Genomic DNA, 144179 nt, shown 5'->3' on the forward strand with positions numbered 1-144179 from the left:
AGGATGGAAAATCATCAAGAAAAATACATGTTTGAAAAAATAAAAATGGAAGAGATATCTTTGGTTCATGTTTTGTCATTAATGCACTAGCTTCTAGTGCCTTTTGCAAAAGATTTCGTATCGTCAAGCACCATAACATCCAATGCTCAATCCATTTTCAATTCTTAAAAATATAAAATAACTCTCATATTATGTGACCAAGTTTGCACTAGGGGAGAAAGAGGAACCATTTACTTTACAAGATGGTTATCTTCTCTATGGCAATAGACTATGCGTGACTAGCTCACTGCGTGAGAAAGTAATGTATGAATCTCATGCTCCTCCTTATGCAAGGCATAGAGGGATTCAGTCTACCCTAAAAGGGATTGAAACATATTTCTATTGGCCTACCATGAAAGCAAATATACAAGAGTATGTTTCTAAATGTGTGGTATGCCAAAAGACGAAGTTTGATAGAGGGAAGCAACCTGGATTGCTTCAACCTTTGCCAATCCCTAATTCACCATGGGAGAGCATATCCATGGATTTTATCTTTGGATTGCCTAAGTCTATCCATGGGAATACAGGAATATGGACGACAGTAGACAGGTTTAGCAAACAAGCTCATTTTATACCTATCAAAAAGACTATCAAAGCCCATCAAATGGCAACCCTCTTCATTTCACAAATCTTCAAGTACCATGGCTTGCCAATGTCCATAGTGTCGGATAGAGATCCTAGAATGACTAGTACTTTCTGGAAGGGTCTCTTTGAGAATTTAGGAACAAGACTAAACTTCTCTTTGGCCTATCATCCGCAAACGGATGGCCAAAGTGAAAAAGCTAACCTAACAATTCTTGATCTACTAAAAGCCTATTTAATGGAAGTAGATCAAAGATCCCAATGGGAGAAGTACTTACCCTTAGTAGAGTATGCCTACAATAACACTGTAATACTTCCACAGGAAAAGCACCTTTTGAGGTTATTGAGGGAAGATCAAAAAGTCCCCTGCTACTTAAGGTACACGGGAAGATCTTTGCTGCAGATAAGTATAGCCGAAACCTACAAGAATCTTTCCAAAAGATTAAGGATGCTATCTCTATCTCACAGCAAAGGCAAAAGGATGCTGCTGATAAGCACAAAAGAGCCCAAGCCTTTAAAGAAAATGATTGGGCCTTACTTAAATTTCTTAAGTATTGATTAAGGCACACGACGGGCAAGAATCCTACGGGACACCAAAAGTACTATTGCCAAGTTGTGCATGTTAGCGATAGGAAGGTGGCTAGAGTTCAAAGAAAGAGAGCAAGCCTTATCTTTAGAGCCCATATACAAAGATGCAAGGACCCTATCATAACAACTAATATCTAATTCTCCTAAATGATTTTCTCATGTTAAACTGATCATTTAATATGGGGAAGTACCAGGGGAGAAAAAGCTAGAATATTGGTTAAGCTGGCAGACCGGCCACATTAGAGATCCAAAGGAGGGAAAATAAGGATCCAAAAGGGGGGCCATCTGCAAAAGAGCGATGTGCAACAATGGGCTTTAAAGACCCTAAGGTTCAGCCCATTAAGACTTCCAAAATGCTAAGGTTCCAAAATTCAAAGGTTGTGTCCAATGGTCAAGCTTAGTTAAATGGGATGCTTAGTGAGTGTGCCAAAAAGTCTTCATGACTCCTAAAGAGGAGGGGTCGAGCCCTAAAGGTAGGAGAAGAGAGAGAATCTTGTGAGAGAACACACCCACACACTCAAAGGCTTCCCTTTACACAAAGGGCATAATGGACACATGTCAGCTCCTTAGACCAATTGCCCACAAGGTGCACTCAAATCCTATTGAATGGCCATAGAGGTGGACCAATGATAATTAGGCTAGAGTAAATCTAGTTTAATTAATTTAAAAACACTTAATAAAATAACCAATAAGAATTAAGCTCTCTAGAAGACTATTGGATAGTCTCCCAAGGGGTCCAATGAGCATTCAGCAGCCCAATGGCTTGCCTGATTCCTATTGGCCAATGAGAGTTTAGTTGCGTTATTTGATGACCTAAAGCTCTCACAAAAGGGGAAAGGAGGACACATGTCATAAGGCTATCACTTATGCTTCTCAATTTTCATTGGCTAAGCTTGGAGAGGTCCAATGGGAAGCCGGCAAGAGGATTTAGCAAGAGGGGTCGAGAGAGGGGGCTGATTTTTCAAAGGCATTATTCCACACACACTCACACTAGCTCATGTGCGAAGCAAGAAGACTCTCTCTCTCTCCTTCTCAAGCTTTAATGGAAAGCTCATCACCTACTCCAAGTTTGTGAGAAGGGAGGCCTACACCAACAACTCTTAGCTTTGTGATGCAAATCCAACCAAGAGCCAAGCTTTAATGCAAGCCCTTATCCCTACGCAGACGACAGCTTGCCGCCATAGTCACTGTGTGGTTATTTTTTTTAATTTTAAAAAAACCTATTTTAGGACACCCTACCCCATAGGATCGTTCCCATAGCCAAAACAGATTACGATTGTTCGACAAGATGGTGCCCACCTCTGGTAAACAAGCTTTGTGATAGGCTTGAAGCATGCATACAGCATTGATGGGGCACACGCTACAGGAAATTGCAAAGTTGAAGGACATAGACCTCTCTTAAGGACAGTGACCCCGCGACCGACTACTTCACAAGGGCCATGGGCCTCGTTTTGATAAATTATGCAAACTCAGGCCAGCAAGTAGGGGTATTTAGCAGCTGCCTATGCATCGATCGACATGCCAAACCTACCACACAGAAACTTCGGCAATCTAGGCGCATATACTTATGTTACTCTCGGCCATGGTGTCCGAGACAGTACCTATGGGACGCGGATTGCCTCTGTTGTGCATCTGGACCTCTCTATGGTCATATTTTTTATTTTCCGAGGCATTGATAATTATGCAGAACTGGAGTCTAAGAAAGTGCAAAGATAAGGACATGCATAATATTCTTCTAAGGCCTTCCAAGACAAGGTATGAATATTTGTTTCATTTTTTTATTTATTTTTAACTCAGTTCTCCTTACGCAGTTGTCAATGATTCTGTTGGAGCACGGCTCACTTGGTCTCCACGGTGACTTTTTGGGTCGTTGAGCAAGGCTCATTCAATGCATACAACACTGTTGTGTTATGTACAACACTCCAGAGTTTGCCTTTCAGATGTCTTTCCATGCATAGCATGTGCACAACTACAAGAGAATTGTTCGAAGCATGGCTTCCTTTTCTTGTACTCAGGGATAATACCTCTCCACAGCTAGGCATATGCTATGAGAATCTTTAGTTGGGGACTATTTACCACAGTTGGGGATAATCATTCCATGATATTGCTATTATGTCTTGGACGGCTACCAACTCTAGTACGACACGTTCAGGCAAGGCCTATGGATTCTCACCCATATTTCTTCTCGCCTACCTTTGCTCGGCATGGGCGACAGTTTGAGGAACCAACAAACATATCTCTAATTAGAGCTTCAATCGATTAAGTTGGTCTTCTATAGTCAAGGACAACCGTAATCAAGCTAAGAAGGTACACATTCATACCTTGCAAGTCTTTTTCTCCTTTGCAATATGATGTACAAGTAGACAAGGCCCATTATTTATGAATGATCGACAAGGTCGACTCTTTTTGCTATGACATCTGTCGACAATAGCATTTATTGACAATGATGCCAGACGTATTTATGGGAAGCACGGCTTCAGTTTCGGCATATTGCATGGAAACTTCCCACGTTTGGAGTATGCTACGAGCACACGACCTTGGGGAATTTCTCCATATGTTTGCAAGGTTTTTCAGGGGGTGTATATGATACACGCGACAACTCTCTCACCAATACAAGAATTGGCTAGGAGCCAGATTCCAACGAGTTAATCTTCAAAGTTTCTCGGCAATGGGCTACATTCAGTTCCAGTTTTTCTTGTTTTTTTTTTCATGTTTCCACTTTTACTTGGAAATTATTGTTGCTATGCTAAGCAAATTGCTTTGGCAGTTTTACATGAAGCAAGGCTTCTCCCTTGTGCCAAGGTACTGCCCAATGACTTGAATCACAGGTAGTGGCATACAAGTTTGGGAAATTGGCAAAATAGGGAATATCACTCCCTACCAGTACATCTGTGCAGGGCACTTATGGTTTTGGGCTCTCACGTTTGAGGCCATCACTTTTGCAAAGGGCTTAAATTTTTGCATGCACGGCACGCTAGCTAGGTAGATTCGATTCTATCGCCTTACAATACGCTTCCGCTATAACACCGGACACTCTGTCAAGGACACAATAAGTTCGGGATTGTTTAACATGATTTTTTGGTTGTTGTCAACCACACCAAAATTAAAAGGAACCTAAATCTAGGGCTTCTTTTACATGCAAAGTGCCATTTTAAAGTCATTTTGGTAAAGTCACGACCCCATACATGGCAAGTAGGTCAAGCTGTGGCTTGTGTTTTATGTTACCTCTCTCGATGAGAGAATTATACAGGCAGATTGTTGCATGCTTATAGGATAAGCTGCAAGTCAGGCATAAGATGTGTAAGCGCACACTGATTGGGCACCCACTCTAGAAATTTACGGAAAGTTCCTCGGCCCAGCATGCTCTTCTTCTCTCTCCTTCTTTCTCTCTCTTTCGAAGAATAAGGAAAACTTTCTAAGAAGCTCTTCGATACATGTTTTGCTTGTGAGTCAGTTTGAGCCAAGGTGCTCTAATGCTCAGCTAGAACTTGGCCAAGATGCCATTCACATTAGTATTCATCGGTTCATCGATTGAACACTAATTGCTATAAGGGCTATGAGCCACACACAGGCTGGCTAAGAAGCCATTGTCAGATCTTGGGTAAGACCCAACTGTTGGCATTCCTTGGGTGATTATTCTTAAGATTGAATAGATCTACCCACTGGACTGCACAACGACGTTAATGGATAAGCAAGCGTCTCGTCATTATGGATGTTTATGGTGTCATTTTTGCACGACATAGTTTCAGTACGACATTCGAGTCGAGTTTTTCATAACCATAAACTCAACTCAGTTGATTTCTACCACGGATTTTAGATGCAACATACCGTTGCGACATCATGGTTGTCCATAAAAGCTAGACTTTCCCCTTGTGTGGATCTCCTGCTCTTTCTATAGCACTACGAGTGTCTATGGACGCATTGTTTTGGGATAAGACCCCGCGGGTGCCTCTTAAATCACCCCATAGTCATGGAGGATCACAGTTTGATCTATTCTTGTTATACTTTCAAGGAAAGCAGTCCGCAAAATACCACGCGGTAGCAGATGAATTCAACTTCTAAAGTTGATTCCAATCATTCTGTACACGGTTTCCTATGTTGATTACCGTTATCTACTAGTCGAGCAGTTTCTACAAAGGGTCTTACCAAGGGGTTTGACTACGTCAATTCTAATCGAAGGGTTTGGATTGCAAAGGCAACACCCAGGGTTTCCAGTGCAATGTTGCTTGTTTTTTTGTAGGTGGACAACGTGCTCCTCTGTATTTGAATACGGGTAAGTGAACATTCAGTTCAATCTCCATGTACACATCTATTGATTTGGTGTTATTCCAGTTTTTAGTATGCATTGCTTGGGTTTTTCAAGTCATTTAAATACGCTTGAATATTTCAGGGCCATGCCATGGGCATGTCGCAACAAGTATTTTGGGCCGTAGTGTCCAATGTACATTATGTTGTTATGAATCCACTTGTAGGATTCAATTTGGCACATGTTGTCACATGGGATACAACATGGTCTAGGGACTTAAGGAGTTCAGTTTAGCCAGTGTGGAGCAATGAATGAGGGTCCCTCTCACTCTTGTCGCGGAGTGTTTAGAGTTACCTCCACACACAAGTACATCTTGTACTTGACGGATGTTCTTTATTACACATCCTCACATGAGACATATTCCACATGTGGAGAATATGAGTCTCTGGACTGACACTGGTGCCATTATTTCACTTATGTGTCACGAAAAAGTCCCTAGGTGCTGGTCACATCTGTTTTCTATACCATTTTTAGCTCGACGTATCAGGAGCAATTTCAGTGGCAAAAAATTGTCGGATACTTAGCATGACTTGTTCATGTACAAGTACTACTAAACAACATTACAGATGGTTGTTTATACATATAGCAAGGCTCTAAGTTGTTAATGAAAAAGTTTCATTGTTTGTAACTAGAAGTGATCAATGTTTCACCTTCTATTATGGTTCAGACATTTCAGCAAGGCTTGCACAAGATTGCAACTGAAAGTATTTATTTTCTTTTGAGAACTATTTACATTCCTTTTTAATGTGTGCTAGGCGCATCACATTTTCCATAAGTAATGGCAAGGATCACCATGGATATACATGTTCGAATCTATTTTTTACTAAATGCATGCACACTAGGTGTTATGGGTCCTAGTGTTTAGCAAAGGTTGATTTGGAACGGCATGCATATTCCTCAAGTTGTTGCTTATGAAGCATTTTGCACTCTAGGTGCACTATCTCTATGAGATTACTTTTGGGTCTACTAATCACCAATAGAGGTCATGGCTCGGTTTGGGTGTTTGTGGATTTTTCAAGTTAACCACGATGGTTATTCCGGACATTGTTGATTCCTCAACAATGTTATACGCTATTGTGATTCCCCATATACCAGTCGTCTGGGAACACTGTCTGTAAACCGTGGGGGAAACACCAGATGACAAACTATAATCTTGTGCTAAAATGATATGCAGGTGCGTACGTTAGCACCACGCAATCCAATTAGTAAGCATTTATTGCTCTACTTGGAGTTTGCTTATAAAGATAAAGCATGTTTGTGACTAGGTGTAGTCTCTTCATGTATAAATCAAGTTCTCAACCTTGAACACTAGTGATGGTGGGGTTGTTTACTGCTGAACTTGGAAAACAAGTCAAGGACTTAAACCTGGCTGATGAGTCATGTTAACAAGTTACTTTCATGGAAAGTGAAAAGAGGTACTCTTTAGGGTACATCTTTGTGTGATAACTCGTTTTGCATACTCATGTGTGTTCTAAATGGAGTCTACACACTATGATTGGATAGGAATCAGCTACACAAGATGGTTGCAAATGGACAACAATGTGAAAAATCAAGATGTTACTCTTGGTTTCATTGAGCCTCCTAATGAACCGTGTTCCGGTCAACCAAACAGTTGGATCCATGACGTGATTCCACTTGGGAAAACATTAGTGTTCTTAAGAATAAGTTCCCCACTTTTGTTTTCGAGGACGAAAACTCTTCTTTAAGAGGGGAGTAATGCCAGAACAACGGCAAGGCCGGACTAGACTAGGGCAAGGCCAGGCTAGGCAGTGTGGAAAGGGAGTCCAACTAGGGCAAAGGGCCAGGGACCATGCTATATAGTGGGTGGTTGGGAGGTGGACTCCTAGGTTCTAGTTCCTCTAGCCTAACAATTTGTTTGATACAAAATTGGAGTACTGAAGTATGTAAGAATATTGACAATCATCAAAAATCACCTGAGCTCATGTGAGTTGTTGTATAGTTTCATGACAAATCATTTTAGTAGAAGTTCTATTCAATGTAAGTACAAGCCATGATGATAGAGATACTTGATTTTACACTTATAACACAATGTAGGCAAAAAAAAAAGAGCTCTTCCCTTTAAAATTGGTCGAACAAATTGTTCCTTGCCACAAATGACATGAGCTTGTTCTTGTAACTATATATGCCAGTTGGGCATATAGAAAACTAACTCAGCAAAGAAAGTGTTAATTCTCTTGTTAGATGTATATAAAAATACATTAATAGATTACGTACTTAGGTATTGGAATGTAGCTATTGTGTTATCGTTTCATTTTTGAAGTGAAATTATAAATAATCAAAATGAGGAAACGACTTACTTGTCTGCTTCTTGTGAGTGCACGTGTACGCGGATGCGTGTGTGTGGGGAAAGGGAGAAGCACGAGAATGTGGGTGGAGCAACCTCAAGAAGTAGTGAGTGAGGAGCTCCTTATTCTTCATATACAAATAATAAGCATATGTACACACGGTGGGTGCGCGGTCGGACACCGAACGTCCGGCTCCGAGCAAAGGCGTAGTGCCTTTACCCCAACAAACTCCCACTTAAAGGCGATGTGCTAATAAGTGAGACATACTAGCTAAACTACTAGTATGTACAAGAAACTAGGTGAGAGACTCTCTCAACCTATGTCCACTGGCTCAGTCAGTCGATCTACACGCAGTCATATCGGCTTTGGTGGTAGGTGAACGTGTGTACCCACGCTAGAGCCTTCATGTAAATTCCGTAAACAACTCTGTATGGTCTGCAATGCTCCACAAAGCGTCATGCTAGCCTCAGACACCGTACAACTGACTATCCCTACTACAAATGCTCCCACTACAGCTGCTACGTCGGGCCTCGACACAATTAGGTCGTACATGAGACGCCCAAACACTGACAAAATCTATGCAAACCTGGCTGTACTTGCCTCTCTTATGCTATCCGCATGTACTACATCATCAAGGCTACTCATAGCATATGGATGTGTCAGCGTAGACAGTGGGATGGCTACATCCCTCTCACCCATAGTTAAACTGTGTATCCTGGCACCAACTCATCAGCCTCTAACACGGGCATATTGAAAAACTCCATGTTTGTCATCTCTGTCTGTGTCTCTAAAGAGCAGACCTGCTCTACCACTGCCTGCACAAACTCTGACAACACCTAGTGTGTTTCACTAGAGAACTGCCGCTCTACCTCTATCTCTACAGAGCCTATTGGTACGTTGTGCACAACTAAATGCTCTGTCTTGTGATCATGGTGGAGCTCATCTATGAAGGAGACACGTCTTGTCTCTTGCTCAAAGCATGCTAGCAACAAAATCGAGAGTAGGCCGTCTCGAACCTTAGACACATGCATAGGATATACCAGGCCGCTGTGCGGGCTCCTCTGGCAATCAGTAATGAACCGCAATGTGTTTGAAAAGAGTGCTCTCTAAGTAGTATCTGATAACCAAAGTCTGCTAAGTGTCTCACTAAGATCAAAATCTATCTCAGCTGAGGAACATAGCGCACATGCCGTAGTGAGAATGATGCACCACTGGGCAAAGACAAACAAACATCTCATGCACCCTCTATGTCAAACGCCCAACCATCCTCCAAGTGCACACAACCAAAACTCCCACTAGAAAATGTGTTGAACTATTGGAATTAGGGTTGCAAGAAAACACACACAGCTTGGAGAAGACGAAGGAAGCTCAAGGCACACAATAGAGAGTGTATTACTTAGTTTTCAATGGAAAGATAGATAGCCCTAGAGTTATGGGCATATATACAATGCACAAGGGAAAAAACCTCCTAAAGAGGGAAAAAAATGCCCCAGCGGTCCTAGTGTGTTCACACACATCACTACCACATATATATGGTAACAAATCCCCCCTGGAGTGATGTGGTGAACGAGAGTTGGCACATGAATAAAGGGAAGTGCCATGCCCTAATGACATGATCAGTCCACAAAGGGGAGTAAGCCCAAAGCTTTACGGAAAGCTTCGAGCTTCTCATGAGACAATGCCTTTGTGAAAAGATCTGCAAGGTTGTCATGTATTGGCACATAAGCCAACCTGATCTCTCATGCTGAGAGCCTCTCCCTGACATAGTGGTAATGCACCTCAATGTGCTTTATGGGAGCATGAAAAACTGGGTTTCTCACAACTGCCAATGCACTCTGATTGTGAGTGTCGATAGTGTTGGGAGTGTCCTGTCCAACACCCAAATCATCCATAAGGCATATAATCCATACACACTCAACCGTAGCTGTGAAGACTACCCTGTACTCATCCTCACAACTAGAAGTGGCCACGTTGCTTCTTGCTCAACCATGATATACATGAACTGCCAAGCATGAAACAAAAACTACTAGTGGACACTCGCGTGTCAAAACAACCAGCCCAATCCGAGTCCAAAAAAGCATATAAGTCTGGCAGCAATGATCCCCCCTTGGGATAAAACAAGCCAAGATGTAAATTGTCACTAAGGTAGCAGAAAATCCTCTTGACAGCCTGCCAATGCTTTAGACCCTGGGCTATACATAAATCTACTGACCTCTGAGACTGCAAACTGAATATCCGGCCTCGTGTTGCATACATAAATGAGGCATCCAACAACAGTTTGGTAAAGAGTGACATCTGCAGGATCACCAGCATCATGAAGACTCAATTTTAAACCTGTTTCCATGGGAGTGGCAAAAGGTTTTACAATCCTCAAGTCCAAACTTACATAGCAATGTCTTTATGTAACTTTTCTAACATAAGGCAATACCACCATCACACTGCTTAAACTGTATGCCCAAGTAATGATGCAACAACCCCAAATCTTTCATCTTGAAAGTAGTATTCAAATCAGCCTTAAATTCAGCAATATGTCTCCCATTTGGTCCAGTGATCAGCAAATCATCTACATAAAGAACCACAATGAGATGTACATCACCCTCACGCTTTACATACAATGCGCTTTCTATTAAACTGTCACGAAAGCCTCGTTTGACCAAATGAGTGTCAGCTTTCTCATACCAAGCACGAGGAGATTGCTTCAACCCATACAAAGCCTTCTTACATCTGCACACTTTGTCCTCTTGTCCTTTCTTGACGAAATCGTGAGGCTGCATTACATAAACTTCCTCAAATAGGTCACCATTCAAGAAAGCAGTAACAATGTCTGATTGATGTACATCCCAACCAAAATGAGCTGCCAATGCACATAGAAAACACACGGTAGTCATACGACAAGTGGGACCAAAAGTCTCTTCATAATCTATACCTTTTTGTTGTGCATAATCCTTCATATACTCCCCCCCTCAATCGGAGCGGAGGGTTCCCATAGTACATTTCGATACATTTTGAGCCATAGCCAAGAAATTGTTTGAAGCACATAAAACTTCGGACTTTGCTTTAAGAGGAAATACCCATGCATGCCTAGAGTAATCAACAATGAAAGTCACGAAGTAAAGGTAATTACCCAACGATGGAGTTTGCATGGGCCCACAAACATCAGTATGCACAAGCTGCAACCTGCATGTGGCCCTAACTGAACCATCCTTTGGAAACTTTGAACACTGCATCTTACTCAAAATACAGCCTTCACAATCATGTTTGACAGGTACTTCAAGAGGTGGCAAAGAAGCAACCATATCAGATTTTTGCAAAACGCAAGAAACTGGTAAAATTCAGATGCCCAGAACGTGCATGCCACAATTTTGCATCTAAAACAATCCTTGAGTCTGCAACTGCATTTGCAAAATTTTGTCCACACTTGTCATACAATGTGAGCTTATACATCCCATGGCACAAAAGACCAGATGCAAAAATTTCATCACCAAAACTGAGTCATGAACTGTATATTTGTCATCCACAAATTTGACTACAAGTCCAAGTCTAGCAAGTGCAGATACAGACAAAAGATTCTTCTTGATCCTAGGTACATAAAGTGCATCAACAAGTGTGAAAGAACTACCATTTGTAGTAGTAAGCACAATATTTTCAACCCCCTGAACCGGATAAGAGGCATTGTTGGCACAAGTGGCTGAATTCCCATGAGGGATAGACTCGAGAGAGGTGAACAATTCATGATGTGAGGTAATGTACGTGCTTTGTAGCACCACTGTTGAAATACCACACATGTGAATCTGCAACAACTAACATGCATTCATCATGGACAACAAGATTGTAAGTACACTCTGCACTAAAAGCCCATTCTGCATCAGAATCAACATCACAGTTTCCTTTCACAAAAGACTCAGCAATGGCTACATTTGTAGTGGAACCAGCATTTGCAGTGGAACCACCCTCTTTCTTCTTAGCCTCTTTGTCCTTCAACTTAGGACACTGCTTGATCAAGTGATCATTAGCTTTATAATAATGGCAACGCATCTTCTTTTGCCCTTTTCACTAGAATTTCCAAACGAATTGCTGCCAGTAGTAGCATTAGGAACATGTGATTTTCCACTCGCAGAAGAACCATAAGAAGTGGTTGCATTAATGTTACCACCCTTTCTTTAAGAAGCAATAAAAGCCTATTCAACTGCACGCTGTCTAGTCCTGTTTTTTTTGGAAAGTGACTCTTGCAAACAACAATGTGCACAATGCATCAAACTTGACAACTTCAGGGTTTCCTTGGGTCATAAGTCTCCAAGTACTAGCAAAAGTCTAGTAAGAATCTGATAAGCATCCAAAACAGTCTGCACAAGGGAACTATCTGAAACAACTTCACCTGTAGAAATAAGTTGCTCATTGATATCCTTGACACCAGCAAAGAAAGTGTCCATGTCATCTTCCTCATGCATAATCTTCGACTCCAGCTCTTTCCGCACCAATGCAATTTTAGCCTCATTGCGACTTGCATAAAGACCAACCAGAATATCCCAAGCCTGTTTTGCAGATTTCACTGAATGAATGTGAGGAGTAATGGTGCGCTTCACAGACAACACAATCAATGCATGAGCCTGCACATCCTTTACATCCCAATGAGCTTGTTCTGTCGTAGGCAAAACAACTCTTACAACAGCAATCCGTGCAGCAAGACCTGCAACATCCTCAACATCGCCTACATCCTTAGGACCAAGGCGTACATCAATGCCCTGCACAATATTCCAAACTCTCTTTAACACAAGAACATGTTGCATCATGTAAGCCCACATAGGGTAATTGTCCCCATCCAATCTGTCCTCAGTAGTAGCAGCAAACATCTTGAACACATTTGTGTTGTTGTCAGCCATGGTAAATGATGTACCTGATGTGTAAATTGCCCAAAAAGAGGAGAAATAAAGTGAGAACAACACATGCTATATAGCACAAACCGTAGAAGACTGTAAGGCACCTGTTATGCAAAAAACAACACTAACAAAAACTTTGCACAAAATGACGAAATAGCCTGTGTAGTACTGCCTGTAGTGGAAATGGAGGCCGAAACTAGCCCAAATAAAAAATCTGAGCATACTAAGCTCTATAAGCAGTTCCAATATTATGTCGACCTGCAAACGCTCGCCAAATCTCACTGAAATTGGAGAAAGTGGGTAAGTGTGTGGTGGAGTTTCTAGTGACTAAGCCCGGGAGGATGCAACCTGCTCAGATACCAATTGTTGGAATTAGGGTTGCAGAGGAAAACACACACAGCTTGCAGAAGACAAAGGAAGCTCAAGGCACACAATAGAGAGTGTATTAGTTAGTGTGCAATGGAAAGATAGATAACCCTAGAGTGATGGGCGTATATAATGCACAGGGAAAAAAACCTCCTAAAGAGGGAAAAAATGCCCCGGCGGTCCTAGTGTGTTCACGGACATCACTACCACATGTATATGGTAGCATGAACCACTCATGACATGGTGTGACATGGAAATCAGCATCGGTCTATATAGTAACCATTCTAGAGAAAGTGTGCTATCAATAGACATATCTTCAAGAGGTACTCTTGAGGCAAACATGACATCACCATCACTGGCATAGACTACCATTGTAACTGCCTCTCTAACATGTGTCAAAGCCAAATCTGCATCACGCATACATCTCCCCTGCTGTCTCATACATCTGAAACAACGACGCCTAATGTGCCTTGTGTGACCAAAATGCCAACAACGCAAGTATCAGCAAGAACGAGACCGCTGTCTCTAAAGAGTCATCACTGTAGACTCTAAATTGTCACACATATCTACAACCATAAGTCAATGTCAAGAAAATATGGCAAGAAAACCTAGGAGAAATCCAATAGAGTCTTCCCTATAAAGTGAGTAAAACCTCAAGTACAATCTCTACTATATACCATGCCAAAAATGTCAACAAAGTGGGAGATCACTTGACCACTACACAATTATGAAAACCAGGACCAATCGCATCAAAATTGATGCTTACATATGCATAAAATAGCGCCACAATATGCTATCTGCAAGCATATACTAGGACAAACTGCTCAACCGAGCTTAAAGCGCATAACCATATACGCAAGTAGAGAGCAAACTAGCTCAAAACGCATCCCACAAAAGAAATTGCCTGCAAAAAAGTGCAAAAACTTGTGAAATGTGTGACTGTCTGTCTGTAGCCACACAAGCATACGCTAATACTCACTCCTATGAGAGTGGGTACAAGAAAACCAAATTATGTCCACGCTGACAAAACCTGTCAAAATGAGAGCGAACACTTGATCACTGCCAAAGTGGAAATATATTGACCACTGTACAAGATGGCATAACACTGCAAATTTTAATGGTGAGAAGACGAGGAAAAACGGTCAAAGTTTCTTCTGCAAAATGAGCCAAAACTCAACGCAAACCACAAGACAAAAAATTATAGATAATTTCCAGAGTGGGAGTAAACTCAACCATTAAACCATCAGAGAGTGAACTGCGAATACATGCAAAACATGGCGAGATTTTGGGGACAAACGGACAAAATTTTTCCCTGTATTTTGAGCAAAATCTCACCAAAAAAATGCACTAAAACAGACACTTGGTGTCTCAGTAAACATATTCACAAATGGTCTACATGTATTGCCAAAAGCCTGACAAACTGACTCACTCTTGAACGAGTGGCTCTATGGATGTCTACCTGTCCAAAAATGCTGCAAAATGTAAACCTGCTACCTGCGAGCTACACCTAGCTCAAGCGGTATCCACAAAATGCATACATAGCATGAATCTGAACAAGACCGTGCCAAAAGCTCTCTGAAATGCTCCACACAATCGTACATGAGCACTACATGTGCCACATAAGCTGTACTGCAAAGACTGTGCAACCTATAAGAAACTGTCTGGGAAACTGGCACACACTACCTCATCGATCAATAGAATCGTCGATCAAAAACCCCTGCCAAGAGTCGAGCTCGTTCGAGAGAAAATCCCACTCCTGAATGGGCCGTCGGAGCCGTATGTGTTGATATGTGCCGTCAGAGCCAAAAACTGGAGAATGGTCGAAGCGAAAACACCGTGGAGACTGTGTGGGAGCTGCACCTCTCTGGAATGGGGGATAGAGGAGAGTGGATGCCGCTCTTTCTCTATCTTCTCCTACTGTGTCGAGGTCGAGAAGCCGAGAAAAGTGTCGTCAATGTCGTCTTTCATCGTCGGGTAGAAGTACACTAGCCAAATAGCTGCCTAATTGGTGTCAGAATGGCTAATCACTGATATCGTCTAAGTCGGTGTCAAAACCAATGCCAATAGTCGATCCTAAAAATTGAGGCCGAGCCGATGCAAAATGTCGAGAAGAACGCTAAAGCCAAAGAACCGCCAAATCGGTGTCGAAACCGCGCTGATGTCGAAGTCAAAGAATCGCCGAGATTTAGTGTCAAAATCGGTGTTGGAATGGAAAAACATTGATGCTAAGGTGTTAAGGTCGAAGCATAAATCCCTGCTCTCTCTCTTTCTCTCACATGCTCGCAATCTCTCTCAAAGCTCTCTCTCTCTCTCACACTCTCTTGATTCTTTCATGGCTTTGCTCTCTCTCTCTCTCTCTCTCTCTCTCTCTCTCTCTCTCTCTCTCTCTCTCTCTCTCTCTCTCTCTCTCTCTCTCTCTCTCTCTCTCTCTCTCTCATTCCTGCCTAGGTGTATATGAGAGCGGGGTCGAGGAGTCGGGGGAGGGGGGTGTGAGGGATTGGCGGATTGGGCTCTTGCACACACTATAGTGTGTAAAGTCTTTTTTCCAAAAAAAAAAAAATCAACTTTGTTGCTCTCTATCGAGAAAACCTACAGAACTGCCGAAATGGAAGAATTAGTAGTCTGACGAGTAGAGAGAGAGAGAGAGAGAGTGTGTGTGTGTGTGTGTGTGGCTCTACACAACCACCACAGTCGTGCTCCCCTGCTCAGTTCTATGCTGGCCCAATTTGCTCTTGCTACTGCTCACGCTGCTCGAGTTGTCCTCAATGCCTTGCTTGGTGCTCATTGCAAGCCTTAATGGCTCACAGATTTACTTGCAATGCTCAATGGTGTCTGTACACAGAAGGCCCACACAAACTCCCAAAATTCATCTCCTACGGCTATTGCTCGATTGTCTGTTGACCCTGTGTTGCCTGCCCAAATCTGCTGCCCCAATTCTCTCCTGTATTTTGATGCTTTGCTCACCCGATCATGTCCTGATTCTACTGATCTCAAGAGAGCAAGGAGCTTACAAGCAAGTTCAGTAGAATGAGAGTAGAATCTACTGTCGTTGAGCTAAAGCCACCATAGTCAAAAGCTCCGTTGCTCTTGTGTCTGTCACCGAGAAGTTTTTGCATGCGCGGTTCACCACTGTAGATCTGATACCACTTGTGAGTGTGCGTGTGAGTGTGCGTGGTGCGGTGCAATGCTGTTAGGTTTAATGGCCATGTGGCCAACCGTCCATCACTAACTGCTATTAACCCTAAGTGTACATCTACACACTTGTGTGAGCCACTAACACAAAGTAGAGTGTGTATTGTGCCTAAGTGCAGAAGACATAGAAGAAAGAAAGGGGGCACACAGTGTGTCTCGGCTCTCCCCCTCCAACATGTGTGTGTGGCTATGGTGGTGTGTGTGAGAGTGAGTGTGCATATTCATCTTCCTCTTTCGTTATGCTCTTGGATCCTCTCCTTCGTCTGGTATCAGAGTTGTTTCATTTCCGAAATTGGTTCCGCACGTGTGCACTTTCAAGAGTGAAAACAAGGTTCGGACTTCGGCATCGGCAAATTCAGCATTCCAAGAGCTTTTCTATCAAACCTCATTCGAGCTACGGTTTAGGAGCTGCATTTTTCAGCTCTCTTTTGGTAGTTTTTGTTGCAGAGCTTCCATAGCCATTACAAGTACCAATGTTGTAGTCTCTTTCATCTACGAGAGCCATGGCTCATTTGGGAGTGTGTAGCCTCTTTTGGAGTGGCCTCATACACACACATAGAGTGGGAGTTTGACGACATTGTCTTCAGTTTATGCGCCTCAATTGGTCTCTATACAATGTGCTGTTGAGAGGACTTGCCCTCTTTTATGCTTTGTGAGTGACATACTTGGTCATTTTGTCTCGTATTTTGGTTGACATAGTCCCAAATACAAAGGATACTCTGCCGAAATTCATAAAGAAGTTCGATGGCACTAATTTTCAGCTTTGGAAGAACCAAATGCATGATGTGCTTGTCCAAAAGAAGCAAAAGTTTCCTATTGCCTATGCGGCTAGAACTGAAGATATGCACATGACTCAGTTTCAGTGGGAGAAGCTTGATGAGCTATGCAGGTCTATGATTAGACTGCACCTTGGTGAGTTGGTGTACTTTTCAGTGTTAGAATGCGAGACTGCTCATGCTTTATGGAAAAAATTATGCGACACTTACGAAAAGGATACGGCTAGCAATAAGGTTTTCATTATGCGAAAACTTTTCAACCTTCGTATGAAGGAGTCAGCCATCATTGCCAGCCATATCAATGATTTTGATTCTCTCTTTGTCGAGATTCGTGCACAGCACATGACCATTGATGATGAGATGAAAGCAATCTTTTTGCTTTGTTCATTGTCAACCTCTTGGGATATCTTTTGCACAGCTACTAGTAACTCTGCTCCTAATGGTACACTAAAATACGATGATGTTACTAGTGCACTTTTGTCAGAGGAGATGCGTCGGAAGACCATGACTAGCTCGCATTATGGAGAAGCTCATTATGTGCAAAGGGATGATATGCAATGTAAGGGCCGTTCTTCGCAATGTGAGTCCAAGAAAGAGGGCAATAGAGATGCATCAAAGGGTAGATCAAAGTCTTGTGGTCACCGCAATTTTCAATGCCATTATTGTGATAAGTTTGGTCACATAAAGAAGGATTGTTATGCTTGGAAGCATGACAAAGATAAGGGCAAAGGTAAAGGAAAATATCATGATGATAAAGAGGAGAAACCAAAGAGTTTGGTTAAGATTGAAGAATTGAACATAGTTCAGGATGACAGTGATGCAAAAGACATCAATATGTTGACTAAAAATAAAGATCTCTTTTATGATGCACAAGAAACTCTATCTTTGCAAAGTTCTATGCCAGTTGAACTCATTGTTAGTGGTGAAGTATCCCATACATGGATTCTTGATTTGGGTGCTTCGTTGCATGTCACACCTCATAGGCATTGGTTTACTACATACAAAGAAACCATTAGCTCTGTTACACTTGGTAATGGATGTCATTACAGCTTTCTTACATGGTGACCTCGAGGAAGAGGTTTGTATGCAGCAACTTGAAGGGTTTTTGCTAAAGGGCAAGGAACATTTGGTCTGTAAGCTTCTAAAAAGTCTCTATGGCTTGAAACAATCATCCAGACAATGGTATTAAAAGTTTGATGCATTTATGTGTTCCCTAGGCTATAAGTGCAGTAATGAGGATCCATGTCTTTACGTGAAAAGACAACCCAATGGACAACTTATTATGCTTATCCTTTATGTAGATGGCATGCTTATTGCTGGTCATTTCAAGAAGGACATTGTTAACTTGAAAACCAAGTTGAAAAGTCAATTTGACATGAAAGATTTGGGTGAAGCCAATCACATTTTAGGTATACGCATTACTCATGATCGTAAGAAGAGGTTGTTGTACCTTTCTCAAAAAGAGTATATGCACAAGTTTCTTGATCATTTCAAAATGCAAAAGGGGAAGGCTTTGAGTACTCCATCGCTTGCATATTTGAAACTTAGCAAGAACGACTCTCCCAAATCTGCTGAGTAAAAAGTTGTGATGGCTAAGGTTCCTTATGCTTCAGCTTGTGGTAGTCTCATGTATGCCATGGTGGCTACAAGACCTGACATTGCACATGTAGTGGGAGTTGTCTGTAGATTTATGTCTAACCCTGGTAAAAAGCATTGGGACATTGTCAAGTAAATTCTTGGATACTTGAGTTGCACTGCACATAGACAGTTATGCTATGGTCGTGCAGAGTCATCCATATTTGTAGACAGTGATTATGCAAGCTGTGTTGACATTCGTAAATCAACAGGTTGGATTTACACATTTGTTGGTTCTACTATTTCTTGGAGATCTATTCTTCAAGAATGTACATCCATTTCTACCACAGAGGCAGAGTATGTTGCATTGAGTGGGGCATGCAAAGAAGCTATTTGGCTTGCTTGCCTAGCGAAAGATCTTGGATTGGAGCACTGTACACCAGTTCTTGATTATGGAAATTAGAGTGCTATTGCCTTGGCTAACAATCCAGTGTTTCATTCCAAAACAAAACACATTGATGTGCATTATCACTTTAGTCGTGAATGCCTGGCAAACAAGAGCCTTGATTTAGTGAAGATTCCTACGTCAGAGAACACAACGGATTCACTCACTAAAAGTCTCTCTAGCCATTAGTTTCAGCACTATCATGAGTTGATGGGCATTGGGTGAAGCGTGGTTCTCTTCCATTCTTATGGTCTACCACATTTGCCATCAAGTGGGAGAATGTTAGATTTAATGGCCATGTGGCCAACCGCCCATCACTAACTGCTACTAACCCTAAGTGTACAACTATACACTTGTGTGAGCCAGTAACACAAAATAGAGTGTGAATTGTGCCTAAGTGCGTAAGATAGAGAAGAAAGAAAGGGGGCACACAGTTTGTGTCGGCTCTCCCCCTCCAACATGTGTGTGTGTCTATGGTGGTGTGTGTGTGAGTGTGTGTGCATATTCATCTTCCTCTTCCGCTGTGCTCCCAGCTCCTGTCCTTCAAGTGCATGCAGGGAAGGGGAGAAGCACGAGAAATTGGGTGGGCAACCTCAGGAAGTAGTGAGTGAGGAGATCCCTCCCTATTCTTCATATAAAAGTAATAAGGGTATGTACACACAATGGGCAGGTGGGCGACCGGACACCGGACGTCCGGTCCCAAGCAAAGGCGCAGCGCCTTCACCCCAACATTTCTCTCCAAATGTGGTCGTTCTTGATGGTATGCATGCATTAAGCTCAGAATGGTAGATAGATCACCTTATGTTCTACATTGCTCTTGTGAATCGTTAGATGCTAAAGAAGTTCTTAGAGCTGAAGGTCAACAACAATAGCATCATTTGGTTAATGTAAATGGACAAGGATTATCTTAATTTATTTATTATTTTTATTTTAATTAGACAAGAATATAGATGTTAAACCACTTTTAATGTATTTAACAAATAGAAAAATATAAGGATGAGCCTTTAAAATACAATAAAATCATGAAAATCTTTTGTAGATATGTAAGTATCACAATTTTTTAAGCCCTACAGATGTATTTATGGCATTAAATAGTCCTACAAAAGTCATATGTGTTATGTGTTCACCAATGGTTGAGTGTGAGTATTTGTGTATGAGAAAAGGAATAAAATCTTGTCATAATTGCTATGGAGGGTATTAGAGTTAGTGGTTAAGCTATTTGGTTCCTCTCGCTCAAGGCTTCTACACGTCTAATTGGTTGTAATATTGTAGCAGATTTTAAAGCCAAAAGGATAACACCTAGGTGTCAATTGTTAGAGACTGTCATCCATACATTTTGTTCATAAACTAGAAAGGGTAGAGATAGAGAGAAATCACAAGAATTGGCACATATCTAGCAAAGCCCTGCAAGCATGACATCCACAGTTGTCTCGCCCATTATGTGTGTGTGTGTGGTTACACAAGTAGTGAATACGTGCTTAAAAAGTTGTCAAAGCAAAATCTCTAAAATACAATATCAAGAAAAAGATAACAATGACTTAATGCAACATAAAAAATAAGTACAAAGATATCAAAATACAAATTTATTTCCATTACATGAGAGCGATGGACATTAACGTCAAGGTCTAGTACTTGTGCTCATGAGTTTCTAAATGCCAATGACCTCAAGCATGAGGAGCAGTCTTCACAAACAATTGCCCAAAGTTCTAGCCACTATGGGAACCTCACCACTGAGAATCGGGATGACAAAGTACTCATGGGTAGGCGAGAAAAGCATAGGAAAAGGTAGGCACTATCAACATCATTAAGAGTAGGTGCATACAAAATTGGCACCTATGCGATGTTGAAAGACTAGAAGAGGGAAGTGGGTGAGGTCTAGTGTGATTGGTCTCTTGTTGACATGTGCTATCGTGTGTGGTGTGAATTGGCTCAAGACAGAGAGAAACAGAATTGTAACAGCATATCTTACACTCCTTCTTGCTTGACTCTCCTTGCACGGTTGCTATCGACAAATATTTTCTTTACGCAAGTGCTATTGTTATTACAAGCATGGCTCAAAAGCAACGTTGAAAGGCAACATCTTAAAATAGCTTCAAAAAGCCTAAAAATTTGTGTTCATAGGCTCCATGCCTATATTGCTTCCTTTTGATAACAAACGAACATGGCTGATACAGTTGTTGGTGTGGCTATGAGAGAATGTGTGAAAAACAAAATCCATTGAGGTACAAAGTTTGGATTTTCAACCTTGATAAGCACACCTCAAGGTCTCTCCTGCAGATTTTTTTGGTGCAAGGTGTTATTTTATGGCACCAAAATTATTGCCTAATTGCAGCTTGCCTTTTGACATGAAATCTTGGCCATCTGAGTTGTCTATTGTTTAAATAGCCTCTGTGTCATCTTTCCATCCCCCTTTTTCTATGATTGATGTAAAAAACTATGTACTTGGACTTGAGTTCTTCAAGCAAGCCCCCATAGTGCATTCAATAGAGCCTCATGAGCTGGTTAGCTTTGATGAAGCATCTTTGAGAAACTTCTTGTTGCGTAAGAGCATCTGCATTCTTGAGGGCTTCATCTTCAAGGGGACTATCGCAAGAGAGAGAGAGAGAGAGAGAGAGAGAGAGAGAGAGAGAGAGAGAGAGAGAGAGAGAGAGAGAGAGAGAGAGAGAGAGAGAGAGAGAGAGAGAGAGAGAGAGAGAGAGAGAGAGAGAGAGCAACTGTTCATGCAATGAAGAGGGAGATAAAGAAGGAGAGAGACGGTTGGTGGGCACCAAAAGGATGAAAGAATGAGAGAAAATAAAATGACACCATGCCTGCATGTGAGTGATTGCTTAGTGATTTGTGAGGAAGCATTTGTTATGGTGTTATATCAAAAGAGGTGGCTCCTCTCTCAAAATCTTGAACAATGCGAGAGGCGACTACACCCATAGTGTACCCATTAATTTTTAAGTAGTCCAACGATCTAAAGCAAGCAGGGTCTGTAACATTTAATGGTCTAGTAACTTGTGTGTAGCGGAAAATAGCATGAACATAGTGAGCATTTTATTAGAATAGATTCCTAATGAGCATAACAAGAGTGCTTGGGTGGAGAGAGCAACAAAAAGCATAACACCTAGTTAGATAGGCATGAACAATACTTCAAAAGAGAGAGAAATTAAGCTATTGACAACAGTTGAGGACCGGATTTACATGGATCCGGTCCCCCCTCCAAAAGGCTTTGTATTATAGCTTTCCCCCATCAAGGGAGACATTTAACAATACAATTGTTTGTGTTCCTTCAATAACTAGCTAGTGCAATGAAGATGGAAGCTTCAAGCACTAGGAAAACAATTATTAAACACAACATCAATTCCCTCACGGTCTCAGACCCAAGACCTCACACACCTTCGAAGATGGTGAGAGCTAGCGGGGTATGAGAGTAGATTGAGAGGAAGAATGAGTAGTCTTACAAGAAAGAAGTATATCTCCTCACATAATCACTCATAAAAGCTTAGCATAGCAGCATGATAGAGGAGATGAAAAATCCATGGAAGAACACACCGCGGACCTCGTTTTGCTACGACCCTGTGACGAACTTGCCTCTACAGGCCCTGGCGAAACCAACAAGACCTAAATCACCCCATTTCGTCGTGGTGTTGTGCTTACCTCTTCTCCTCTAAGCGGCCATGCCCGTGGCTAGCTTCTCCCTTCGGCTTTGCAGGGGCGGTGTCCCATGCTGTGTGTCGGGGTGCTTGAGCCCGCCATGAAACTCCCCATATAAGGGTGACCTCTGCGGTTCCGCCCTTGGCTGGCCCTTCCATGCACGCCCTCAAGGAAACGAGAGAGAGAGAGAGAGTGGGGGACAGAGAGAGAGTGGGGGGGAGAGAGAGAGAGAGAGAGAGAGAGAGAGAGAGAGAGAGAGAGAGAGAGAGAGAGAGAGAGAGAGAGAGAGAGAGAGAGAGAGATCATGCAAAAGCCATGCCAAAGCATGCAAGGTTCCCCCTTCCTCCATAGCCCTCCCTCCTCCGAGCTCTAATACCAATGTTAGGCCAGGGGAACTAGAACCTAGGATTCCACCTCCCAACCACCCACTATATAGCATGGCCCCTGGCCCTTTGCCCTAGTTGGACTCCCTTTCCACACTGCCTAGCCTGGCCTTGCCTAGTCTAGTCCGACCTTGCCGTTGTCCTAACACAAATAGTAAATGTTTTTTCTTTTATGCTTTGTTTAGTCCATTGGTCACAGATTCACCGATTTAAGTAGCAAGAGTGCAGATTCTCCAACTTAGGCATCACACCAACAAACTACAGACTCACTATTTTAAAAACACTATTAAGTACAAAATCACCAATTTAAACAATTTAGGTAGCACGTCTCATTGGTGTCAATTCACCGATTGAGGCAACACCGATCACAAAATTATGTTGCAGTGATTGACCACCATTATCCTTAGTATGACTTTGTTACCTGAGTATGTAATGGAAGTGATTTTGAATTTGAATTTGAATTGGATTTGGACTTAATTTATGATTGTTGACACTGTGTATAGAATGGGACTTGCAATTTATAAGAATTGATTTATTGAACAATGAATGTGACCAATGATATCTTGATACATCAAGATATGACATATACTACCTATTCTCGTGGTATGGGACACTAGAATATGCATTATGTGGATGATGACATGCATAAGCAAATGTTGTTTAAGTTTATGATTTGTTATTTTGTTGCATGATATTTTTTGATACATAATTTTAACCATTGTTTTTAACGAGTATGATTTGCAGATTCTTATCTTCCCTAAGGACAATTTCTTTGTAATGGAGAGGTATGTAAAGGAAATAAAAATTTAGATATTTATTGCAAATGACAGGTGGTAAAAGCATGAGTGAGTTATGGGCTATGCGAAAAGATATCACATTTATGGGCATTTCATTATTTAAGTGCTTTTTATCAGCTATGATCATTTTATGTCCGGGCAGACAATTTGTATTCATTTTGAGCAGTCAAGAAATCTATAAATAAATACGTGCAAGAGAAAAATGCTCACTCTTGCACACGAGAAGATTGCACCTAGTGTCTGTGTTATACTTCCCTCCTCTCCTCTCTTCTCTCTCACTGTATACGGACGTAGCACTCCGCTCTAGGAGGTACACCTGCATGTGCTCTTATGATCTATCTCGTTCTCTACCTCTCTCAAATCATGTGTGATGCGTGATTATGTACATGTGCGACTTGCCAGGTATGTCCGTTGATTCATTGGTTATAAATGATGTAGTTTTGAGTATTTTGCAAGCTCTGTATATGAGACCAAGAGGGCTGGCACATGCAAATCACCACCCAACCATGCCCTATATAGGCCCTTGGCCATGCTATTTATAGAACCCTCATTATCGCTTTTCCATCCTCGCCCTTGACTTGCCCGATCTTACCCTAGGCCTAACACTCCACACACCTGTTTATAGCAAATAGTATCATACACCAAGAATCATTACGTATAGTACTGTAATCCAATAAAAAGGCTTAAATTCTTGAAAAAGACTAAAGAATTTGAGAAAAATATATCATGGAAATTCTCATGGTAAGGTTTTGAGTTTTCAATACTTTACCTAATGATTAAGCATCTTATTACATAAGGATAAAGGATATGGCCCCCAAAAAAACACGTGCAAATCACCAAATGGAAGAGGAAGCCGCCGCCAAGAGACCCAAGGAAACTCACGACCATGAGGGTCATGCTGCCAAGGGCATAAACCCCGGTGGTCAAGGACCAAGCCCATCCGGCTGCTAGTGTGGATACGGAATGAGGCCCAAGGGGCTATATAAAGGGAGGTTGGGAGGATCATTCCGAGGCAGTCCCTTCAGGGGTTTTACATTGGTATCAGAGCTCTATTTTTACCATAGGGCGTGGAGAGCCACCCACTCTTTTGCATGATTGCATGAACTTGGGGAGGAAGGAGAAGGGCGTGTCCAGTGCTCCTTGCAAGGCGGTCGAGTAAGAAGATGGGGAGATGCGTGTGTAGAGCTCCTTGCTGCGAGGGGGAGATTCGTCGACCTCGGTGAAACGCTGTGAGGGAGGGCTCAATTGGAGCATCATGGGGAGAAGTTTTTTTCATAGGGGCTTGGCCTGGGAGGCGGCAGAACGCCACCTCTCTCTCTCTCTCTCTCTCTCTCTCTCTCTCTCTTTTGCGCCCTCAACAGCCTGCTCAAGATTGCCATGGTTGAAGCTCGTTTTTTCACACTATGCGCCCAAAGGCCATTAGCGCCTAGGGCAATCACAAATTCATATAACGGCAGGTGCCCACGGGAAAACACTCCTCTCACACCCTTTGTCTACCGAGATGATTGCAGTGGGAAAATTATCCGATTTGATGGGGATTTCCATTGCCAGTCTGTTGCAAAACACATAACATTCGTAATCTCTGAATTTACACAACATCGACTTGCATGGGATTACGACCCCCAATCTCCATAGTAGTCTTTCTACAAAAGACATGGGACCCGCAAGGATACCTCTCTCATGGGAACTGTCTGCCAAGAAGAATTGGATTAAGGAGGCAAACCGCAAGAGGAAAAGCATGCACGGCATGCATAGTGCAGCAAGGATAAAAGCGACTGGCTTGCCATAGGTTTGGCAGCTTTGTCATAGATTCGGAAATTTGACATGTAAGGGAGGTCCGAGGACAAGTGGTCCTTCTGTCTCAACCATGGAACTTTGCCAGGGGCGACGACCAGTACAAGCTCAGCAACATTGGGGCCATGCGACATTGTGATTCCCGTTATCAGTCATTTGGAAGACTCTTTGTAAACCGTGGGGAATCCCACACACCTCACTATTGTCAATATCAAGGGGATAGGCAGATTACAAAGTGTAATCTTGTGCTAAAGGATGTGAAGTGCGTACATTAGCACCAAGCAATTCAATTAGAAAACATATATTGTACCATAAGTTAAAGCATTTTTACGACTAGGTTTAGTCTCTTCATGTATAATTCAGGTTCTCAACCTTCAATTACAAAGTGTAATTTTGTGCTAAAGGATAAGAAGTGAGTACGTTAGCATCAAGCAATTCAATTAGAAAGCATATATTGTACCATAAGTTAAAGCATGTTTGTGACTAGGTTTAGTCTCTTCATGTATAATTCAGGTTCTGAACCTTGAACACTAGTTATGGTGGGGTTGTTTACTGATACGAGAAGATAACAACTCAAGGACTTCAACTTGGCTGATGAGGTACGTCAACAAGTTTCTTTCATAGAAAGTGAAACGAGGTACTTTTTTGGGTACATCTTAGTTGTGATAACTCGTTTATCATACTCAAGTGAGTTCAAATGGAGTTTACATGCTATGTTGTATATGAGACGGTTACACCAAGATGGTTGCAAAGGGACACCAGTGTGGAAAATCAGGATGTTATTCATGATTTCGTTGAACCTCCAGTAGAACCATGGCCCAGTCAAATGAACAGTTGGATCAATAAAGGATGGCACTATGGAACACATTAGTGTATCACCACTCTTGTTTTCGAGGACGAAAACGCTTCTCCAAGGGGGGAGTAATGTCATGCCAAGGGCATAAACCCCAATGATCAAGGACCAGGACCAGAGGGCCGGCTGCTAGTGTGGATAGGGAATGAGGCCTAGGAGGGGGCTATATAAAGGGAGGTTGGGAGGATCATTCCAGGGCAGTCCCTCGAGGCATTTTATAATGAGGCCCATTCGAGCAGCATCCCTATTGATGAGAGTGTTATGTTCGTGATTTCGAACCGTAACAGATCCGAGATTCAGATTAGTCCCAAGTGGGTCCTTGGTTATTAAAAAATCTATAATCTAGTATAATCTCTTTGATTCATAATACTGCATCTGCTAGGGAATATATAGGTACTTAAGAAATGTTAAAATTGACGGAGAACGGAAGGACATCTTCTAAGAAACACCGCACACCTATTTGTAAATTTGGAAAAGAAATGCTTTGGTCAGTCTAGATGAGCTAGGAAAGAACTGATTGATCATACTTAAAAAAACTTGTCTCAAGACCACCTCTGATTCTTTGATATATTTTCACTTTAGGTGATCAGCAATGATGGCTATTTAGCCAATGTTAAGTCGACCACCCCCATGGATGAAGAGTCTCTACTCCATTCATGTATATTTCTTTACACTTGTTAGGATACTGATTTCTTTTCAAAGGGGACCCACTCGGTTGTATGAACGATTAATTAGCGTGTATGGGTGCCTGAACTTTTGGGTGATGTCTTCTTCCACCCTGGATTTTTAATAAAGGAATGGGTATTGTTTTTTACCTCTGTGTAGGTGTTCTTGAGACAAAATGAGTATTGGTAATGGTTGTTTAACTAACATTATCTTGTCTTAAGTTTAAATATGTTTGTTTGATGAAGAATGTTTGCAATGCTGCTTTCAAGGATTTTTAAAAAGAAACATTGTTACTTAAATTTAAAAGAAACCATTTTTTAAGTGTTAAAGGAATGTGATAGTAATTAAAAAATTAAGAATCATGTTTGAGTGGGGAGTGACAAGTGGGGATGTACTAAGGTTGTTGATCATGGCAAGTGGGGATTGACTAAGGTTGTTGATCATAGGACGGGTGGACTCGATTAGTAGGGTAACTATCTATCACTGTCGCATTAACGTCTAGTAAACTTCTTCATTAGAAGGGGAGTCCACCAACGGTTGTGCTTTCACATACGTATAGAGAAAAAAGCATTGATAGAGGATTCCTTAGCCCCTTTGTGGAGGTTATAGGCCAAAAACGTTTTAGGTATTTTAGGTTTTTGTCCCGTTTTTGCTTGGTGAGACATGACTAGGTCTTTTCTAAGGTTATAGACTCAAGCCATTGAGAGCTTGTTCTCTGTATTTCAATTACTTAGGGACTATAATTTTCATTAGATCTAGAGACCTATCAAGGACCCCATCATGACTTTTGAGTGTGTGGCTTGGGTACCTCTCAGCAAGGGGCTTTGAATGGAGGGTACAACTTGCCTCTTTGAAGGTCGCTTGGGTGGAGCTTTGGCGTGTGTTCCCCCCCATAGGCTCGATAGTGATGGTTTTGGAGGTTCTTCTAAAACGAATTTACTACCCTTTGTTCTATCTTGTAGGTGTTGCGTCATTATTTTTGAAGGCCTCTAAGCTAGCGGCCAACTTGATGACCATCCACGATGAAGAAGTGCTTCTAGATTAGGGCTAGCCAGTGTACTTTGGGCATTACCATTTCTAAGGATTTGGATTGCTACATTTATAGTGCAAGAGGTCTTTACATGCATGTTAAGAAGCCTATGATCCTGCATGACCACATGATTTGACGTTCCCATTCTCGAAGCCCCTTCGCTAATGAATGGGCTATGGGGTGAGCTTGAAGCATCCTCCATAGGGCAGGTGTTCCGAGAAGGCAATAAGTTTGGAGGTCATTTTAGCAGTTGTACAACTTATTGGGCTGATGGGAGGGCCGATTAAAATAGCCCTTCTTGCAGGTGTGTGTATGGGAAGGCGCTCTTAGCGTACCATGTCTATGAAGAGGACACGTGGGTGGACTTCATAAGACAATGGAGGGCCATTGTGATGAGGAGCCACGTGCATGGACAATTGAAAATGCAAAGCAAAGACGCAATCTCGTTCTCACAACACTCTCTCTCTCTCTCTCTCTCTCTCAAAAACTGAACAATGAGTGGCACTCTTAGTGGTGCTCACTCGCTCTTTAAACACACAATCAGCAGTCATGCAGTCGAGAGTGGTAATACAGGGAATATTCGTTCGAGATGCTTTCTCGTTTCTGACATTAGAGTGAACCTTTCCCTGAAGATAGCATCTATTGAAATCTGCACTCTCACTGGCTTTTCTTACCGCAGAGATTGTATTCATCATATAAGTGCAGATCCTTGCAGCAGGCGTAGAGAATATGTCACTTCTTCCCCATCTTCTCACCATACATTTTGTACTGCTGAACCCCAGAACCGCTCAAATCATGGAGACTCCGATTCGGGTTCCGACGGTGATTGCGAACCCGATCCTAATCCCGATTCCAAGCGGCCGCAGCAGGATTCCACAAGCATGCGGCATCAAATGGAAACCCTCAAGGAAGCTGTCTCCCCTGTTCTGTCAAAGTAAGGTTTAATTTCTCATTTTTATGGGTTGATTTGAAGAAACACTTGATGATCAGCCACTCATTTATGACCTGTTTGCAATGCGATTACCGTTTGCTGTTGCGTATATATATTGTAGTATTCATTCTGATCGTTTGGCAATGTGGGTATTCTATTGTTGCCTATGGTTTTATGCAAGTTTTTTCTAGTCTGGTAGACCAGAGGAAAACATTGCAATTGGCTGGTCTGATTATGTTTTTTACCTTGCAAACCTTAGCTATGTATCATGGTCCGGCAAGGCGACATACCATCCGAAAATGGGCTATGTCGAGACATTCACCATGGCCATCACAACAGAATATGTTTTGCTATTGCTTTCTTACTTTGTCTTTGTAATGAAGAAAAATATTTTGAGTCAAAAGCACCATACCTTTCAATCAACATGAAGTGAGTGCCCTTGTTGGTTGCTCAATACTCTCAAGTGAGCACTAATTTGCACTACTTGATGACCCAGTTCCTCAGAGCGCTTAGAGCCCGAAAGCTGGACGCTGATAGATGGAGAAGACGCACCCACCGTGGTTTCCACTCTACCAATGACTAAGAGATACGCGCCTCGTCGGCTCCTCGAATTCATCGCAAAGAAGGTAGACTCCAAAATGTTTTCACCAGCACAACTGAAGAAGGCACTTATGTTCTGGCAAAAGAAGGAGAAGTTGGAAGAAGACACTCCATTTGCATCCTCCGCCTTTGGCGAGAAGGGGGTATCTCAGATCTATCAATGGACGGCTACGGACCTCACCTTGCAGCATGTGCGACTGACAAGAATTGCACGGGATGTTCTCTACCTAGTACTTGCTTGCTCTTTGCTTGGCATTGTAAGGGTGTTAGAAGCCGTTTCTGCCACTTTCTCCACTAGCCCACCTCACTTCTCGAAACTCCTCGATGCTGCCAACTCCCTCGACTTCTTCACCATGGCTTTCCTTGCCTACGGTGTCCGGAAGCCAGTAATCGGCATCCTCCGCGTCGACCCAACCAACCTTGATGAAGTTGTCCACCTGAAGGCCAAAATTTGGGATGAGATGCACAAGTTCTATGAGAGGCAATGGAAAGCGGTATGTTTTCTCACCTTGCATACATGGAATCATTTAAATTGAAATGGTAGGCTTTGTTTGTTAGTTAATCAGTTCCTTCTGTTGTGCTCGTATTCTGTATATTTTTTCTTACTTGCTAAGATGTATGGGCATGGCGTCCATTTTTTGCGACCATAGATGTGTTTGTGCATGTTTGTCCATCTATCTAAAAGAAACAATTTGCTTCTTGTGAGGGCTGAAGTCAATTGCAATGGGCAATCACTACAAGTCATGATAGGTGTCATCGAAGCAAAGAGCAAATGTGTCATCGCAGTCTTTGTGGTGGTCATTATGTTTTCCTCCTTGATTTCCATCCTCCTCCATTTGACTCACAAAATAATCATAACTTTTCAAATCTCCTATGCTTGGACGATGTGTGCATCTACTTACCGTAAGGGATATGCTCATATAGCAACTAGACTAACAACCTCTACATCTCCAATAGGAGGCAAGTTAGTTAGCCAAACAGATAAGACACATATGCATTTTAATGTGTGTTTTTGCCAGATGATAAGACATATATGTAGGGACACATGCTTGCGTGCATGAATGCACACGCAATATAGTTAAACATATGCATACAACATATGTGCACTTAAACTTGCAATGTACATGTATGGTAATCATGGATGTAATGTGAGTTGTTTTTTGCATTTAGGACTTAGATGAGAGGGTGTAGTCATGCTTCTTGCCTTGTCATGGAGCCTACAAGTGCTTTTTAAGTTACCATGCCTTCGTAGCCCGTCGAGCACAGCCTCATTCTACTTCATATTTATGTTCCTTTGGGTTATCCCACAATGTCTTTGGGTTATTTCAGAAGGGAGTAAAGGCTTTTATCTGTGTGAGTATGTGTGGCAACCTATTTAAGGTCGTGTAAAGAGAAATGATAAGAGGTAAAAGTGCCTGGGGCGGTCACCCATAATTTTAATCTGTTCAATGAGTACATATGACATATATTAAAAGTTGCAAATATTTACAGTGCACCATCAAACTAGAATTCATAGAATTTAAGCGGGTTTATCTTTAGAGCGTTGAATGCGATTGATATTGTATACTCGAGACTCTTGACACCCCCCTTTTCCCCGGGCGGAAAAATGATGTTTGTTTTTTTGGTAAGTTGAGGCATGATTTATACTGTGTGCGGGCTCTTTGCATGCATGGGGATATGTTATCTTTTATATCCTTTTTACATTCATACATTAGGTCATCACATATTTAGTAAAATAAAAAACCCTTCAAAGTATTCAAATTATGAATATGAAGGGTGATAGCATAGAAAATGAAAAGTCATGGCATTGGATGGTCAAAAGTCGTCGTACTCTTTATATCAAGAGGTTGTCTGGGATGTGTGCAATCTGTGGATGCCTTTTTACATTCTATTTCTTATTTCTTTGGCTTTCCACGACTAGGTTCGTCTCCTTGGTTTTTCCTTTCAATATGGATGCATTGTTTTTTTTTACTTTTTATTTTGAAGTCATTAGATATTAGCCTTTGAGAAATCTTCCTTTATCCGATTATTAGTTATGTCTCTTAACATGTCTACATCTATGTGTTTATATACATTTATATAGATATATATGAGACTTAAATTTGTGTTTCACGTAACTCCCAAGGTTCTTTAGTAGTACCCCTATTATCATCTATATAAACTTGATATTGAACTTGCATTGCTATGCAGATAGCTACTTTGGCAGTCGGGAGACTTTTGGCATTGATAGCTCAAAAGCTTCCATCTACGAATCTAATGACAAGGAGCATTAAGATGTGTTGGGACTTCTTGTTAGCCCTTCCAATTTTTTGATGTTGATCCCTACAAAAGCAATACAAGTTAAGATGTCATTTTCTCTTGTAGATTGCACCTCACTTTAAGTAGTTCTATTGTATATTCCTTCAATATAACCAATCATCATTATTTCATCAAAGTTGTAAATGGTGTTAAACTAGAGAATGTCTTTGTGAGTGCTATTTTTCCTTGTGGTATTCAAGCACAACTTCATCCTTGTAGCCTCTATTCTATAGGGAAAACTAACCAAACTACTCAAATTTGCACAAAAACTTAGGTTTAACTATCGTGGCAGAGTATGGTGCCTCAATTTTGACCTATTTCTCTCTCTCTCTCTCTCTCTCTCTCTCTCTCTCTCTCTCTCTCTCTCTCTCACACACACACACACACACACACACACACACACCACATTCATATGGTTGTTTTGGGTGATGTTTGTTTGGAAGGATGAAGAGACCCACATAAGAAATTAAACTAGACATTGTGATGTTTCTCTTCGCCTCTCTCACGCAATTAAAGGAGGTTTTGTAATGTTTTCCAAGATAACATTAGCGACAAGTATGGTGACATGATTATTATAGTGCAAAGTCGGTCAATTTTACATGTGGCTTTGAGAGTACTTAATATCATGCATCGATGGTCTATTGACTTAGCATTTGCATGCTCATTGCAACTTAGATCATTAGAGACCCACATTAACAAGAAAATAATTGGCAAGAAAATGTTTAATAGTGGCAGCACTGCACATTGATGGGCAAAAAGGAGAACATTCGTACAAATAGGCGATCACTTTGATTGGGCTAAAGTGAAGCCAAAGAAAACTTCCATGCTAGAATTTTTGTCACATTAGATTAGTCAATTAAGCACACTCCCATTATGCTTGTTATTTCCCAAGATAGAACATTTGCCACTACTTTCAGTCTATTAAAGCTTTTATGATATTTCCATGTGATAATTCCAGGTCTTGTATGCTAGCACTATTGATGATGGCTCATGAAGTCTTTTGCTCAATGAAATGGTACTAACAAACTGCATTGATTGACAAGATGGAAATTTTAGTTCTTATTTTAAAGCTAAAAGCAGGCAACCACATTGGGTAATGTATACAGCGAAGTCGAAGAACATTCGCACTGTAGGATCTTTGTCATGGAATAGATTAGTCTACAAGCTCCATCCCATTGTGCTTGTTGGTATGCAATGTGGGGTGTCTATGGTGAGCCAGAGTGAGGAATTTAGCTAGTTTTTTGAGAGCCTAGGGAATCGCCTTCAAGATTGTCCGCCCTGGGGTTCTCACTACATGACATGCAAAAGCATGAAAAATCATGCAAAAACCAAGAGAACACACCCTCTTTCCTATGAAGATCTGAGCTTTGATACCAATGTGAGAACCCAAGAAATTTCCTTTAAGATTCTCCACCCTCCCACCCCTTATATAGGCCCTTGGCCATCCAAACTTAGAATCCCATGTCCACACCTAGTAGTCAACCCTTGGCCTGGGTCCAAGACTCCCGTGGGTTTTCCCTTGGCATTACAAGTTTGGCCCCTATCTTTCAAATGTGACATTAAAGTTCCACCTTGTAATACATTAGGAGATTAGTGTGAAAGTGAAGATGGCAATGCCACCCTTCATACCTTTAATTTAGTACAGATCATAGTTGGAGTTTTCACCACAATCAAGAAAATATACGGATCATGGGGAAAGGTGATAATTAAGTTGAAAATAGTGAAGGGCTACATTGAATTACCAATGTATGTGCTAGAGAAGTTCATAACATGCTCTTGTGGAATTGAGTACGATCATACATTTGGTGTGTCAGACTTTAGCAAATTTTTTAAAAATTGACATTAAGATTTCAAGAATATAGACAAGAAACAAGAGTGTGGTTGGAGTAACAACACATCTCACTAGGTACAACTACTTTTGTTAATGTGATGAACCTATGTATGCTGTCATAAAATCTAATATCTAACCAATCCAAATGATTTTCTCATATTAAACTGATCATTTAATGTGGGAGAATAAACGGGAACAAGGGTTAGAATATAGACATGTGCTTATGGATATGTCTCAACATAGGGCCAAGGTTAAAGGGGTCCAAATGATAGATGGTCTGTTAAAGAACAATCCTACCTAATGGAATTTAAAGACCTTAGGGTTAGCTTCATTAAAGACCTCCAAAAGTTAGTGTTAAAAAGTCCTTTGACCTTAGGAAAGTTAAGGCTGACCTTGAGGTGGGAATTCTGCCCAAGCTTAAGGTGTTTGTGGGAGCCTTGCCCAAGCTTGAGGTTCTTTTCATGCTTTATAGACTAAGGTACTTGAAGTGTTCAATTCAAACATGATCTCTAAAGAGGCATAAACCATTTTCATGCTTAAATGACTAAGGTGCTTGAAGTGTTCAATTCAAAATGATATCTTAAGAAGCATAAAAGACACATTTCAAGATACTCCCCATATGGCCCTCATGATGTGCTTGAATCCTATTGGATAGGATTTAAAGGAGTCCAATGAGAATTTAGATGCATAAAAATAAATAATTAAGTTCTTTCTCTCAAAGAGGAAAAAGAGAACACATGTCCAAATGATATAATTAAATAATACGAGAGAGAGAGAGAGAGAGAGAGAGAGAGAGAGAGAGAGAGAGGGATGGACCAAGCATGAGAGGAGGTATACTCTCTCATACACACACACATACACACTCTCATTGTGTGAAGTGAAAAGTGCAAGAGCTCCATCTCCTTCTCCAAGCTTGTTGAGAAGTTGAGAGTCTACACCAACACTCTTGGCTATGGAATGCAAATCCAACCAAGAGCCATGCTTCAATGCTTAAGCTTTCCATCTTCTTCATCTTCATTACGGTGCTGTTATGCTATGCTAAGCAAGAAGAGTAATGATAAGTGAGGAACTATTTCTTTCTCCTATAAATGATTCTTCTTCCTCTTCCCTACCCTCATTCCCTGCTAGCTCTCTCCACCTTCGAAGGTGTTTGAGGCATTGGGATAGTTAATGCTTTTTGCAAAGTTTATGTTATGCCCGTGCTGCATGAAGCTTTCCATCTTCATTGCATCACCTAGGTCACAAGGAACACAAAGATTGTATTGTACCAAGTCTCTCTTGATGGGAGAATCTATAATACAAACATAGTTTGGAGGGGGGACCGGCTCCAAGTAAATCTGGTCATGAACTATTGTCATGTTCTCTAATACTCTCTCTTGCAAAAGTATTGTTCATGCCAAGTTAATTAAGTACTATATTTATGTTTCTACCATCAATTAAGTTCACCCTCTATGTTCTCAAAGTAATCTCACAAAAATGCTCACTCTAATTCTCTTAAATCCGATATTCTCAAAGTTTATTGGCCATTTCCATTACATTGGTATCAAAGAATTTGGTTTCTCTTTTCTTTCTTAAGAAGAGAGGTACTTAAGTAGCCTATTAATGGTTGATTTTTTAAATTATATTAGGGTAAGTGAGATTGGGATCTATTATTGGTTTTATTGAGCCCACTATGTGGGATTTGGTGCACACCTCGAGAGATTTGGTCTTAATAATGGGGTCTTTTTAGACTTGCCTATGGCTTACCATTATTGAGCCATAAGAAGTCCACAAGGAGCTAGCCCTCGGCAATTCTGCAATATTAGACCCACTCCACTACTTTCTATGATTAACCAATTCGAGCCGTGGGTGTAGATACTTAAGTGCTAGTTTTCAAAGGCTATGAGGAGTAGCAACTAAGGTTTTGAATTGCCAAAGAATACACTAACTAAACACATAAGTATAATTAATATGGATGACAATAACCAAGAGAGTAGAATGAACATTGATAACTTTGATTTTTCACATGAAGGTACTAATGATGATGCCCCCATGTTTGTCGATTATCTTGTTACTAGGTTGCAGCAAGCTATGGGCAACTCTGCTTTGCAAGCCGATCGCCAACTTCTTCCAAGTGGAAACGGTCAACACATAGTCTTTCTCCTCGTCACTCCGAAAGGGAAGAGAGGAAATAAAGGAAGAAAAGTTCAAGAAAGAGGTCACCCTCTTCTCCTTCTTCTTCACCTTCCTCCTCTTCCGACGAAAGCTATGGCTATTCTCCTAGAGAATACAAGAGGGGAGGACATCAAAAATCATACCCTGCATGGCGAAGGTCACAAAATCTTGAGAAGTTCAAAGAGGGAGGAAAGAGTCTCTTTTCTCACCTATGATGGAACCTTTGGTGCCATTGATAAAGTATCGGCCTTCATCCAGCAATTTGATGCGGCCTTTGGAGACGAGGGCTTCACGGAGTCCTCCAAGCTATGTGGCTATGCACTTCCATGAATCGGCTCGTCAATGGTGGTCTAGCCTTCGTGACAACAACGAAGCCCCAAAGACATGGAAAAATCTACAAGTTTCCATCATGAAGCAATTCATTGTCAGCGATGCAAAGGATAAAGTACTTACCGAACGGTGCAGTTTCAAGCTTCTCTTCCATGATTCTATTCACAAATATGTGGACAAGTTTTGGGATTTACACCTCAAGGCTACTGTCTTCCAAAAGGTAGACTTTGCCGAGAAAAATCAGCAATTTTGTGCGGGATTACTTGAAGAAATGGCCGAGCATGTCAACTCCCAACGGCCAAGTTCTATTACCAAAGTAATCCACCACACCATGGTTTCTTCCCGCATCAATTTTCAACAAGGGGCTAGACAGAATGTCAAGCCCATGGAAAACAAAGACAAAAGTGATGCAAAGGAGAAAACCAATGCCCAAAATTCTTCTCAAGGCAATTCCAATAACAACAACAACAAAAATCGGTCCAAGGAGAAGGGAGTTTAAAAAGGTTAAAAAAAAACTCTCTCCTAAAGAGCTTGAAGCTTTTCACAAGCACCATAAGTGTTCTAAGTGTGGGGAGAAAGGACATGGCTATCGTTTTTTCCTCAAGAAAAATGCTTGTAGTGAGACTCCTAGAGCTTCCACCATTGAAGCTCCAAAAGAGGATGCTCATTGCAAAGGATCACCTCTCTCCTATACTTGGGGAAAGGTAAGGGGACATGATGCTTTCATCTTCTTATTTGACCTTGGGTCTACTCACAACTTTATATCAATGGAGTTGGCCACTAAGTTGGACATTCAAGCTTTCGAGATGGGAGATACTATAACTGCCGATGGAGCTTTCAAGGGACAGCAAGCCTCCGTCACTCCCTTGATTAGGAAGTTGAGGCTTCATGTCCAAAGCTATGTGAACAAAGAAGACTTTTTTATCTCTCCTCCCCAACATGAGGATGTTATCCTAGGGGCACCATGGTTCAACCGCATGGTTGCCAACATGAAGTCCCCTGAAAGGAGAATCTACTTTACCTGCAGGGAAAAGAGCATGTACATAGGTGCTAATGAGTCCGGAAACATTGTATCCCTGGTAAATACGCTTACTTTTGATAAGTCAATGAAAAGCTCTATTTTTGTGTATATTATTTTTGTTAGAGAACCTGTAAATGATTCTAATGTTTCCACAAGTAGCAACAAAGGGAATCAAGAGGAATTAGAGTTGTCTAATTTCCTAAATGGATTCCAAGATGTTTTCATTGATGACATTCCTAGTGAGCTACCTCCAAAACGAGGGAATGATGACCATGCAATAGAGCTTCTACTAGGAGGCTCACCGCCTGATAAACCTCATTATTGAGTTTCACAAGCTCAACAAGAGGAGATCATGAGACAAGTGCATGAATTGGTGGAAAATGGGATGGTGAGGCCTAGCTCCTCTCCATTCTGTTCACCAATACTTTTAGTGCAAAATAAAGATGGCACATATCACATGTGTGTCGACTGTAGAGTACTAAATAGGATCACTATTAAAAAAAGATTTCCCGTGCCGCGGGTAAAAGATCTATTTCATAAGTTACAAGTTTTTTTGGCTTGACAAATGCTCTAGCCGCATTCAAACTCACGATGGACAAAAATCTTTAGGCCACCCAAATTCTCTTGAGGAGTACAAGTGACACCTCCATGTAATCTTTCAAGTTGTGATAGAGAATAAGCTTTTCATTAATCAAAAGAAAATTGGATTTTTCCTACAAGAGATTCAATATTTAGGTCACATTATCTCTAAAGATGGTATCTGTATGGATCCATCAAAGTTGGAGGTAATAAAAGCATGGCCTAATCCAAGGAATACATGAGCTAAGAACTTTATTTGTATGTGTGCAAACTATAGACACTTCATAGCAAAAAAATTTCAAATAGCAAGACCATTACATGACTTAACAAAGAAGAACTTTAAGTATTCATGGATTGCTAAGGAGAAAAACGCTTTTGACAAGCTTACCTCTCTCAACCAGTCCTCATGCTTTCGGATCTCTCAAAGCCATTTGAGGTCCAATGTGATGCTTGTGGTGATTGCCTTGGAGCAGTATTTCTTCAAGAAGGGCATGCCATAGCATATGAGAGCGAAAGGCTCAATATGGATGAATGGGTCTTGGGCATTTATGATAAAGATCTTTTAGCTCTTCTACATTCCCTAGACACATGGAAGCACTATTCATTGGGGACTCCACTCTTTTACGAACATACCACCAAAGTCTCAAGTAGTTCATGATGCAAACCAAGCTTTCCAACAAACAAATGAGGTGGAAAAATTTTCTTTCGTAATTTTATTTTCATATTGCTCACATTGCAGGTAAGCATAATCAAGTGATCGATGCACTTTCACGGTGACCAAAAGTTAATGCAGTGTCTATAGCAACTCACAATGATCTATCTTCTATGATAGATGAGTATGCTATTGATCCTGACTTTAAAGATGTAATGTCAACCCTCGCTTTGGGAAGACAGAGGAACCATTCACCTTGCAGGATGGTTATCTTCTCCATGGAAATAGGCTATGTGTTATCCACTCCCTTCGTGAGAAAGTCATGTATGAATCCCATGCTCCTCCATATGCGGGGCATAGAGGCATTCAACCTACTCTTCAAGGAGTAGAGACGTACTTCTATTGGCCTACCATGAAAGTACACAATACAAGAGTATGTTTCAAAATGTGCGGTATGCCAAAAGCCTAAGTATGATAGAGGGAAGAAACCTAGATTACTCCAGCCATTTCCAATGCTTAATTCACCATGGGAGAGTATATCCATGGATTTTATCTTTGGATTATCCAAGTCTATCCATGGAAATATGAGAATATAGATAATAATCGACAGGTTTAGCAAGCAAGCGCACTTTATTCCTATCAAGAAGACTATCAAGGCACACCAAATGGCAACCCTCTTCATATCTCAAATTTTCAAATACCATGGATTATCAACATCCATCGTGTCAGATAGAGATCCTAGAATGACCAGTAATTTTTGGAAAGATCTCTTTTGAAAATCTAAGTACAAGATTGAATTTCTCTTTGGCCTGTCACCCACAAACGGATGGCCAAAGTGAGATAGCCAATCTTACAATACTCGATCTACTAAAGACTTATGTTACAAAAGTAAATCAACGCTCACAATGGAAGAAGTACTTACCCCTTGTAGAGTATGCGTACAATAATATTGTCCATACTACTACGGTAAAAGCACCTTTTGAGATCATAGAGGGAAGACCTAAAAGTGCCTTGCTACTTAAAGTACATGGGAAGATCTTGGCTTCTGCTGATGAGTATAGCCGTGACCTACAAGAATCTTTTCAAAAGGTTAAGGAGGTTATATCCATCTCTCAACAAAGGAAAAAAGTTGTTGCTGACAAGCACAGAAGGGCCTTAACATTCAAAGAAAATGATTGGGTCTTACTTAAGTTTCCCAAGGCTTGATTGAGGCAAACGACGAGCAAAATCCTATGAGCCATCAAAAGTATTATGCTAAACTAGCAAAAAGAGACTATGGTCCTTTTCAAATCTTGAAGCCAATGACATAGCTTATCAACTCAAGTTTCCCAACCATTGGCTCATGCAGACGAGCAAAATCCTATGAGCCATCAAAAGTATTATGCTAAACTAGCAAAAAGATACTATGGTCCTTTTCAAATCTTGAAGCCAATGACATAGCTTATCAACTCAAGTTTCCCAACCATTGGCTCATGCACAATGCTTTTCATGTGAGCCTACTTAAGCCCTACAAAGGAGAGCCACCAAGAGAACCAATTATTGAAGACCCTCTAAAATCGAAGACCAAGAAGAGGTGCTACAACCCGAAGCTATCCTTCGGCATGAAGATAAGATACTATGACATGGTAAAATTATTCGACTGACAGTATCTTATTAAGTTTAAAAATTATCCTTTTGAAGATTCTAAATGGATGCAAGGAATACATCTTAAGGATAGTATGAACCTTGCCAATGCTTACAATGCTACACTAGAGTAAGCAAATGTAATGTTTTTGTCTTATAAAACTAATCCTCTTTTGTGCACAAATTCAAATAGTATGCATGCTTAGAATCATGTTTGTGATGATGAGGACATCACTCAAACACCAAGTAGAATTTTTCACTCTACTTTGGGAGTATGATATGGACAAAAGAGTAGTCATGCTTGCGGCAGCTACGTCTCCCAAGCACCAAATGGACTAGTCATCCATTCTGGAATAATGTCGTAGGGTGAAAAGGGATCCTCTACCCGCTAAGAAACGTAGACTAACGACTAAGACTTTATCTCTTCTACCTCTCGAGGACGACTATGATTTCAAGAGAGAGATAATGTCATAAAATCTATTATCTAACCAACCCAAATGATTTTCTCATATTAAACTGATCATTTAATGTGGGAGAATAAACGTGAACAAGGGTTAGAATATAGACATGTGCTTATGGATCTGTCTCAACACAGGGCTAAGGTTAAAGGGGTCCAAATGAGAGATGGTCTATTAAAGATCAATGCTACCTAATGGAGCTTAAAGACCTTATGGTTAGCTTCATTATAGACCTCCACAAGTTAGTGTTAAAAAGTCCTTTGACCTTAGACAAGTTAGGGTTGACCTTGAGGTGGTAATCCTACCCAAGCATGAGGTGCTTGTAGTGCTTGCTAACTAAGATGCTTAAGGTGTTTGTAGAAACCTTGCCCAAGCTTGAGGTTCTTATCATGTTTAAATGACTAAGGTTCTTTAAGTGTCCAATTCAAACATGATCTCTCAAGATGCATAAACTATTTTCATGCTTAAATGACTAAGGTGCTTGAAGTGTTGAATTCAAACATGATATCTTAAGAAGCATAAAAGACACATGTCAAGATTCTCCCCATTTGGCCCTCATGATGTGCTTGAATCCTATTGGATAGAATTTAAAGGGATCCATTGATAATTTAGATACATAAAAATAAATAATTAAGTTCTTTTTCTCAAAGAGGAAAAAGAGGACACATGTCCAAATGATATAATTAAATAATAAGAGAGAGAGAGAGAGAGAGAGAGAGAGAGAGGGAGAGAGGTGGACCAAGATGAGAGGGGTTATACTCTCCCCCCCCCCCACACACACACACACACACACACACACACACTCTCATTGTGTGAAGTGCAAAGTGCAAGAGCTCCATCGTCTTATCCAAGCTTGTTGAGAAGTTGAGAGCCTACACCAACACTCTTGGCTATGGAATGCAAATCCAACCAAGAGCCATGCTTCAATGCTTAAGCTTGTCATCTTCTTCATCTTCATCACTATGCTATTATGCTATACTAAGGAAGAATAGTGATCATAAGTGAGGAACTATTTTTTTCTCCTATGAATGATTCTTCCTCCTCTTCCCTACCCTCATTCCCCGCTAGCTCTCTCCACCTTCAAAGCTCTTTGAGGCCTTGGGATTGAGGCTTGGGATAGTTGACACTTTTTGTAAAGTTTATGTTATGCTCATGATGCATGAAGCTTTCCATCTTCATTGCATCACTAGGTCACGAGGAACAAAAAGATTGTATTGTACCAAGTCTCTCTTGATGGGAGAATCTATAATACAAACATCGTTTGGAGGGGGGGCCGCGGCTCCAAGCAAATCCGGTCCTTAACTATTGTCATGTTCTCTAATACTCTCTCTTGCAAAAGTATTGTTCATGCCAAGTTAATTAAGTATTATGTTTATGTTGCTACCATCAATTAAGTTCACCCTCTATGTTCTCAAAGTAATCTCACAAAAATGCTCACTCTAATCCGCTATTCTCAAAGTTCATAGGCCATTTCCATCACATATGCATTAAAATCTAGTTAGTGCTAAGCTACTTCTTCAAGATGCTTTAGGTCTGATTACATTAGTTGCGACATTTGCTAGATCCGAAAAGATATAAGATGGGGCCATGACCCTAGCTATTTTTTGAGGATGCAAAGTGAGGGCTTCGCTTTCAAAATCTTTCGCCTATGCTTACATCTATATATCTTATTGCTTTGGACAAGATGTTGATATAGGAGGAAAGAATTCATGAGATGATTGATAGGCAAGACCTACGAAAGTTCTTGTCCATACTTGGTTGACATGTATGCCAAATGTGGAGGTGATTGGAAATGCTTGATATGTGAGCCATGTTTAATCTCCTTACAAAATAGTTTGATTTATTTTGACAAAATTCTTATACTTATTTTCAAATGTTGTTTGAATACAATGAAGAAGGCATTCAAAATTGTTAGAGTGAAGGAATGAAGAGAGAAGTAGATGGCATTTAACTAGCATAAGGAAATAAGAGTCAATTTCTTTGATTGAGTTGAGCTCAATATTGATACTTTCCTAATTTGAGCATGGAGTGAATAAATTACATTAGAAGTATCTATTAACACCTATCAGTGCATGCTTCTGTCATTAATCTAAAATGACACATTCACTCCACGATGCTCTATGTTATATTTCTAATGACATATCCAAAATAGATTAATTCATTAAACAAGAGGGATCCAAGAATAGTACAAAAATATCGAATAATGCCAACAACACTATGGATTTTAATTAGTTGTCCCTAGATCTACTAGAGTGTCTAGATAACAATCCTAAAGATTTGGTTAAGGTTCAAAATCTTGATGAAAAATTAAACTTAATGAGACCTTACCAATCTTTACTTGGCGGTCTTGATGGTAATCAATTTGCCTCATAATGCTCTTCTTGAATGGATTCAGGCAAGAGGGGAACCAATATAAGGTCAAAGTGCCGGCCAAAACAAGGTTCCCACAAACATATTTTGCAATTTTAACTCTTAGTATAGATCTTTAGTTTTAGAGCGAATAGAATGATGGATAAGGTCAAGCATGTGCTTCTTCCATGCTCTTTTATACCTAAGTGGCTTGATGATGGAGCACATTAGATATCACATATAAAATAGGTAGAGACGGTCTCGTTGTTTTGTTATTTGGTCCAAATGGAAGACAAATCTTGATCTATTGTATAGGGGCAGAGCTTGTGAGCGGCAAGGTTGGAATCGAGCAAGCCATCAGAGTCTCTTACAGTCGACAAGTCTGCAGGCTCCACAATTCGACACGAAATCTTTTTATTAAAAAAAAAAATTTTGACCTTGCACACACTCAAGACAAATCTTGATCTATTGTATAGGGGCAGAGCTTGTGAGCGGCAAGGTTGGAATCGAGCAAGCCATCAGAGTCTCTTACAGTCGACAAGTCTGCAGGCTCCACAATTCGACACGAAATCTTTTTATAAAAAAAAAAAATTTGACCTTACACACATTGAGTGTGTGCAAGGTCCATCCCCCCCCCCCCCCCCCCCCCCCCCCCCCCCCCTACTAAAGGGCACGGGAGATTTATTGAAGCTCAAGCGCTGGGATCCACGGTAGCGAAGTTCGAACACGGAGATCAAGACACGTGAAACCGTAGGATGCCGGGGTAAACTATGACGCCAAAAGGTAAACTTGGACAAGCAGGGGGGGTGTCCACGTTTATTTATCATTTGCTGGTTTGCCCATATGTCAACTTCCCCGTCGCAGGCGTAGCGGTTAGCGCATTGGGCTCTCATGGTGGTGGCGAGGGTTCGAGTCTCCATGCCCGCCATGGGCGCCCATTTTTTTCCACCCTCAATCCCCCTCGAGATTCCCCCTTTCGACCTGCGCCGCCGATCCCATCTCTTTCTACCCGTGCCCTTTAGTGCCCTGCCCCCCCCCCCCCCCCACCCCGCGACTTTCAACCCTGTTCTTCCTCACCCCAACTCTCCACTATGGCTTGAGAGCAGCTTGAGAAAGAGTGAGAGCAAGCGAGTGAGAGAGACACCTTCAGAGAGATTAAGAGTGAGTGCAAGACAGATAACAAGCGTGAGAGAGAGATAGCGAGCGAGCGAGTGCGAGGTGAGATAGAGCCCGTCTTTTGGCATGAGCTCACGCACACAGGCACCGACATGTGCAGGTGCGGGCGAGTAAGCCCGGACATCAACCGGCATCAGCTTGATTTTGTCGAATTTCTTGGTGATTTTTCTCCTACTTCTCGGCATCGGTTTGATACCGATTTTTTCGTTTTTCTAAGCATCTCAACGTTTTCTTCTACGGGTTCGCGTTTCGGCTCGACGCATCAGTTTCGACACCGATCAGGCGGCTATTCGACTAGCGCGCTTCCGCCTGGCGACGAAAGCCAACATCGAGCGTTCTCTCGGTACGGCATCGACGCACTTCCGCCCGGCGACGGAAGACGGCATTGATGAATTTTTGACCTCGATACACTAGGAGACCATAGAGTGAGAGCGGCATCGGCTCTCATCTAGCACCCATTTTGGAGCATATTTGGCTCCGACGTACTCTCCACGGTGCTTCGACTTCGACGATTGTCTCCAGTTTTGGCTTCGACGGCATATACCGATATTTTTGGCTTCAACGGCTCACCCTGAGTTGGGTTTTCCTAGAGCGCACTCAGCTCTTGGCAGGTTTTTTTGGTCTACATGTTTACCGACTGATGAGGTAGTAGTTGTCAGTTTTCCAGCGGTTTTGCTCACATGTTGCAGTGCAACTTGTGCTGAGCACTGGAGAGCAGTTTTTGCAGGGTTTTATACAGTTTCATGCTATGTATGCTTATGTGGATACATCTTGAGTTAGGTGTGGCTCGCAGGGACACGTCCATAGAGCTACTCAGTTAGGAGTGAGCCAGTTTGCCAGGCTTTTGGCAATGCATATAGACCATTTATGGATCTGTTTACTAAGACACTGTGTGTCTGTTCTTTATGTGATTTGGTGAGACTTTTTGAAGTTTTGCTCAATTTCCAGGGGAAACTCTGCCGGATTTTTCCCAGGATTTCGCGTCATGGTTTATGCGTAGCCACAGTGTGCTCTCTGATGGTATAGTGGTCGATATATTCCCACTTCGACAGTGATCGAGTGTTTACTCTCACTTTGATAGATTTTGTCAGGTTTTGTCAGTTTGGACACGGTTTAGTGTTCTTGTACCCACTCTCGCAGGAGTGAGGATTGCATATGCTTGTGTTGTTACAAACAGACAGTCACACGTTTCACAGGTTTTTGCAGATTTTTGCACGCAGTTTCTCTTGTGGGATGCATTTTGAGCTAATTTGCTCTCTACTTGCGCGTATAGTTATGCGCTTTACGCTCGGTTGAGCAGTTTTTCCCAGTTTGTGCTTGCAAAATTTGTAGATTATGGAGTTGGTTTAATGCATATATGAGCGTCAATTTTGATGGATTGATCATGCTTTTGAGCATTATGTAGTGGTCGACTTACCTCCCACTTTGTTGCCAGTTTTCGGCATGATTTATGGTTGAGATTGTACTTGAGGTTTTGCTCAGTTTACAGGGGAGATTCTGTTAAATTTATCTCATATTTCTCGCCATACTTTGATTCTTAGCCATTCACTTATGGCGGCAGATATGTGTGACAGTGTAGAGTTCACTATGGTGACTTTTGAGAGACGGCGGTCTAGTTCTTGCTGATACTTATGTCGTTGGCATTGCGGTCACACAGGGCACATTAGGTGCCGCTATTTCAAACATATGAGACAGCAGCGGAGATGTATGCGAGATGCAGATACGGCATTGACACATGTTAGTAGAGAGGCAGTTTCAGTGGTAGTCTATGCCAGTAACGGTGATGTCACGCTTGCAGATTTATCTATAGTTAGCACATTTTCTCCATAGTGGTTACTAGATAGTGATGCTGCTTTTCATGTCACACCATGTCGTGAGTGGTTCAACACATTTTTTAGTGGGAGACTTGGTTGTGTGCACGATGGTTCGCCATTTGACATAGAGGGTGCAGGAGACGTTTGTTTGTCTTTTCCTAGTGGTGCATCATATATGCTACGACATGTGCACTATGTTCCTCAACTGAGACAGAGCTTAATCTCAGTGAGACAATTGGTAGTTTTTGGTCGTCAGATACCTCTTAGAGAGAAATCTTTCGAGATGCATTGCAGTTCACTAGTGATTGCCAAAAGAGCCCGCAACGGCCTTGTATATCCTATGCATGTATGAGGTTCGAAACTGCCAAGTCTCGCTGATATGCTTTGAGCGAGAGACGAGACATGTCTCTTTCGTCAGTAAGCTCCATCGTGCTTACAAGACAGAGCATTTAGCTATGCATGACGTGCCAGTAGACTCTGTAGAGACAGAGATAGAGCGGCAGTGTTCTAGTGAGACACAACAGGTGTTGTCAGACTTTGTGCAGGCATAGGTAGAGCATGTCTTCTCCCTAGAGACACAGACAAAGTTGACAAATATGAAGTTTTTTTATACGCTCATGTTAGAGGCTGATGAGTTGGTACTAGGACGCACAGTTTTGCCTATGGGTGAGTGACGTAGCCTCCCCACTGTCGGTGTTGACACATCCATACGTGATGGGTAGTCCTGATGATGCAATGATTGCAGATAGCGCAAGGGAGGTGAATATAGCCAGGTTTGCGTAGACTTTGTCAGCATTTGGGAATCTCATGTTTGACTTGTTGGTGTCGAGGCATGATCTAGCAGCTGTAGTGGGAGCATTTGCAGCAGGGATAGCCAGTCGTACGATGACTGACACTAGCACGATGCTTCGTGGAGCTTTGCAGACCATAAAGAGTTGTCTGCGGGATTTACATGTAGGCTCTAGCGTGGGTACGTCCACTCGCCTATGACCGCAGCCAATACGACTGCGTGTAGATCGATAGAGTGAGCTAGTGGGCATAGGTTGAGAGAGTCTCTCACTTAGTTTCTTGTACATACTAGTAGTTTAGCTGGTAGGTCTCACTTATTGGTGCATTGCTTTTAAGTGGGAGATTGTTGGGATAAAGGCGCTACGCCTTTGCTCGGGCCAGACGTCCGATGCCCACCTGCCCGCCCACTGTGTATACACACTTCCTTATTCTTTGTATACATAAAAATAAGGAGCACCTCACGCATTTGAGTTAGTTTCTGAGGTTGCTCCACCCACACACGGTCTCGTGCTTCTTCTCCTTCCCCGTACGCACCGCACCGTGCACGCATGCACGCAACGGTGCACATGCGTACTCACAATTTTCTGAAGCATCATTATGATCTTAGAAAGGTTTCTTGAGGTCTAGAACAATCACAGGCCCATGACTTAAAAGGTACTTAAGGGTCTTAAAAGCTTTCTTTGGTTGTACTCCCCGACTTAAAGGATCTTTTTCTTTGTAAGCTTGTTGAGAGGAGCTCTCACTTGGTTATTATGAGAGACTATATGACCCAATAATACAACTTAATAAGGAAAAAAACACTTTTCTTAGCATTGATAAGAAGCTCATGCTTTTGTAACTCACAAAAGACTGTGTCCACGAACTGCTTTGATGCTCTTCTTCAATATCTAAAATTACTACTATGTCATTAAAGAGCACTCATGTGAAGCATGGACGAGACCAAAATATGTGATCCATGATGTGGTTCAATGTTGTTGGGGCATTGGCTAGGCCAAAAGGCATCATCAAAACTCGCAGAGGCCAAAGATTGTGCAAAAGTTTGTATGATATATGTCTTCAAGAGGTATCTGTAACTAATGGCATCCACTCTTGAGATGCTAAAGATACAAGCACCTTGTAATTTATAAAGAACCTCACCTATCTAAGATAACGGAAAGCAATTCTTGATGTCGATCTTATTCAAAAATCAATAATCAATGCACGTGTGGAACATGCCATCTTTCTTCTAGAGTTAAAACACTAGGTGAGCACTAGAGAGAAGTACTTAAATAAATAAGACCCTTATGTAGAATATCAAGTACTTACATGAGTATATGTTCTTGTTGACTTACGTCATGTACCATGTGGAAGGAAAGTTATATAGCAAAGAGTCCATAAAGCAATCCTTATAAGTGTTAAGAATCAAACCTAGACATTTGTTCATACTTGAAAGCATAATTTCTTTGAACACTCCTGATTGCTTTGAAATAATCCTTCCAAAAATTTAGAGTGAAACTCACTTATTCATTGGTGCTCATTAATTTTAGGTGCTCGGACAATTTTAGCAACCCTAGGTATACGGGTGAAAATGCTACAATAAGTACACACTTTTTGATAAGAAGAGCTTGGCAGCTATGGTGTCTTTGTCCTTCTTCGTCACCATGAATCTCGTTTCTATATACTAACTATGCTTATGTGTGTTTTGCCTGCATTAATCTATGTATGAGCATGCCTACTCTCTCTTTTTATGCATTCCATCATCACTCTTTCTAGACCTGTGTGTGTGCGCGCGCACCTAGAGAGAGAGAGAGAGAGAGAGAGAGAGAGAGAGAGAGAGAGAGAGAGAGAGAGGGCGCAAATAGAAGTGTGTACATTGTGAGACCACAGTATTTCTTATGACCTTGGTTACTACAAAGGAAACAACTTCCCTTGTCGACATGGGTCTTCAACTTGGTAGGAGAGATACTCCATTCTCTTTCCTTTTCCCTCTAGCTTCTTAGGCTAAGGTCATTATTGGGCTAGGTGCTTTTTTGTGTTCATCTTCATTTGGCTCATAAATTGCTTTTTGTCTTTCACAATACATGTTGTGCTCGTGTCAAGCGCCAAGGAGTCCTCATAGAATGAAAATCCTTCGTAAGAAAAACAAACTTCATCATCTTTTGAAGGGTACCATTCGAATACAGCTTCCTTTTTGCATCTTTTTTTTATTTTAACTCCATGAAAGGTGTAGCCTTTAGAGGGATGGACCAAAATAAATCCATAATCTGTCTCTCTGGGATTGTCTGTCTACAGATCTCATCAGTAAACTTTCTATGTGTCTATGTAACTCAAGTAGATACAGTCCAAGGCATCTCTGGTCCTGATAGCTCATGACTCTCAAGAAGGGTCCAAAGCCCTTTCTGAATAGACAATGGATCTTTGCCTGGCTCTGTATGGCATAGGTGGTATATCATGCTCGCTATTGGTATCCCTCTAAATCCACTAGTCTCAATCTCAAGTTGGTGTGAAGATATCCGTATTTGGCCAATGGCACACCGTAACCCATGAGATAGATGTAGCTAGGTCGAATCAGAAACCCATCCCTTGTGGGCTGGAGAAGACGCTCTCTATAGAAAGCCATATGTCGACTCTAGCCATGACCTCCTGGTGTCCAACGGGTCAGGTCCTGGCAAATGAATCTAGTAATCTCCACCCATGTAGGAGACAACAATGGTGCATTAAGGGATTAGTGGAAGGGAGGCAAGATGTCCATGCTGAAGCCATGTATCTAGAACCATGATGACATTTGTGCATACCAACATGATGTGTCCCCGTGCAAAGCTAGAGAGAGAGAGAGAGAGAGAGAGAGAGAGAGAGAACATTTACACTCTGAAAACAATCATTCTTTCGAACACATACCTACACCCCAAAAAATGATGCGGGGAACATATGAATAACTAACCCTTTAGACTGTAGAGCAATGCCTGTTTTGACCTTTGCACTAAGGGGAGTGGAAGAAGTGAGACTTTTAAGTTACACGAGTGGATTCCTCAATAACACACGAGAGAGAGAGAGAGAGAGAGAGAGAGAGAGAGAGAGAGAGAGAGAGAGAGAATGTAAGAACCTCCATAGATTGATATTCACAAGAACGTACAACTAAGCCACATTGACAAGAAAGAGAGAATTGGAATGAACTACGAGAGGATGCTGTGCATGGCAACGTAAGAGCTCACATTTGGAAAGCCATGAGAATGCAGTGGCTACCACAAGAACATGTCATTGCAATCAAAGAAGGTAACATGTAGCAAAGTAACAAATAGCAAAATTGCTATCCCACTCTAAACATTATTCTTCACCTCTGCAAGTCGTAAGATAGTGTTTTGTACCATCCCCCCATGTGCGGTGGATCAATAGGATAGGGAGTGACTAGTGTAGTGAATAGTGAAGCTCCTAGAGCAAAGCGTGGTGTATTGTGCTTACAATGGTGGTGTGGATCGGTGTGTTGGGTGTTTCCATCTCAATTGTGTGCCCCCCAAAGGCAGAGCCAAGGCATGTCTTTATGCAAGAGTGGAGAGGCCTTTTAAGAATTATGTTAATCATAATCAACAAATTTAAAGTGCATGGTGCAATGCCGACGCACCCATTCCCACCATTCTACGTTTATTTGGATGAAGCATGGGTGATTATGAGACGAGCCTAGCGAATGCTTCTAGTCATGAACATTAGCTAGACAAAGAAGAGATTTATGTAATTATGCATAATACGTTACATTGAATGGACAAAGGTGGTCAATAGTAGATGTCTCATCTCACCTTTGGTTGTTGACCATTATCATGGCAAGACTACATTGTTGCCACCAAGGTGCTGTAAGAAGTGGAACCTCTCAATGGTAGAAGTGGAAACTCATGCATATCTACCAGGAGAGTAGATTGGCACTTCCTTTTTTTTTTATATAAAATAAAGCCTTTTGAATCTTCGTTTTGACTAGTTTTACGGGATTGCGCCCACTCACCCACACCCACATGTCTCAAGAGTTGAACCATAGTAGAGCCCCTCACCTTTTCCACTAGGCCAACTGCCCTTGACTGGATTGGCACTTCCTATCTTGACAAGTTTTGGAGCCTGTATGTAGTATATGGTAGCCCTTTGGTTACATTTGTATCATTGCCAGATGGTGGACTACTGCCAGCAGGGCATTCCTCCAGCGGTTGGCTAGTACTCCACGGTCGATTCTTCTTTCTATTCATTGTTTCCTCTTATTTATCGTGTATACGTGCATATAGACATGTTTGAGTACTTGTATGTTGCATGAGTGGCTGTGCGCAGCATGTATGGGTGTGTACGTGATAGAGAGAGAGATGGCAAACTTAAGTTAGTTTTATTGAGAAACCCTGATAGAGGTTCAGCTGGTGTGATATGACAGAGCTTTCGATTCTAAATTGATGTGACGTGATGAACAGCGTTTTTTCATAAGAAAAAAGTGGCATGTAAATTATCTATACATTAGAGGCACAAATTTTGTTACAACGGTTGCGCCAAAAACACACAAGAATACTTTCAAAATTGATTCCTCATAAACACTCTGCAGTCATAAAACTGCAGGAATGGGTGGCAATAGACAGCATCAAAATGGGCAACAAAACAACTGTAGGTTTATCAATAGATGCCCAAAGGGGGGTAAAATGGGTCTTTCTGAGGAATCAAGATGGACGCCACAACCTGAAAAAACAACAGGAGATAAGGTCCATGAGAAGTTATAACCAACACAATTCTGTGTTTTCGACCAACACCCACCTTCAACGGCACCGACTAGTATCTTCTGAGCTCAGCTACTAAAAATCTCTTATAAACTTTCCTGCAAAAATGCTTTAGGATGCAGTCAGCATCGGAGGAGGAAGATCGGCCGGCTAAAACCTTCTGCACATGACTCGATCTCTTCTGTAATGCTTTGCATCGAACGGAATCCGATCTTCAAAGACCACAGTAAATTACCTCAAAGAAATTCATATACTGTCAGCTTCTTCAAAACCAAAAAAGTAAACACAAAACTTACTCTATCAAGAAGGACCTCCCTGAATTGATCCGGACGCAATACAATCTCATTGTAATTCTGACGTGCCACCTGCAGTATAATTTCTTACTCAGCAGTCGTTCTTTGGGACTCTCAGCACATGTAAAAGAACACTACCAGGACTTACCTCCGAAACCTGGTAATTACTTTTGTAGGATTTCCACGGCTGCGGTTCAAGGATCAGAATCCCACCCTGCGTTGTATGTGGATAAGTCAAACCAGCTGCATGCACTCAGTTTATCTTCAAAGAGAAGCCGCATCGATACAACTCAGGAATCTGACTATTCATCAAGTTTACCTTGATAATAATCATTGTTGAATTAATTCATCCATTAGTCTGAGGAGAGGACAGGATAAAATTCACAGAAGGCTCTTATAAACTCTTACTAATCTTCATGTTCCTCGTAACGCTCTTGTTCAGATGTATGTATGAAATCACTTCTCTTATTAATCTCAATTTTCCCTGTAACATCCTTACTTAAGAGGAATGAACAAGAACCCTTCTCGAAAATTTGATGTGCTCACTTGTTTGAGTTCACATTTTAAGATGCTGCGTAAGTGTTCTCCTTGCAGAAATCGAGGAGCCACTTACTTGTTAGAAGAGTACCTTTGTTATCGTTCTACGCTTCTAGCTTTTTTAACACTTGAGGACCAATGAAGTAGCTTCCGACCAATAGACTACAAAACCCGCAAAAAATTGCTACTGAGGGGGAACATCAATACCAATGTGAAAGCCCACATATTGACACATCTGCCCCAGTGCAAGCCAAGAAAAACCACCTGCTCACCCTACTTGCACACATCATGCACCCCAAAGGCCATCCATGCTTGCTCCAATTGATAAGAGCACCACCAGCCACAAAGAATCTCTCCAAAGCCTTGCACAAAGAATCCAAGATTGAATAGGAATACTGAACAAAGAGCATAGTAAGGGGCAAACTAAGTCCTCTAATCTGTGGAATCCTGCATCACAAATAAGAGGACATGGTCTCAGCAAAGAAAAGAAACCGGTATGGTGCTACAGGACAACCCTGTCGTAGAGATCGTGACAATGGGAAAGACTCTCCAACAAAACCCCTATCTATATAATGTTGAAACATCATGAATCCATTGTGCAGGAAAGCCCATCCTATGTTAAGTTCCCTTTAAAAAATCCCCGTCCACTTTATCATCAGACTTCGCTAAGTTGAGAAGGTCACCAAGGATTGTTCCGACTGTCTGGCATGCTCCACTACCTCAAAGAAAGTAAATATGTTGTCCAAAATGTATCGATCCTACACAGAACCGGTCTAAGAGGCGTGTATCAAATCGGGTAAGAAAGGACGGAGTCTAGCACTGATCATATAAGCGAGAGTCATATACATGGAAGAGAGGAGAGCAATGGGATGTGCCACTAACGAAGCAGTGTGTGATCTCCTCCCTTCGATATAAGCGTAATGAGGCCCGAGGTAATCAAGGAAGGCATCTGACCAGTGTCAAAAATCTGCTGGAAACTCTGGAGAAGAGGCAAGTGCTAGACATCCCAATAGTCAAGGGAAAACTGCCTAGTGAGGCCATCAGCACCCGGACAGGAACAGCATCAATATCTACAAGAGCATCATGCATCTCTCAAGCTGTGAAGGGCCAACAACGAACTGCTCATCAGTGAAGTGAATCTAAGCAGAGTGAATGACCAAATCTCCTCTTTAGCACAAAGCGGGTCCTCTGTGGTCAGCAGCACTGTGAACAACTCCAAATAGAACTTCGTAGCAATCCCCAAGACTCTATCCAAATCCGTACAAATATGGTCGGCTGTGTCTCATAGAGCATGAAGAGTACTGCCAAGGGCTCTCTCCCAAAAGCTCTAGCTCTTTGACACTCTGGTGGCTTCAGCGATGCTTTACTGAGTTCAGATTTGGGGACCCTCAATGGACCACCATGGCAGATCTGGTAGCACTGATGGATGGAGAGGCCTTTAGTCTCTATGATCTCTCGGATGATTCGGGCTAAGGCCTCAGTGCCACATGAGATTATTTGAGCCGAGCTAGCTGCCCTCCCCTCTCGTGATCGAGGCACTTACTAGATCATCATCCTTCATGCATAGTTTATGGGACCTCCCCAGAGACAGATATGCTCGGCTAGCCCTTGAGTCATCTCGATAGCTAGCGCTACCAGAGGGATACAGCATGCTGGTATGGGCAGATGACATCATGATTTCAGTCACATGGTTTCAGCAAGGACAGGCTGCCTCCGTTCCAGTACTCCTTGGATGCACCCTCCCTATCTCTCACACAGACAGAGATAACTAAACTCATACGTCAGGATATGATTCAACTAGATACCAGGAGCACATGGATACAGGCGACACACGAGTTGAGCACAAAGATGGCTTTCTTTAGAGAGCATCTTCTCCAGCTAACAGAGGATGGATATGTGATCAAACCAGCCTATATGGACACTTATTTATCCCATGAAATACGATGTGCTATTGGTCAGATGCACTCATCATCGCATCAGTTAGAGATTGAGACTGGCAGATTTAGGAGAGTACCAGCAGCGGCCAGGATTTGCCAGTTGTGTTGTCACAAATGGGTGACGTGGCAGCAAACCCCGGACACACACACGGCAATGACATGTGGCAGACTGTACGGCAGTGACGTGGCAGACTGCGTACGTAGATTCCTGATTTTGCGGCGCAAATTACAGAGCTGCTGACATGGCATTGCATACGGAATTTCCTGCTTTTTGCTGGCTGAATTCGCTGGCGGATTTTTGGGACAGTTGCTTTTAATACTGAAAGCTTTTTAAGTTGAATGCTTTTGGGGCTCTGCTTTTGGCCATCCCTTGTATCAATAAACAAGTGGCTAGGCCTCACTTCTCAAAGCATCTGGACGCAAAGTCTGAGAGTGAGCACCTACCCACTCTCTTGTACTTTGAGCACAAATTAATACAAAAAGAAATACCGGAAGGGGCGCGGCGCCACGCCGGGCCATGTCGACCTAATTGTGAATTGTGAACTGTTTTGAAGTAAATCTCTGTTGTGTCGCGGTAGAATCTTGACTTGGGGTGTCCAAGTTTGTTATAGTGGTATCAGAGCGCGCGGCCGATTTCTCTTCTATCGAGAAATCCGATCCTTTTCTCGCGACACTTATGGATTCCAACAGAGATCAGTCGACTTCTTCTGCATCTGCGAATGCAGGAGGAGATCGCGGAGAAGATTCTCATGAGCAGTCAAAAGAGTACGGCCCACCTTGGCCTAATCAGGCTGAGATTGAAGAGATATAACGTCGACAATTGGTTGATGAAGCAACAAAGATGATGATTAAAATTTCGAAGGATCCAAAATTTGCAAAAATTGACTCAGCAATCCCTCGAAGAAGTGCACACCCAGTGGCAAAAGGCTACAGAGCCACCCTTCAACCGGTACTCAAGAAACCTCCTTCTCTGAGGATGTTTACAGAGCAAGAATTAGAAGAGGTGATTCACACACAGATCAACCGGCTTTTGGACGCAAACAATAAAGCCAAAAAGCATAAGAAAGGAACTGACTTCCCGGGTTATTTGGGTCGTCAATCTACTTTTGCATCGGCACGAAAGCAGAAGAAGCGTGTACGATTTGAAGGACTACCCAATTCTTCTTCTTCTTCTTCTTACAGTTCTTCTAGCTCTTCTGACTCGAGCGAAGAAGTCAGAAAGAAGCCTAAATTTTGCCCAGTTTTTGACAGTTTACAGAGGACTCATCCTCAGACAGTTCGGACTCTGACGATCACATGTTTTATGCAAAGAAGAAGCACTTTTATAAAGCCAAACAATCTGACTTCCTCGAAGATAAAAGTTGGAAAGTAAGAGAATTCAAAGAAGGTGGACAATCAATTAAGTTTGACTTTTTTTTGGCCTTCATACAGCAGTTTGATATAGCTTTCTCTGAAGGGCATTACTCAGAGCACTCCAAGATTCGGAGGGCTACATCTTTCTTCAAGGGAAATGCTCGAACATGGTGGTCCACTCTTCTACTGAGAAAGGAAGCTCCGGTTAAATGGTTGAAATTCAAAAGGCTTTTTATTTCTTCTTGGTTGACCCCGGAGTACAAACGAGATATACGAACTGCTTGGAATCATCTTCGGGTGACCAAGGGAGATTCTCTGGACGCTTATTGCGAGAGATTTTGGAGCTCTTTTCTACCAGCCTCTTCATTTAAGAAGGTCTCGTTTAAAGAACAGATTGAGCGGTTTTGCTGCGGACTTCCTACAAAGATCCGAGACTACTGCTTGGAACAAAAGTCAAATTCTCTATTCAAGAATTGATAGGTCATGCGAAACGGGGTTTTGCCATACATTCGAGCAATCTAACTTACCCCACTGATGAGATCTTGACTTAGAGAACCCAACAGACTTCTAATAATGAAAGTAGAAAGAGAAAGAGTTCCCAAGAAAAGAAAGACAAGGATTCACGACCCCGCCTCACTCTTCGAGAGAGGGCCAACTACATCAAAGAGGGGAAGTGTTTCGGATGCGGGGAACATGGGCATGTCTCCGCGAAGTGCCCTAAAAAGGCATAGCAAGAACAGAATGAAGACAGGCCAGAGAGTTCGAGAGCAACCGAAGAACGTGGCAGAAAAGGCAACATGAAAGCAGGACTCGTTTTAGATTGCATGGGTACTAACCCAAGCACGATTGATGAAAGTACAGAACTTTGCCGAGCTTGGGGCAAAGTGAAAGATTAAGAAGCCCTCATTCTCTTTGATGGAGGAGCCAAGGCCAACTTCATTTCACCTGAATTGGCGGCGCGGCTCGAGATTACACTCGATCGGATGGGACCACAAGGAGAGGCAGTTCTAGCAGCACCCGGACAGGACATAGCCATTACACCTGTCATTGGCAAACTTCGGTTGCATTGTCAGGGGTATTTGGGGCACAAGGACTTCTACATAATGCCCTTGGAAGGTTGTGATGTCCTCCTTGGAGTCCCTTGGTACCATAAGAACAACGTCGTGGTCGACTATCGGCCGAAGAAAGCAACATTGACAAATGAAAAGGGCGAGTCTGTCCCACTTGTATCGGCTTCGACCGTTTCGAAAGTAATGAAATCCAGTATGTTTGTTTATGTCACAAATTGGTGACGTGGCTGCCCAGTACACTTCCCCTTGGCAATGGACCCCTAGGAAAGTATTGCAAATGCTGACGTGGCTGGCTGCCAGAATCTGCGGCGCATTTCACGGGCTGACTGACACGTGGCAAGCTGTACGGTAGCAAGAAAAGCAAGCGGCAGCTTTTTGCTTTATTTAATCTACGCAATTCGAGAGAGAGAGAGCTCCTTTGTTTTTTTGCTTGGGCTCAAGAGAGCTTGAGAGAGAGAGCTTTTGCTTTATTTTAAAAGCTCTTGATTTTCAGCTTTTGGGCTCTGCTTTTAGCATCCCTTGTAAACCCTTTAAATATGTGGGTAGGCCTCTCACAACTTAGAGCATCTAGACGCAGAGTCTAAGAGTGAGCGCATGCCTACTCTCTTGTACTTTGAACACAGATTAATATAAAAAGAAATACCGAAAGGGGCGCCAGTCTTTGGGGCCAATATCACGGAACTCCGCCGAGCTAGTGTCGAATCAATTGTGAACTGTGAACTGTTTTGAAGTGATTATTTGTGGTGTCGCAGTAGATTCTCGACTTGGAGTGTCCTCCAGAGCGCAGCCCATTTCTCTTCTACGGGAAATCGATCCTTTTTCCGCAGCACTTATGGCTTCAGGCAGAGATCGGTCAACTTCCTCTGCATCGGGAGATGCGGGAAGAGATCACAACGAAGATTCACGCGAGGAGTATGGCCCTTCTCGGCCTACTCAGGCGGAGCTCAAAGAGATGGAGCGTCGACGATTGATCGGCGATGCAACAAAGATGATGCTTAATTTTGTGAAGGACCCAAAATTTGCAAAATATATGAGCGAGACCTCTTTCGATGAGGTGCACTCACAGTGGCGGCAGACCACAGAGCCACCCATCAAACCGACTCTCAAGAAACCTCCTACTCCCAAGATGTACACAGAGCAAGAATTAGAAGAGGTCGTTGATGCACAAATTGCTCAACTTTTTGACGCACAAAGCTAAAAAGCACACAAAAAGCAGAAGAAAGGCGCTGACTTTCCGGGTTATTTGGCTCGTCACTCTACTTTTGAATCGGCAAGAAAGCAGAAGAAGCGTGTTTGATTTGAAGGAGTACCCAGTTCTTCTTCTTCTTCTTCTTCTTCTGACAATTCTTCTAGCTCATCTGACTCGAGCAAAGAAGACAGGAAAGGCAAAAAGCGAAGAAAAAAGCAAAGCTTCGGAAAGGCCAAAAAAAAAGGCAAAGAAGTCTAAATCTCGCCCCGTGGTTGACATTTCTAAAGAGGACTCGTCTTCAGATAGTTCGGACTCTGATGACAACAGCTTTTACGCAAAGAAGAAGAATTTTTATAAGCCAACCACTATGACTTTTTGGAAGATAAAAGCAAGAAAGTCCGAGAGTTTTAAGGAAGGCGGACGGTCAATTAGATTTGACACGTTTTCTGGTTATAGAGATGCTTCGAAGGCTTTGTCTTTTATACAACAGTTTGACATAGCTTTCTCAGGAGGGTGTTACTCACAACACTCTGAGATTCGGAGAGCTGCCTCTTACTTTAAGGGGAATGCTCGAACTTGGTGGTCCACGCTTCTATTAAACAAGATAGCGCCAGTTAAATGGCTGAAATTCAAAAGGCTTTTTATTTTTTCTTGGCTGACTCGAGAGTATGAACGCGACATACAAACTGCTTGGAACCATCATCGGATGACCAAGAAGGATACAGTGGACGCTTATTGCGAGAGATTCTGGAGCTCTTTTCTACCCGCCTCTTCATTTAAGAAGATCTCGTTCAAGGAACAGATTGAGCGATTTACCTTGGGTCTTCCTACAGAGATCCGGGATCACTGCTTAGAACAAAAGTCAGCTTCCATTCAGGAGTTGATGAGTCATGCGAAACGGGGTTTTGCCATTCACTCGGACAGTTTGACCTACCCCACAAGTGAAATCATGACACAAAGAGCCGAACAGACTCGACAAATGAAAGTAGAAAGAGGAAGAGCAATCCGGAAAAGAAAGAAAAGGATGCACGACCCAAGCTCACTCCTCAAGAGAGGGCTTGCTACATCAAGGAGAAAAGTGCTTTGGATGCGAGGAAACTGGGCATATCTCCGTGAAGTGCCCTAAAAAGGCAAAGAAAGAACAGAACGACAAGGATGACGAAAGGCCTGAGAGTTCGAGAGTAGCTGAGGACCGTGGAAGAAAAGGCAAGATGATAACAAGACTGGTTCTAGATTGCGTGGGTACCGATCCCAGCACGATGGACGAGAGTACAAAACTTTGCCAAGCTTGGGGCAAAGTGAAAGACCAAGAAGCCCTGATCTTTTTTGATGGAGGAGCCAAGGCCAACTTCATTTCACCAAAATTGGCGACGCAACTCAAGATCACTCCCGATTGGATGGGACCACTTGCAAAGGCAGTTCTAGCGGCACCCGACAGGGACGTAGCCATTACACCTGTCATTGGCAAACTTCGATTGCATCGTCAAGGGTATTTGGGGCATGAGGACTTTTACATAATGCCTTTGGAAGGTTGTGATGTCCTCTTGGGAATTCCCTGGTACCACAAGAACAACGCCGTGGTCGACTATCAGGCAAGGAAAGCAACATTGACCACAGAGAAGGGCAGAACCATTGTACTCGATGTAAAACTTAAGGGCGAGTCTGTCTCTATTGCATCGGCTTCGGCCATTTCTAAACTAATGAAATTCAGACTGTTTGTTTACCCGATCTTTTTGAAAGAGTTGAGTTTTGAGGATAGGACAAATATGTCTAAACTTGATAAAGAACGCCATGATTTTCTCCACTCTCATGCCAATTGCTTCTCAGAGGGCCTGCCATGCGAGTTACCACCCGCTCATCTTGAAGATCATACCATCGATCTGATACCTGGAAGCACACCATCGAACCGGCCACCTTACCGTGTGAGCCGAGCCCAAAAAGAAGAAATTACGAACCAAGTGAAAGACATCTTGGAAAAGGGTCTTGTCCAACCTAGTATATCACCGTACTGCTCTCCTGTGTTGTTGGTTTTGAAGAAAGACAGATCTTGGAGAATGTGCATCGATTATAGAGCTCTCAACAAAATCACCATCAAGAACAGATTTCCGATTCCTAGAATCAATGATATACTTCAACTTCAGGGATCCTCGTGCTTTAGCAAAATCGACTTGAAAAGTGGATATCATCATATTAGAATCGCGTCGGGAGATGTCTACAACACAGCCCTTCGGACGACTTCTGGGTTATTTGAGTTTTTGGTGATGCCGTTTGGCCTAATCAATGCTCCTGCGACATTTAACCCGATGATGGACAGGATTTTTCGAGAGTACAGACTATTTATTGGCACTTTCTTTGACGACGTCATTGTTTTCTCCAAGGATGAAGCAGAACATAGAGATCATCTGCTTCAAGTCTTTCAAGCATTACGAGATCACAAGTTAGTGATTAATGCGAAGAAACGTGGATTTTTCCTACATTGTGTTAGCAGCAGGAGTGCAGATGGATCCGGCCAAGATAAAGACTATCCGTGATTGGCCGGATTTTAAGAATGTCCATGAAGTTAGAAGCTTCTTGGGATTGTGTTCGTACTACAGGCGGTTCATTGGAAAGTTTGCAGAGGTTGCTTCCCCTTTGCATATCTTGACAGAGAAAGGAGTCCCTTTCTCGTGGGGACCCACAGAGGTGACTGCCTTTCAGACACTGAAAGAGAAATTGACTACAAGACCAGTTTTGACTTTGCCACACTTGCAGAAGTCATTTGAAGTATATTGTGATGCTTGTGGTCGTAGTCTGAGTGCGGTCTTAATGCAAGAAGGCCATGTCATTGCTTACGAGAGCCGATTGTTCTCAAGGCCGGAATTGACAACACAGATTTATGAGAAAGAGCTTTTGGCGGTTATCCATGCTCTTACTCAGTGGCGACATTACCTATTCGGAGCGGATTTTACTGTCTTCACAGACCATCAGAGTTTACACTACTACTTGTCACAGAAGCAGCTATCGAAAAAGCAGATGCGGTGGGCGAACATCTTGTCACAGTTTCACTTCCAGATTGTCCATATTCACGGACAGAAGAATTTGGTGGCAGATTTCACTAATTGAAAAAGAAAATGGATAATCGATCGTATCTTATTTTCATAGTTTGTAGTTTTCTTTTATAGATACAGATATAGACTTTTCTTTTTTTATTATAAAACAGAACTTGAAAATACGAACTAATGCTGGGGGAAGGTCCGATCCCTTCCCTTCCCGGAGGTATGGCTGAGCGGCTTAAGGCATTGGTTTGCTAAATCAACATACAATACATTGTATCATGGGTTCGAATCCCATTTCCTCCTACACTTTTCCTTGATGATTATGCTGAAGTACAGTACAGAATCGAAAATTACAAGACGCTCTTTCCCTATGATATGATGGCCAGGCCGTTACCTGAGCACTCTTCCTGCCGATCTTACCTTGGTAAGAATATAACTGTGTCGTTGCCTCTGTTCCGTAACAATAAACAACAAAAATACACAATCGAAGGAAAAAGTGCAGGGGTCACCCCATTTGCCATCCCTTCAAAATGGCAAACCAAACGACACATAAGTCTACTTTGATAACTGTAACGGTAGCTGCTACCTTTACCTTATCAACGCTTTTTTGTTTTATTAACGCAAGCAAGCAATTCTATTTTTGCTTTCATTTGCTTTCTCTCTTTTTAGAAAAGCAGCAAAAACAACCTTGTCTCAGAAGCCGTTGGTTCTAGCTATTTCCGCGATACACCACAGGAGCTTCGAGGATATGGTCCATCACTATGCCACGGATACAGATTTTGCAGACATTTTCACACGGATACGGGATGGGGAAACAGTAGCAGGATATTCCATTCGGGATGGCTACTCGATGAACAAAACCATGTTGTGCGTTACACAGCCGTTGAGGGAAAAGGTTATGACCAAAAGCCACTGTCCGCCTTTTATGGGTCACCGCGGCATTGCTACCACCTTGAAAGGGGTAGAGAGATACTTCTTTTGGCCAAAACTCAAAAAGAATGTGGACGAGTTTGTGCGCAGTTGCTTGGTATGCCAGAAGGTCAAGTTTGACAAGCATAAAGCACAGGGATTGTTACAGCCTTTGCCCATACCCACCCGCCCATGGGAAAGTATTGCAATGGATTTCATTTTTTATCTCCCGAGAACACAGAGTGGTCACGATGGTATCTGGACTATTATTGATAGATTTAGCAAGCTGGCTCATTTCATTCCAGTGAAGAAAACAGTCAAGCCGGATCACTTAGCGAGACTGTTTGTGGCCCAAATTTTCACATTACATGGCATGCCTGAGACGATTGTCTCCGACAGGGACCCCAGATTTACGAGTTTGTTTTGGAAGGCAATTTGGGAGAACATTGGCACATGGTTGCAGTTCTCGTCATCTTTCCACCCGCAAACTGACGGGCAATCTGAGATTGCCAATTCACTGGTTTTAGATTTATTGAATTCTTACATCTCGGATTAGAAGACTCAATGGGAAAAGTATCTACCTTTGATAGAAGAAATGACTGCAGCATTTTGGTCTAAATGATCTCGATAGACATAATTGCAATAGTAATAGCTCGTTGCTGCTGCCCGCACCTCCTCACGCCCCTATTTCTTTTTGTATTAATCTGTGTTCAAAGTACAAGAGAGTGGGTAGGTGCTCACTCTCAGACTCTGCGTCCAGATACTCTGAGAAGTGAGGCCTAGCCCACTTATTTATATATACAAGGGATGCCCAAAAGTAGAGCCCCAAAAGCATTCAACTTAAAATCTTTCAGTATTAAAAGCAACTGTCCCAAAAGCTTCCAAAAATAAGCTGGCGAGCATGAAAGTCCGCATTTGCAGGTTCAAATGCTTTGCGAATGGAGCGCCGGAATTTGTCCCATGAAGGGGTGCGTTTACCGTCAGCAACTCTTCGTTGCCACCACAGAAATGCTGTGTCTTTCAAATACTGAACTGGCTAATGCAACTTTCTTACTTTCCACCAAGTCTGTATTGGACAGGTAGACCTCCATCTTAAATATCCATTGGTCTAGCACGCGCTTGTCACGGCGACCATTGTATGGTTCTGGCAGCTTAACATCGAGCTTCTTTTTTTGTGCGGAATTAAAAAATTTATAAAGAAGCTGTAATTCAGTATTGTCTACCTCTGCTGTAGGATCTGGTTCGTCTTCGTGTGCGTCCAGTGAAGCTTCTCAAGAAGAGGGTATAGCAGAAGAAGGGTTTGCTCGAGAAGAAGTATGTGTCTATTGCATCTGCTCCAAACGAGTGTTGAGAGAAGCAAGACTTGTTGTAAAAGTCTGTTGTAAAGCTTCCATTTGTTCCTTGAGGAGAGCAAGCATCTGTGCCTGTTGGCCATCTACTTCTGCTTGGGACATGGTTCTGCCTCAGAGAGAGTATCGAGGAGATGCTAGAGAAGTATGAGACATGTAGACAGAAGAAGCTGGTTCTAATGATTCGCCAAGCTCTGCTAGAAAGTCGGAATTGAAGTCTGAATCCTCGAGATCCTCGACCTCTTCCACTGCAGGTGTTTCTGCTGGAGCGAGCGACAGAGGTGTGTACTCCAGAATACGTAACTCGCTGTGAACACGTACTAGGCGCTAGAAGGATATAATACTGTTGACAAAATCCACTCTCCACTCTGTCAGTGAGTAGGCAAGATGGGGGTAGTGCCCAAGGATAAACTCGTAATGCTGAAAGTGCTGAGAGTCACAAGTAAGAAAAATATGCCACACCACCCAAGTCTGGAACTGTATCTCGTGGCGGTGGGTGACGTAAAGTAAATATTCTTGCTGGACCGGCACGGCCTGTGGCATGGGAACAGGTGCATGGACGGGTTCTGGAACGGGTTCTGGAGAATCCGGAATAATAATGACCTCTAGTGCGCGTCCGGCCAATTGTTCGGGCTCTGGAGTATCGGAAATAAGAATTACCTCCGGTGCAGGGAGCGAGTGCGCCGGCAAAATTGCGTCGAGAATCTCGTCTATGTACGAGAGATAAGGCACGGGAATCCAGAATTGATCGCCATCCATTGCGTGCGTGAAGCCGATGCGAGCAAATTGCCAACGCCGAAAGAGGAATTGCACCACGCGGGAGAGAGAGGAGAGGCTAGATTCGTAAGTTGCACCATCTGTTTCTTACGCTGCTGGCCTTTTTGTTAGGTACAGCGGAATGAATGTTTGCGCTTTGCTCAAGATGAGTGCTCCGAACTGTGCTCAAGGTTCCTTTTGTTCTTATGGAAGGGAGAGCCTTTCCTTCTTAATGAGAGAATGCTATGATCACAACCAAAGTGAATGGACACTGTGCGTGCAAGTGTATGAGACTGAGAGATAAAGAGAGAACAAAGATACGACACAGAGACATTGTAAAACCCTCCTCCGAAGGCCCCACTCTCGTCGGCGAGAGTGGTCTACTTATGATTGCACAATCTGGTACAATGGGAATGCATATGACTGATGCAAGTCTAGGCTATGTCGACGACGACGACGGGGATGACGACACGGACCTAAGGGCTGAAATCTACAATCTTTTATCTGCTGGCCAAAAACGCTATGGACTGAAATCTGCGACTAGTCTAAAAACGTTGATTTGGGGGCTGTTTTCTGTGGGTCTTTGACGCTGAAAATCTGCAGGTTTAGGGCTGAAAACTAAGGTTGCTTAAGGCTGAAAACTGAGGTTCTTACCGGGCTGAATCTGCTATTCCTTAGGGGCTGAATCTGCTACTCTTTGAGGGCTAGACTTGCAAGTGTTCAATGCTGAAAACGCCCTGCTGAAAGCTGCACAAAACGCTAGGTGATGAAGTTCTCAAAACGTTAGCTGTTGGGTTCTGTGGCGATGGTGTCTAGATGCAAAAACACAAGGCTTATGCTCTGCAAAAACGCTATCTGATGGTGCTCTTCAAAAACGCTAGGCTTGAGAGGATCTTGCGGGAGGATCTGATGCAAAAATGTTGTGTCCGAGCTTGCTTCTGGCGAGGATTGCTGATGAGAAAAACGCTAGGGGCAAGGGTCTGATGGCGATGGTCTTCTTGCTAGGAGGAAATCCACCAAGGGTCTTGTTAAGAAGTTGCCTGCAGAGCTTGGCTCCTGTTGCCTCTTCTGCCATTTAGTGCTAGTCTAGGTTTGCTTATATACAAACTTACTCAATTTGCCCTACCTACTTTCCAACAAAAGTCACTTAAAAATAATAAGTGAAAAATGTCAAAAATAGGTAAAATAGGCTAAATGCACTGGAAAATTTCCCTGAAGGATTCTGATGGATTCTGATGGGAATGCTTAGGATCATGCTGTGTGCAACCAGAGGATATGCATCTACACTAAGTGACTGGGCATGCACGGTCTGCGAACAGACTAACAAAAGTGCCAGATCGCTTCCTATTCTAGACTGACTTGACTGAACTGAACCCTGGTCATGCTGTAGCTTGTCCACGGACACATAGGGTTGGATGTGTCACGTGACACTTTTGGTTTATTTATTTTTTTAAATGTTGAGGGAACCAAAAGGGTGCCCGCTTTCACTCAATGGGCGGCCGGCCAAAGGTGGCTTTAATTTATTAATGGGTTGCCAAGGTCAATAATCTTCAGCTGGGCATACAAAAAACGATGGCTGGATAGTGAAAATAACGAAGCGCTACCTTATTGCCTGGCGTAGAACATAATTTCCGAAAGGTTGCCATCGTGGGCTTGCAGCGCTAAGGATGCCGCTTGATAAGGGTGCCGCGTGGATTGGTTGTACCATGCGGAGGAGCACCAACGAAGAGACACCGGCGAAGGGGTGCAAAGCAGCCCGCATATAATTCAGCCCGTCTGAGCAGGAAGTCCGCCAAAGGGTGCTCGCACGAAGGGGTACTCACAGGTACAGGGGTACTCACAGGTACATCTCACTTCCGCTCTTACCCATGCAGCAGCAAGAGAATCACGTATGCACACAGCCATGCTGCTGTCTCTGGTTGATTGTATTATGTTTTTTTATACGAGAACAGAAGTAATTTATGTTACCTCATGTCGAGATGTGTGAGTAGGCCACCGTTCTTCAGATTCCATACAACGCCGGGAAGGGGGTAGAGTGTAGCGTCAAGGGTGAGAGGCTCACAACCGTAGGGTCCCGGGAAAAATTTTGCTTTGATACCACTGTGAGGATTCTAGGTACTAATCCTTTATTAAGTACTTAAACTCATGATTAAGACTTAAGAAACTAAACTCTAAGAAAGACTCAGAAGACTCTGTGTTTGATTGATTGATCATAAGTGTGATACAAGGGCTCCTTATATAGGAGACGAAGAGACATAAATGAAAAGACACGTCTCATGGTGAAGAGATGCGACTTTAGACGTAAAGACACATCCTTTCGGCAAAGAGCTGCAACCATTGGGCGAAGAGTCGCACTCGTAGAGCGAAGGGGTATGACCAGTCGTCGAAGGAGTGTGGTTTTTGGCGAAGAGGCATGTCTTTTCGGGGAAGGGGTGTGACCATCCAAGCGCAAGGGTTCTCCTTGGCATGGCACTTCGCGTATCTGCATCAATGAGTAAGTATTGTAATGTAGTTAAGTCACAAACGTGGCACAGCGCACTGGGAGTTGGGGGGCGAGCGATGGCGAGAGAGGGGGGGGGCGGGGTGCAGAGCTTCCGTGAGGGGGATGAGCGGGGGCAGCAGCGAGCAGCGCGTCCTGGAGTGCTTTACATGGCAAACTAATTGTACAGGGTGATTGCAGAAACGTACTTGTCCTGTCTCCCATAATTCTGCCACCATGTAAGAGGAAACTTGGTAGCCTTTGGCCTCAACACCACAGCTCTTAGAAAAGGATAGTCCTAGATTTTTCATGAAGCTAATCATCTCTGCATCAAGCTCCAATTGATCGTCAATGTCGTACATCATATTGATGTAATCATCCTTGAGCTTCAAAAGACTCCTCTCATGGAAAAGCTCTCGCATCTTGTAGAAAGGATGAGGCAATGCAGCCATCCCATGAATGGGACAACTCATAAAGGTCCATCGCCTTTCTACAATGGCCAAGATGTCATCTCGGCTGAAAATTTCAGCAATAAAACAAAGTTGAATTGGGTCACGCCGCAAATTCAAAATGACAACAAGAAGATTTGCAACAAAAGCAATAATCAATTTCAAAAGACAAGTACTTACTAGTTTTGCGTCAAAGACTTGCACTCTATAATGTGTCTCTTCATCTCTATGAAGAGATGATGGACTAAGCCCAATGTAGAGCCCTCCATGTCTGTGACTCATAGAAGCACATACATTGGCTGCAATGCCACTGTCAAACTCTGAACCTGTGTCCAAAAGGACTCATCGAGCACCCGTCGTTGTATGTATTTAGTGGGCTCTGTCTGCGAGTGGTACATCAATCTCCACTTCAGGTCCACGACTGTCTGAAGAAGTGGATCCCTCAATTTGAAGAGTCTCTGTAACACTAAATACATCAATGCAAACCTAGTCTTCAAGGGCCGCACCATGTCAAGTGTGTCGTGGCTCCTGAAGATAGTGTTGGTACTTTCAGAAAATTCTCAGCAATCAGCTTGTCCCTAGTATTCTGTGGTACCTTTTTGCACCCTCCACAATTATTGGTCGTGCCAATGCCTATCAGGTGCTTGACGACACGAGAAATTGTACTCGAGAACTGAAAATTGCTGTACTTCCATTGCCATCGTCAAGTGTTGGAACCCGCTTGCCCTGAAGCGTTGATAATGCGGATGACATTAGTATGCTCCTTCCAGTACGTGTTGCATGGCTTAGGCACGATGATTCTACCGCAAGCAGCAAGACAGACACGAGTAAGAGAGAGAGAGAGAGAGAGAGAGAGAGCCTGCAGGAGGAACTCGGAGAAGAGAGAGAGAGAGAGGAGAGAGATTATTTACCTATGCAGAGCTCCCTGCAAGGTCTCTGCACCTTGGTTACACACAGCTTCAATTTGTGGACAAAAAACTACTCGCAAAGCTTGGGTGAAACCCTCAACCACGCATGAGAGCCGAACAGAATTTTTTTTTAAAACTGCACCACACGGATCATTCCGTACGGTACGGAAACGAGCCGTACGTACATGTTGATCCAACCTTGTTGCAGGGTAACATGCTTTGGTAGCATTCATTTATGCACTATGTATGGCACTGGTATCAGAGCGTCATATATTCTCATGAGCGAGTGGGTGTTTTCAGCATGTTCCCTAAAGAGACAACTCCTCTCTCGAGGAAAAGCAAGCCCATTGATTAGAATAGAGGCGTGCACCTTGAGCGCAAGAGAAAGCAAAGATCATCGACACAAGGTTGCTATTGTGATGCACCTCCAAGAGGGTAGATAATCCTTTGGATCAGAAAGTTGTTACCACCTCGGTACATCAAGAAATCCCTTGCATTGTTGTAACACCTAGCATTATGGATAAGTTGTCAGATCATAAAAATCGTGGAGATGGCACCTCAAGTGCCAATAATCCTCCCTTTTTTTATCATGCACTCCCCCTCCTCCACCACCTCCTCCCCCTCACAATCCTATGGAAGAGTCACGAGTCACGAGGATGATGATGGTTATGGGGTTGCACTTGACAATGCAGCCCAACATAGAGATGAAGCAGTGTGAGATGATTGGCTCTAGAAGCCTCAACAGTCAAAGAAGAGCTTGGCAGCTGAACAAGCAGCCCCCAAGGCACTCCCTATGACCCTTCACTTAAGCATTGACAATACATATGGCAACCAAACAGTCTACCTTCTGTCATGCAACCACAAGAACATAGCACTTCATTGGGACTCAACCCAAGCTCTTTGGAAAATGCGTACTGGTACACACTGACTATCATTTTTCCTATCGCTCCATGAAGCTCCAACATTGACAATTGTATTACTCTGTCAACTAATACATACCATAGTGGTATCACTGCAACAATCATGGCTAGAGAATACATAGTGATTGCCAACCTAACTTTAATTGATATTGAACCTAGCCACAAAGGTGACAACTTAAAAGAAACATGAGGTTAGTGGGGAGGGCAATAGAGAAGGACTAAGAGGGGATAAGAAAAACCTCTTTTTTTTTTTCTTTTTTTCTTTTTTTTGGGGGGGGGGGGGGGGGGACAACTGTTATCTTTTGTGTTGTACAGAGACAGATTTGAGAGTGGCCATTAGTGATTAAGAGCAAAGTTTGACGTTAAAAGCTGCTACACACGGTGCTTACCGGACGCAACAAATTTCTGATTTTTGCAAAAAGTCTTATAAGTCCATCATCTCCCCAATTTAGATGCACCCACTTCGTCACGCTCAAGCTACATTTCAAAAATAGCCATCAGTCTCAGGAATATAACATTTACCCATATCTTTTTTCAAATTTAAAATTCACAGGAAAGGTTACCACAACACGGTGTCATAAGTGGACTCTACTTCCATATCACTTATGAAGTTTTCTGCTCTAAATGAAACTCTTCTCAGAAGATCTTTGCCACTTAATCCCTTATTTGGGGTGCCCAATGTGTGATCAATACATGTCATGTTGGAGGCAACTTGAATCTCTTCTCTATTCAACAGTCTGACCTGGAGGTCTGACTTCTCATTACTGTGCAGGTTAGCTGAGCTCTTGGCAACCTTTTCTAAATTGAAGAAAGCTCTATAGACTAAATCTGCAAAAAAAAAAAAACAGTAAAAGCTTTTTTGTTTACTCTAAAACCTGGAAACAGAATAAAAAGATGTTTTTATCCGAGCTTCTTGACATTTTTCAGTCCTCATGGACTACAGAAAACTCATTGGCCAAGGTGAATATATAGTAAACAGAAAGCAAAGCAAGCAAACTAAAAAGTGGGCATTCTAATTATTCTGCATATATGAAGCCTTCTGCACATCATTTTCAAGGATCACACGCAGGGATTTATTTGCAAGGTAAAGGCTGCAGCTACATACCTTTATCAATATCAACACCCACCATGCTTCTGCACAGAAACTTCTTCGCTGCAGGATGAAGCAATCTCTAAATGAGCACCTTATATTTGTATTAATTTGAGCCACTTACATCAGGTAATGTAACTTTCAACATTTGCTTGGAGTCCAAATTAATGCAAAACTAATACAGGAAAAACTGTGTTTCAATGGATTAAAGTGTCTGCCTCAAAAATACGAACTCCCAAAGTCTCCTAGAAACTTGAGCATCTATACCATAACCAAGACGTTTAGCATCATCTTCAATCAGTTAATGCTCGGATTCAGTACGTAAGGTACGTTAATGAAATTTTAAGATTCATATCAGTACGTACCATTTTTTTGAAACATATATTATACATTTTCTCAAACATATCAGTCATGTATTTATTATATATTAGCAATGACCCTACCATAACCAAGATGGTTAGCATCATCATCAATCAGTCAGTGCTCGGATTCAGTATGTAAGGTGCATATCTTTGCTGGTAAAATTATACGGTATGTATCAGTATATACCATTTTTTTGAAGCATAAATTCTACATTTTCTTCCGAAACCAGGTTTGATTACATGTACTTAGTGCTTCAGACGCTCTACAAGGTGAGAGATCCACTGATGTAGACCGTTGTGGATCCGAAGTGGAGATCGCTGCATCATGCTTAGGAGGACCCGTACCAGATATATACAAAGGAGAGCAGTCACAAGGATCATCGCCACTGGTACTATAGCTCGACTTTACCCGCGGTCTACCTATCAAGAGTGCTGGCCCCTTAAACTTGCCAATTCAGTTAGTAGCTGTTTCACATTGACCGTTGTACATAGTCTCTTATCATGTTTAAAGATACAAAATATGCAGACCACCACAAAGGTGTGATCCCAATCTCCATACAATATACAATCAAATACCAAGAATATTTCTTGGTTCTCAATCTCTCAATTCTCCAAACATGTACATACTTATCAAATCTAAGAGGTGAAAATTATCATCGTGCACAACAAGAAGACTTTCATCTCTGTCCAAACTACATGCAGGTACAACAATATCCTCAAGAGGCTCTCAAGAAGCATGAGTGTAGCTCATTACAAAGACAGAACCTCTGGAGGGGAATCTTGTGGGATAGGATCTGCATCTATAAGGATGCCTTTGTAGCCTTCTCCTCTCCTCCTAGCTCTTTTTGCCTTCGACCTTTTAGTACATTTGGATGCCTCTCCTGAACATCTATCTCCTGTCTATGCTCTAGAGTTCCACTCTCCACGAGCATCCAGCTGCCATATGTCCTGCTCAACCACAGATGGAACAGTGTCCTAGAAGCCCAATAAAGAACACTTGCTGCTAAATATCCCCTCCATATAATATAGAAAATGTGTGCACGTGTGTGTACATATATATACATATATGCATGTACACACATATATTAGGATGCATGCATACCTAGATGAATCCAAGATATACCCAAATTCAACTTTAAATAAAAGTGCAAGGTATTGATTTGTCATCCACAAGACATTGTAACCATCAGCTCCATCGTGTGAAGTATTGATTGAATACTATGACATCCCCACTGACATCATTGGTGCTGTATAGTGGGTATAGAACTAGATTCAAACAATTATGTTACAAAATCATACATGTATTGACCATTAATCACTCTTGGAAGCTTAAAAAAGCAGAATATTCTAACAACAAATGAGTTATTGCATCCCCACCAACTCATAATCAAGACGAATTGGGGACGGTCTTGTAGAACAGAAACAAGACTTACATACATAAGAGACTTGTCTTATAGAACAAACATTAGAGAATTCTCTCAATTGACTCTTGAGTAATAACCGCATATCAAGAATTCTGTTACGGTTTGTCATCTTGTATGTTTATGAACATATTACAAATATCCTGAACTATTTCATGATTTAGGTTTTTTTTTTCATGAAATGGTATGAATTCTACGCACCTTAAAACTCATTGAGTTCAGTACCACGTACCTTACGTTTCTAAGACGAACCAAACACTATGTACTTTTCCACCTTGCTGCAGACTAAGTTCCTCTCATAGCAGATTCTCCTTGTCTACAAGCACCGTGCTCGCTACTGCTGCTCGCCCCCCCCTTGCTGCGCCATCGCTACCCTCTCCCCCCCCCCCCCCCCCCCCCCCCCGCTGCCCCACAGCCCGCCCGCTGCCCCCCCCTGTTTTCGCGCTGCCCTCCTCTCACGTTGCAATCCCCACCCCATCCCCCCGCTCGCTACCGCTTGTGCACCCGCACATTACCCGGCTGCCCACTTCGCCCTCGCCGTCCCCCCATCCCCCCCCCCCCCCCCCCCCCGGTCCTCTTCGCTCCCGAAGGTCTTCTGCACCTGGCTCGGCAACGCTTTCTCTTCGGACAAGTGCTTGGCGTACTCGTTCGCAGATTTTCTTCACCGCCCGCTTCTTCGACTCAGCAGTAGACACAGATGGAGGCTCCAGCTCCACCGCAGAGGGACTCGCCTGAAGCCCCCTCGCCCGACCCCGCTGAGCCCACCATTCGACTTGCTCTTTCGCCGACAGAGCAAGCGAGCCTTGCCGCAGAGGTAGAACGCTTGCAGGCGACTTCTGTCATCTGCAAGGTTCTCGGCACCCGTCCTAGCAAAGGGGAGCTGGGAGACCTTCTCCAGGCCCGCCTCCTCGCAGAGGTGGGCAAGATCTTGGATGTCCAGATTCTTGGACGGGGGTACTACCAGATTGAGTTCGAGACTTCCGAGATGGCCTCCAAGGTCATAGCTATGAGTCCATTGGCCATCCGAGCATCACGCGTCCACTTTCGACAGTGGCGACATGGTTTTGACCCGACTTCGGATGTGCTAGTAGAGGAGGCGGACATCCCCATCTCAGTCTGCTTTCCGGGTTTACGGAGGGAGTACCTTCCACTTCTCTCCAGGATTGGCTCCGCCATCGGGACTGTCCTGGAGACACCTCGTACGGCAGCATCAGTAGCTGCCAAGGCGGCTGGCATCCCTTCAGTTCGAGTTTTGGTCAGAGATACCCACACACTCCCGAAGGTCATCCTTCTGCCTCGGGTGAGTGGGGGTTGGTTTAGACAGAGTGTGGAGTACTCGGGTCTCCCGAACCAGTGCTTCATTTGCAGACAAATGGGCCACCTAGCGAAGGACTGTCCACGGAGGAGACCACGACCCGCACCTCAGCCTCAGCCCCAGCTTGCCAAGGCTGGGCCGCAGCCACAGCCAGCGACAGCGCACAGATTCAGAGCCACCCTCCGAGCCTGGGGCTCCAACGGAGGAGGGGTGGCAGCAGGCCCGTGGCCGTCGACACCAGGGGCCACAGAGACAGTCTGGCACTCAAAGTGGCCCTCAGGTGCCTACTCAGCAGCAGTGGGTCCCCACGGGGAACCGCTTTGGTCCTCTTGAGCAGGAGGAACCCCCTACGCCAGCCTCCACCTCCGCCTCACCCTCGCCAGCCACTCCGCCTTCCGATTTCCCTTCCTCCTCCTCATCCCCTCCCCCGCCCTCTACTCGCGCCCACTCCCCACCTCGCCCCCCTATCTCTGTCGCCCCACCCCGCTTCTCTTCTCCTCCGCCCCGCCCCCCCCCCCCCCCCCCGCTCCTTCTCCCCCTCCTCCTGCTCCAGCACCACAGTCGACTCAGGAGACTGGTCCCTCGCCGGCGGCTAGGAGATCTCTTGGCAGCGCCTTTGCCACGAGTCGCCTAGCGAGAGAGGGTCAGCCCTTCTTGCGGCCCCCTCTGCAGATTCAAACATCTTCCCTTGCAGCTATCCCTCGTGGTCTGACGAGCATTGACCTCCGACGCCACTGGGATTTCTTCGATTACGGGTTCACTCGCTTTCTCGGCGATTCCGCAACAGACCACGGGGCAGCCTGCTTCAGGGTCCACGCTTTGTTCCTTGCCGCTAGGGGGACAGAGGCCTTGGACTCAGCAGTTGGTTTCTCCTTCCCCCTCTGTGGTAGGACTGAGACAAAGTGGTCCCTCGACTCAGTGGTGGGATGGTTGCATACACAGGTTCTTGAGTTCTCTCACCACATGGGAGAGCTTGGCGTTACAGATTTGCTGCATACTTTGTGGCCACTGGCCAAGTTTGCGGTGACACCCCCAGACTCAGCAGGATGTAAACACATTGTGGTGTACTTTTTTGTTGATACGCAGTGTTTGCCTTGCTATGTATACATTCATGAGGACTCCTGGACAGAGGAGGTTGCTTTACGCACGGCTCGCTCTGCTTGGGCTTGGACCAGGCACTCACTGCAGTCTCGCCTATCTAGAGGGCGCTCGGATGCGGATTACTCCCCATCCAAGCCAGTCTCGAAGATAGCCCGTCTTGCTGCTGCGGCAACATCTGTTCTCTCTCGCTCCCCATGAGGATCGTCTCGTGGAACGTGCAGGGACTAGGTGGGCCCCAGTTTCAGCGATAGAGGGGCCGATTGCGTCAGGAGCTTCAGCATTGCCTTGTGGGAGGAGAGATTGATCTCCTTATGCTTCAAGAGCACCATTTGTCTGAGAGCCGCATTCGGCGATGTGGTCAGATTTTGCGTGGACGCTATGATACCTTTTGGTCAGCTGCTTTTGGACCTGGAGGCATCCAGGGTGGGGTATGTATGACTATTGCGGACTCATTGCAGCAGGCCATTGTGGGCAGAGGGATTATTGTGCCAGGCAGGGCTCAGTGGATTACTATGCAGGTTCAGGGTGGCCTTGTGGGTTTCCTGAACATCTATGCGCCCAATGTGGCGAGTGCTCGTGCAGAGTTTTGGTCACAGATTGTTGAGTCTTTGCCACCGGTTGACCAGTGGTGTGTAGGAGGGGACTTCAACATGTTGGAGGACCCTTCTGACAGGATCGGAGGCAGCCATGCTACTGTGCATGGAGTCGAGTTAGCAGCTTGGGAGAGGTTGTGTATGACTTTGAGGGTCTCGGACACATGGCAGCATTCTGGCTTTGTGAGGCCTCCAAAGAGTCTTGCCTTCTCTAGATCGGACCGCAGAGTGGGAGGAGTGAATCTATCGTGCATAGATCGCTTCTACACTAGTGACCACTTCAGTCACTTGGGGGGATCAGTGGGCATCCTGGCAGGGACATCCTTCTCGGACCATGCACCAGTGATCCTCACAGTGGCAGACAGGTAGAGGAGTGGGAGCACGATGCTTCGCATCCCAGAGCGGGTCTTGTTGGACTCAGCACTCAGAGAGAGGGTCGAGGCTCTATGGACAGAGGGCATGGACAGCCAGGCTCCACCTGCAGACAGAGTGGCCTCAGGCCTAGCTCAGCTTAGCCACTTCTTTCTCCAGGAGTCTCTGGCTCGACGGGCTGCAGCGAGAGAGGAGCAGCCTCTCAGACGAGGCATTGCTTCACTACAGAGGATGCAGGAGCAGCATCCAGACAGTCCATGGTTGGAGGAGCACTTACAGCAGGCTCGACAGGAGCTTGCTTGCACAGAGGAGAGGCGCCATGAGTTTGCCTTTCACCGACGGGCATCTCAGTGGACTCAGGTGGGTGACAGAGTGACAGGTGCTTTTTTTGAGACAGTGGGACCTCGGCACTCGCATGCCAAGGTCAATCAGTTGAGGAGACCCGATGGGTCAGTTGTTTGTAAGCCAGAGGATATGCGTGCAGTTGCTACTGACTTTTACCGTGAGTTACTGTCGGTTACTGTCGGCTGAGCCCGAGTCAGAGAGACAGGATGCATGCAGGGAGTAGGTTTGGGCACAGATGCCTTGTCTTGTGACTGAGGAGATGCGCCAGAGGCTAGAGATACCTCTTCAGCTTGAGGAGCTGCACACAGCTCTTAGGGCCCTCCCTCGTGGTAGCTGTCCAGGTGAGGATGGGCTGACTCCCAGCTTCTTCTTGGAGTACTGGGACCTGCTTGGCCCATATCTTTGTAGTGCCTTTCAGTACATTTTGCACACGGGAGTGATGCCGGATAGCATGAGTGAGGGCCTGATTTACCTCATTCCAACGGAGGGTGGCTCCTTGGATGAGATTCGACAGTGGCGCCCCATCACCATTCTCAACTCAGCCTACAAAATTCTTGCCAAGGCTCTGAGTTTGAGGATTCGGCCACTTTTGGAGAGCCTTATACATGGGACTCAGACAGGTTTTGTCAAGGAACGCAGTATCCTTGACAACATCTTCACTTTTTGGGAGGCTTCTGCCCTTGCACGGCTCCATGGGGAGGACCTTGTGATTCTTCTTCTCGATTTTGAGAAGGCATACGACAGAGTTGACTGGGACTTTCTAGAGGGCACGCTACGCAGGATGGGCTTCTCAGATGCTTGGATCAAAGGGGTGTCAGCTTTGTACAGACAGGCTCACAATCAGGTGCTATTGGCAGGAGGTAGAGGTGAGCGCTTCATGCTCACACGTTCGGTCAGACAAGGTTGTCCTCTTGCCCCTTTTCTCTTTCTGTTCTATGCGGAGGCGATGAGCAGATTTTTGGTGTCACAGCAGGTTGGTTTGAGAGGCTTAGCACTCCCTATACGCGGAGATGAGCTTCTGGACGCTGAGTTTGCCGACGACTCAGCCTTGTACTTAGAGGGCCAGGAGGCCAATCTACACAGATGTGAGCAGGCTTTGGAGACCTTCTGCTGTGCATCGGGCGCATTGATCAACTGGAGAAAGACAGTGGCTTTCTCGATTGGCAGTGCTCCTGTGCCAGATTGGATGCCAGGAGAGGGTTTCAGGTGGATTCCTCCAAGGACTGCAGTTCGGTACTTGGGTTGTCAGGTTGGTCTGGACTTGTCCCCCGAGCAGCAGATTGCTCCTCTTCTCTTGTCCATCAGGAGAAAGCTGTTACATTGGAGCTCAGCACGACTTTCGCTGGCTGGTAGAGTAGTAGTTGCCAACCAGGTGTTGTTGGCGACTATGTGGTACATCACTTCTTGCTGGATCTTCTCGAGTTCTTGTATCAGCCAGGTAGAGAGGCTGATCAGGAACTTCCTTTGGTCAGGTCGCGATGCTCAGATTGCCCGAGCCAAGGTGGCTTGGTCGGTCATCACACTTCCTTGTTCTCAGGGAGGGCTTGGAATCATTGATCCTGCACAGCAGAGCAGAGCCCTTCTTGGGAAGTTTGTCGTCAGAGGACTTCTTCCAGGCGAGGAGCCCTGGAAGGAATTCTTGTTGCAAAGGCTTCGTGCCAGGGTGCCTCAGTCAGGAGGCCCTTGGCAACCTTCGACAAGATGGATCTTTTCAAAGTTGCGCCGAGTTGGTTTGAGCAGGAGACTGGAGGACAGATTCGCTGTGAGTTTGCTTCGATCTTGGGAGCTCTTACGGGGTGGCCTAGAGCAGAGACACCCGACGTGCACGGAGGAGCACCTACGGCAGCCCCTCGTCTAGAACCCCATGGTTAGCACTCAGAGAGGCCACTTGGTTGGGAGTCGGCCTCATGTTTCTTGGGGTCCCATGGCGGCAGGTCCAACGCGTTCTCTAGGTGACTGGCTAGAGTTCACACGTTTGTCAGAGGAGGTGCAGGCTGTCCAGCTACAGGTCATGAGAGGGGTGCAGAGCATGTGTCAGGACATCTAAGAGTCAGTTCCAGTTGAGTGGCTCACACCTCTCGAGCCTGTAGCACCCCGGTGGATGGGAGCCTTCACACGACTGGAGGTTCTCATTTCAGTCAGGGCTTGCTAAGAGACTGTCCCAGCCCTATTCTTCGAGCTTCAGGGTGGGGGACGATTACAGCGAGTTGCAGTAGAGGCCCCGCAGGTAGCAGAGTGCTGTTTCCAGAGGATCCGAGTTGTGGGCATTTGTGGGAGGACTTGCGTCATAGACCCTGACCCAGCAGCTTTTGAGACTAGACACTGGAGGCTATGGGCTTGGGAGTGTTGTCCACTGGCACGAGTACAGTGGGATCCTGGTGAGTGGCTATGGAGGGACCCCTTCTCTTTTGCCGACTGCCCAGGAGTCCCCTTCTTTCAGTACACTGTTCGGCTTGGACGTCATATACTTGCAGCACAGAGAGAGGCCCGCCCCGCTGCAACACGTCATTGGTAGGAGGAGGGCCTCACAGTCGAGTTCTTGGCAGCTTTTTGGCAGAGGCTGTGGGACTCCAGACAGCCGAGGCGAGTCACCTTGTTCCAGTGGCTGATTGCACACAGAGCCACAGCAGTAGGGAGCGGAGCTGGCTTGTGCATAGTGGTCTCTCGGCCGCATGTGCAGCCTGTGACCAGTTGGTGGAGAGTCAGCGTCACTGTCTTTGGGACTGTTCCTCGGCCCAGCAGGTGTGGCTACGTGTTCTTCGGCTGATGCCTGCCCTCTCCACGGCTCGACAGTACACTTGGGGGCCAGCGGCTTGGTCCACCCTCACGGGCCCAGCACTTCAGTTTAAGCTATCTTCCACCAGCAGGATGATAGTGATACAGGGGGGGCAACCTACACTCCAGCCTGCTACAAAGATTACTCCACAGGAGTGGTGCAGTGAGAGAGAGGAGTGTTGGGAGCTCATCAGCGGCCTAGCTCTCTGGTTCATCTGACGGGCCCGCTGTTTCCGCATCTTTGAGGCTCGTCCTGTGCCACCAGCAGAGACTGTTCGTGACTTTTGGCTAGAGCTGATCCATACTCTCAGAGGACAGCTTGAGGGACTACAGGGCAGCTCCAACCACATGCGGGAGCGCCGCGAGGCTTTTCTTCGACTCTGGCACCCTGGGCCTTTCTACACCATAGTCCAGGGGGTGCTCAGATGGCACTACTGTCCACCTGTGTGGCTCTTCCCTCCTCCCATCTCTTGATTTAGCCTCATTGTATATATGCTGTTTTTTCATTGGGAGAGTCTCCCCATCATGCTTGTTGTAGCCCTCTCTCGCAAAGGTGGATGTAGCCCTATGGGCAGTTTTCATTAACTAATAGAAGGATCTTTTTCTCGGAAAAAAAAAAAAGTTCCTCTCATAGCTCCAAACATTGGAGTGCAACCAGGTCCATACATACAACAGCCTTTTTCACAGGATCGCATGTAGATTAAGTAGTATTAATAACAAAACCAGCACTGGACGATCATCAGGTACCATAGAAGCATTGCGCTTGCCAAGCTTAGGAGTTTTACATGTGTTCCCAACCTCATTTGAATTTTGCATGCCTTTGTGACAACTTAATTTTAGTCACTGGAAGAGAACTTGCAAGAACGTCATCTATAAAAGCTGTCACTATAATGACTGTCATAATTTAGCACTGTCTTTTCTTTGACTTAAATCATGCTAAAATACTAAAATTTGTGTTCATCTTGCTAGATGAAAAACTGAACTAAGCTCCTTTGGCAACAATGCTAAGAAAAATAACTTTCAAGTGTCAAGATTCTTAAATAGTTAGTCAAAAAAGCACCTCATCCAGTTTCAACTGTCAAGATTCTTAAATAGTTAGTGAAAAAAGCACCTCATCCATGACACTCAAATTATACTATATGAATGCCAAAATGTAGTCTCTGGAGGAAGAGAACATCTTCTGTTTTGCAGCTTACCGATAGAAATGGTTACGTTCCCCATGTTACAGCCCACGTCAAGGCAATCCTTTCCTTCAAACCACTCATGCTTGAAGTACTTCAACCTAGGGTCCTCATCAGAACCCTTGAGAACCTACACAAAGAAAACATAAATCCAGATCGGAGCTGCACTACCATATGGACAATGAAAAACAAATAACAAATCATTCGACCAGTATCTAGGCTAAAGTGCAACCCTTAGTGCTGACTATACCATAAAAGATGCTACAGTGAAAATCAATGAATTACCCTTCCAATCAAATTATCTCATGAAGATCTAGAACCTTGCACAAGATCTACATATACCCCTTTTAAGGCTGAAAGGAGCGTTTTAACAGAAGCATTTTTAGTAGCAAAGAAAAAATTGAACCCAGACACTCGTCCTTTGTTTTTATATATAGTTAGCTGACAGAAAAATTTTGGCCTGCATGTTTAAGAAAACGTATTTCTATAAAACTTTCCAGGATATAGAAAATGCACAAACAGCTGACCAAAGATGTGATACAAAAAGAAACGCATGTGTACAACCCAACACCACTAAGCCCCAAGTGGAGGAATGAAATATACTCCGATGAAAATAGGAAAAAGTCCAGATTCACCACATTGAGGAAAGTGCAAGGTAAAACTTCTTGGTAATCATTCTCAAGACAATATAACCATCAGCTCCAGGCATGTTTTGGTTTTTCCAGCAGAAGCAAACATACTTTGAAGTTTGAAATCGCCGCCCCCCGATTCCCAACATGATTGATGGGAGCGTGAGCAGCAGGAAGAAGTAGCCCTTGTGTTTTCTGCAAACGACGGAGAGAGAGAGAGAGAGAGAGAGAGAGAGAGAGAGAGACCTACGCAATGCTATTCGTGTGTTGTTGGCACCCTTTTTTTTTCCAAGAAAAAGATCCTTCTATTAGTTAATGAAACTGCCCATAGGGCTACAACCACCTCTACAAGAGAGGGGTACAACAATCATGACGGGGAGACTCTCCCAATGGAAAAACAACATATGTACAATGAGGCTAAATCAAGAGATGGGAGGAGGGAAAAGCCACACAGGTGGTCGGTAGTGCCAACTGAGCACACCCTGGAACATGGTGAAGAAAGGCCCAGGGCGCCAGAGTCGAAGGAAAGCCTCTCTGCGCTCCCGCATGCGGTCGGAGCTGCCCTGAAGTCTCTCGAACGTCCCCTGAGAGTATGGATCAACTCTAGCCAAAGATTCCGAACAGTCTCTGCTGGTGGTACAGGGCGAGCCTCGAAGATGCGAAAGCAGCGGGCGCCAGATGAACCATACTGTCAGGCCGCAGATGAGCTCCCAACACTCCTCTCTCTCACTGCACCACTCCTGGGCGTAAGCTTTGTAGCAGGCCTGGAGTGTAGGTCGACCCCCCTGCATCACTATCATCCTGTTGGTGGAGGATAGCTCAAACCGAAGTGCCGGGCCGTGAGAGTGGACCAAGCAACTGCCCCCCAAGTGTACTGCCAAGCAGTGGAAAGAGCTGGCATCAAGCGAAGAAAATGAAGCCAAACCTATTGTGCCAAAGGACAGTCCCAAAGATAGTGACGCTGACTCTCCACAAGATGGTCACAAGCTGCACATGCTGCCGAGAGACCACTATGTACAAGCCATCTCCCAATTGTTGTAGCTCGGTGTGCAACCAGCCACTGGAACAAAGTAACTCGCCTCGGCTGTCTGGAGTCCCACAACCTCTCCCAAAAAAATGTCAAGAACTTAGCTGAGACCCTCCTCCAGCCAATGAGGTGCTGCAGCAGGACGAGCCTCTCTCTGTGAGGACGAGCCTCTCTCTGTGCTGCCAGTATGTGTCGTCCAGTCGAACAGTGTACGGAAAGAAATAGACACCTGGGGGGTCTGCAGAGGAGAAAGGGTCCCTCCAAAGCCACTCTCCACGATCCCACTGTACTCGTGCCAGTGGACAGCTCTCCCAAACCAGCAGTCTCCAGTTGCCAGTCTCAAGAGCTGCTGGGTCGGGATCTATGACACAAGTCCTCCCACACATGCCCACCACTCAGATCCTCTAAAAACAGCACTCTGCCACCTACGGGGCCTCTACTGCAACTCGGTGTAAGCGCCCCTCACCCTCTAGCTCGAAAAACAGGGAGGGTCTAGTCTCTGAGCAAGCCCGAACTGAGATGAGAACCTCCAGTCGCGTGAATTCTCCCATCCATCTGGATGCTATTGACTCGAGAGGTGTGAGCCACTCAGCTGGTACTGCCTCTGAGATGTCCTAACACATGCTCTGGCTACATCCTCTGTCCAAGAATCCTCATGGACAAATACATAACAAGGAGGGCACTGAGTGTCAGCAAACAAATGCACCACAATGTGCTTGCAACCCGCTGTATCTGGAGGCGTCGCGTTGAACTTGGCAAGAGGCCAAAGCGTCTGCACCAGATCTATCCACACTAAGTCCCCTGTGTGGTGTGAGAACTCAGTAGCCTGAGTCTGGAGCCAGTCAAGAACTGTGTGCTGGGTCCACTCTATGTGATCCCTACCACACAGCGGAAAGGAGAAACCCACCCCTGTGTCCAGGGCCTCAATGCCTCTAGCTGCAAGAAAGAGGACCTGGACTCGAAAGCTGGCCTCCTCCAAGTCGGGAGAAGAGTCAACCAAAAACCGAGTGAAGTTGTAGTCGAAGAAGTCCTAGCGTCTGCGAATGTCGAAGCTAGTCAGACCTCTAGGGACTGCTACAGAGGGAGAAGTGTGCACCAAAATAAGCGGCCTCAGGTCGGGTTGTCCCTCTCGAGCCACACGGCTCATAGCGAAAGCACTATCAAGAGAACGCCTCGCGGCAGAAGCGTGCCAATACCCTGCGTCTGAGGAGAAGTGGAAGAAGGGTCGGGAGATGAGGCTATGGGCCTCATTCGGGAGAGAGGAGGGGCAGGAGGCGAAGGTGGAGGGGGGGGGGGGGGGGGGGGGGGGGGGGGTGTGTGTGCAGGGGAGGCGGAGCGGCAGCGTCTGAGGGAGGAGGAGGCGGTGGTGGAGGAACTAAAGTGAACGGGGCCTCCTCGCTGAAGGGGGTCAAAACGGTTCCCAGTCGGAATCCAGTGCTCAGAAGGTCGACCACCAAGGGGAGCAATGGGGCGAGCCCTCCGTTGTCGACTGTCTAATCCATCCCCCATCACCCTAGGCAGCAATACCACCTTGGGGAGGAAGTGCGTGTCACAAACGAGAACCCGCACAGTAGGTAAACCTGCAGCCATGGCCACAACTGAAGCTGCAATGCGTGGAGACTCCAAAATTGTCCGAACATGGAACCAATCCTTGGTAGGAGGGGGAGGAGGTACTCTCGCCTCAAGCCTGGAAAACAGACCGAAATCGGCAAGTCTGCCTCCTCCTTGAGCACATATGTAGTAGGGTCAAAACCGTGATGCCAAAGTCGGAAGTAAGCTCAAGCTGCTCGGATGCCGAGTGGGCTCATCGAGATCACCTTGGCTGTCATACCTGCAGACTCGAACTCTACCTAGTAGTACCCTCTCCCGGGGATCTCGATATCGGTGATCTTGCCCACATCGGAGAGAAGACGAGCCTGTAGTAAATCCCGAACCTCGCCCCGACTCGGCCAAGATAACCGAAGTGGCTTGCAAGCGATCCACTTCGGCCATCAAGCTTGCTTGCTCTTCTGGCGAAAGAGCAAGTTGAAAGGTCGGCTCCGCAGTGTCGGGCGAGGGGGCTTCAATGGAGTCCCTCTGAGGTGGAGCAGAAGGCACCATTCTTTGTCTATTGTTGAGTCGCGGAAGACGAAAGTGACGCGAAGCTCCCAGAAGGCTGCAAGGACAAACTCCTGCGAGCTAAGGGGGGGAGGGGGGATTGCGGGCGGGAACGCAAGGGGTGGGCGGGCGGGCTGAGGCGCAGAGGCCGAATGCAAGCGGGAACGCGAGGGGCGGGCGGGCGGGCTGTGGGCTGGGGTGGGCGCGCTGGGCTGGATGCGCGTTGGCAGGCAGCGAAAAGTGCAGGGTAGGGCAGCGTAAGGGAGGGAAGGGGGGGGAGAGAGCGATGGCAAGGGAGAGGGGGTGCAGAAGCGTGCACAGGGGATGGGGTGAAGGCAGCAGCACCGAGCACGCTCATCCAATTCGAGTGTTCGGAATTCTACCTCCACTGATTAGTGAACTTATTACTCCGAATGGCGCACAAAAACCAATCGTTGTTGGCACACTTACAAATGTTATGTTTTATTAATTTAAGGGTACACACTATAAGAGTCACATAAGTTACCCTAGGGGTGGTTCACACCCAAAGAATAAAATAGTGTACAAGGGTGGCCAGAGGGCCTTTAGACCCAACAACCTCCCACTTAAAGGCTCGATGTGGTACCTTTAAGTAACTCCCACTAAGTGTAAGCAATGCTGATGTTGTTATGCATGCCTCTGCCCGCCCATGCCTCTGTTGGCTATGAACAACAGTGTTCGTTCATCCAAGCTGTATCTTAATTAGCAAGACACTTAGTGTGAACATTGGCAGGGTTATCCTGTGTTTTGACCTTTGTCAGTGTGACAAGGCCATCATCTAGTACCTGGCGTATAAAATGGTATCACACATCAATGTGTTTGGTACGAGCATGGAACATGGCATTCTTAGCCAGGTATACAGCACTCTAACTATCACAACTAAGCACTGGAGCATGAGCTAGAAGACCAAAAGTCCTCACAAGACGGCCAAGCCAAATGGCTTCTTTTGAAGCCTCTATGACTGAAATATATTCAGCCTCTGTAATGCTCAATGCAACAATCTTTTGCAATCTTGAACACCAAGAAATAGCTCCACCAGCTAATGTAAAGACATAGCCAATGTAAAGACATAAACATTGGTAGATTTTCGAGTGTCAAGATCACATGCCATGTCCGAATCACAGAATCCCCGCACAGACAATGTACCCTTTCAATAACATATGTATGTGTCCTGTATACCTTTCAAGTACCTGAAAATGCTCTTCACTGCCTCCCAATGTGGTTTGCCACGGTTAGACATAAACCTGCTAACAACTCCCACTGCATAAGCAATATCCGGTCGTGTAGCAACCATAGCATACATCAAAGACCCACAAGCTGATGCATAAAGAATACCTTTCATAGCATGGGCAGTTTTGCAGCATCTCTTGGGCAATTATGTTTGTTAAGCTTTGTGTGTGGAGGTAACGGCACACCAAGAGCCTTAGCATCACCCATATTAAATCTCTCAAGCACTTTCTTGATGTACTTGTCTTGAGAAAGGAATAAAAGACGCGTCCTTCTATCCCTTGCAATTCGCATACCCAAAATATGTTCAGTTGCACCCAAATCTAACTTCGTTTTCAAAGCATTCAAAGTTCCTTATGCTTGCCTACAATCAGCATATCATCCACATATAGGACTAGCACAATAAGACTACCATCAGGAGCCTTTTTAGTGTAAAGACAATAATCTGCGTGACTGCAGTTGAACCCATGGTTAAGCATAAAAGTATCAAACTTTTTGTACCACTGTCTAGGGGCTTGTTTCAGCCCATACAAGCTGCGTTTCAATTTGCATACCAAATGCTCTTTCCCTAGAATGACAAAGCCCTAAGGCTACTACATGTACAGCTCCTCATCCAAGTCACCATGTAAGAAAGCAGTGATTACATCCATTTGATCCAACTCCAAATCCAAGAGAGAACATAAAGCAAACAAAACCCGGAGTGTAGCCATCTTCACCACAGGTGAAAAGATCTCTTGGAAGTCTATGCCTTCCTTCTGTGCATAACCCTTAGCAACCAAACGTGCTTTGTACTTAGGTTTTTCATCAACACATTTGACCTTATAAACCCACTTGTTAGGAATAGCCTTCCTACCTTTGGGCAAAGGCACAAGCTCCCATGTATTGTTTGCATACAGTGACTACATCTCAGATTTCATAGCAAGCTCCCACTTACTTTTGTCTTCACAAGATTGGGCCTCTTTGTATGTAAGAGACTCCCCTTCATCTGTCAACAAAATGCAATCCATAGATGGTTGAAACCTCTATGGTTGCCTTCTAACATGTGTAACCTTCTCACCCAATGATCTGCATCAACTGGTAATGGGTCTACATCGTCCGAAATGTGCACACCATCAATTGGCGGCTGATTTTCAGCATTACCTCGCTGTTGTAGTTCATTTTCAGCATGCTGGTCATGTGGTATAATCCCATTTTGTCCATCTATTTGTTGTCCATTGTCTTCTGGCAAATGCACAATAGGTGGTTGTTCATTTCAGCATCAAAAGGAGTCGAATTTTCAACCAAAGGTGGCTTTATGGCTAGCTGATTTTGATGAAACTTGACCTTCTTTTTGTCAATGTCTACATGTGTAGCATTTTTCAACAATTTAACCTCATTGAAAACTACATCTCGGCTGCGTATTATCTTCCTTTACTGAGGTATCCAAACTCGGTAACCCATCTCTCCCTCATCTCCATATCCCATGAAGATGTCCTTGATAGATTTCATGTCAAGTTTGGTCCTCTGATCAACAAGTACATGCACAAATGCATCGCAACCAAAGCCTCGTAAATGGTCATATGAAGCCGGTTTGCTAGACCAAAACTCTTCAGGGATGCCATTATCTAACGCACGACTCGGAGAGCCATTGTGCACATGAACTGCAATTTTAAGAGCCTCTCCCCAAAACCATTGAGGGAGATTAGCCATGGACAACATGCATCTCACTCTCTCACAACCTGTGCAATTATATCTTTCAGCCACACCATTAGATGATAGATTATAAGGGGCTGTCAATTGCCTCTTAATACCATTAATTTCACAAAAACTGTTAAACGCACGTGATACATACATGAATAAGTCAAGTAAATCACTGTTACATTTTAGTACATACACCCATGTCTCTCTATTGTGATCATCAAAGGAAGACAAAGTACCGTGCACCTCCATGTGAATTCACCGGCATAGTGCAAACATCAGAATATACTAAATCAAGAACATGCAATTTGCAAGCAACACCAAAGGAATAAGAGAACTTCACTTGCTTTCCAAAGATACAACCATTACAAAAATCAAGGCCAGGGCCTTTTACATCAAGCTTTCCCAAAGAGAAGAGAACATCAAGCCCTTTTTCACTCATATGGCCAAGTCTTTTGTGCCAAAGCTCCTCGTGAGAATGAACTTCAACCACAGCCAAAAACTTGCCAGGTAATGCCTTGCAATGCAAATAATAAAGAGAACCCTTCTTGCTGCCCTTTACAATCATCATAGAGCCTTTAAGCACTTTCCAAGAGCCACCACCAAACATAGTGTGATAACCCTTCACATCTAGCTGCCCAACCGATGCCAAGTACATACCTAACATCATGTATAATCAGCTCTTGACCATTTTCAAGCGCCAATGTATAGTGCCCCTCACATGCATAGTTATTGCCCAAGTAAACTTTACCCAGACTACCTGGAGTGTATGAAGCAAAAGACTCCAAAGATGGAGTAACATGAAACGAGGCACCACTGTCTACTATCCATGATTGTGACAAACCATCCTGTGCTGAAAGTAATACATCAATTACCTCTGGTTTTGTGATATACATGTCACTGGCCATTGCCACACTATCATCATGAAGGCATGAGTCAACAACAAGTGCATCATCTGTATCAACAATTTCTTCAATGACAACATTCAAAGCAACATTTTCCTTCGCAACTTCTTTGGAAGAAGAGTCATGATCATCACTTTTAGCATCACTTCTTGCCCTATTGTTTCTTTCTTTCAAGTTCCTGCTTGTAGTACCTGCAATCAGGCTTTTTGTGCCCTTTGCGTCCACATTGATAGCATGTAACATCCTAGGACTTACCCCTGCTCTTACTCCTATCCTTGCCTCTATTGTTTGCATGATTCTTCCTTTCAGACCTACCTCTTACATTATACGCTGACCCGCTGCTTTCACCGTTGGTCTTTCTTCTAATCTCTTCATTGAGAATAGAACCTCGTACACCATCAAATGTCAAAGCAACATTGTTGCTCAAAGAGACAACCAAAGCTTCTCAACTGTCAGGTAAAGTCATCAATAAGAAGCTAGCCTTGAGAAATCGAGTAAAGAAACTGAATTTCATCAAGTACAATCTCTTTGCCCTTCATTTGTCAAAGTGGATTTCTTAGCCCGATAATCAACCACGGCATTGTTCTTGTGGTACCAATGGATTCCTCGGAGGACATCACACCCTTCCCAAGGCATGATATAACAGTCCTCATGCCCTAAACACCCCTAACATTGTTTGCCAATGATCGGTGTAATGGCAACATCCCGTCCAGGTGCCAATAGAACTACCTCCGCGTGTGGCCTCAGCCTGTCGAGCGTCGAGCAACCAATTCAAGTGAAAAGAAGTTGGCCTTGGCTCCTCCATCAAAGAAAATGAGGGCTTCCTGATCTTTCACTTTGCCCCAAGTGCGGCAAAGTTTTGTACTTTCGTTCATCTGATTCGGGTCGGGCCCCACGCAATGTGGTACCAATTTTGCTTTCATCTTTCCTTTTCTTCCACACTTGCTCAGTAACTTCAAGTTTATATTTTGGTGGTCCTTTGGTTCATCGTCGTTTCAAGAGTTATTGTCCATCTCGTTCTACGAGTACAATTTCTTCTTTTCTGCACTCGTTTGTCCTTTCGCCTTTCCTCCCTACCTAAGAGGAGAAGCAATGGCCACACGCCATCTCGAGTAAATCGTATCAATTGGGTAATTCTTCAGGTGTTTCACCAATCTCGGGTCCCTGGAGTACTTAATCAATCTGTTCACACATACGCCAGTCTGCAGCTGATGTTTGTACTCCGTTTTGACAAACTTGTCCGTTGAAAAAAATTTGCCCAAATCATCATTCTTTTCTTCAGTTCCCGCGCCGAATTAGATTCACTTTAAAACAGTTCACAAAAAGATGACGGCCCGACTAGTTCCGTACCAAGAGGTCTTGGCCCCAAAGACTGGCACCCCTTTCGGTATTTCTTTTTATATTAATTTGTGTGCAAAGTACAAGAGCCCGCGGGTGCTCACTCTCAGTCTCTTCGTCCAGATGCCTAGAGAAGTGAGCCCCTAAGGCTTATTTATTCTTACAAGGAATGCCCAAAAGCAGAGCCCCAAAAGTTTTCAACTCAAAATCAAAAGCAATTGATCTCGAAAAGCTTCTCAAACTCAAAAGCATTAATCTCCAAAAGCTCGCAGCGTGATTTGCGGAAATCTGTACTGTCAACGGAAATCACGAAATTCCGTACGCTGCCACTTCAGCATGTCAATGCGTTCTACAGCCATCCGTACAGTGCTATGTAAGCCTGTCGGCGCATTTTCCGGGGGTCTGCCACGTCAGTAGTCAACGTGTGTGTGTGTTTGTCCGGGGACCTGCCACGTCACTAGCATGTGACAACTTCATTCGGTTTCTTGGCACCCTTCATCTGACTTTGAGGCAGCTTGCTTCATAGTCCATGTACTGTTCCTTGCAGCTAGAGGGATAGAGGCCTTGGACACGACGGTTGGCTTCTCTCTTCCCCTATGTGGCAGGAACCAATCAGAGTGGACATTGGACTCAGTGTTGGAGTGGCCTCAGACACAGGCCCTCGAGTTCTCTCACCACATAGGAGACCTGGAGGTTACAGACCTGGTACAAACTTTGTGGCCGTTGACCAAGTTCTCAATGACACCTCCTTACTCGGCAGGATGTAGAAACATTGTGGTACACTTCTTTGCTAACACGCAGAGCCCATGTATACATACATGAGGAGTCCTGAACAGAGGAGATTGCCCTAGCACGACACGCTCTTCTTGGGCCTAGGCCAGACACTCTTTACAACCCCTATCTAAGGGATGCTCGGATGCGGATTATTCCCAATCCAAGCCAGCCTCAAAGATAGTGCAGTTATCTGATGCTGCAGCATCAGTTCTTTCTCGTTCTCCATGAGGATTGCCTCATGGAACGTACATGGATTAGGTGGGCCCCAATTACAGTGCCAGGGCGATCGATTGCGTCAGGAGCTTCAACGATGCCTTATGGGCGGCGAGATTGATATTCTTATGTTGTAGGAGCATCATCTTCGTGAGAGCCGCATTAGACGTTGTGGTCAGCTTTTGCGTGGACGATATAAGACATTTTGGTCAATTGCATTTGGACCTGGTGGTATCCAGAGAGGGGTATCTATGACTGTTGCGGACTCTTGGCAGCAAGCCATTGTGGGCAGAGGCATTATTGTACGCGGCAGGGCTCAATGGATTACTTTGCAGTTTCACAACGGCCTCTTGGGCTTCCTGAACATCTATGCACCCAATGTGGCAAGTGCACGTGTTGAGTTTTGATCTCACATTGTAGAATCTCTGCCGCATGCAGAGCAATGGTGCATTGGGGGTGACTTCAACATGCTGGAGAACCCCTCTGACAGGACTGGAGGTAACCATGCTACTATGCACAGGGCTGAGTTGGCAGCTTGGAAGAGGCTATATATGACTTTGAGGGTTTCAGATGTTTGGTAGCACTCTGGCTTTGTGAGGCCCCCAGACAACTTGGCCTTCTCTCGCTCGGACCGTAGAGTGGGAGGAGTGAATCTATCTAGGATAGATCGCTTTTACGTCAGTGACCACTTCTGTGACATGAGTGGGTCAATTGCATTCTAGCTGGGACATCTTTTTCGGACCATGCACCAGTGATCCTCACTGTGATAGATAGACAGAGGAAGGGGAGCACGATGCTTCGCATCCCTGAGAGGATCTTGTTGGATTTAGAGCTCAGAGAGCAAGTAATGGCTCTCTGGACAGAGGGCTTGGACACGCAGGACTCTCTTGCTGACAGAGTGGCCTTTGGACTTGCTCAGCTTAGTCGACTCTTTCTTCAGGAGTCTACGGCTCGTCTAGTTGCAACGAGAGAGGAGGAGCGGTGTCTCCGACAAGGCATTGCTTCCTTGCAGAGGATGCAGGAGCAGCACCCAGACAGTCCTGGTTGGAGGAGCAGTTGCAACAGGCTTGCGAGGAGCTTGCCAGCATAGAGAGGCGTCATGAGTTTGCTTTCCATTGACAGGCATCTCAGTGGATCCAGGTGGGTGAGAGTGAAGGGGGCGCTCTTTGAGACAGTGGGACCCCGACATGCGAATGCCAGTGTCAGCCAGTTGAGGAGGCCTTATGGGTCAGTTGCTTCAGAGCCAGAGGACATGCGTGCAGTTGCTACTCACTTTTACCGTGACCTATTGTCAGCAAAGCCTCGGTCAGAGCGTCAGTATGAATGCAAAGAGCAGGTTTGGGCATAGATGCCTTGTCTTGTGATTGAGGAGATGCGCCAGAGGCTTCGGCTGCCTCTTCAGCTAGAGGAGCTCCATGCGGCTCTCAGAGCACTTCCCCGTGGTAGTTGTCCCGGTGAGGATGGTTTGACTCCCAGTTTTTTCCTTGAGTACTGGGACCTGCTTGGCTCAAACCTCTACAACGCTTTTCGATACATCTTGCACACAGGAGAGATGCTTGACAGCATGAGTGAGGGCTTGATCTACCTCGTTCCCAAGGAGGGTGGCTCCTTGGATGAGATCGGCAGTGGCGGCTCATCACCATCCTCAACTCAGCCTACAAAATTTTAGCCAAGGCTCTGAGCTTGAGGATTCAACCACTTCTAGAGAGCATTATACATAGGACACAGACAGGTTTTGTCAAGGAGCGCAGTATCCTTGACAACATCTTCACTTTTTGGGAGGCATCTGCCCTCGCGCGCGTCCGTGGTAAGGATCAGGTGATACTTCTTCTCGATTTTGAGAAGGCCTACAACATAGGTGACTGGGACTTTTTGGAGGGCACTCTACATAGGATGGGCTTCTCAGATGCTTGGATCAGAGGTGTGTCAGCTCTCTACAGACGTGCACACAGTCAGGTGCTTTTGGCAGGAGGTAGAGGAGATCGTTTCATGCTCACACCTTCAGTCAGACAGGGCTGCCCTCTTGCCCCCTTCCTCTTTTTGTTCTATGCTGAGGCGATGAGCAGATTTTTGGTTTAACAACAGGTTGTTCTACGTGGCTTGGCGCTCCCTATTCGTGGCAATGAGCTATTGGATGCTGAGTTTGCAAATGACTCAGCTTTGTACTTGGAGGGCCAACCTGCACAGGTGTGAGCAGGCTCTTGAGACGTTTTGTTGTGCATCAGGCGCACTGATCAACTGGAGGAAGACAGTGGCTTTTTCGGTTGGCAGTGCTTCTACACCTGATTGGCTACCACGTGAGGGTTTTAGATGGATCCCCCCAGGGACTCCAGTTCGATACTTGGGTTGTCAGGTTAGCTTGGACTTGTCTCCCGAGCAGCAGATTGCTCCCCTCCTCTTGTCCATCAGGAGGAAGTTGTTACATTGGAGCTCGGCTCGACTTTCTTTGGCAGGCAGAGTTATAGTAGCCAACCAAGTGTTGTTGGCTACTATGTGCTACATTACATCTTGCTGGATCTTTTTGAGCTCCTGCATCAGCCAGGTAGAGAGGCTAATTAGTAACTTTCTTTGGACAGGGCGCAACACTCAAATAGCCTGGGCCAAAGTAGCCTGGCAGGTCATCACTCTACCTTGTTCTCGGGGGGGGTTGGGGATCATAGACCTAGCATAGCAGAGCAGAGCCCTTCTTGGGAAGTTTTTTGTCAAAGGACTACTTCCAAGGGAGGAGCCCTGAAGGAGTTTTTACTTCTGCGGCTTAGAGCTAGAGTGCCTCAAGCAAGAAGCCCCTGGAGACCTTCCATCAGATGGATTTTCACAGAGATGCGCACAGTTGGTTTGAGCAGGAGACTGGAGGATTGTTTTGCTGTGAGCCTGCTTCGCTCCTGGGAGCAGTTGTGGAGAGGCCTAGAGCAGCACCAACCCACTTGCACGAAGGAGCGCCTGAGACAGCCCCTTGTTTGGAACCCACGGGTCAGCACTCAAAGAGGCCACTTGGTTGGTAGTAGGCCTCATGTTTCTTGGGGTCACACCTCTAGAGTCAGCAACACCCAGGCGAATGGGGGCCTTCACACGATTGGAAGTCCTCATTGCAGTTCGGGCCTGCTCAGAGATTGTACCCTCCATTGTTCTTCAAGTTACAGGGCAAGGGTCGACTACACACAATCTCGGTAGAGGCCCCACAAGTTACGAAGTGTTGTTTTCAGAGGATTTGAGTAGCGGGCATCTGCGGGAGGACTTGTGTCATAGATCCTGACCTAGCAGCTCTTGAGATAGGGCTGTGGGCTTGGGAGAGTTGTCCACTGGCACGAGTGCAGTGGGATCCTAGAGAGTGGTTTTGGAGGGACCCTTTCTCTTCAGCCGGCCATCCAGGGGTCTCTTTCTTTCGGTTACTGTTCGACTCAGACGTCACATACTGGCAATACGGAGAGAGGCTCGTCCTGCAGCAACACCTCATTGGCAGGAGGAGGGTCTCACAACTGAGTTCTTGTCAGCCTTTTGGGCGAGGTTGTGGGACGCAAACAGCCGCGATGAGTCACCGTGTTTCAATGGCTAGTTGCACATAGAGCTACCGCAGTGGGGAGATGGCTAGTACATAGTGACCTTCCGACAGCATGCACAGCTTGTGACTATCCTTTGAAAAGTCAGCGTCACTGTCTGTGGGACTGCCCCATGGCACAACAGGTTTGGCTTCGGGTCCTTCGGCTGATACCATCTCTTTCCACAGCAAGGCCACGTCCGAGAAGCTGAACATCGAGGATCTTGCCCACATCTGCGAGAAGGCTGGCCTGAATGAGATCACGCACCTCCCCTCTATTGGGTCTGGTGCTGAGAATCTTGTAGATAACAGAGGTGTCCTGAAGGCGCGCCTCCTCTGCCTCTAAGCTCGCTTGCTCTGTCGGCAAGAGAGCAAATCGGATGGTGGGTTCTGTAGGGTCGGGCGAGGGGGCTTCAGTGGAGTCCTCTGTGGCGGAGCAGAATCCTCCATCTGTGTTTGATGTTGCAAAGGCGAATCGAGGGCATCGATGCGAACGAAGCTAGTCGGTGTCGCTGTGAACCAACACCAATAGAAACACGAGGTGGGGGTGGGGGAATGTGGGCAGGCTGCGTGCAGCGCGGGGCCCGGGGGGGGGGGGGATAGCTCAAGGCAGCGCGCGAAGGGCGGGCAGCTCAAGGCAGGCGGGGCTGAGGCAAGGGGGGTTGGAAGGGACAAGGTAGCGCGAGGGGGAGCAGAGGGGATAGGAGCAATGGCGATGGTGAGCGCAAGCGTGAGCAGCAGCAGTGAGCGCGTCGGCTTTTACAATTCGAAGTCACCTTAGTTTCCTTCATTTTATTTCCTAATGCTAGGCAGCAACATCTACCTTCCCAGTAGCGCTTTGAATTAAGAATCTCTCCCACTGGCTTGTACATTGGATTGGAGCAATTTCTCTTGCCAAAATCGTCCTTATCAGCTTCAACGAGTTCTCCTTTCCTAACCGCTTGCCATTTGCGGCTTCCTCTTCGCCTGCCCTCGTCATCGTCATTGGATTCGTATGTTCCTCGTCTCTCTCAATTCCATCACCCTCCGTTAGTATCCAGTTGAAGATTGTTGCTACCAACGGTGTCTTGCTGTGATAATAACCCTCAATTGCTGCATTTTGGTGGGGGCTGAAAACCGAAAAACGCGGGCTAATCTAAGGGCTGAATCTGAAAAGGCTGGTGCCATTGCTGGATCTGCGACGGTACGGCGAGGTTATGGCTGAAGCTGAATTGGGTACGGTAGGCTGATCTGATGAAAAACGCTGGCTGCCTAATCATGCTGATGAAAACGCCGGGTTGCTAATGAAGGAAACGCTAGCATGCTGAGGTATTACAGGTACTTGGTCCTTGTACTAAGGGTACTTACTTATGCTTGAGAAGTGACCCCGAGGGTAGCTTGGTCGGGCAATGCCAATAAAAAACCCACGATTAAATTGGTTGGCTAAAATGTCACTTATTGGTGAGTTAACAAACTCACTTATAAGAGGTGCTTCACATGTAGCTACTACCTAGGCCTGGTACTAATGATATGTATGGGAACACTCCCCATTGCCTACACCTAGCAAACACTGGCGGTGCTCATGTGCAATCAGAGGGTATGCAACTATGCTAAAGTGCATGGACATGCACGTACTGCGTACAAGCTTGCAAGGTGCCAGAACACTTCCTAGGCTGTCCTAAACCGTAGAAGTAGGAGTTATAGTTGTCCACATGCACATAGGGTTCGATGTGCGCGTAACAGTTTTTCAGTTGTGAAAGGGTAAGATCTTTTGCAATCCATACCTTGGTATGCTTGAGCAGATGAGATTGTTGAAGTAGACGTTAAAAGTGGAGAATGGTATGGCCACTAGGAATGGGTTTGTTGTGTCGATGCTTGCTCTTGGCACTGACACTTCACATCTTGCTTGTGTCGAGTTGAATTCATGGCAGTGTGTTGGATGGTCATAATAGATACGTAGAAATTGTCGCTCGAGTCAACTGTCGAGGGGAGCCCTCCAATGCGGACCTTGAGTGAGTTTCTGTTGTTGAAGATGACGCTCTCAAAACTATAGTGACACACGTGTCTCCATAGTCAAGGAGATGCGTGCAGTCACATCCTTCCTTTGCTTGCCGAGCTTCGTGTCTAACTCGCGGACTTTTTTGAAGGAGAATCTACCATTTTCTCAAGCTTGGCCTCAAGTGCGCTAGTTCCAATTCGAGGTCGTGGTTTTCCTTGAGCACCTTCTCGACAGTGGCTTAAAGCTTCTCAAGCTACTCTTGCTTGCTTGGAGCCATGAAAACAAATGCAAAGGAACGGCGATTCGTGGAAGAAGGGGGGGTTTGGAGGGGTTTACCCTTCGATTTCTTGCTTGAGGGGCTATGAGGGGGAAAATCCTCCTCTGTGGCTAGAATGGGAGGGTGACCTTGGAGTGGCCTAATCACCCATAATAAAGAGAAGAAGTCTCTGTTTATTTTTGGGGGCTTATGAGGGGGGGAACACCCTCTCTAATGGAGATAAGGTAGGGTGTTTTGAGGAGATTTATGAGGTGTCGCAAAACATGCAGAGGGTTTATCAAGTGTGCCGACGAGCGTCGCAAGTAGCTAATGCAGACACATCGCTACGAGCTACTGTTGTAGGGACACCAAAGCGCTGTGAGCAGAGACATCGAAGCGAGATGGGACTGCAATGACCAGCCATTGCACATATGTTGAGAGGGCGTTGTGAGTAGAGACACCGAAGCAAGGCGGGACAGCAATGACGAGCTACTACATAGATGAGAGAGAGAGAGAGAGAGAGAGAGAGAGAGAGAGATTTTATTATCGTCCTCGGACCTATGGGACCAAAGTTACATGTGATGTAGTATGTATGTCACAAACTGTTGACATGTCAAGCCACTGCAGAACGAAGCCACTGTGCAGATCACCAACCAAGGGGCCTAGGCCCTAAACCCTAAGAAGCAGAAGCAGTAGGAGTTGATGACGTGGCAAAGCTGTACGGAATCCCCAATTTCACGCTGGCATGCTGAGGTGGCAACTGTACAGATTTCCGCAAAACGCGCTGACAGCTCTTGGCACTTTTCGGCCAGTTGCTTTTGAGTTTGAAGCTTTTCACTGTAACTGCTATTCAGGCCAAGGGCCTTTAAATAAGTGCAGAGGGCTCAGTCTCTGACACACTTCAGTGAAAAGGAGCAAAGCGCGAGTATCGGCATTGTACTGAGTTCAAGTAATATAAAGAAATGCCGAAAAGGGTGCCAAGGTTTGGGGCCAATACTCTCTAGGGTGGAATTATGTCACTCTGTGTCGCGTGTGCTCTCTCTCTCTCTCTCTCTCTCTCTCTCTCTCTTTCAGTTCAATTGCTATTGAAGTGCTAAAAATCTGTTCAATGGTGCTCGTCTTGTGACAATGTATGTGGTTGATGAGTGACTGATGTGACCAAAAGCTGAGTACTCTAGTAGTGTGTGGTACTCAAACTCTCGAACTTGCAATGAGCATAATGTGCACAATCGATTTGACTCTTCTCCATTGCCCCAACGCCCCGTCTCGCATCGAAGGGAGTGGGAGCTAAGCCGAATGGCTGCGATAGTGCGTATCGCTAACAGTGGGATTGGCTCAAGCATGTAAGGGCGAGTATGGTTTTCTATTTCAGTGAAGAACATGGTTTTGTAGCTGGGGGCAATATGGATGGTGTACTGTATGAAGTGTGACCCACCGGATTCCTCCCAAGCCGTAATACATTGGCGTCGTAGAAAAGCTTCATTCACTTGGGAGTCAATTGAGACATCATGTAGCAAGTGTAATGCATCCCAGATCCCAAACCACTTCTTTATGTCTTGCATCCATCCCATGCTCAAGATCTTGCTTCTATGCGTCTTTTGAACTTTTTTGCTTCCTTCCTATGCAAACGTAGGAAGTCGATGTGGGGTTTTGATGCATCTTACAACCCTTTCCATGCCCCTAACCTCAATTGGAAGAGATCCTGACTCAAGAAGTAGGAGCATATATGGTATTTGTGTCTTAACTTAGAGAAAGTTTGTAAGAAAGCGCTTTTGAGCACTTTCCAAGGAGACTTTGAGATGCTCCCGTCCCACACTTCAACTCCATAAAGAAGAACCGGTGTCACCAATGTGTCAAAAAGGTACTTCTTGAGAACCCAACATTTGATGTTTCCCGCGTTACACATGTTCTCAAATGCATAGTATGCTCTCTTTCCCGCTTCAAAACGACACATAGCACATTCATGCCACTTGTTATTGACCGGAACCTCAAGGCCAAGGTACTAATATGTTACCATATAAATGTGGTCGTGATGTGTGTGAACACACTTAGGACCACCGAGACATTTTTTCCCTCACTAAAAGATTTTTTCTTCGGTGCATTGTATATACGTCCATCACTCTAGGGCTAACTCATCTTTCCATTGCACACTAAGTAATATACTCTCTGTTGTGTGCCTTGAGCTTCCTTCGTCCTCTCCAAGCTGTGTGTGTTTCCCTAATTCCAATAATTGGTATCAGAGCAGGTTGCGTCCTCCCTGGCTTAGTTGCCAGCAGCTCCAGCACACACCTGCTCACTTTCTCCGATTTCTGTGAGCTTTGGCGAGCGTCAGCAGGTCGACAAATACTTTGTAGAGCCTGGTTTGCTCAGATTTCTGATTCGGGCTCATTTCGGCCTTCGTTTCCACTATAGGCAGGATTGCGTATGGTATTTCGTCATTTTGTGCAAAAATTCTGTTAGGGTTGTTTTTTGTATAACAGGTCCCTTACAGTCTTCTACGGTTTGTGCTATATAGCAAGTGTTGTTCCCGCTTTGTTTCTCCTCTTTTCGTACAGTTTTCACATCAAGTGCAACATTCTCCATGACTGACAACAACACAGATGTGTTCAAGATGTTTGCTGCTGTGGATGGGGACAATTACCCTATGTAGGCTTATATGATGAAACATAGCCTCGTGTCAAAGGGCGTTTGGAATATTATGCAGGGCATTGATGTGCGTCCTGGTTTTAAGGATGTAGGCGATGTTGAGGATGTTGTAGGTTTTGGTGGCAAGATTGCTGCTACCACAGCTGTTTTGCCTAGGGCTGAGAAACGTTGGGATGTAAAAGATTCGCAGGCTCATGCATTGATTGCGTTGTCTGTGAAGCGCACTATTACTCCTCATTCGTTCAGCAAAATCTGCAAAACAAGCTTGGGATATTTTGGTTGGTCTTTATGCAAGTCGCAATGAGGCAAAAATTGCATTGCTGTGTAAAGAGCTGGAGTCGAAGATTATGCATGAGGAAGATGATATGGACACTTTCCTTGTTGGTGTCAAGGATATCAATGAGCAACTTATTTTTGCAAGCGAAGTCATTTCTGACATTCTTGATGCTTTGTCAGATTCTTACCAAACTTTTGCTAGTACTTGGAGATTTATGATTCAAGGAAATCCACAAGTTGTCAAGCTTGATGCAATATGCACATTGATGTTGCAAGAGTCACTTTCCAGAAAAAACAGGACTAGACAGCATGCAATTGAACAGGCCTTTATTGTTTCTCAAAGAAAAGGTGGTAACAACAATGTAGCCACTTCTCATGGTTCTTCTACGAGTGGTAAATCACATATTCCTTATGCATCTGCTTGCAGTAATTCGTCTCGGAATTCTAGTGAAAAGGGCCAAAAAAAAGATGCGTTGTCATCGTTGTAAAGCTAATGATCATTTGATCAAGCAGTGTCCTAAGTTGAAGGCCAAAGAAGCTAAGAAGAAAGAGGCTCGTTCCACTACAAATGCTAGTTCCACTACAAATGCAACTATTGTTGAGTCTTCTGTGAAAGGAGACTGTGATGTTGATGTTGATGCAGAATGGGCTTTTAGTGCACAGTGCACTTATGATCCTTCTGTCCATGATGTATGTTTGTCAGTTGCTGCAGATGCTCATGTGTGGTACTTTGATTGTGGTGCTACAAAGCACATCACCTCTCATCATGACTTGTTTACCTCTCTCAAGGATGTCCCTCATGGGAATTCAGTCACTTGTGCCAACAATGCCTCTTATCCGGTCAAGGGAGTTGGAAAGATTGTGCTTACTGCTGCAAATGACACACTTGTTGATGCATTGTATGTACCTAGGATCAAGAAGAATCTTTTGTTTGTATCTGCACTTGCTAGACTTGGTCTTGTAGTCAAATTGTGGATGACTGATCTCAATTTTGGTGATGAAATTGTTGCATCTAGCATTTAATGCCATGGGTTGTATAAGTTCACTTTGTATGACAAGTGTGGGCAGAATTTTGCAAATGCTATTGTGGATTCAAAGGCTGTTACAGAAGCAAAACTTTGGCATGCACGTTTTGGGCATCTGAATTTTGTCAGTTTGCTACGTTTGCAAAAATCTGATATGGTTGCTTCTTTGCCACCTCTTGAAGCACCTGTCAAACATGTTTGTGAAGGATGTATTTTGGGTAAGATGCAGTGTTCGAAATTTCCATAGGATGGTTCAGTTAGGACCACGTGCAGGTTGCAACTTCTGCATAGTGATGTTTGTGAACCCATGCAAACTCCGTCTGTAAGGTGCAGCGGAAGTGAATGTTGAACTTTGCTCAAGATAAGTGCTCCAAACTGTGCTCAAGGGTTCCTTTTTACGGAAGGGAGAGCCTTCCGTTCCTTTAGTGAGAGTGCAAATGATCACAAACAAAGTGAATAACACTATGAATGAAGGTGCTAAGACTGAAAGAGAGATAGAGAGAAGAATCTGACACCAGATTGTTGTCAAACCCTCCTCCAAGGACCCCTCTCTCTATAGCGAGAGAGGTCTATGCTATTGATTGCACAAATATGGTACAATGGTCTAGATACAAGGGACTTGCCGACGATGTCGACGACAATGATGACTGCGACGAGACGGGCTGAAATCTGAAAACGCTAGGGGCTGAAATTTGCTATCTGCTGAATTCTGACTCTATGTCGACGAGGACGGCGATGGCGACGACACGACGACGATGCGCTGAAAACGCAGATGCTGAAATATGAGAACAGCGGGCTGAAACTGAAAACGCTGGCTGATCTGACCACGCGGCGAGGATCTGTTGCGGGAAGGTGAGATCTACAAGGTTGGAGACTTGATCTGCGGGTCTAGGTGCTGCAAACTGAAAACGCTAATGATCTAGCCAGATCTGTCGCCGGGAATCTGCAAAACGCTGAGGTTGATCTGCAATTGCAAAAACGCTAGACTTGTTCCTGTGGCCTGCTAACGCCAGGACTGATCTGCAATCTGCAAAACGCCAGGGCTGATTCTGTTGAAAAACGCTAGGTGGTCTTGTTGGCTAAAAAACGCTAGGTTGTCCTGCCGGAAAGTGCTAGCGCTAGCTTTCTTATATAGGACTTAGCAAAGTTGCCCTACCCAATTTCCCAACAAAGTCACTTATTAATAATAAGTGAAAAATGGCTAAAATAGGAAAAATGGGTTATGTGCACTGGAAAAAGCCCATGATGGCTACTGACTGTAATTCCAATGATCATGTTGTGTGCAACCAAAGGATATGCAACTACTCTAAGTGCCCGGACATGCACAGCCTGCGCACAGGCTCACAAAGGTGCCAAAACACTTCCTAAGCAGACCTTAACCCTAGACCTGAAGTAGCTTGTCCACATGCACATAGGGTTAGATGTGCACGTGACACCTTCCTTGGGCAATTACCTTTACTTCATGACTTTCATTGATTTACTCCAAGCATGCATGGGTGTATCCGCTTAAAGCAAAGTCCGAAGTGTTTATATGCTTCAAACAATTTCTCGCTATGGCTGAAAATGTCTCGAAATGTACTATGGGCACCCTCCGTTCAGATCGAGGGGGAGAGAATGTCTCGTGAATTTAATGCATTTCTTCCTAGTCGTGGGACAAAACACCCATGTGCAGTGCCGTATACACCTCAGCAAAAATGGTGTTGCTGAGAGGAAAAACAGATCTCTTATGAAAATGGCACAATGTATAGTCAAAAGTCAAGCTTTACCATATTTGTTTTGGCTTGAGGCTATCATGTGTGCTACTTATGTACTTAACAGGTGTCCTAAGAAATATTTGCAGTCTATGACTCCATATGAAGCATGGCATGATAGAAAACCTTCTATTGAGCACATGCGTGTTTTTGGTTGTTTGGCATATGCTTTGGTGCCACAAACGCAGCCCAGAAAATTGGATGATAAGGCAGTCAAATGTATCTTTGTTGGTTATAGTGTTGAAAGCAAAGGTTACAGGTTGTATCATCCGCAAACAAAGTGTATCTTGGTCTCATGGGATGTTGTGTTTGTGAAAGATTTTGTTCAGCCCTTGCCGTCATGTACTAGGGACAGTAATGTAAGCTCACAAGACATTTATGGAACTTTGTTGCCTCTTTTCGATGGTGGAACTTCGAATGTAAATTCCAATGAGGCGGATGCACAACCTATGGAGGTTTTTGAGAATGTTACAAATCAGCCTATTACTGATGCAGATGTACATGATGTACGTGATGAGGAAAGGGTTGAGAATGAGCACGCTAGAGGTATGCCTAAATGGCTGGAGCATCTTTGTGTCTAGTCATATTCGTTCGGGTTCGCCACGCATCTTATGCATCAGATTGTTATGCTTTGGCTGTGTCTAGTTTATGTGATGTTGAGGAACCTTTGTCTTTTGATGAAGCACAGAATTCAGAAAATTGGATGGATGGTTGCCATGCACTCAGAATACGATGCACTTATAGAAAATGACACATGGACTTTATGTGATTTGCCTCCTAGCAAAAAGGCCATTGGTACGAAGTCGATTTACAAGTTGAAACGCAAGCCGGATGGTCACTATAAGGCTCGACTTATTGCAAACGGTTATGCAAAGCAAAAAGGCATAGATTATGAAGAGACTTTTGCTCCCGCTTGTCGTATGACTATTGTGCGTTTCCTATGTGCATTGGCAGTTCATTTTGGTTGGGATGTACATCAGTCAGACATTGTTACTGCTTTCTTGAATGGTGACATATTTGAGGAAGTTTATGTAACGCAGCCTCACGGTTTTTTCAAGAAAGAACAAGAGGATAAAGTGTGCAAATGTAAGAAAGCTTTGTTTGAGTTGAAGCAGTCAGAGAGGGATGGAGATTATGGACCCTCAGAGCATGTGGCCTCTAGAGCAGCTACAATGGGACCCTGGGAAGTAACTAAGGAGGGATCCCTCTGCGCCCCCCCCCCCCCCCCCCCCTTTCGCCAGGGGGCATCCTAGGGTTCCACGCTTTCAATATACTGCACGACTTTGCCATCGCAGCTTGATGGCTAAGTAAGCGTCCATAACAACGGCATCAGCACAGCACCGGGAACAGTAATGCCTCATTTTGGACTCTCTCGATTTGTGGACAGGACTCTGCCCTGGTCACCAAGCTCACAGGATACCAAATTCCAGTGGCTGATTGCATAGAGACAAGCGGTGGGAGTCTGTGCCTAGCTTCTAGTGAATACCAATCGATTTGCCCTAGGTGTGGGCACTCAATGGAGACTCCGCAACATTGCTCGTGGAATTTCCCAAGGGCCCACCATGTTTTCCGAGTCTTCAAAGGTCAAACCAAGCCGCCTGATCCACGCTTCCAAGGCCAGTACAACAACAAGTAAGGCAGCTCAAATAGGACTGAGAGACGACACCAGGCATTCATTTGTCTATAGACTATGGCAGCCAGGACCTTTCTACACAGTAAAGTACCGTGTACGATCTTTTTTGACATTACAAGGCATCTGTGGCAGCCAGGACCTTTCTACATGGTAGAGTACGACCTTTGTTGACATTACAACCATCTATTTGGCTCTGTCCCCTCCCATTCGGTGATTGCATATTCACAGCCACTCATTTTGGGAGAGTTTCCCCTCTTTGTACAGTTTCAGCCTCATAGTAGGGACGATGTAGCCCACTGGCAGAGTTTTAACTAATAGAAGGATCTTCTTTGCGCCCCCAAAAGAAAAAATAGCATTCCTACAGCTTAATCCTTTTCCACACGTATGCTATCTCAGCAGGGAGATGGACTGATGTAGCTCCATGACTGCCCACTCATTGAGCAAAGAAAAGAACAGCTATCGTCCTTTCCAGCTAGCAGTAGTTAGCTCACCTCCTTCCATGGCAAGCCCATGAAAGGCATGGCCCACTGTCCCTGCATTAGATGTGATAAATTAAAAGGAGGCAGCTGCAGAGACGCCCCACGAAATGAGGTCATAAAAGGCGGGCAAGACAAAGAAAGAAAATTAAGGAATAGCTTCTGGTAGTCAGGGAGTTTACTCTATAGCCGTAATATTTGTCGTAATTTCCATAAACAGCAAGTCTCTTGCATTCATGCTTGTTGGGTCTGTGCTCCTTATCAGTGTTCCTGGCTCGTTTTCCTGAAGCCGTTGTTGTTGTTGTGGTGGTGGTGGTGGTGGTGGTGGTTGCGGCGCTCGAAACCGCGCGCTTGTTCTCTGCGGCGTTGCTGTCGGTCTGAGTTGAAATCTGCTTGACGTCTACCTCCTGTTCTTTCTCCAGCTGCGCGTCGTTCGCCATTCCTCTTTGAACCAACGTCCTTAGTGAGTTTCGTTGATTATAAAAGGGGAAATTCCCCAAATACCCCTCTAATTTGTAGAAATTCCCAAAATACCCCTAAAATTTCAAAATTTCCCAAAATACCCTTGTATCTAGGGAAAATTACCATAACACCCCTCAAATTTGCAAAATTCTTAAAGTACTCCCTATAGTTTGTCTTAAATTCCCAAAATGCCCTTCAAATTTTTCAAAATTCCCAAAATATGCCTGGTTGTAAGATTAAATTTCTTCAAAGATAGAAAAAATCTTAGATTTTCATAAGAAAACTGATTGTCTATCAATACAAAATGATAAAACTAGAACTTGAGTTGGTTATGTAGGCTTTGGAGATGGATTGCTTCATCAATTTTTAGACATAATTCTTTGCGAGGTAATTTGTGACAAATTACATGTTAAGCACTCAAAAACGGATCTAAATTGTTAAAAAGGAAGAAAGATTAGAAATCTTGAACAATCCAACAAGGTTGGCACTAACTTGCCAACGGTGGAACTGCCTGAGAGAGAGAGAGAGAGAGAGAGAGAGAGAGAGAGAGAGAGGGAGAGAGAGATGCTTACACTTAGTCATAGAAACAGAGGAAAATGGGCCCATTTGTTGCATTGGAGTGTAGACACATACATACACGTAGGGGAGACATAGAGAGAGAGAGAGAGAGAGAGAGACATGTTTTTTGAGAAAGGCTTGGATTTGCAAGAGGCATTTACACAAGTTTTGACCGATTCAGAGTGAGAACGACATTGTACAGAGCTCTAAGCATACATGAAGAGCCACAAGAGATTCCTCATCCTTCCAATCCCTTGCATGAGTCTCCAATCAGACAAATTGCAAGGAGCAGACCTTGCCGATGAAGCAAGAGATGTCAAAGGCCCGAGAATTGTACTTGTGCAGAGGGTGAGGGTGCAGATCTCTAGGCTAATATCTTCCATCTGTACAGTATGCTTTGTATCATGGGTTCTTATGGATGGAGTTGAGATACATGAATGCAATTCTTGACAGTCTATGTTGTTGACCTGAGATACAAGCTCATTGTTGTCAGATGCAAGCTCCATATCGGCCATTTCATTGGCGGTTGCGAATGCTTGCGCGCATCCCTCGATTGGAAGTGTGTTATCATGATCTACATGGTAAGCTTACATGAGCATTTGCGTCAAGATCACATTGACAGAAAAGAGCCTTCTTTGCCAAATTTCATAATGCATAGATTCGTTCCTGCTGGCCAAGAAATTGCAGTTATGGAGCAAGAAAGCTCATAGCTTTAATTGCAAGCAAAACTCGGGCAGCTGCTATGTCTCCATTGCCATCAAGGTCTCAAAGACCGTTCGTCACACCTCGAAAGGTTCCACAACTACATGCCTAATGAATGCAAAACAACAAGAAGATGCCATGTCCTTGAAATCTTGTGGATTCTTTTGCCTGGGACTGAAGAGTGCACTCTTCTAGGCTCATCGCTCTGCAGTAACTGCAATAAGGAAGACAAGTTGGGAGGAGGAAAGCTCCATATCGGCCATTTCTTTGGTGGTTGCGGATGCTTGTGCGCACACCTCGATTGGAAGTGTGTTATTATGCTCTGCATGGTAAGCTTACATGAGCATTTGCGTCAAGATTACATTGACAAAGAAGAGCCTTCTATGCCAAATTTCATAATGCATAGATTCCTTCCTGCTGCCCAAGAAATTACAGCTATGGAGCAAGAAATCTTCATAGCTTAATTTCAAGCAGATTTCAGGCAGCTACTATGTCTCCATCACCATCAAGGCCTCAAAGACTGTCCATCACACATCGCATCAAAACAAGAGCTCTCTCATCCTCGAAAGGTTTCACAACTACATGCCTAATGCATGCACAAGCAGCAAGAAGATTCCATGTCCTTGAAATCTTGTGGATTCTTTCACCTAGGACTCAAGAGTGCACTCTTCTAAGCCCATCACTCTGCAGTAACTGGGTGTCACATCTAGTTGGCCATGCCAAAATAAAGGTGGCATTGTCATTGCATGACATACAAGTAGAGATATATAATATGCCCTATTTTTGCATGAACAACGTGGTCTTCCTTCTGGCAGGGAGCGACAAAGGCTATGGAAGCTGGGAGTCACTCTTACTCACCCTCTCGAGCAGGTGTTAAGTTTCACGAAACTCGTCGGAGACATAGCAGTGTCGAATCCAAACCTCTCTACAGCCAATTGGGGAAGTTGGATGCAGCACGTAATTTAGACCAACAAATGGAGTTAGTAGGCAATGCTAAGCTACATCTTGTTGGCATGGCGTCGAAAAGACAATTAGAAGACATTATGAAGGAAGATTCTTCTGAGTTATTTCCTGATGGAAATATAGCGCCATAAATCAAGAAGGAACTCTCAAAGTAGGCATGGGGGCCACACAACTTAACAAGTTCAGTTTCTAATGATCATGCTCAAAACCTTTACACACATGTTCGTGTGAATGCAGACATAACTGAAATCCCTAACCAAGTCCACCGAGATGCAATGGAAGCAATAAGCTACCCTGAACAAGATCAGGCTTGGCAAGATAGGGATGTGGAACAAGACCAAGCTTGGCAAGAGAGCCATAGTAACAAGGATGGCGAATCTCCCTTTTTTGATTCTCTGTAAAATCAACTGCATCCATCTACACATTTGGGTCGCATGAGCGTGCACACACACACACACGTAGTGATTTGCATACCTTGCACTTCTGCTCTGCAGAGATCTCCTTGCGCGCTCTCGTCTCGTCTCTGCACTCCTCGCGCTGGCAAAGCCCCAAGTGCTATTTCTTTTACAAAGCATTGCTATTTTTATTTGTGTAAAAAGCCAAAAGATTGTGTACAGCATTTGATAGGCACCACGCCTATATCACTAGCTGCTTGCAGACAGTGCCAACAAAATAGATACAAGGGAAAAGTACCAAAATTCCCAAAACATCCCTCGTATTTTCAAATATTCCCAATGTACCGAGCGTATTCTCTAAGAATACGAAGTCGCTGAGAAATGTTCGATATCGTCATAGCCCTACAAAAACGTGTCGCCTGTTGTTGAGAAATGCTCGAACTCATCGCGGCCCTGCAAAAATGCATCGCAACCCTACAAAAATGCAACGCAACCTTGCAAAATAGCTACGCAGAGGACGAAAGTAGCGAGGAGGGGTGCTGGTAGGAAGCGAAGAGGGGCACAAAGGGCAGGTAGCAAGGAGCATGGTACAGATACACAAGCTTGATACAGATTGATGCAATGAGCATGATACAGAGGACAAATTTGTGTGCTTTACAAATGTGCATCCGCATAGAGCATGACACAAATTGATGCAAAAGCTAACACTGTTTGTATGTATACAGGTAATATAGAGCAATTGCAGGTACATACACAAAGGAAGCCAGTAATGTAAACACATGTGACAACAATGCATTCGAAGCTACCGCCTCTGCAACTCTTTCTCTCGGTGCTCAGCTTGAATCTCTCGATGCGGTTTGTTCAAGGGTCTTTGGTGCACATGGGTGTGTGGTTCATGATGAGCACACTTATAGTGGTGCCTCACAACTTGGAAACAAGGAGGGCACTGTTGAATAGGTTGCAACAAGGTATGTAGACAAACTTCGAGATTATCCAATGTATAGGCCGAAGGAGCTCATGGTTGATTTGCATCGAGACGTTGGAGTGTCAATTTTGTACAAGGTAGCTTGGAAGGCGAAGCAACTTGCTTTGGGTATTATTCATGGTGATCATGCAAAATCTTATGGAAAGCTTGAGTCTTATTGCGACAAGCTTGTGACCAGCAATTTGGGCATTGTGGCTCCTCTGCAACAAACCATTGAAGGGCGTTTTTTCGAATGTGTCTTGCATTTGGAGCATGCATCATTGGCTTCACCCATTGTCGTGACTTTATATGGGTTGGAGGCACATTCTTGACAAGCAAATATCTTGGTGCTTTGTTCACAGCCATAGGATTGATGCTATGGGGGCTTTGTTTCCAATAGCATTTCCTATAGTAGATGCAAAAAATGAAGATAATTGGATGTGGTTCTTGCAGAATGTACATGACTGTATGGCAAGTGTCAATGTCAATGACGTTAATTTTGTGTCAAACAAGCAAAAAGGTCTTCTCCCATCTGTGGAGCTTGTCTTTCCAGGGTGTGAACATGCATATTGTATGCGCCATTTGGATGCTAATCTCAAGAAGAAATGCAACAATGGAGAATTTATTCGGTTGTTTTGGGTAGGAGCTTATGCAAACACTGTGATCAATTATGACGAGGCTATTCAAAGGGATGAAAGCCATAAGTCTTGTCGCAATGAAGTACTCATTGAGCACTTCACCCCATCCCATTGGGCAATGACACTTTAAAGGAAAGCGTTATGGGCATCTTACATCCAACATTGCTAAGTCATTGAATGCTCGGTTGCTTGAGGCTAGAGATAAGCCTAACATATCTATGCTTGATATCATCCGTCGCCAACTAACGCTTGGTTTTATGCATGCGGAATGGAGGGCAAGAAGGCATGTGAGTCTTTGGGAGATAAGAGTGCAATTTGCATCGGTTGCAAATGTAGAGAAGAATTTGCATGAGGTGGGAAATAGTGCTCGATAATACCCTTTAGTGATATAGTTTTTGAGATCTTGACAAGTACAAGAACTTGTGTGGTTGATGTACGTACAAGGGCATGCTCATGTAGCAAGTGGCAAACATTTGAAATTCCCTGTGCTCATGCAGTTTGCAGCTATTTTCTTCAAGAGAGAGTGTGTTCAATAGTATGTACATGAGGCATATACTTTCCACGCCTATAGTGGAACTTATAGTGGTGTCATAAGTCCAATGGTGGATGCAAGTGAAGATTCTAGTGATCAATTGAAACCACCCGCAACACGTAGGCCACTTGGGCATCCAAAAAAACTCCGTTTAAGAATTGAGGATCACTTCAAGGAAAAGCATATTTTCAGATGCTCGTGTTGTGGTGGTCTTGTCCACAACGAGCGTACATGCAAAGCTCCAATTGCAGATTGATATATGTAGGTGGGATTTGGCTTCATTTTGTATTCAAAAGCTAGAATGCGACTTCCATGCGATTTGCTTGATATGTAGCGAATATTTGACTTGGTTTAGTTTTGTATAGAAAGACAAAATGCATATGAGTGGTTTTCTCTCCGATTCTAAATGAATTGATATTCCCATTTTAAATGGATTGGGGGGCCCTACTTGTTCCTCTCCCTCTCCCTCCCCGTCTGTCTTCTTTTGGTCTCTCTTAATACATTTTGAGCCTTGACACTGTTTCAAACCGGTCTTAAATACTTTGGGGCGGTGGGATCGACGGTGGTGGGTTGAGCATGGGGATCTCGAGGCAGATGGACATGCGAAAAAAAGTCGTGGTCAACACATGCCAGGTGACTTGAACCTGTGTCTTGCTTGTTGGTAGGTAGGTGCCCTATCCATGTAGGCGGGTAACTTTCGATGCCAGCCATGGCAAAACACACCATCATATAGAAAACACTTGCAAGAAATCGTAAATAGGAACAACAAAAGTAAACTTGGACACCATTTAATGGTGCACGTCAGTTTTGAAGCATGCGCCATGGTTGCCTGTCGCTTCCATTTATAGCATGTGTGATAAAGGAACCCCCTCGTGTATAAGTGACACGATCACATAGGAGGGATCGATGATGACAATCGATCGATAAGGCGCACATGATTTGGATTGTGCGATCGCCGCACAAAGGGGGGGGCAGGTTTTTATAATCCTGACCTCATATTCTCTCTAGTGATGTGCGCTAGCTCGGCTGGATTGCTCTGTGGAGTGAGAGGTCAGGGGTTCAATGGTAATATTTTAAGGTAAAATTACCAAAATATCATGAAATCCTCAAAATGCCCCTCGTATTTCAAAAATTCCCTATATACCCATAAAATACAACTTAAATTTTCCAAAATACCCTTAAAATTTTGAAAACTCCCAAGATACTCCATTGCACCTCACGTTCGCAAGTGGCAATTAGGAAATATACTCGTGATTGCAAGTAGAAAAGCAGAAAGACTTGTTAGACAAGTATCGTGCGCTGCAAAAACTCGTATCTTCTTGGTTTTTGTGGCACTTCCAACGAATAACATTGGGGCACACACATGCTCTACAAGTGCTGCAAGCACTAGGTAGGACACATCTCTTAGATACTAAGATTCCAAACGATGGCATGAAAACTTAGAAGGAAAAGGAAGGTGCCACACTATGGCAATAAATAAATGAAGAGTCGAGAATCAAATGGCAACGGCCAAAAAATAAAGAGTCGAGAACAAGATTAGACGAGATAAGGACCAAGTGCCCATGGCCCCTTGCATGCTTGCAGATGAGTGATCAACGGTCGAGGTACTCATCCAAAAAGGCACAGCCAAGACCACCCCTACCAATCACAGACCTCCAGTCTTTGCCACCACTGGCCTCCAAGCTCCACTCTAGAGCGTTTTGAGTTGTCAATCCTCCACCTAACCCCTCACTCTGTCGCACCCTCTAGCTGCCATAGTAATGACATGCGCCATTCGTAGCAACAAGGCTGCGGCGGCTGAATCTCTCAGGGTGGCAGAGGCCTTCTCTCAAGGTGGATGGTCCATATGGACGATGGTGGTAGGGGTTGAGTTTGCATTTTCTAACCTTAGCCAAAGAGGGAATCTTTAAGAAATTGATGAATATTTTCAAGAGTTGAGCCAAGAGGTAATCTTTAAGTAAATTGATGAATATCTTCAAGACATAGACTATGAAAAGAAGAATTGAATAGTTTTGGCATTAGATTTAAAAAAAAGGGTCTCGATGGAATTGGAACATCTACGATAGTAGGGGGATTTGCCTCTCGACGGTCAATTTTCAACATGCGTACCATATCACATGAGTTAAACGAAAGGATTATTAATTATCCAAAATGTATAGTTTTGTGGATACATTAGAGGGGATGGGGCTTTTTAAATAGGCTCGTAGTGTAAATATAGCATGTATATTGAGGTATTATTAGTAACCTCTTAAATGCACATGATATAGGGAGATTTTAATAAGTGACTACCTCGGTGCTTTGCCCTTGGCAACAATGGATCAAGAGCATGAGGGGTCATCAAGTCTAAGTGAAGAGTGGGGAGAAGATTAACGAATTGGTCATGGTGCACAGACAGCCACATGTTGTCGGGTGTGCAACTAGTCGAGCCGTTTGGAGGGGCGGTTTGCAAGCATTTACTAACGAGCCCTTTTTGGAATCTTGTGAGCAAGTCCAAAAAAGATTCTAGAGAGAGAACATGTGTGTGTGTGTGTGTGAGAGAGAGAGAGAGAGAGAGACGAAAAGAGAGACGTTTTTTCAGTTCAGCATTCTCTCTCTCTCTCTCTCTCTCTCTGCTCTAGCCTCATTTCTGCTTGTCGAAACTTTGCGTGTCTCCCATGGGTGAGGGCAGCCCTGTGGGGGGCGTTAGCACACAAGCCCAGCCCCCATGCGACAGTGGTTAGACCTGCTACGGCGCAGCTCTGCTGCGACAGTGGTTTGGCTCTCTAGCTCAAGGTTCAAGAGACTCTCTCTCTCTCTCTCTCTCCCACGCTCAAGCTGCCTGTGGTGGTTGCGACTCTCATCGACCTGCCTTTTCGGTACTACACAAGGCAGCTGCCTCCCCCGACCTCGGACAACAGATCTAAACAACGCTCTTCTAGTTGCGTATTGTGCTACGACAGGGGGCCGGCAGTTTGTAGCTTTGTCTTTTCGACTTGTCGGCAGTCTATAGAACCATTAAGCATTAAGGTCATTTTTGAAAGTCCGCAAGAGCCGGGTCTCACAGCAGGTTTTTCTCACAAAGCAGAGCTTGTCCCTAGACCCAAAGGTTTTTGCATAGCCATGACTTCTTTCAGCACACCAATTTCCGGCACACGCAAGAGTTTTCTTGTTGTGGCAGCTGCATCCAGGAAGGATCCCGCCGCTCGCCAAGACGCAAGAATCACGGCTTTAGAGGCTCAGATCCAAGAACTTGCTTTGGAGAATGCTGAACTGAAAAAACGCTTGATTAAGCTCGAGGACACAAAGGCTAAGGAGAGTGAAACTTTGTTCGCAAAGAAACTCAAAGTTGAAGCCTTCTCTCACTGAGACTGTCAAGACAGCCCAGAAAGAAGACAATGAGGCAGCGCATAAGAAGATTGACAACCAAATACAAGCTGCCTTACAAGAATACAAGAATCCCTTGCTCTAAAGATTAGGATTGGAGGACTCTCCTCACCATGGTGCACTGAGGAGGATACCCTTGAAGAATCCATCATCAAGCTCAATGACTTTCTTCAACCAATCAACATCAACCCGACATTATCTCTTGGATCAACGACACACATAGGCGTGTGCCCCATGGCCAATGCATCCTCACTTTCAAGAACAAAGAAGAACGGATGAGGTTGCTACGCCAATCCTATCATCTCAAGGGGACAAAGCTTTGGATCATCAATGAATTGACTGCAAATCAACTCAAGCGTAAAGCAACGAGCTCAAAAAGATGCATGAAGCTCATAAACAAGGTAAATGGGCAGTCTACCGTGGCGGTAAAGCCATCATTCAAGAGTTTCGAACTCGCAAGCCATCTCCCTCTCCACATGACCCCCCTTAGGTTTTGTTTGTTCTTATCCTTTCCTTTTTCCCCCTTTTTCCTTTGCCCCTGATGGACCCTCAGTCCCTAATTGATATGTATCTAACGCTTCCACCCCGAAAGAACATATGTAATGCTTTTGTTTTGGTCCCATGGGTCATATCTGACCTTTGTGGACGATAATTAAATTTATCTCTTTCTCTCTCTCTCTCTCTCTCTCTCTAGTGTAACCGTTTTTTAACCTAAAAGACAACACTTCACTCTTTTGATCATAACTTCTTCATCCAAACTCCGATTGGGCTGATCTGTAGCCTCAATCGAAGAGCATGACGCTTCCTAAGTATTGATGTAAATACATAAATTTTCAACGTTATGGAAGGCATTTTTGTAGCAGAATTTTTGAAAGTGAACGGGTTCAAGAAAGTTGTCTCTCATCTCTTATTTTACATACAATGTGTTTCGGCACTCGCAAGGGTTCTTCTTCTTCAACAAGGTCCACAACCATTGTAGAAAATGATCAAAAATCTCCTAAGTGTGGAGATAGCAATACAATCACTCAACCAAGGACATCGAAAACCATGATCATGGCATACTTGGTATCATTGCAAGAGATCGTAAACAAAAAAGGTGAAAACTTACGGGCACTTGTAATGGAGAATGGCACGCTAAGGGTTCTTGTATTTGAGAATGAGAATCTCAAGAGGACACTTGAGATGCAAACAACACGTTTGATGCTACTTGAAGAAGACGTCAAGGAATGCAAACGCTCTCTTGTAGGCTTGAATGCTTTGAAGGAGCTCATGAGCAAAGTAGAGCATGATCATGTATTGAAAGAGGATAAATTTGACACCATGAGCCGGGATGTATGCGGCATGAAAAATGTATGCACAAACAAGTCTTGGGCTTATGTATGTGGTAGAAATGTGGTTCCTAATTCCTCCCTCATGCAAGCTATGGCTCAAACAAAGAATGTTGAGAATGTGGATGTGGAGGGGTTGAAGGAACGGGAGTGACGTTCCAAGAACATTGTTATTTGTAGAATTCCCCAAGAAAAGTGAGAGACATCTCCTTCTCTTGCCATTGTTATCAAATATTTCTTCAAAATCCACTTTGGCATGTGCGGAGTTATGGTGTATGGAGCACATAGAGTGGGTAAGCAAGGAGCTCCTCGCTCGGGAGAACGGCCAATTGTATGCACCATGCCGGATGAGACCAAACGAAAGATTATCCTTGATAATAGTTGGATCTATTTGAGGGATACAAAATGTTTTGTATGTGAAGATCGTACTATTAAGCAACAAAGTATGAGTCACAAGGCATATGAGGAAAAGAATAAGAAAAACAAGGAGATCTCTCACGGAAAAAATATGCCCAAGGAGGAGGCAAGTCCCTCCAGAAAATAGGGATACGTGACCTATGAGGCGAAGTTACAATGTAAAATATGCTTTTGGAATTGCAATGGATATCCATGGAATGCGGGGGTTGGCATTGATGAACTAACAAGCAAAGCCGATGTTGTACTTCTTGTTGAAACTTTGGCGCATGATACACAAAGGATTAATGGCTTGGAGGATTACAATGTACATTTAGTGATGTGGTCAAAGAATCTCAAGCAACGAAGAGGGCAATGAGGGGTAGAATGTATGGTAAAGAAAGGATCGAAAGATTTTGTATCAATTTTGAAACATGACAAGTACAATTGTTATGTATGGCTGAAAATTACGACACCAAAAAGAGCACCCATTTTTGTAGCCGATTGTTACATTCCTCGTCATCATGATTTTAGGGGTTTTTCGTATAAGTTTCTGAACAGGTCTCCAAAGTGCAGTACACAGAGATTTACTGTACAAGTACAATGGTTGTATGTACGCTTGATTGTGGACACTCGTTGAGTGTAGAAAGCGTTACAGGTACCACGATAGCAGGTTCAGCAGATTTGCAGGTTTTTGCAGATTGCAGCTATTTTGTCTTAGTGCTTCAAGATGTCTGACGGTTTCAGTCAGATTGTTATTGAGAAGCTTGAGAAAAATAACTACCTTGCATGGAAGTTCAGAATAACAAATTTCCTAAAAGGAAAAGGTTATTGGGACTATGTAGAAGGAGACAATGAAAAGGAACCAGAGATTCCCGAGGCAAACGCTACAACAGAACAAAGAAAAGCTTTGAGGGACTGGCAACAAGGCTAGAGCAAAGTGATGTATTGGCTTTCTATGAGCATCACAGATGGCATGATGGGCTATCTACAGGATGCTGAAACCCCCGCCATTGCATGGAAAAACTTAGGCAGAGTGTTCGAGGTGAACACCAAGGCCAGGAAGCTTCAACTAAAGTCGGAGCTAAATCAGGTTAAGAGGAACAACCTCTCCATCAATGATTATGCCTTGAAGATCAAGAGTATCATTGAGGCTCTTGGATTTATTAAAGTCTCAGTGGAAGATGATGACATTGTCCGTGCATGCTTGGATGGTTTAGGAGATGAGTATGTACATTTCAGGTCTTCCATGAATACAAGAGACAACATCCCCGTGTTCCAAGATTTGATTTCTATGCTTATTCTTGAGGAGAAGAACCTTGGTCTTGACACATCTTCTTCTTGTGGGGCAGAAATAGGTATGAACAGGCCTTCTATTCTAACTCCAACAGAGGTAGAGGTAGAGGTCGTGGTCGAGGCCCAAGTGGTTGCAGGGGCCAATTTCAAGAAGGTCAATCAAATCAAAACAATACAGGTGGCAAGGGAAACCAGTATCAAGGCAGGGGGAGTCAAAGAGGTCATGGTGCAGGATCAAGCAGGCAGCAACATATTGCAGATAGCAGAGAATGTTGGACTTGTGGTGAAAGAGGTCACATGTCACGTGACTGTCCAAAGGGAAAAGTAAGTGGAAAGAGAGAACAGGGCAAATATGACTCTACTAGCAGAGATGCAGATGACAGCAAAAACGAGCGCATGTTTGTTATGCAACATGTAATGAATACAATGACTGCACAGAATTCCACCCAAGATGATGTTTTGTATGTGGATTCAGGTGCCTCTAATCACATGACGTCTCGTGGAGAGTGGTTTAGAGATATGCGCAAACCAGATGTGTCAGGCTATGTGCAGACAGGAGATGACACAACTCATCCCATTGCTCATGTAGGGGACATACCTCTAAATATGAAGAGTGGGAAATCAAAGTACTTAGCAGATGTACTTCATGTCCCAAACATTACAAAGATTCTTGTTTCTGTTGGACAAATGGTTGAGCAGGGTTTGTAGGTTCGCTTCAATCCAAATGGCTGTTGTGTAGAAGATTTCAAGAATGGCTGTAAGCTAATCACAGAGGGCAAATGTGTGGGCAGAATGTTTATGCTGAATGTAGACATGCCTGAGGTAAAAGCTGCATTATTTGCACAGGGCACATGTGTTGTGGCTGATGTTGACATTTGGCACAAACGCATTGGCCATGTCAATGAGCAGAGATTGTGCAACATGCAATCAAAACAGATTGTAAAAGGTTTGTCCAAATTCAAGGTGGATGGTATGCATAAAGTGTGTACAACATGCCAGTTTGAAAAACAGTCAAAGGGCTCATTTCCACATGAGCACAATGTATGTAAAAAGCCACTTGAGGTGGTGCACACAGATGTTTGGGGTCCAACCGATACTGCAAGTATACATGGTTTTAGCCGGTATTATGTCTCTTTCATTGATGACCATACAAGGAAAGTATGGGTCTACTTCATGCGTAACAAAAGTGAAGTGTTTGGTCACTTTCAAGACTTCAAAGTCATGATTGAGAAGGAGACAGATATGCAAATCAAGACATTGAGGTCAGATGGAGGGGGAGAGTACTTCTCCAATGATTTTTCAAATTTTCTACGAATGCATGGTATACGCAGGCAGTTTACATGCAGATATACTCCACAACAGAATGGGGTCGCAGAAAGGAAAAACAGGCACATTGCAGAGGTTGCACGTGCATTGATGAATGAGAAGAACATGCCTCATCATTTCTGGGCTGAAGCTATAAATACAGCTGTGTACATTATGAACAGGACACTTACAGCTGCGGTGCATAATGTAACGCCTGAGGAAAAGTTTACAGGTACAAAGCTTGATTTGGCACACTTGAAAGTGTTTGGTTGCATAGCTTACATGCATGTACCAGATGAGTTGCATAGGAAATTGGATCCTAAAGCAGAGAAATGTATTCTTGTGGGATATTCTCTTGAACAAAAGGGGTACAGGTGCTACAATCCTACTACACGAGAATTACGAGTGAGCAGAGATGTAGTCTTTGATGAGATGAGCAGCTCGTACAGTAATGCACATGGCACTATTGGGGCTGATGTAAAAGATCATGTGGTTGTACAAAATGTGAGGCCACAGTCACAGGTTTTGAGTGGACCACAAGAGTCCTCTTCTTGTGGCTCTGTTGAGAACCATGGAATGGTAGACTACGTACGCAGGTTACTCCACCAGCAGGTACAGGGAATGTATCACAAAAAGAAAAGGAAAAGGTTGATGAACCTCCCTTTATGGCTGATGCATCATCAGGTTTTTCACATGTAGACATGGATTCAGATGGTTCTGAACAAATTCTTGATGAGGAATTTGGAATTCCGGCTGTTAGGACACCTGGTGTAAGGAAAGTACAAGAAGATGCTAGAGGGCAAAGGAGTGACCCAAGAAATTGACTTATGATGGGTATCTAGCACATCACCAAGCCTACATGGCTAAGGTGATACAGGATGTGGAGCCCACATGTTTTGAGGATGTAGTTGGAAATGTGCATTGGGATGATGCAATGAATGAAGAGATGGCTGCATTGGAAGCAAACGCCACATGGGAGTTGGTGCCATTGCCAAGTGGCAAGAAAGCTATTGGCTGTAAATGGGTGTATAAAACCAAGCATAAGGCTGATGGTAACATTGAGCATCACAAGGCAAGGCTGGTCGCAAAGGGTTATGCACAGACGTATGGCATAGACTATGAGGAGACCTTTGCTCCAGTGGCAAAGATGACGACTGTGAGAGCTGTCATAGCAGTGGCTGCATCTAGAGGATGGATTATGCATCAAATGGATGTAAAGAATGCCTTCTTGAATGGTGAGTTGCAAGAGGAAGTGTATATGGATCAGCCACCTCGTTATGTCGATCCAGGTTACCCAGATTATGTATGCAGACTTCTCAAAGCTTTGTATGGTTTGAAGCAGGGCTCTAGAGCATGGTATGACAGGATTGCCAAGTATCTTGTCAGTATTGGGTTTAGGAGAGCTCATGCTGATCATTGACTCTATGTACGTGAGAGTGATGTGGGGATTGTGGTCATTACCATATACGTAGATGACCTTATTATTGTGGGTAACAATGCTATGGAGATTGACCATGTGAAGGGTCTTCTCAAAGAGGAGTTCGAAATGAAAGATTTGTGCGAGTTGAGCTACTTTCTTGGCATTGAGGTGATTAGGACTCCAGAGGGTGTATGGCTGTCACAGAGACAGTATGCTTTGGACATGTTGTCAAAGTATGGTATGGCTGATTGTAAGCCAATTTCTATTCCCTTGGATGTGAGTGCAAAGCTGAGTGCAGAGAAGGGTGATGTTGTTGAGGATGTCAAGATGTACAGGAAGATTGTGGGTAGTCTAATCTATTTGACTATCACGAGGCCAGACTTGAGCTACACAGTAGGCTTGGACAGTCAGTTCATGCAGCTTTCGAGGAAGCCACATTTGGATGGAGTACGACGCACACTTTGGTATGTGCAAGGGACTCTTGACTACGCATTGCTCTATGCAGCAGATGTGCCATTAGCATTGTATGGGTATACAAATGCAGATTGGGCAGGTAGCATTGTTGATAGGAGATCTATGAGTGGCTTCATGTTCTCTTTTGGGAGTGCTGCTGTTACTTGGAGCAGCAAAAAGCAGCATACGGTTGCTTTATCGAGCACAAAGGCCGAGTACAGAGGTGCAACAGTTGCGGCGTGCGAGGTAGCTTGGCTACGCACATTACTTGAGGACTTGGGAGTGCAAGTGGACCAGCAGATTGTCATCCATTGTGACAACCTCAGCAACATGCAGTTGGCTAGGAACCCAGTGTTCCATGCCAGGACCAAGCACATAGAGGTCCATTACCACTACGTTCGAGAGCGAGTGTTGGCGGGCGACATCGACTTGGTCTACGTCAGCACAGAGGAGCAGATAGCGGATATCTTTACCAAGGCCCTCGGAGCTGAGAAACTTCGACGTTTTCGGACTATGCTTGGACTCTGCGACATGCAGAGCTCGAGGGGGAGTGTTGAGATGTTGAGCTCTACATCTTGAGCTGGCATCCACTACGGGTCTTGGCCGCTTACGGCATTTACTCACTGGCGCGTTAGGTGACCGACACGGAGGATCTCTGCCAGTGATTCTACAGCTGGACGGTTGACGGATGGTGGGTCGAGCATGCACGCTCCAGTCCACTGTAACCATCCATGCACTGGAGTAGAATTGTTCACGATGAAACTGAGAGAGAGGGCAGTTGTGATTGGCCACAAAGAGAGAACGACTGACGGCGTCCAGTGAAATAGGGAGAACTCCCGCAAGAGAGAGGGTGGAGGGAGACGCAAAGTCTGCAGGGGTGTGTGTGTGTGTGCGCGCGTGCATGCACACGTTCAACGTACAGTGGCTTCATCGTGCTCATATCAAGTTTGACGACGCCGAAATGGTTGATCGAAAGTTATGGATGACAAAGCTTCAATATGACGCACCATTGGAAACTAAATGGAAATCTTTCAAGAAAGTTATTTGATCTTGTCCCGAAGAATGCTTTGCCATAAATATAAGTGTCATCAACAAAGATAGATTACACAAAAGGTGGTTTGATAAAGAATGTCAAGATGCTTGAAAGTCTTTGATAAAGCTTGATGCAACTATGGACAAAGACAACTATCAGAGTCATTTTCATACATACAAGGCATTGATTCAAAAGAAGAGAAGAAGATGGGAAGTAAATCAAAAACTTTTTCAAGTCCAAGAAATGGCACGTGCATGTGAAAGATTTTGGAGAAACTTGAGGGGCAAGCGGGTTGGACAAAGACAACTATCAAAGTCATTTGCGTACATAAAAGGCATTGATTCAAAAGAAGAGAAGAAGATGAGAAGTAAAGCAACAATTTTTTCAAGTCCAAGAAAAGGCATGTGCATGTAGAAGATTTTGGACAAACTTGAGGGACAAGTGGGTTGAGAATTTTGGTAACTTGACTCTTGTGGATATGTACACACATTGTAGGCAATTATATGAGCAATCAAATGCTGAAAAAATGTCATTTTATGGTTCACTTCCATGTATGCCCTCTTTTTTTACTATTGAGGATGTATGTGGTGGACTTGAAAAGTTGGCCACTCGCAAAGCAAGAGATCTTCAAGGTATCAAGCTGGAGATGATCAAATGGACGGGAGATTTTACCCATGAGTGGATGTGTGATATGTTCAACCTTGCACTTCAACATGGTATGCTTTATTATTGGAGTACTAATTGGGTCAAGCCTTTGCATAAAGGAGGGGATGTAAAGAATGTAAACAACTATCGGATTATAATGATTGGATATCTTATGGCAAATTTGTTTGGGTGCATAACAAAGATGAAATTGAGTGACTTGGCTGAAGAGAATGACAAGCGTGCAAAAGGACAAGCGGGTTTTCATCAATGCCATAACACCATTGATCATCTTCTCACTCTTCGTGTTCTCTTGGAGAAAAGTTGGTTGAAAGACAAGCAGTTTTATTGTTGTTTTGTGGACTTTAAGAAAGCCTTTGATGAAATTGAGTGATTGGGCTGAAGAGAATGACAAGCATGCAAAAGGACAAGCGGGTTTTTGTCTTTGCCATAGCACCATTGATCATCTTGTCACTCTTTGTGTTCTCATGGAGGAAAGTTGGTTGAAAGTCAAGTGATTGTATTGTTGTTTCATGGACTTTAAGAAATCCTTTGATATGATTCTACGTAACAATTTGTGGGGAAGGATGGAAGAACTTCAAGTGCCAAGTGAGTTTATGCTAGTGGTTTCTCGAATCTATGAGAAGGTGATTTATCAATGGTGCATGGGAAGAGAAATTTTACAATTTTTTGTAAGCACTATTGGGGTTAAACAAGGATGTTCGTTGTCACCATCTCTCTTTGGTCTATGCATCGATCAATTGGAGTAAATGGTACTTGACTTTATGTAAGAAGAAGGCATTGAAGAGGTTACTATTTGCAATGCGGTAATCACGCTTCTTTTGTATGTGGATGATGTAGTTCTTCTAGCACACACTTTAGAAGATACACAAAAGCTTATGGTTGTCCTTGAGAACTTTTGCTTGCATAGTGGGCTGATTGTGAATGAACCCAAAACAAAGGTTATGCTTGTGAAAACCAACCATAAGGAGAAGCCATGCATTGTGTACAACAATGAGACACTTGAAGTTGTTGAGAGCTTTAAGTACCTTGGCCTTGAGGTTTCCTCCAATCACAAGTTGCATGAATGTGCTATGCGTCGTTTGGAAGTGGGAAAGAGAGCATATTATGCATTTGAGAATATGTGTAATACGGAAAACATCAAGTGTTGGGTTCTCAAGAAGTACCTTTTTGATGCATTGGTGACATTGGTTCTTCTTTATGGAGTTGAAGTGTGGGGCAGGAGCATGTCAAAGTCTACTTGGAAGATTTTGAGAATGTCCAAAAGCGTTTTCTTACAAACTTTTTGTTGGACCTAGGGTTGCAGGAAAATACACACAGCTTGGAGAAGACGAAGGAAGCTCAAGGCACACAACAGAGAGTATATTACTTAGTGTGCAATGGCAAGATAGTTAGCCCTACAATGAATGGGCGTATATACAATGCACAGGGGAAAAGACCTCCTAAAGAGGGGAAAAATGCTCCCGTAAGTGTGTTCACACACATCACTATCACATGTATATGGTAACAAATCCCCCCTGGAGTGATGTGGTGAACGAGAGAGGGCACATGAGTAAAGGGAAGTGCCATGCCCTGAGAACATGATCAGTCCGCAAAGGGGAGTAAGCCCAAAGCTTTATGGAAAGCTTGAAACTTCTCACGAGACAATGCCTTTGTGAAAAGATCTGCAAGGTTGTCCTATGTTGGCACATAAGCCAAGCTAATCTCTTGTGCTAAGATCCTCTCCCTAACATAGTGGTAATGCACCTCGATGTGCTTTGTGAGAGCATGACAAACTAGGTTCCTTGCAACTGCGAATGCGCCCTGACTGTCAGTGTAGATAGTGTTGGCAGTGTCCTGTCCAACACCCAAATCAGCCATAAGGCGTTTGAGCCATACACACTCAATCGTAGCTATGAAGATTGCCATGTACTCAGCCGCACAACTAGATTCTTGCTCAACCATGATATACATGAACTCCCAAGCATTGAAACAAAAACCACTTGTGGACACTCGCGTGTCAAAACAACCTACCCAATATGAGTCTGAAAAAGCATGTAAGTATGGCGGCAATGATCCCCCCTTGGGATAAAACAAGCCAAGATGTAAAGTGCCACTCAAGTAGCGAAAAATCCTCTCGAGAGCCTGCCAATGCTTAGACCCTAGTCTATGCATAAATTTGCTGACCTGTGAGACTACAAACTGAATATCCGGCCTCGTGTTGCATAGATGAATGAGGCATCCAACAATAGTTTGGTAAAGAGTGACATCAGCAGGATCACCAGCATCATGTAGACTTAACTTCAAACCTGTATCCATAGGAGTGGCAATATGTATGCAATCCTCAAGTCCAAACTTACATAGCAATGTTTCTATGTAACTTTTTTGACACAAGGCAATACCACCATCACACTACTTAAACTGTATGCCTAAGTAATGATGCAACAACCCCAAATCTTTCATCTTGAAAGTACCATTCAAATTAGCCTTAAATTCAGCAATATGTGCCTCGTTGGGACCAGTGATCAGCAAATCGTCCACATAAAGAACAGCAATGAGAAGTACATCGCCCTCACGCTTGACATACAATGAGCTTTCTGTTGGACTGTTACAAAAGCCTCGTTTGACCAAATGAGTTTCAGCCTTCTCATACCAAGTACGAGGAGATTGCTTCAACCCATACAAAGCTTGGTTACATTTGCACACCTTATCCTCTTGTCCTTTCTTGACAAAACCACAAGGCTGCGTTACATAAACTTCCTAAAAATGTCACCATTCAAGAAAGTAGTAACAATATCTGATTGATGTACATCCCAACCAAAATGAGCTGCCAATGCACATAGAAAATGCACAGTAGTCATACGACAAGTGGGAGCAAAAGTCTCTTCATAATCTATGCCTTTTTGCTATGCATAACCCTTTGCAACAAGTCGAGCCTTATAGCGATCAATCTCACCATCTGGCTTGCGTTTCAACTTGTAAACCCACTTTGTACCAATGGCCTTTTTGCCAAGAGGCAAATCACATAAAGTCCATGTGTCATTTTCTATAAGTGTGTCATATTTGATTGCATGGTAGCCATCCAATTTTCTGAATTATGTGCTTTATCAAAAGACAGAGGTTCCTCAACATCATGTAGGCTAGACACAAGCAAAGCATAACAATTTGATGCATAAGATGCATGGCGAGAACCTGAACGAGTGTGACTAGACAAAGGTGCATCCAATTTACTATCATGCAAAGTATGCACCAACCATTTTGGCATACCTCTAGCCTGTTCATTTTCACCCCTTTCCTCATCAAGTACATCAAGTACATCTACATCAGTAATCGGCTGATTTGTAACATTTTTAGAAACCCCCATAGGCTGTACATTTGCCTCATTGGAATCTACATTTGAACTTCCACCACTAAAAAGAGGCAACAAAGTGTCATAAATGTCATGTGAGTTTACATTACTGTCTCTAGTACATGATAGCAAGGGCTGAACAGAATCTTCCACAAACACAACATCCCGTGAAATCAGAATATGCTTTGTTTGTGGATGATACAACCTATAACCTTCGCTTTTAGCACTATAACGAACAAAAATACATTTGATAGCCTTATCATCCAATTTTATGCGTTGTGTTTGTGGCACCAAAGCATACACCAAAGAGCCAAAAACACGCATGTGCTCAATAGAAGGCTTTCTATTATGCCATGATTCATATGGAGTAATAGATTGCAAAGCTTTTGTAGGACACCTATTTAGTACATAAGTGGCACACATGATGGCCTCAAGCCAAAAACAATGTGGCAAAGCTTGACTTTTGACCATACATCGTGCCATTTCTATAAGTGACATGTTTTTCCTCTCAGCAACACCATTTTCTTGAGGCGTATAAGGCATTGTACATTCGTGTTTTATCCCACGACTAGCCAGAAATGCATTAAATTCTTGAGACATATACTCCCCCCCTCGATCGGAATAGAGGGTGCCCATAGTACATTTCGAGACATTTTCAGCCATAGCCAAAAAATTGTTTGAAGCACATAAGAACTTCAGACTTTGCTTTAAGCGGAAATACCCATGCATGCTTGGAGTAATCATCAATGAAAGTCACAAAGTAAAGATAATTTCCCAAGGACAAAGTTTGCATAGGCCCACAAACATCACTATGGACAAGCTGCAATCTGCATGTGGCCCTAACTGAACCATTCTTTGGAAACTTAGAATGCTACATCTTACCCAAAATAAAGCCTTCACAAACATGTTTGATAGGTGCTGCAAGAGGCGGTAAAGAAGCAACCATATCAGATTTCTGTAAACATAGCAAACTAGCAAAATTTAGATGACCAAAACGTGCATGCCAAAGTTTTGCATCTAAAATTGCCTTTGAATCCACAACTGCATTTGCAAAATTCTGCCCATACTTGTCATACAAAGTGAGCTTATACAACCCACGACATAAAATTCTAGATGCAACAATCTCATCACCAAAAGTGAAATCATGTAGAGTACATCTGTCATCCACAAATTTGACTACAAGACCAAGTCTAGCAAGTGCAAATACAGACAAAAGATTCTTCTTGATCCCAGGTAGATAAAGTGCATCAACAAGTGTGAAAGAACTGTCATTTGCAGTAGTAAAAGGACAATCTTTCCAACTCCCTGAACTCGATAAGAGGCATTGTTGGCACAAGTAACTGAATTCCCATGAGGGATAGACTCAAGAGAGGTGAGCAAATCACGATGTGAGGTAATGTGCTTTGTAGCACCACTACACATATGAATCTACAGCAAAACTGACATGCATGCATCATGGAAATCAAGATTATAGGTACACTCTGCACTAAAAGACCATTCTACATCAACATCAGCATCACAGTCTCCTTTCAATGAAGACTCAACAATAGCTGCATTTGTAGTGGAACCAACATTTGCAGTGGAACCACCCTCTTTCTTCTTTGCCTCTTTGGCCTTCAACTTAGGACATTGCTTGATCAAGTGATCATTAGCTTTACAATAATGGCAACACGTCTTCTTTTTGACCTTATCACCAAAATTTATAAACGAAATCCTACTAGCAGAAGCATTAGGAACATGTGATTTTCCACTCGCAGAAGAACCATAAGAACTGGCTGCATTGTTGTTACCGCCCTTTCTTAAAGCAGGAATAAAAGCCTGTTCAATTGCACGCTGCCTAGTCCTGTTTTTTATTGAAAGTGATTCTTGCAACAACAATGTGCATAATGCATCAAACTTGACAACTTCAGGATTTCCTTGGATCATAAATCTCGAGGTACTAGCAAAAGTCTAGTAAGAATATGGTAAGGCATCAAGGACAGTCTGCACAAGGGAACTATCTGAAATGACTTCACCTGCAGAAATGAGTTGCTCATTGATATCCTTGACATCAGCAAGGAAAGTGTCCATATCATCTTCCTCATGCATAATCTTTGATTCCAGCTCTTTACGCAACAATGCAATTTTTGCCTCATTGCAACTTGCATAAAGACCCCAGCCAGAATATCCCATGCCTGTTTTGCAGATTTTGTTGAACGATTGTGAGGAGTAATGGTGTGCTTCACAGACAACGCATTCAGCACATGAGCCTGCGCATCCTTTACATCCCAACAAGCTTGTTCTGTCGTAGACAAAACAACTCTAACAGGAGCAATCCTTGCAGCAAGACCTACGACATCCTCAACATTGCCTAGATCCTCAGAACCAGGACGTACATCAATGCCCTGCACAATATTCTAGATGCTCTTTGACACAAGAACATGTTGCATCATGTAAGCCCACATAGGATAATTGTCCCCATCTAATTTGTCCTCAACATCAAACATCTTGAACACATCTGTGTTGCTGTTAGCCATGGTAAATGTTGCACCTGATGTGAAAACTACTCGAAAAGAGGAGAAACGAAGCGGGAACAACACGTGCTATATAGCACAAACTGTAGAAGACTGTAAGGGACATGTTATGCAAAAAATGACACTGACAAAAATCTTGCATAAAATGACAAAATAGCCCGTGCAATACTGTCTATAGTAGAAACGAAGCTTAAATGAGCCCAAATGGGAAATCTAAGCAGACTGAGCTCTACGTGCTCTCTCAAAATTTTTGTCGACCTGTGAACGCTCGCCAAAGCTCACAGAAATTGGAGAAAGTGAGCAAGCGTGTACTGGAGCTCTGATGGTGACTAAGCTCGGCAGGACACAACCTGCTCTGATACCAATTGTTGGAATTAGGGTTGCAAGAAAACACACACAACTTGAAGAAGACGAAGGAAGCTCAAGGCACACAATAGAGAGTGTATTACTTAGTGTGGAATGGAAAGATAGTTAGCCCTAGAATGAATGGGCGTATATACAATGCATGAGGGAAAAACTGAAGAGGAAAAAAATGGTCCGGCGGTCCTAAGTGTGTTCACACACATCACTACCACATGTATATGGTAACACTTTTTCCAAGTTAAGACACAAACACCATATATGCTCCTACTTCTTGAGTTGGGATCTTTTCCAATTGAGGCTATGGGCATGGAAAGGGTTGTGGAGTACATGATAAATATGCGTCAAAACCCCTCACATCAACTTCCTACAATTGCATGGGAAGCAAGCAAAAAAGTTCAAAAGACGCATAAAAGCAAGATTTTGAGCACAGGATGGATGCAAGACATAAAGAAGTGGTTGGGGAGATGGGATGCATTACTCTTGCTGAATGATACTTCAATTGACTCCCAAGTGAATGAAGCTTTTCTACAGCGTCAATGTATTACGGCTTGGGAGAAATCCGGTGGGTCACGCTTCATACATTACACCACCCATATTGCCCCCAACTACAAAACCATGTTCTTCGCTAAAAGAGAAAACCGTACTCACACTTACATGCTTGAGCCTATCCCCTTGTCGGCGATACGCACTATCGCAACATTCGACTTATTCCCTTCTATGCGAGACAGGGCGTTGGGACAATGGAGAAGAGTCAAATTGACTGTGAACATTATGATCTCTACAAGTTCAAGAGTCTGGAGTGCCACACACTACCAAAGTGCTCAGCTTTTGGTCATATCCAAACTTGCTTCTCTCAAATTTCAGCCATGACTTAGACCTACACACTTTCCTCTCCTAGCCACAGTGTGGGCTCTCCATTGCAACTCTCATCACCACAATTTTGGAGCATCGAAAGTCACTCATCAGCCATACACATACTACATCACATGTAACTTTGGTCTTATAGGTCATATTTGACCTTCGAGGACGATAATAAAACCTCTCTCTCTCTCTCTCTCTCTCTCTTTCTCCCCCCCCCCCTCCCCCCCCCCCCCCCCCCCCCCCCCCCCCCCCCCCCCCACTGAGCTATTGGTTTTTCTATGGTGATTTGTTAATTTGCTAATTGTCTCTCTCTCTCTCTCTCTCTCTCTCTCTCTCTCTCTCTCTCTCTCTCTTCTCTCTCTCCCCCCCCCCCCTCCCCCCCCCCCACTGAGCTATTGGTTTTTCTATGGTGATTTGTTAATTTGCTAATTGTCTCTCTCTCTCTCTCTCTCTCTCTCTCTCTCTCTCTCTCTCTCTCTCTCTCTCTCTCTCTCTCTCTCTCTCCCCCCCCCCCCCCTGAGCTATTGGTTTTTCCATGGTGATTTGTTAATTTGCTAATTGTTTGACTTAGACACTTGAGAGAGAGAGAGAGAGAGAGAGAGAGAAAGAGAGAGAGAGAAAGAGAGAGAGATTTTATTATAATCTTCGGAGGTCAAATATGACATATGGGACCAAAGTTACATGTGATGTAGTATGTGTATGGCTGATGAGTGACTCTTGATGCTCCAAAATTGTGGTGATGAGAGTCAAAATGGAAAGCCCACATTGTGGTTGGGAGAGGAAAGTGTGTAGGTCTAAGTCATGGCTGAAAATGTGAGAGAAGCAAGTTCGGATGTGACCAAAATCTGAGCACTCTAGTAGTAAATTGGCCCTTTTCATTCAAGTTTACCATCGAGCTCCTTGCGAATGCAATAAAGGCCATACATTTCTACAAGTGCCTTGACTGCTTGCTTGAACCATTGAGCTCCATATCTTGCTTTGACGTTGATGATATCCTCTAGGGCATCCAGGTAGCCTTGATGAACGTCTCAAGGTCATCAGACATTGTGGTAAAAAGCTAATGATGTACGCAATCTAGTGGGTGTAGATTTTTAAAAAAAAAGTATGCTAAAAACATGAAAAAATGGATTTTTATAGTTTTGAGAGGTTTTTACTTTATTATTAGCATGAATAGTTGGCTAATGTAACATGCCAATCACCTCATACCCTTTGGCACATTGTAAAAAATCATTACAAAACATTGCACTATAATGTTCAAAAAGCCAAAGAAGATGTTGTTAGGATTATGTAATATTAAGTAACGATTAGAGTGGTTTACTTAATGGAGAGAGATATGACATACACAAAAGATAATAGAGAGAGAGAGAGAGAGAGAGAGAGAGAGAGAGAGAGAGAGAGAGAGAGAGAGAGAGAGAGAGAGAGAGAGAGAGAGAGAGAGACATAAAGAGAGATCACACACATGATATACATGGTTTATCGAAGTGTCGGCTACATTCTGGGGAAAGCAGCCACTTTATGGCTTTAAACTTCAAACTTGAGGTGAGTACAAAGGGGTTAGAAAACCGTGATGGTCATCATGCCTAATTCTCTCACTGCCTTGCACTTCTTGCTTCACTCTCTTTCACCACCTTTTCGTGTGTAGAAGAGGCCGCCTTTTGTAGACGTAAAGGAGTCTCTATGGGATGTCTTTTCTCATGAGAGGAGAGCCTTACAAATGTGTGTTTGTAAAATAAAAATTACAAGGGTAAATCAAGCTCCATACTTAACAATCTCCCACTTGGAGATTGATCTCCACCAAGCCCGTGTGTGCTTTCCGTTCTAGCTTCTTATCCTTAAATACCAATTGAAGATGAGCAAAAACTCAGCTTCTCCTTGTTAAAAACTTTTGTGAACATGTGTGCAAGATTTTGGCTTGTGTCGACCTTTCTAAGCTTTAGTTGTCCCTCTTCCAAAAGAGTATGTATGAAGTGATATCTCACTTCTATATGCTTTGTCCTTGAGTGAAAGATTGAATTCTTCACAAGGTGAATGGCTTTTCGACTCTCACTGTGCAAGACACATATCTCTTAGCAAGCCTCTGTAAGAGCTATATATTATTCTTTTGTGGTAGAAAGTGACCACTTTTTGTAACTTTGAAGCCCAACTTACTACTGTTGTGTTTCCAATGGTGAAGGTGCATCATGTAGTGCATCTGCAAGATTTGTTTTCACCTACTCTACATCAAAATATCCTTGCAAGAAAATGTCAATGCCTCCAAAACATAAAGCATTTGTGGTTGTCCATTTTAAATACCTAGGTATCCATTTCAGAACTCGCCAGTGTTATTTACTTGGAATTTCCATGAACCTACTCATAACTCCCACTACATGTGCAATATATGGCCTTGTCCAAACCATAGTATACATTAGAGAACCTACTTTTGCAACATATGGAACTTTAGACTTACAAACCATCTCCTCTTGTGTTTGGAAACATATCCTTGTTGAGTTTAAAGTGACTCGCCAAAGGTGTAGCAACTGGTTTTACACTTTGCATCGCAAACCTTTCTAGAATTTTCTTGATGTAACCCTCTTGAGATAGTGTTAGCGTCTTCTTCAACATGTCCTTGATATTTTTATACCAAGTATCCGTTTTTATACTTACCTTCCTTTTTATCCGTTTTTATACCTTGATATTTTTATACTTACCTTCCTTTGCCATCACTTCCTTTTCCATCACTTTGATCTGCATATTCCAATGTTGGTAGTTCTTACCGTTGAAATTCTCAATCTTGAACTTACCTTCCTTTGCCATCATTCTTACTCAATTCAAAGAATATTTTCCTTTAGATATTTAGCTACTAGTAAACCTCACTTTGATACTATTTGTTAGGATTATGTTAAGTAGCTATTAGAGTGGTGTACTTAATGGAAAGAGATATGACATACACGTGAGAGAGAGAGAGAGAGAGAGAGAGCACGATATACATGGTTCACCCAAGTGTGGGCTACATCATCCACGAGAAAGCAACCAATCTATGGCTTTACACTTTAGATTTCAAGTAATCACAAAGGGGTTAGAAAACCTTAATGGTCCTCATACCTAATTCTCTCCCTTCCTTGCACTTCTTGCTTCACTCTCTTTCACCACCTATTCATTGTGTAGAAGAGGCCTCCTTTTATTGATGTAAAGCAGCCTCTATGGACTTCCCTCTCTCATGAGAGGCAATTGTTCATGTGTAGATGCGTCCATATGTAGACAAGTCCACTTAAAAGTTGGCAATTGGTTGTTGAACGTTGGCCACCAACCATTGAATTTTGGCCACAGACCATTGTCTATCAGCCACACTGGCCATTGACTACTGGTCACTGGTTGACGTTTTTCGATCACTTTTCGGCCGGCCAAGATACTCCAACAAAAGAAATGATTCGACGAGTGATTTTTCTCACACATGTTGGCTTCTTCTCATAACGGGGCCTTACAAATGTTCATTTCTAGAAGACAAATAACAAGGGTAAATTATGCTCCATACTTAATAGATGCGCTCCAAAATCATAACAAAAATCCAAAATTATTGATAAAGCATAATCATTAGAATTCCAAAATTGCAAATATACAGAGCAGAGACGTATATAGAAGCGTACTCCCCTATAACCAAATCCACTTGATACTCACCTTCATACAATCTCTGCACCTTCTATGAAGTAAAGTGTTTGCCAACTTGCACTAGCTAGATGATTGGTATTGTACTAGGTTGTATGTCAATATTGTTATCCAAAACATGATTATGTAAAACGTGATCTCTACATAACAAAAATCATTGGTAGACCATTCTCCTTGAATGCTTGCTAGTATTTCAAAAGAGGGATCCGAAACTTCCACACTAGATCCTGCAATGAATCTGCCATATTTTTGCCCTCCATCAGGTGTCCCAGTACAAGTCACTTTGCTACCTATGCTAATATGTTGAATAGCCCACATTGATTTTTTGGTCCTACTCTCTTTGCCCATAGGAGGTTCCCTTGATAACTTCATTGACTTGAGCTGACAACCACTCAACAAGTCATTGCAAGTGATGGACCCTTCCCTAAATGTTTGTTGTGCATGTAACACTTAAACTTATTGCTTTGAAAAGGCCATTTGCTAGTTCATTACCATACGCATATTATGGCAATATCGGCCTCTTCAACCCCTCTCCTATCAACCAGCGCCCGTATTTGTTTTTGGCAAGTTTTGTGTGTAAGGTGTTGGGACCCTCCGTGTTGTTTTCAATTGAAGTCATGATGCTTCCCCAATGGGCAATGTGGACCTCCCACTAGCTTAGCCACGAATCCATGTATGCAAGGTTCTTGTCCATGCAATTACCTAATCACCATCGTTGCTGTATTAATCAAGTCTTGGCTACAATTGCTTCCTTCGACTATGCTTGTCTCTACTTCTCACACATTTATTTGTTGGTTTCTTGCAATGGTGCGACTACATATTTGGTTGTGTGTTGATGCATGATTTGCTTTTAATGAAAAAGGTAGGAATGATCCTTGATATCCATCACAATGCCCTTGCTGCCATTTAACACATGGCGCATTTCATTCTAGTTTGTCGTCTTCCATGAAACCCAAAAAATATGTTGGCTCACAGCCATGTTTAACCAACATTTTATTGAAGCAATCTAAAAAAGGGGATTGTGAGTCCGTATCCTCTTACTTCATTTTGAATGTTGCTATAGCATGCTATCCCATACAAAAATGAAAATTAGTTTCTATCCCATACACAAATGAAAAATAGTTTCTTGAAAGAGGATGGCCACTGCAACATTTAAAATGCGTGACAAACATACCTTGGATCATATACATGACATGCCATTATCACCCAATCTGCAATTTCCTTAATGGGATCAAATTGAAACAAAAAGCAAGGTGGATCTCCCCTTCCATTCCATTTCATACGGCTCACCAAGCCAACACCTGAAGATGGTTCCACTATGGATATCTTGAAAACAAAGTACTTTTCCCCTTCTTTGATTTTTTTGGAAACCTACTACCTTAGAAGAAGTCATAAGTACAATCTCATTTCAAATTTAAAAGTGCATTGATACCAAATGAATCCTTGGTCGGGCCACTTTGCATTGCCATGACATATCGTCAAAACCTAATGGAAACATAATGAAAAGATGATTACAGACTACATTCATTTACAACATATTTCAAAATGAAAAAGACAAGCGCAATAGAAGGTGCAATGGATCGGTTACCTGTTGCCTTGCTCTAAAATACCCATTTCCTCTGCCACAATGTAGAGTTGTTACTTATTGATTTTTTTGGCTTATATCGTTAGCTTGAAGAAGAGGGGCCGACACTATTTCTATTGCCACACACATGTAGACTTTTTGGCCTCCTGATTGATGGTCTACAATAAGCACTCTTTTCACCATTTTCTTTTCCTTTTTTGTGATTGACTTAGGTGTGCCATCACAAATGTTGTGAGAGTGTATGTCATGATGAATGAATAATCCACTATATTTCTCATCCAACCACATCACATAATACATAGAAAGAATTCACAAGTTCCAATGCGTAACCCAACCTTGACATCGAGTTTGCATGGTCGATTATCCACAGAGAGAGAGAGAGAGAGAGAGAGAGAGAGAGAGAGAGAGAGAGAGAGAGAGAGAGAGAGAGAGAGAGAGAGAGATTGATTGATTGAGATTTTCTTTCCGATTTATCATCGTCCCCGACTCACCCTAGGATTTTGACATCCCCACTACCTCGCCATCAGCTATCACCTGCGATGGCCAATTTTTTGGTCATCTTCAACATAAATAGAGAGCAATCATAGCTCTCTAGCCATAAATAGCTCACTGAATGACACCCAAATTTCTCGACTGCGACTAGTGTCATTCGACAAAGCCTACACAATGTGGCGATTACCCTTGGCATTTTCCCAACATCCCACACATTATGTGATGTCGACCCCCGACATTGGCTAGTGCACTTTCATATGCACCAAGTACTCCGACTTTTGGAGTACTATGTTTCGGCTTCAAGCATTTTTGGCACTTCTGTCCGATGGTGGAAGTCGGCATTGGATTTCAGTCTACACTGACATATAGGCTTTCTCACAACATTTTTACAGGGGGGCTTTTGAGCTTGCATACGTCTCATTTCTTTGTGGTTCGATGCACATTGACAGGCTTTAGTGTGCATGCACTATCTCTAGGTTTCAAACACATACATGTACAATGCCATTACATGCATTTTTGGTGATGGTTTTGACAACAGTTTCATTGAAGGTTAGTATGCATTGAGATAGATTTGTATTTTGTGAGCACACATAGTGCTATTGAGCTTTTTTGAGAGAAAATTTCCCTGCATGGATTTTGTCTACTATTTGCATCAGTGTTTGTTACCTGTTTGTGCATGGTTTCTTATTCATGTATGTTGAGTTACAAATATCGACCACCGTGTGGATCCATTTCTTGGCCTTTTTTGGCAGTTTTCCAGCCATTTCTAAGATTTGCATCAGGAGAGCCCTTTCTTAGACTGTTGCTAGTGTTTCTCATCAAGGATATGGCTAGCAAGGGAGGCATTAAGGGGTCAACAATCCCGTGTACAGTTCACATCAAGAAAAGTGACTTGCAAGCAAAGAGATGCTTAGAGCTATGAGAACGCAAAGCCCAGCTTGAAGTGCAGCTGTCAGTGGAACATATTGAGCTGTCTAAGGGAGAATCAATGTGCAATAAGAGAGCCTTTGTTGAAACTACGTGTGCAAAGGTTGGACGACAGACCCTTCAACCGGGGATAGATCATTCCAAACTCTGAAGAAAAAAGGTAGAGATTCAAACTGTGTGTAAGTTTCAATCTCACCATTGCTTATCAAGAAACAAGTAGCGGTGTTGGCCAACTCTTTACCAATCTTTGCCTTAATGGGCAAGGTCCCTTTCAAAGTGAGCTCATCAAATGGTTGTCAAGCCTTGCGTCTAAGATAGAGGGGACTGGCACATGCAAATAACCACCCAACCATGCCCTATATATGCCCTTGGCCTTGCTGTTTATAGGACCCCCTTTACCGCATGTCCGTCTTGGCCATTGCCTACCTGGTCTTACCCTAGGCCTGACATTACTCCCCCCTTAGAGAAGCATTTTTGTCCTCAAAAACAAAAGTGGTGATATCTTCATAATGACACTAATGGTTTTCACAATGGTATCCATCATGGATCTAGCTGTCCATTTGATCGGAACACGGTCTAGTAGGAGGTTCAATGAGATAAAGAAAAACATCTTGATTTTTTGTCCCTTTGAAACTGTCTTGTGAAACCGGCCCATCTCCAACATAGTGTGTAAACTCTAACTCATTAGAGTATGCTAAAGGAGTTACCACAACTAAGAGGTGTCTAAAAACATACCTCTTCTCACTTTCTATGAAAGTAACATGCTGACATAACTCATCAGCAAAGATCAAGTCCTTGACCTGTTGTCATTTCTCATCAGTAGACAACCGCACCATAGACGATGCTCAAGGTTGAGAACCCGACCTAAACATGAAGAGAGTAAACTTAGTTGCAACATGCTTTGCCTCATGGTAAGCAAACTCAAATTAGAGAGATAAACTTTCCAATTGGATTGCTTGGTGCTAACGTACACGCTTAACATATCCTTTAGCACAAGATTAACACTTGTAATTTTCCTATCCTCTCTGAATGATTGACATTACTAGGGTGTGTTTCCCTATCGTTTATAGACAGTTCTCCAAAATAATTGATAAACAGGGATCACAATTCCTTGCAACATTGATGAGTAATCAACAATGTTAGGAACAACCATCTTGGTTAACTTTAATCAACTAATCCACAAGCACCCACCAAATCAAGACATGATCTCTATTGGTGTCACCACGTCTAGGGTAAGACCGGCCAGAAGGCCAAGGGCGAGGACGGACATGCGGTCAAGGGGGCCCTATTATTAGCAAGCAAGGTCTATATAGGGTGTGGTCAGTTGGAGAGTTACATGCTCCAGTCCCTCAGTCTCACATTGGTATTATAGCTCAAGAGAAGAAAGAAGCTATGGACGAGGGAAAATCTGCTTGCATGGCATTGCATGTCTTCTTTCTCTCTCTCTCTCTCTCTCTCTCTCTCTCTCTCTCTCTCTGTGGGCGAGCTTGGGCTGCAAAGGAGGAGGCATGGGGATGGCCCCTTGAGGACGCAGAGCTGAGGTAGTCATGAAGGCCATGGGAGAAACCTCCTGCACGCAAGGGGTGCCATTTTTTTATCTGCTTAGAATTGGTTGAGATAAGTCTTGATGTGATTGCCATGGCACAAGGCGCATTTTTTGTTTCTGTAGCGGTTGTAGTGGAGCAACTAATGGTCTCGCTATGTTTCTCTGTTTCTTGTGTGCAAGTTGCCATCACTCTGCAGGTCGATGGGGAATTTTACTTTTTTTTTAAAACAAAAATCAACCAATGTCCGCCTTTGGGGCTTGAGTGGTTGGCCACCCCCTAACAAGGGGTCCTTTCCCACCCGTCTGCAACAATATGCAGTTGTATGCAACCCCCTCTACCCTATTGCACTCACCACGGGGAAGTGGGCATTAATTTGTTGACAAGGGCAGCAAAAGCGGTCCAAGGGCCAGATCAAATTAGATTTTTTTATTTTTCAGAAATTGCTGAGATTTTGACCGATACAATAAGAGAAGCTCATGCAATGAAAACCTGCACGATTTAACAAGCTTGAAATTTCTGATCCAAAATACTTCCAAGTAGTCGGAAGGGGGCATGGCATACATGGAAATTGTTGCAAACTCTAGGCCATGGTATGATTGACAAAAGCACTCAAAACTTGATAGCAAGGCTTGAGATTCGGTTCAGGCAAGGGCGATGGCATGTAAGGCAAAGATATTTGGCATGATAGACCAATTTTTTTTTGTTTACAAAGTGAAAAGTAAAGGGCATTCAACAAAAGGTATGTGTTGAGGAAAGTTTCATAGTGTTGAAGCATTCCAGGTTTCATAGTGATCTCAATAGCATGCAAGGCATGCTCAATTTGAACCAAGCTAGTACAAGAAGGCAAGTCGATGCGACTACTTCAGAAGCTATGCAGTAGCTTTCTTTTTGTTTGATTTCTTTTCCAAAACAGGCTGCATAGCCGTATCATGCAACAAAGGTGAGTGCACTTTAAGCACTCCAAGCACAAACACGACTTGTGATAGTTATCATACGCATTAAAATTTTACTACGTACATAGTTGGAAAAGCACTAGTAATTATTTTGAACACCCACATCAAGCACGACTTGAGTATAAACAGCCTCTTTAGAATCTCAAGGGGACCATCATGGCCTATTGCTAGACTTGATAACGAGTGCAAGTTTCCAGGCATGGCCAACCACTTATTCCAGCTTGAGAAGCCGACATGCGTCTCTCTATGTCGCATTTTAAATTTTTATTTTTGCTAGGACATGGTTCCAAGGCAAAGTTTTACAAAGGTTCCGTCGATTGAGACAAATCTATATGGTCAAGGACAACCATAATCAAGCCAAGAAGGTAGAAGGTACATACTTTGCAAGTTTTTTTCTCTTTTATAATATGTTGTATAATTCAGTGACAAGGTCAATTATCTGTGAATGCTCGACAAGGTCAAATTTCTTTTTCTATGACATTGTAAATTGGCAAGAGTATTTTTTAGCTATGAGCATCAGAACTCCATGAGTACTTATGTGAAGCAAGGCTTCCCTTTCAGCATTTAGCATCGTGGTTTCAAACTGTTGGAATATGCTATTAGCATACAAACTTGGGAAAACTTGCGAAGATATCTGCAAGTTTTTTTTTAAAACATCACAAGAGGGCAAATATGATACATATGCTAACTCACTCGAGCAATACATATGGTTATGAGCCGAATTTGAGCGAGCTTCTTACTTATGAATTACCAAAAACTTGGGCACAAGTAGGCGATAAGTTTAGTAAATTTCAAGTTATCCTTGCTTCTTCTGTAATTTAACCTTTTACTTGAAAAAGATTTCTTGACCGTGCAAAGAAAAGTGCTTTTCCAAACTTCATGCAAAGCATGACTTCTCTTATGTGGCAAGGGGCACTACATGGATTTAAGGTCACAGTTTACACCATGATGCAATGCGATGTATTTGTGCCAGTGTAATCACGCAAGGCACGTATATCAGGGGCTCACATGGTTGAGATTATCATTGAAGCCAAGGGATTGTTATTCTACTTTTGATATGTATGCATGGTGTACTACTACAATGAACGAATGACATCCCATCATTATATATGCTTTCCCCCATAAAACTAGCTACTCTATCAAGGATGAGGTAAGTTATTGATATCTAAGAACATTTTGTATTTATGTTTATTCACAGGCAAAGTGCCATACCTATCTCAATTTGGTACAATCATGAACACATACAAGATAGGTGGTTCAAGATGCAAATTATGTTACTTCTCTCTGTGAGAGCATTATACAAGCACACGGTTGTACACTTATAAGATAAGCTACGACACAACCATTGTCTGCACTGAGGCATAGCAAGGGGCATACAACACACTAGAATAAGAGATTTTCCTCAGCCCAACATTCTCTCTCTCTCTCTCTCTCTCTCTCTCTCTCTCTCTCTTTCTCTTTCCTAATTCTTTGTGAGAAAAGTCAAATTAGGCATGATTTTATTGCAACCTTTCTATGTCAACATGGTAACAAGAAGGACTAAGAGCCATTTGTTTTTGAAGGGCTATGAGTCATTTATTTTGGAACGGCTAAGAGCCATCTATTTGTAATCCATTAGTGATTGCTTTCAAGATCGAACAATTCTACCCAGCTCATTACCCGTCGATTCTAATGGACAAGCAAGAGTCTTGCCATTAGTGATTTTTTTGGGTGTTATTTTTGCACTACATACTTTACGTGTGAAGATCAAGTTGAGTTTTTGAAAGTTCTAAATTCGTAAAGGCTTATCTCTACCAAGGTGTATAGATGAAGCAAGCAATTTAGACAACACGGCTATTCACCAAGATCCAAAGTTATGGACTTTCAAGTCTAGAAAAGATCCAATTGTGAATATGATTCCAACTTGGGCGGATCTCCTATTTTGTCTATAGCATTGAGAGTGTCTATACGAGCACAATTTTGGGGTAAGACCAACTAGTGATTACTAAATCACTTATTAAGTGTTGATCGTCAATTTTTGGACCCTTCACACTTGCACTTTCAAAGAAAGAATTCCACAAGCTGCCCAAGGGGTAGTGGACAAGTTCAACTTCCAAAGTGGACTCCAATAACTATTAGACACGGTAGACTTGGTTGGTCACCGTTGGATGATCGGTTGTGCAATTTTTATGCAAAGTCTAACCAAGCGGTTTGACATTGAAGAAACTAACCAAGGGGTTTAGATTGCAAAGGCAACACCCATGATTTTTTCAGTTGTTTCTTTCATGTTTGCAAAGTGCCCATGACTACGGGTAAGTGCACATTATGTTCAACCTTGAGATATGCATATGATTTGGTTCTATTCTCTTTTTGCATATGTTTTGCTTGAATTTCTCAAGTCGGATGAATAAGCTTGAATTATTTCATCCATTTTGCTCTTCAGAGCAATGACAAGGTCATGTAAGAGAAAAGAATGGTGGGCCGCAATGTTCCAAATACATTGCTGCATTACACTGTTATGGACCTATATGTAGGGTTTTCTTTGGCACATGTTGTCACATGGGAAACAACATGGTCTAGGAACTCAAGGAGTTCAGTTTAGCCAGTGTGGAGTAAAGGTAACGAGGGTCTCTTCTTGTAAGGTTTGATTAAGGCAGAAAAAAAATAGTTGCATTCATGGTAGTGAGAGTTTCATAATATTTAGGAGCAAACAAATTAGAGAGAGAGCACTCAATGAAAATAGACTCGCTCGATTGATTAGGATGAAAAGAGCAAAATACAAGCTAAGCAATTTGGCCTTATATAGGCTCAGAGTGGAAAGGTGGCATTTAATGCTAGAAAGTGATTTCCATCACATGTGGGAGAAGGGTCAAATATCATGTGGCTATACTGAATAACATGTTACTATAAAGAAGCATATAATTAGGAAAATCTATGTAGTGGGATGTATGCATGCACATGAGGGTGCATGGTTGGTATGCTTGGCTTTAGGGGTTGATCGTGCATTGAGTGTAAGCTAAACGACTTACCCCAATAGACGCCCCCGTAAGTTGAAGTTTACATGAAGTGCATGGATTCTAACTGAGGCTAATATGGGTTACTTAGGGTAATTTCATATGGCTCATAAGGTGGAATCTAATGCAAGAGAGGGTAGGTCTTGACTCTTACCTCCAAACTTTGGGTTTGGGGTAGTGTCTAAAATCCATTACAATACATCCTCATAATAGACAATGTTGATATCCCCTTTTTCTTTTTTTTCGTCTTCTTCTTCCACTATGTGTACTTTACCTTTGGAATCTCTAGGATTCTTTTGGTTAAAGTTGAATTTTGAGGCTCATTTGGGAATATTTACCTCGAGCACCAAAAAGACTCTCTAGGGTTTGACAAGCGTGAAGAGCGGATGTAACATCATCTATGTGATGGATGAAGTCATCTTTGAGTGCCGTGATGATGATTTAGAGTGCTTGCTCATCTTTGGCTTGTTATTGAGCATTCAAGAGTCGTGTCAAGGCTTCCCCCGAACCGGATGGTAGTTTTGCGATGCTCAAAAGATGTTTTGTCATGAGCACTGTTGGGATCGGAGAGCACACACACAGAGAGCCAGCACGAAGAAGGAGATAGACACAGTGTGTGGCGGGGCGGTACTCACACTACAATGTGTAGTTATAAGTATAGTTATTATGAATGAGTAAATGAATGGCTGTACATGGGCGGCTGAACAACGGGCAGCCGGGCACACGGGTCTTTAACCCAACAATCTCCCACTTAAAGGCAGTGTGCCTTTAAAGTGGCCAAAGTACAGCAAAAGAAGTCAAGCCATACCCATCAGCGATCTGCAGTGTGCAAACCGCTGTGAGGCTAACGACTTCGTGAGTAGATCAGCAGGGTTATCGTCAGTGTGTACCTTGACAAGCTCTATGCGCTTGTCCTCTAGCACCTCTCGTATGAAGTGATACCTCACCTCAATGTGCTTTGTCTTCGCATGGAAGACAGGATTCCGTGCCAACGCTATGGCACTCTGGCTATCACAATGTAGAGTCGGAGCATCACCAGCCATACCAAGATCTCCCACTAGTCGTGAGAGCCATACGGCCTCCTTGGCAGCCATACATTCAGCCTCTGAAGTGCTCAAAGCAACGCATGGCTGTAAACGTGATGCCCACGAAACCGGTCCACCTGCAACTGTGAACACATAGCCGCTAGTAGACTTCCTCGAGTCCACTGACCCTGCATAGTGTGAATCTGTATATCCGCAAACATACATATCCTTCTCACCATAACATAGGGACAACTCTGAAGTCCCTCTCAAGTATCTGAGAATACCTCTCACTGCATCCCAATGACGCTTGCCCGGGTTAGACATGTACCTGCTAACCACACCAACTGCATGAGCAAGATCTGGACGCGTAGCCACCATGGCATACATCAAGGAACCAACAGCTGACGCATAGGGAATCTGAGACATCTCTGTAGTCTCCAAATCTGTCTGAGGGCAGTCATCATGGCTGAGTTTTACATATGGAGGCAACGGGGTACTAATGGCCTTCCCCCCTTCCATATGAAAACGCTCAAGCACCCTGTCAATGTACTCTTTCTGACTAAGAAAGAGCATCTTGCGAGAACGATCACGAGTGATCCGCATACCCAAAATATGACTGGCATCCCCAAGATCCTTCATGGCAAAGGTCTCATGTAGCCTATGTTTCAAGGCATCCACATCAGAAACACACTTCCCTGCGATCAGCATGTCATCCACATACAAAACCAAAACAATAAGACTACCATCTGCAGCCTTGCGAGTATAGAGGCATGGGTCCTCATAACTGCGTACATAGCCCAATGAACTCATGAATGCATCAAACTTACGATACCATTCATGAGATGATTGCTTCAGCCCATACAAGGTCTTAAGAAGCCGGCATACCATCTTCTTTGAACCATGAATAACAAACCCACTTGGTTGCTCCATGTACAAATCCTCGTGCAAGTCCGAATGTAAGAAAGCTGTCTTTACATCCATTTGCTTCAACTCCATGTCTTCTGTAGCTACTAAGGCAAACAACATACGCAAAGTAGACATCTTCACCACTGGGGAGAAGATCTCGTCAAAATCAATGCCCTTCTGTTGCTTGAATCCTTTAGCCACAAGCCTTGCTTTGTACCTAGGCTTTGCATCCATTGAACACAATTTTATCTTGTAAACCCACTTGCATGGTAGTGCCTTCTTACCCTTTGGCAAAGGAGTAAGCTCCCACGTTTCATTTTGGATCAACGAATCCATCTCTGACTGCATAGCCTGCTCCCACTTGAGCTTGTCAACACTAGACATGGCCTCATCATAACATGATGGCTCCCCGCAATCAGTCAACAATACATAATCCATAGAAGGCACAAAACGCTAAGGCTGTCTTGCACGCCGCTCTGAACGCCTCAAAGACTGTGCAAGAGGTGCATCTGGCTGTCCCACATCTACATGATCTCCCAACAAGGGCTGATCTCCCACTTGAGGGTCAATGGGCTGCCCACGAGCAGCCATGGGACCATCATACCGATGACCATCCTCCTCAAATATCACACGCCGAACCTCAACCGTTCGCGGTGATGCTCTATACATAGAGTCCTCATGAAAAACAACATCATGGCTGTGCACAATCTTCCTGTCAATAGGATCCCACAATCGATAACCCATCTCACCAGAGCTACCATAACCCAAGAAGATACATCTCTTGCTCTTTGGATCCAATTTGCTGCGTTTGCCTTAGGTACATGTACATAAGCTTCACAGCCAAAAACACGAAGGTGACCATACGAAGGTGGCAAACCTGTCCATACCTCTTCAGGCACTTTGAAGCCCAAAGGAACACTAGGTGAACGATTTATCAAATGCACAGAAGTGGCAACAGCTTCAGCCCAAAATCCATTTGACAAACCAGCCATAGAAAGCATACTACGGACTTTTTCCTGTATAGTCCTGTTCATGCGCTCTGCCACACCATTTTGAGGAGGTGTATAGGGAGCACTAAGCTCGCGCCGTATACCCTTCTCAACACATAATGTTGTGAAAGCATGAGACATAAATTCACCCCCATTGTCCGTACGTAAGCACTTCAACTTACATCCTGATTGGTTCTCGACAAGAGCCAACCATTGCTTAAATATATCAAACACCATATCCTTCTTACGAATGGGGTATGCCCATACCTTCCTGCTAGCATCATCAATGAACGTAACAAAGTACATAGCACCTCCAAGAGAAGCATTGGGCATCGGCCCACATACATCACTATGCACCAAAGCTAGCTTTTCCAAAGATCTGTGTGGAACACTTTTCTTATGAGAAGACCGAGAATGTCGACCATAAAGGCAATGCTCACAAAACTCAAAACCACCAAAATCTGAAACGGGAATGTAATCCGCACGTGCCAACAACTTCAAACCTTTTAGTGACATATGCCCCAAACGCTGATGCCATAAAGAAGCAGGAGGTTGCTCAGTGATCCCCACAATGTGATCAACCACACTAGCTACACAAAGGGAATACAACGTATTCCTCTTAGCACCTTTAACCAAAACAAGGCTGCCCTTAGTGATCTTCCAACCTCCATCACCAAAAGATACATTGAAACCAAGTGAATCCAACTGACCCACACTAATCAAGCTTTTTGCAAGAGCCGGCACATGACGCACACGCTGCAAGTTAAACGTAGTAGAGTTTGGCATAGCCAAATGAATATCCCCAATGCCATGAATCTGCATAGAATGCCCATCGGCAATCCTGATAGTACCTGTGCTCGAAGCATCATAGTCATGAAACCACGACCTATGAGGCGTAACGTGAAAAGAAGCACCACTGTCAATGACCCAATCCATAGGCATACTACGCTCATGAGTGAGAAGAAAAGCGTCATCAAAATAGGATGCAAGCAACACATCACCAAGCTCTTCACTAGTAGCACTAGTCGGAGCACATACATGGTCATCTTGAGAGCTACACTCTCCCTGTGTTGCATTTAACTCCTCAATCTTGACATTGGATTTAGGCTTGTCCTTAGCATCATGGTCTTTCTTCTTACCATCTCCATTTTCCCTTTTCCACTTGTAGCAATCCTTTTTGAAATGGCCTTTTCTACCACAATGAAACATTCCACATCCTTTTTACTTGTGCCTGCACGGGACTTGCTTCTAGATTTACCCCTGTTGGACTTATACTTGTCCATAGTCTTGCCTCTGACAACCATTGCACTAGAAGACTTACTACCTGCATTATTCTTTCGATTAATCTCTTCCGTGAGAAGCCTAGACTCCACATTAGTACTTGTCAACTCATCCGCAGGAACCGAGTTACTTATGGCTGTCCTAAATGTGTCCCATGACTCAGGCAACGTGACAAGTAAAAACATAGCTTTTACATTGTCCTCAAACGTAATTTTCTGCGTAGAAAGTTGGCTGAAAATTGTATTGAACTCATTCAAATGCGCATTCATGGAAGCACTTTCCTCCATTCGCAAATCAATAAGCTTTTTAATCCAATACACCATAGAAGCAGCCGAATGCTTATCATACATATCGCAAATCCGCTGCCATAGCTCATAAGCTCCACCCTGTGCATCTTTCACATTGTAATAAACAGACTTTGAAAGGGAAAGCCTAATGGTAGACCTGCACATCTCATCCAACTCCTCCCAGTCATCCCTCTCCATGTTCTCTGGCTTAACTCCCTGCAACTTTAGAGGTCGAATCTGTTTCTTCTGCACCAAGACATCCCAAATCTGATCTTTCCAATATGAGAAGTTAGCACCATCCAACTTCTCAATATTGAAAACTGTGTCCTCTTTAGTGCCCATTACAACAAGAATGCAACAATGAGAAACCTATAACCAACCAACAAACTGCCACAACAAAGTAGTGTTGCAAATCTGACAACACCTGCTGGTCAATCAAAGAGCAAACGCATAGAGTATAAATCAGCCCATAATATGGTCAAAAAACGTACGTAGAAATCCACAAACAAATGCATAAACCTGTGACACCTGTAACTCAACCGGCCTAGGCAAACCGTGCCACAAAATGCATCAACAATGAGCTGTCATAGAGGCATAAACATACTCCATGTCTGAATAACCACAATAGAGACATAAGCTGACCAAGCTTACACAAATCCGTGAGCATAAATGGATCCAAGTGAGAATATAACCAATGCACAAGCTCAACGAAGTCCAATCTCTACTGTCAACCAAGTACCTGTCCGTACTCAAACCGCAACACTGCAAGCAAGAGCAAACCCTCTCTATGTATAAGTGAACCAAATCTCCACAATATCATGCATAAAGAGTGTCTGTCAAACTGCCATATCCACATCCATCAACATACATAGATGATGTAAACCTGTAGCTCAAGAACACGCATAAACAGACTGCCCAGAAGAGTAGAAGCTCCCACTCAAACCACAACCATATACATGGCTGTCCCACAGTCAAAATACATGTTTTGTAACCACAGAAGAAACCTGTATCCAAAGCTCCCTGTAACCTGTAACCTGTACCCGTACCTGTACCTGTACCTGCACCTGTACCTGTACCTGTACCTGTAGTCGAAGAAGACAATGTCGCAAAACTCCCACTCTATCTGTGTGTATGAGACCACTCCAAGAAGAGGCTACACACTCTCAAATGAGTTGTGGGCTCACGTAAGTGGAAGACACTACAACAATGGCACCTGTAATGGCTATGGAAGCTCTGGCAGCAAAAAACTACCAAAGAGAGCTAAA

General features: G+C 43.7%; 3 protein-coding genes and 1 pseudogene across 4 annotated transcripts; 3 read left to right on the forward strand and 1 right to left on the reverse strand.

The window, feature by feature from the left end:
* Positions 1-28669: 28669 nt before the first annotated feature.
* Positions 28670-32257, forward strand: LOC147442876 (uncharacterized). The gene is made up of 3 exons (XM_086528879.1): positions 28670-29148; positions 29642-30239; positions 31936-32257. Exons 1-3 carry the CDS (start codon positions 28709-28711, stop codon positions 32056-32058), a joined length of 1161 nt encoding a protein of 386 aa, XP_086385005.1. The 5' UTR covers positions 28670-28708; the 3' UTR covers positions 32059-32257.
* Positions 32258-51258: 19001 nt separating this feature from the next.
* Positions 51259-103227, reverse strand: LOC147442877 (S-adenosyl-L-methionine-dependent methyltransferases superfamily protein). The gene is made up of 9 exons (XM_086528880.1): positions 102937-103227; positions 79289-79403; positions 69824-69871; positions 69282-69546; positions 69108-69195; positions 51976-52041; positions 51831-51899; positions 51572-51746; positions 51259-51496 (listed from the first exon to the last, which is right to left on the reverse strand). Exons 1-8 carry the CDS (start codon positions 103192-103194, stop codon positions 51657-51659), a joined length of 999 nt encoding a protein of 332 aa, XP_086385006.1. The 5' UTR covers positions 103195-103227; the 3' UTR covers positions 51259-51496; positions 51572-51656.
* Positions 103228-104802: 1575 nt separating this feature from the next.
* Positions 104803-106791, forward strand: LOC147442878 (uncharacterized; annotated as a pseudogene).
* LOC147442879 (uncharacterized) lies at positions 106183-109023 on the forward strand. 2 transcript variants are annotated; one of them, XM_086529731.1, is made up of 2 exons: positions 106183-106421; positions 106560-109023. In XM_086529731.1, exon 2 carries the CDS (start codon positions 107108-107110, stop codon positions 107564-107566), a length of 459 nt encoding a protein of 152 aa, XP_086385857.1. In that variant the 5' UTR covers positions 106183-106421; positions 106560-107107; the 3' UTR covers positions 107567-109023. The 2 variants fall into 2 exon arrangements, with proteins under 2 accessions (XP_086385857.1, XP_086385858.1); XM_086529732.1 differs by having other exon boundaries at positions 106183-106406.
* Positions 109024-144179: the final 35156 nt, after the last annotated feature.

The sequence above is a fragment of the Adiantum capillus-veneris genome, chromosome 14 (assembly GCF_014529385.1).
Source record: "Adiantum capillus-veneris isolate H3 chromosome 14, ASM1452938v2, whole genome shotgun sequence".
Lineage (NCBI taxonomy): Eukaryota > Viridiplantae > Streptophyta > Polypodiopsida > Polypodiales > Pteridaceae > Adiantum > Adiantum capillus-veneris.

Excerpts from the sequence above, each read along its gene's own strand:
- LOC147442876 (XM_086528879.1), top strand. The coding sequence starts at position 28,709 with ATGAGTGGCACTCTTAGTGGTGCTCACTCGCTCTTTAAACACACAATC. Across the intron at positions 29,149-29,641 it reads GTCTCCCCTGTTCTGTCAAA|TTCCTCAGAGCGCTTAGAGC; the intron begins GTAAGGTTTAAT and ends TTGATGACCCAG. Across the intron at positions 30,240-31,935 it reads ATGAGAGGCAATGGAAAGCG|ATAGCTACTTTGGCAGTCGG; the intron begins GTATGTTTTCTC and ends ATTGCTATGCAG.
- LOC147442877 (XM_086528880.1), bottom strand. The coding sequence starts at position 103,194 with ATGGCGAACGACGCGCAGCTGGAGAAAGAACAGGAGGTAGACGTCAAG. Across the intron at positions 69,872-79,288 it reads GAACGTAACCATTTCTATCG|CGAAGAAGTTTCTGTGCAGA; the intron begins GTAAGCTGCAAA and ends TTCATCCTGCAG. Across the intron at positions 69,547-69,823 it reads GGGTGTTGATATTGATAAAG|ATTTAGTCTATAGAGCTTTC; the intron begins GTATGTAGCTGC and ends TTTTTTTTGCAG.
- LOC147442879 (XM_086529731.1), top strand. The coding sequence starts at position 107,108 with ATGGGTTGGAGGCACATTCTTGACAAGCAAATATCTTGGTGCTTTGTT.